The 144,179-nt window shown below is 40.9% G+C and overlaps 2 protein-coding genes and 1 non-coding gene across 7 annotated transcripts; 1 reads left to right on the forward strand and 2 right to left on the reverse strand.

The window, feature by feature from the left end:
* The first annotated feature begins 7,902 nt into the window (after nucleotides 1-7,902).
* On the forward strand, nucleotides 7,903-41,345 carry PRSS12 (serine protease 12). Its single transcript, XM_064711657.1, has 13 exons — nucleotides 7,903-8,352; nucleotides 16,033-16,171; nucleotides 18,072-18,250; nucleotides 19,751-19,901; nucleotides 22,592-22,770; nucleotides 22,969-23,110; nucleotides 24,056-24,261; nucleotides 27,245-27,386; nucleotides 30,988-31,193; nucleotides 31,876-31,954; nucleotides 33,883-34,005; nucleotides 36,862-37,142; nucleotides 38,764-41,345. Exons 1-13 carry the CDS (start codon nucleotides 8,034-8,036, stop codon nucleotides 39,069-39,071), a joined length of 2,454 nt encoding a protein of 817 aa, XP_064567727.1. The 5' UTR covers nucleotides 7,903-8,033; the 3' UTR covers nucleotides 39,072-41,345.
* A 2,561-nt stretch (nucleotides 41,346-43,906) lies between these two features.
* LOC135447543 (small nucleolar RNA SNORA24) lies at nucleotides 43,907-44,037 on the reverse strand. Its single transcript, XR_010440194.1, has one exon. It is a non-coding gene; the product is annotated as a small nucleolar RNA SNORA24 (small nucleolar RNA).
* Nucleotides 44,038-46,306: 2,269 nt separating this feature from the next.
* Nucleotides 46,307-99,418, reverse strand: LOC135447013 (bifunctional heparan sulfate N-deacetylase/N-sulfotransferase 3). 5 transcript variants are annotated; one of them, XM_064711661.1, is made up of 16 exons: nucleotides 99,257-99,418; nucleotides 91,810-92,927; nucleotides 74,499-74,586; nucleotides 73,776-73,930; nucleotides 70,810-70,995; nucleotides 68,344-68,472; nucleotides 58,917-59,099; nucleotides 57,301-57,397; nucleotides 56,315-56,438; nucleotides 53,318-53,492; nucleotides 52,785-52,955; nucleotides 51,632-51,741; nucleotides 51,076-51,178; nucleotides 49,755-49,865; nucleotides 48,185-48,282; nucleotides 47,038-47,135 (listed from the first exon to the last, which is right to left on the reverse strand). In XM_064711661.1, the coding sequence occupies exons 2-15, from the start codon at nucleotides 92,779-92,781 to the stop codon at nucleotides 48,193-48,195; spliced, it is 2,694 nt and encodes an 897-aa protein (XP_064567731.1). In that variant the 5' UTR covers nucleotides 92,782-92,927; nucleotides 99,257-99,418; the 3' UTR covers nucleotides 47,038-47,135; nucleotides 48,185-48,192. The 5 variants fall into 5 exon arrangements, with proteins under 5 accessions (XP_064567728.1, XP_064567729.1, XP_064567732.1 ...); XM_064711658.1 differs by lacking the exon at nucleotides 48,185-48,282 and having other exon boundaries at nucleotides 46,307-47,135; XM_064711659.1 differs by lacking the exons at nucleotides 48,185-48,282; nucleotides 99,257-99,418 and adding an exon at nucleotides 98,627-98,648 and having other exon boundaries at nucleotides 46,307-47,135.
* Between the last annotated feature and the right edge of the window lie 44,761 nt (nucleotides 99,419-144,179).

Raw genomic sequence — 144,179 nt, forward strand, 5'->3', positions numbered from 1 at the left:
TGGATTTCCTAACATTGGACACTTGTAAGAGTGCTGAACCCATCTAGGTTGTTCTTTTGCCAAGAAAGTTTGGGTCAGATGGTCCTTGAGGTCCTTTCCAATGTGGTGCCCTATGATCCTATGATTCAAATTGCAAGTTCACCTCCTACAGCTCCCAGCACAATTTACTTACTTGATTTTTAAGGGCTAAATGAAGGCTGTGCTGAAACTAATGGCACCATTCCGAGACATGGTTCCAAAACAGAGTAATTGTCACAATAAAGCAAGGAGAAGTTTGAAATTTTACAATGGATAAAATTAGCAGTACTTCTACTTCAGACAACTGGACATTGGTCTGTTAGAATTTAATGACTTACCATTAGGAAGTATTGTGTCAAATAACAATGTTTAAAAGTTTAAAGTAAAATAAGTAGAGTGTAGTGTAATACAGCACTTATTCAAAAAGAAATGGAGTGCTAAGCAGATCAATATGAAAACAGAAGTCACTATGTTTTGTATAGCTGTACCTATAGGAAAAATAGTATTCTTCATAATCCAATAGGCTTCATTTTAATTTTTCCTTTTACTTAACATATCATTATGTCAGCCAAGATGGCCAAGTATGAAACCAGTAAGCTGGAATGTGTAATTCCACAGAACCATTAGATTATCAAGGAAACAGCAATGGGGAAATCACAAAAATGGACAAGAGGGATCCAAGGAGATAAAGTCAGAAGTGAAGATGAATAAGGGAGGGCTTACCCAACAATGATGATTATAAGAAAGCTCTTTGTGTTGCCAGTAGTTCCAGCAGTGGAACTCTCCTGCTTTGTGCCCTTGTCATCTGTCACCCTTCCCAGCTGCATTCCGTGGGAATGAAGGCAATCTAAGTGCCAGTGTCTGTCACAGGTCTGCACAATGCCAGCGCTCTTCTAACTACAGGAGACATAATTCAATAATGCAAAGATAACTCTGATCCCACCTGGTACAGAAACTCCTCAAAACTGTACACAGGATCCCCACCTCATTTATTTTAAAGTATATGTGTCTGCACTGTAAAATTTCAACTACATTGTTGAAAGGAGGCACAAATATCAAGTATATCTTTGTGCATCACTTTATAGCAATCAATGTGAAATAATTGCTGCAGCTCTGCATATATTTGTGAAAGGAAGCTAGGAACTACCAGGATCTGTATTTTTTAAAATGGTACCAATATGGGCAAACAAACTAAGGCATGTATTCATGATGCACAATATCTTCTCACTAACATGAGAAGATTCACTGGTTTCAATGAAATTATTAACCTATACAGCCAAGAGACCATGATATGAACACTCATCAATATATTCCCCTCCTTGACAGTTACACTTCTCAAATCAATCAAGTAAAACAAAAGGCAATTTGAAATTAGTCCTCCTGCTTTCAATACAAACCAATAAATCTCAGTCTCCCTGAGTCAAGTAAGTATAAACTATTTTTTTGGCCTTCCTTTTAGTAAGTATGGGAATATGTGTTCCTTTGAAAAAATAGTAATAATATTCTTATCCAAAACTATTGTGAGAGAAGAGAATGAAGAGGGAATGAAGCCTCTGTCTTTCTCAGAAAACAAATTTATATAAAATAGATAGGATTAAATTTGGCTAATGTTGACTAAGGGTCATTGCATATATGTAGCTCAGCACTAATAAATTCCTGCATTCCTCTGAAATTCAGCAGAAAAAAATCTTTACAGACTCTGTGTGTGTTGGTGTTGGAGATAGTGTAGCAAATAGCAGAAATGACTCATTGCACTACTGCTAATGGGAAGGTGGGACTTAGGTGAGGTGAAAGACAAAAACACAAACCAACCCTGCCTGCCTCACTTTCTGTGGTTTGGAATTTTCACTGCACTTACACTTCACAACAATGAAATGCAGAATTCTGAAACAGGTATTATTAAGAAATGTTTTGAGAAATTTATCTCTCAGCAAAGAGAAGACAAATGCTACCATTCGAGACACAAATCATTGGAGGGAACTACCTGGATTGTTTGTGAGAGAGGAACTAATTTAAACAAGTCCATTTCTAAAGCATTGTTTACCTCAGGGAACCTTCTACACATGAATGTCAGAGGAAATTGTAGAAGGTCATATATCTCAGCTCTGTGAACCAGTTGTCCTCAATGACAGGGGATGTTTCATATAAATAAGGCTTAAGCCCGCTCTGTGGCAGGCTTACCTAATGTTTGCAAGGCCACCTTCTATATGAAAAAGAGTCCAAAATGTATGTTTTATGATGAATTTATCAAATTTCTTTTCACATTTTGTGTCCCTTAAAGGACTGACTCACTTACCAGATCCCACAAAGACTCAGGGTAGTCAGGTTTGGAACTGAAGTTCCATTTCTTAGCAAAACTCCACTAAGCTTGTTTGTTAACAAATGTGATTTTCTATACCATTTCTTAAAAATATCCTCCTTAGCATATTCTTGCCTCTTTAAATATACTTATTTATAGGCTGGCTACACAGCCTCCCCTTTCACCCAGTTAACGGACTGCAACATAAGGGATGCTGCCTTTACTTCCCATAGTGAGCTTTAGGAGCTAAAGCAGCCCCTCTGCTGTGTTTCTGCAGACAGGCTGGGGCTCTCCTGCTCTCACACTCCACTCTCATTCCCCACTCTGCCACATGGCACCGCACACTTGGGATCTGCTGAATGCTCCTGCTGTGACAGGAGCATAAGGAGTGCTTGGAGGTTGCTCAGGGAAGCAATATCAAACCAGGCTCAAACCCCACAGCACGGGGAGTGCATGAACAGGCCCATATGCTGTGCCAGTTGCCCGTTCCTGGCTGTTGCTGAAACAGTAGCAACACCACGGACACATCCTGTCTGCAGTGCTCCAAAGTGTTCCACCTGCTTTACACATGCAACAGGAACTGGTCCTCACTTTTAAGCCTTTCTGTTCTGTGGAGTAACTGCAGTTACTTCATCGTGTCTGTGGAACCCAGTGTTGAGCACATATACACCTATGTATTGAAGTCCTCCAGGAAATCAAGTTTCTTATTGCCTTGTTGCAGGAAAACAAGGTTCCTTATTTCCTTACAATACGAACTCGGCCCCTTGTACAAGAAAGTACTTAACACTTTAAAAAAGCTTTTCCTGTGATCTCATTACTGTGCCCACTGTGTTATGTGTTAATGGAAACCTCATCAATTACCGGCTGTTCAGCTACATCCTGTGCAATGCAGGGTCACCCTATGGAGCTTATATGGAATTATGGACAAAAGGCCTATTCTCTTCCACATAAGCACAAACCCAAATTAATTTTGAGTCAGACTTGGCAGCATTTCAAATTTCTGCTGCCCATGTAGTTAAAAAGAATGACACTAATGAATAAAATTATTTTATAAGAGCGCTGACTTACATACTAAAAATGTTGACTCATTTGGGCGCCCGTTCCATGGCTCATTTTGCACATGGAAGTCTCCTTTGTGAGAAGCCTTGCTTCTTCTCCTAGTCCTGACCTCAGCCTGGTGTTTGATCTCACCCAGTGCCTGCTAGGCCATGTGTACAAGTTTTTCCATTTATTCCAGCACTTGATCTATTTGCCCCAGCCTAGTTAATTATATGAAAAAAAAAAAAAAAAAGCACAAAATTCTTAGCTAGACAGTAAGGAAATAATTTCATTGCTGTGCCTGGCTGTTTGACTACATTTTCTCTGCTTTGTACTTCTTTCCTGGGGGAATTTTTCAAATAGCTCATTGCCTGAAGTCAGCCCTTGGTCTGAGCTGTCCCATCTGTGCTGCTGCTTGATGCTAACATGGGCAGGAGGGAATGCAGGAGAGAATACCTTGGATAGGGCTATCAGTGGCAGAGAGACAGGACTGAGTCAGGCCTTTACTTGTCACCAGTATTTTAACTGAATTCCATCAACAGCTGGAAGTGCTCAGCTTTTCTGAAATCTCTGCTGACAGCACACTGCATGAGTGACTCAAAAATAAAGGTAAGCAGCTTTACTGCACACAGGAAGAGGCTAATCAGTGAATTTTCCTATTGATTCAAATGGCAGCAGAATTAGACTGATTCTCCAGCGGAATTTTAAATGCCGGGTATTAAATGTTTTGAAATGCAGGACTACTATTTTTGCACGGTTAACACACACATCAGATATTTTCACCTATTCACATGAACCACTCATTGAAAATTAGTCCTCTAATAACCTGTGTCCTCACACGATGCAAAATCAGAGCCAGCCACAGGGAAGAACTATCAAGTGCTTTTAGAAAGCTATTAGGATGAAGGAAGCTCTTGAGTAAGTCTCCTTTAAAGCCTTGCATATTATGAATAACCCACACTGCTCTGGATTATGTGAGTATTTCCATTATTTCCATTTCTTGGGTAACCTAAGGAATCTATGCACAGAAATATGAGGGGAGCAGGGGGTGTTGAAGTGGTCAGATCCATTCATAACTACGAATTATTTATTATTATTTGTTTTATCAACAGTTTGGTGTTGGGGCTATCTAAAATCAGTAGAGAAAAAAGCAGCCAACCCTGTGGAATTGTACAGAAACTAAAATCTATTCTGGCAGATGATTTCCAACTGCTGTTTTGGAAGTTGCCAGTGCACAGCACAGATTCCCCAGCTTTGGTCACAAGTGTTGGTCTACAGGACTGCTGTCAAAACAAGCTAAATACCGAGACTAAGTATTGGAACCATTTTGCAAAATCAGGAATGGGCTTCACCTGGAGCCAGTTCACCCTCTGTAATGTCATCTTAATGCATTATTTTCCCTACCAATCCCAAAAGACCATAACAAGCCTTTGCTTTCCTATATAAATACAGGCTTTGTTAAACACAGATTACTGACTTGAAATCCCCCAGTGCTGCAGCAGGAGTTTAACTTGCAGTTTCCACAGATTTGTGATTTTTCAGCATTTTTTGCCTTTTTTTCCCAAAAAGCTGGATGCTGTAATTTCAGAATCCAGGCTATATGTAACACCCAGACTGATTTTGAGGTTTCCAAAGTACTACTTGCTTATTTTCCTAACTAAGAAAACATATTTTTGATTTCCTTTTCATTTGCAATTCCTTATTCATTTGCATTTCCTTTTTCAAAAGCAGTTCAATTTGTGAATGCGTTTTCAATAGTTTTGTACAGTAGAGAGAACAATTTTTAAGGTGGCTAAATGCACTAAGAGTATTTAATATCTGGAATCTTTCTAAAGCTATATCAGAGTAATAATCCTCTGTTTCTTGTTTCTAAATATGTGAAGGTAAAGTCCACCTTTAAAGCTCAGTGCAGTTTTTTACCGTTATTTTAAGTGTGAGAGTCCATTTTAAATCCAAAAGAATCAAGCTTCTCCAGACCACAGTCTATAAATATAACTCTTGCTTTGTCTTTGCTCTTTCCAATAACTTTTGAGTGATTGTGAGTGCATGTGACAGAGGTAGAAGTCACAGAGATAATGAGCTTCCTCAGAGTGTGATAAAAGCAGTCAAGCAGATCAGAGTGATTCTCTGCGTGGCACCTGTAAGTGCCAGGGGCACAGGACAAACTGTGCATGTGCTCAGACTGTTCAGACACCACAGAAACCATATGGGGGAGACACTCACAAATGCTCAAGCCAAGACAGACGCTGCAAGCAAAGTGCAAAGCATACAGCCTGCAAAAAACCGTCCATCAGCTCCAGGATTCCTTACAAGAGTGCCCCCTCCTCTTTACAGTAAGTTTACTATCAATCTCTTGAATGGACACCAGTCTGAGTCCCTAATCTGTAACAAAAGCTTTATTTCCTGTAGCATTAACAGACCTCATATCATAGGGGAAGTTCATTTATAGTTTCTAAAACAAATGAAGGCTCCTTCTCCTTATAAGGCCACATCAAAAAGAACAATCATTATAAAAATTAAAATCTTCAAGAGTCAGTCTGTACATGTGGTTCCTTCCATTAAACATGAACCCTGTCTTGGGAGTGAATCATTATGACACTGCTTTTTTGTTTCTTGATGCTTTTTTGGAATTGTAGTTACTTCCAAACCTTTTTCCCTGAGGAGCCTACCCTCTTTTCCCCCGCCTCCTGCTGAATACCATTTTGCAAGCTCAAGCACAAATACCTCTACCCAAATAGGTAAAGAAGGTTCACTGCACAGCCCACACACCTTGGGGAGGCAAATGCAATCAGAATACACGAGTTAAGTGCCAGGCTCAGAGCTTTGCCTGAAGCACTTTGCAAGACTCACCATAACCATACTCATTTGTTTTCTTTCCCCTGTGCTGATCAGGAGAACCCTTTTTCTTCCAGGCTACAGAGGGGTTGGAAAAAGAACTTAGGTCAGGGAAAATGAGATATTGTTACTTGATGCCAAAGAGTGTTTACTAGTCAATGAAGGAAACCTTAACAAGCTAGGCTGAGCATGCTTTCAACTGGTCCTTCCCAAAGGATAAAATCAAGCAACTTGTCATGACAGAAACAGAATTTCAGACAATTTAAAAATGGTCATAATGAGTTTCTTTCAGGCTAATATCTTGTATATAGTCAAATACTTTGAAAACAAATTAAATTCTTGCCAGTCCTGATGTTTTTTTAAATAATGCATATCCATATCCGCAGAAGAAATCTCAGCAAGAAAGAACAATCTGTGCATTTCTGTCCACAAAGAAGTGCAACAGACACCGTGATAGCGTAGTTTTCACGTTGCTGTAGAAACTCCAGCAGAGTATGCTTTAACTTTGTGAGTGATTAAAATACAAACTGTAACGCTGCCATAAAGAATCAACCACAGATAAGCAGAACTAAGATGAATGCGGGCAATCCCAAACATTACGTTACCTGCTTTCCTTAGCATTGGAGCTCTTTTGTTCTTATAAACCAAAGTTTAAACTGATAAAGTTGCATTTTGCCACTTTTGAACAGTTTGGAGGTTGCTAAAGGAAGGGCACAGTTCATTGGATACATGTGGCATTCTGCACGGAAAGCAAAATCACTCTCTTTCTTTTAGACTATTGTCTCAACAAAAGATAGTGTAAATACTCATGTGCTCACTCAAGAACCAAATTAGCACTTTCCAGACAAAAAAGTTAGAGACGAAAAGGGACCTTATGGAGAGGTGAATCAACAGACTCACATTACAAATTGCCAAATAAAGCGTACGTGCTCCATGAGGTGGAACTGGACCTCAAGAATGAAGGGCATAGATTAAAACCAGCAGTAAAGTACAACATAGTGACTAACCCAAACTAACAACCAAATGATGTGAGACAAAGAAGCCATCTGACTGACAGCCATCCCGATGGGACAAGGAAATCAGAGATGATCAGGTCACGCAGACCTCTGCAGCGCTCAGAAATAAGCAGATTACTATTCAGAGCACATGGGACTGGGATAATGCTAAACCCTCGAAGACATTTCACGGCATTTGTTTCCAGCCCCTTTGTTCCCCGCTAACACGTCTGGGGATCTCTCCATCCCCTGTGCCCCCAGACGGCCCTGGGGGCCTCTCGCCCCGAAGCTGCGCGCCCCAGGCCAGGCTCTGTCCCGGCTCCTTCTGTTCTTTGTGAGGCTATCGGAGGTCCGGGAAGAGACAGGCACGGGACAGGGCAGAGAAGGTGGCTGCTAGGGGAGCCCCAAAGCGAGGGGTGGGGTGAGCCTGCGGTGAGACCGCGGGCAGAGCAGAACTCGAAGGGACGCCGGCGAGGGTGAGGGACGGTACAGGGGTGGTAGCCCCAAGGCTGGCGGGGGAGCGGGAGGGAGCCCCGGGGCCGGGCTCGGGGGACGCACCCCCTGTAAACCCCGCCGGGGCTGCCCCAGGGGCCGTGCCCGCGGCCGGGCGGGCGCTCCGCTCCGCTCCCCGGCGCGCTGGGCAGGCTGCGGCAGGTAGGGAGCCGGCAGCGCCGGGGCTGCGCCTCCCCGCGCCCGGCTCGCCCTGCCCCCGCGGGTCGAGCAGCCGGGGGGGGCGGCAGGGGTGTGCGGCGAGGGGGATTAGCGGGACGCCGCGGCCCCGCCTTCCCTCCTCGCATCCTGGGCGCGATGAGAGGGGGAGATGGACCCAAGCCGGCGGGACTGGCACCATGACATTCGCCGGCTTCGTGGTGGCGCTGGTGATAGGGGCGATCCCCGGAGCCCGCGGGCCGGGGCAGGTCTCCGGCAGCCTCCCGGCCGCCCGCGCCCCGCAGCCCCCCGCCGGCTGCCCCGCCGGGGGCTTCCCCGCGGCGCAGCGCCCCTGGGCACCGGCGGCGCCCCCTCTGCCGCGCCGGGGGGCGGCGGGCCGGGCGCCGCGGGGCCGCCGCAGCTCCTGCGCCCTACCCGGCGGCGGCGAGGGGCGACCCGGCTGCGCCGCCGGAGCCGGCCGGGGCGCGGCGGAGCGCGGCCGCGCTGACTGCGAGCGAGGTAAGCGGGGAGGGGGCGAGCCCGAGGCAGGGGTGGCGGCGGAGCGGGAGAGTGCGAGGGGCTGAGGGACGCGGGGGGAGACGGACACTGAGAGAGCCTTGGCCGGGCGGCGGCGTTCTCCCATCCCGGACCGGTTCCCTGCCGCTGGAGGAAACGGGGAACGAGGGGACGGACACCGTCTGCCAGTGACAGCCAAAGCTGTTCGCAGAGGAGAGTTAAACTCGTGCATCAGAGGATGCAGCGGAAAGACGAAGGTCCCGCCTGGGTTTGTTTCTCCGCTATTCTAATACTGGGTAGGTGAACAGCGTTTCAAAGCTGCGCCATAAGCGTTCAGCAGGCTCAGTTTGTCAGGGCTGGCTGGCATTCCTTTTTTTAACCGGGTTCACTTACTGGGAAAACCCTTTGTCTGCAGAAGTGAAGTGGCAGAAAGAGAAACAGAAGGATGCCTGGCTCCAAAGATGAGATGTTTACACAGTATGACTTTCTTTGCCCCCTATCTTAGCTTAATGGGGTTCACAAGTTAGTGCTGGTGCTCAACAACATCGTGAGCTGAGACAAGAGACTTGTGCTCCCCTCACACACTCCCAGATGAACTCCCACTGACTTCAGTGGAAGTTTTCAATGTGTAAGGACTGAACAGCAATTTCTGCATCCAGCACTTGATCAGCTTTACATTTCATCAGTGTTGGCATTAAATAAATTGATGTACAGTCTGGTTTTGAGTGACTTCACATTTTCTCCCACATTGCTCTGGTATTATCTTCTACCTAAATAAGAATTGTGTCCTATCTATAGCTATACTAAACATGACCAAGCATAATTGTTGAAATGAAAATTAAAATTCCCTGCTTCATTGTCCTTCCTTTTACATATTTTGTAATAGCACAAAGTCAGCAAGGAGGTTGATTGTTAATATTACTTTTTTGTTCACTGAGAAAGCTGACTTTGTGTTGTGAGGGTTTTTTAAAATTAATTTACTTTCAGATGACTGAAAAGGATTCTTATCCTTCTCTTCCAACACTACCCATAGAAGGGGTGTGAAAAACAAGGTAGTTTGAACAATTATATGTATTGGTAGAAAATACCCCATGAAGAGGATATGGAGGCACCAAGGTCCCTATTGATCATTTGCACATCAAAAAATGCAGCTTCCTAAGTTGTGTTCCAAGTCAAATCTACTCCTTCAAGAAGACAGAATGATGTTATGCAGTACAGATGTTTCTCTGCGAAGAATACCAGGCAGCTGTTGGCATGGAGAAAACAGATACCTTTTATTCACAGATGAAAAAAACCCAGAAGACTTCATGCCCTTTAACTGATCTCACTTTCAGTGAGGGTACCACAGTTGCTTCTCTAATTTAGCCCAGCATATTAATAGTTTTCTTAGAATTCTTCAGTCTGGTTCCCAAAATACTTTATGAGGACTTAGTCTAATATAATAGTGAGGAACACAGTAGTTTATTGCTAAGAACCCAATCTTGCGCTTAGTAAGTTTCAGAATCCCTTCCAAGTTCAGCATGAAGGGGATTTAAGCAAAAAAACCCACTAAAATACTACATGATTTGGGTTTAGCTGTGCTTCTCCAGTCTTTTCAGAATGGTGCTTTGTTCCCCCAGAAAAAGGAAATCCAGGTTGGCCCCTGCTAAGAGGGAAGACACAGCTACTGAACAATAGCCAATACTTTGTAACGGACAGATCATCTGCTCCTGTTGGACATGCCACTGGTGGTAAACTCCAGTGGCATCACCAGGGCCAATGTCTGCCCAAAAGCCTCTGTGGGGCAAGATGAAAGAATTAGAGAGTTTGTGAGATGGCTAAAGGTGGAACATGGACACAAATCAAGCCATTTGTCCAGAAATAAAAGATTACTGTAACATTCCCCCCGAAGTATGTTCCTTTCTTACAAGAGGCAAAAAGATGCCAGTGAGGCAATGTCATGATGTGGTTATAGCTAGAGAGAGAGAGACAGACTGCTCAGAGAGAAACTCACTACACCTCTTGCTTTAGTACCTGGGCTAAGGAAGCCCATACTCAGTGTTAGGCACCTGCCATAACTAAATACAATACCATATTCAAAGGCTTACCTGTAAATCTCTGGGTTTGTCTAGCTTAAATATTATAACTTATCTGCAAAGTTAATTGGCTAAACTTTGTCCTTATGCATATGTTAAATTGTTTTATATTTAAACAGTGACAATGAAATATTTTTAAAGCACCTTTGCAATTATACTGTACAGTACTAGACTAAAATCAGTTTTACTGTTTAAACTAATAGGTTTTGGTCTTTCATTTCCTTCCTTCTAAAAATACCTGGGTAACATTACTTATTCATGCCTTGAAAGCAAGTAAACGAAATACAAATACATATAACTTATCATAATTAACCAAGGATACCAGAGAGGATAATAAATGAATATGAGCATACTCTCTACACAGAGGCCGTATACATCCACCACAATTTAGTATTTTAGTTGCTACTAATAACAACTTACCTGTGGTGTACTCAGGTTCCAAGAACGAGGCCTAGCTCAGTACCTGGGAGCAGGTGCTGCCACACAGTGTTTGTGTGGCACATGGTTACAGCTTTGTGCATATGTTGTTCATGCTATGTTGTTCCACATCTCATTTAAAGCACTTTGAATCAAGTAGGTTAATTATTTGCTTTTCTATTACGAAGAGGGACCAATACAAAACAGGCTAAGTGCCTTTGTCAGAGGTCAGTGGCAGAACTGGAAATAAAGTACACATCTCCAGGAAGGCCTGACTTTAGACCCTTTCCATTAAAATTACTTTTACCAAAAGGTGATTCCACTAATGTCAATCACATAAAGGTTCACTAAACTTTTGTGAGAGAAGACTCAAGCCTCAGACTCATAATCTAAACACTAGATTATTCTCCCTACCTGTTATAGTATAGTCCAAGCAGTTGATGGAATGACTTCTGGGACTTTGGTTTTTTCCAATAGCTTATGATTAGAAGTGGAACATGAATGCCCATATTTTCGTTCTAAGAAGCAGCTCTTCTGGAACCATTCTTACCTGAGCTGCACAGAGTGAGATCCCTCATTTTCTCCAGCTCTGCCCACATAAGACAACTGCAGTCCTTCAGAGCCTGTTACATTGCTCAGTTCCAGTCATTGGAATGAATTGTCAGAGCTTTAAACCACTGATTGCTGACATGATGGATCTCAGTGCTGCAGAGGAACCAATGCAGCACATTACACATTCAGTGTATACAATATTTATGAAAGTTCTAATATAAGAATCCTTGAGTATGCAATACTGCTACTGATCCTCAAAACAGTTCTTAAAAAGTAGTTCTGCTGGAGGCACCCTTTTTCAAGGTTAAAATGCCTGGAGAAAATAACTGTAATTTTAGTCTAGGAGCAGTGCTCAGGAAAGTGATAGACAATAGCATTCATTGATCACAGTGAGCACCATGCATAATTTTGCTGAAGGTAACAGGATTAATTTATTTGAGTTTAGTCAGGCCTGATCCTGGAAGGGAAGTTTCCATTGATTTGAACCAATGTTAGGTTTTACCTGTGCTACATGCAGTTTTTTACAAGTACCTCATACAAACCAGTGAATTAGTTTTATTCTGAAACTGGGATAGACCCTTTTATATGTATTATGGATCCTCCCCATGTACTTTAAATACTGCAAGTAACAGTGTGATCCCATGGGATACAGAGCATGTATCAGTGGGAGACCCTCACACTTGATGTCAGTTTGGACTGACCTAATTGACTCCAAGACAACTGAGATGAATAGTCAGTGCAGGGCCTTTCTGAAGCACTGTTCCACATTGGAGCACCTTGAATATTAGTGCAGAAATAAAAATATTTGTTGTTTTTACAGATTTCCAAAATTGAAATTACTACTTTTGCTTTGGTTTAAATCTGCCATTTCAGAGCATGCTGCACCAGGGTGAAATGCACAAGCAATTTTTACTTCTGATTCCTATTTTCCCAGCCTACATTTACAGCCAAATTGCAAACCTTTGGACAGTGTATACCAAGAAACTATGGCACACCTTTAGCCAACATCATAAACACTACTGCTGCAGCACTAACACATACAGCAGAAGTGGAAGTGATTCCCATCCTATTTGCAATTCAACCACACAGTAACAATGCTCATTCCCAGTGAAACATAAAAAATAAAACAGAGTTTGAAGTTACCCAGCAACTCTGCACATGAGAATGTATAGGAAAAGAGGCCAAGCACAACAGTGCAGTTCCTTTGAAGCTCTTCTGCTTTTCTGAGTTAATTAAAAGTTGGCTGGGTGGTTTTCCTCTCCCTGAGTGTCTCATCTTCAGCCTATATGGCAGGTGTTCTGGAGCAAGTCTCAGCAGCACCCACTGGATACCCTTACTTCCTTTCATTTGCAAGTATAACTTAATCTCCTTTCAAGTGATAGCAGATAGGAAAGAGTCTGACTTGGGCAGATACCAGGACAACTAAAATTACTAGACTGTATGTAAACAACAGGAACTGACCGTCAGTAACCTCAGCTAAAACAAAATTACTGTAAATCCATACATACTTTCTGAGTATTTATACTCATTTTTATAAATGAAGGCATTTCTGTCAAGACAGCAGATTGTATTTTTTGATAAAGGGCTGAATGAAGTCTGTCCTAAGAGCACAGTATATGTCTAGAGCTGTCTCACAGGCCTGCTTTATGTCCTGTGCCCTTGTTTCTAACTACTGTGGGGTCACATCACCTCTCCTCATCCTCCCTCTTCCTAACCAGAGCTGAGGAGGGCAGAGCCATGGGCAGGATCCTGGTGCTGCTGTTCCCTGTTGTTCAGCTTTGTGTTGAGGCAGGGTAGGTTTGATACTCACTTTAAGCAGAGGTCTGACACTATATTGGACTGGTGGAGAGCAGAAAGAGTAGATACTACTGCATTAGTTCTACTCCCAATGGTTTATAGTTTTGTTCAGCAACTAAAAGAGCTGAAAAATTATGCTTAAAAATCTGAGGTGCTACTGTACCTCTGACTCCAGAAACCTAGAGCCTCCAGTGCATACACTTAAGGCAGACATGTTTTGTAAGAGGGAATGCAGACACTCCTCTGCAGAGTTGTGCTCCAGGGGCAGCACAAAGGAAGCCCCTGAGATGTGTTTGGGTGCTTGAGGTGTTACATTGGAACAGCAGTAGACTTAACCAGTGAAAATAAGAATTAACCTGTATCCTTTCAATCATGCTAAATATTAGCTTTCTTGCTTCCTATGAAGTGAAAAAGTGTTTCCTGGCAATTTTACACTGCAAACACTGACTATCTTGCAATTAAAATATTAGCACAAAAAGAGATAGCTGGTAGTGCAGCATAAACACACACCATGGCAGATCATGCTGTTATCCTGCAATTCCCTAGGATCAACTGACACAGGAAACACAGAGCTGTGTTTCATCATGAAGAAAGAGTTTTACATACTGGAAAGAAAAACAAAGCTACTGTAATGAAAGTCTTGATGTTGAGGTTCTGTTTTATGAGGTATCACTACTGTAACTAATGTATCTCTTGATCTGGTAATATAACTACCAGGTGTCTGAACACCACAACATTTTGAGTAAACAACAGAGAAATAATTTTCTCATTAGTACCTTTGATATGTTTGCTATATAATTATGACTTGGTCATATGACAGAGGTTGATACATACTTCAAAGTACATGTACATTATATTTGGTTGCCTCTATTAAATGACAGGTTTAATATTACCTACATGTAAAAACAGGCTTTCTTTTTATTTCTTTCTATATTAGTTTATCAGGTGAAAATCAAGAATATTTAAAATTGGTTACAAAATTACCTTTAGCAATCCTCTTGTGTGTTTTGCTGTGTTTATGTGACTAAGTTCTTCCACCACTGTCATTGGGAAATCTGTAAATACAGAAAGAGGAGTGAGCCAAATTCTGCCATGGAGACTTTAGAAGAAAATTTTACTCTTCAAGTACTCCCTCATTCAAATATTTGAATAGAAACATTGTGTAATGTGTACTCAGGAAGCACTGTATTGATTTCAGTAGGTGTCATGCAGCACTGTAAGCAATCATGCACTAAAATATACTTATTTTTGGAGATGACATCTTCAAACTCGCTTTCTGGTATGTCAGGAATCACTTTGCTATGAGTGCAGTTGATATTTCAAGTGAAAATAATAGTCTATACAAAAGTCTGGTGAAGAGCAGAAATAAACAGAATTCCAAACTCTGTCTGTCTGTGACATACAGAAAAAATACAAAGATAAAAAAATTAAAGACAGATAAATGATGTGCAACATGTCAACAGTATAGTTATATTTGACTCAAATAATCCTCTCTCAAAATGATAGCTCACTCTGTAACATGAGTCAGATAAATGTTGTTTGTAGTTTACTGCACAGTAAGTTACTGCTGAGAAAGTAAATAGGAGGCAAAAAGGAACATGCCAAGCCAAACATGAGGTTAATTAATTCCTTCAGTTATTTGGCAGTTGTTTGGCTTTGTGGTTTTATAAAATACACTGAACTAAACCCAGGACAGAGGCTGAGAAGAAAAAGTGGATCTACCTATTATTATTATTTACACAAAGATGAACACAGACACAATGAAATGAGAGGCACAAACACTGACTATCTCCATCCCACTGCTAAACACCTGCAGACTGGATGATGGTGTAGCTTCTAAGTAGATCACAGAACAGAAGCAGATGGATTAACTGGAATTTCAGACAATATGAATTGTCTGAATATAGCTGGGCTGTTTTTGATAATTTAACAGAAATGTTTCTTGTTGAATTACTGCTCTGTCATGATTTTCTCTGTTTCTCTGTAGCTATCCCTACAACCAGCTTTTCCCATCTTTGCCAGGGCCACTTGGCTACCTTCAACAGTAGATACATCTGACATCTTAAGTAAAACTACTGTAATACAAAAATGTAAAATCTGCTATTTTTCCTGGATTTCTGTGCTCTGTAGCTCTCAAGAAAAACTTTTTTCCCTCCCACTACTTTCAGACAATTCCTTATGGTTTTTAGCTTGCTTTGTCTGAGAGTTTGGTAAAGACCTCTCATGAATTAATAGAACTACATGCAGTGTTTTTCTGTCTGAGAAAAGTATGAACAAATGCATTCTTTGGCTAAAATGAACTGCTGTCATCTATGATATGCAGAATGTAACTTGGGGCAGAGCAAAAGCTATGCAGTCCATGTGGTTATTTTCTGATTCTCTTAATGTCAATGGAATTTTGTGAAAGATAAAAGTACAGCATACTTTATACAAATAGAAATATACATATGCACACACTGTGTGTATATATATATATACACACACACACACATATACATATATATGTTTTGCTCAATTTGGGTAGAGGAAATCACATTTCAATAATTATGTCTATAAGTACTTTGTTAGATCTTTAAGTTATAGCATCAGAAGGATCAGAAAGACGATGCAGTTTCAGTATGGGGAGAATAATGCTTTCCTCATGTACAAAAAGGGTTCTCTTAATTTGTGTATCACTATATGAGAATGTTAGGTGTGCCAGAATGTTTCTTGGAAACAGCTCAGTATCCATGAAACAAGAACTCAGGGAAAATGAAGTTCAGAGTCTTGTGTGGGATGCATTAACCAAGCAATAGAGTATCTTGGAGATGTAATTGTTTTATTTTTAATTTTTGGTAACCAGGGTCAGTGAGACTCCGGGGAGGCAAGAATGAGTTTGAAGGTACAGTGGAGGTTTATTTGAATGGAATCTGGGGAACAATCTGTGGGAGCCATTGGGACAATAATGACGCGACAGTTGTATGTCGACAGCTTGCACTTGGGTAAGTTTCAGTTCAAGTAAAAACCAGTCAACTCATTTTCATGATGTTTCAGTATAAAGGACAATCTCCTTTTTAAATCCTGGGGGCTTTTTGTGTTGTGATGATTGCTTTTTTTCTGTTTGAATGTATTTGAACGCTGAAGTTGTTCTTCCCAGAATACTTTGCTGGCTTCAGCTGCATTACACTTCAAAGAGGAAATCAGTATTTCCTCAGAAAGCTGAAGATAGGATCTGGACAGGAGCAGACTGTGGCAAATGCTTTGCTTTCAAAGTGAAATGTGTGAACAGGGTAGCAAGCTTCAACAAACTGCTCTATTGGACATCTGGGAGATGTCCACATGGACAGAATTACGTGGTCTGATCCTGATCTCACACATCTAAGTGTAAATTAACAGCTCCAGTTAGGTTATTGAATCTATAACAATGTAAATGGAGCCAGGATTAGACTCTACATGGGCTCCTAATCACAGGAAAATTCCTAATTCTCAGGGGTAATGGGTTATCCTAGTAATCACCCATTGTAGTATGCCAAATGACACCTGGAACTCATCCTACGTTTTTGGCAAATGGCAACACTTTAGAGCTACAGCCATACTGGACAGGCTGAAAATCCCTGCACTGTCCTTGCTGACCACTTCCCACTGCTGCCAGAATGCAGTTAATCAACAGCACCCTTTAGCATAATGTCTGCCTTTATTGCCTTTCTAACATTTCTTTCACTCACATACCAAAGCACTGGTTTTGCTTGCTACAAGCAGTAAGGGGCTTTTAAAGCAGACTTGCACTGTGACATTCCTAATGATTAATCCACTTTTTAAGACTGCTAGCCAGAACTAAATCTAAGCTGGTTTATAATGTTCAATACTAATCTGGACACACCATGCCAACTTATAAAAATATAAGGATTAGATGAGATAAAAGTTCAGCCATCTGGAGGCTGTGATTTTGCTTATGACTTCAGCTGTCTACGTGCAGTGGCTCCTTCCCTCATTTTCATGTGAGTCCTATCTGCTCTCTATACCCTGAACATTTCAGCTGAACGAGGCTGCTGTTAGCAAAAGTAGTTCAGCAATATGGGTGAATGGTTTTGTCTTTTCAACAGAAATGGCTCAAAGTTAAACCCAGGCCAAAAAAGCTCCAAGCAAACAGCAGCTAAAACTTGGAGCTGTCTTGAATGTTTCACAGAAATGTGGATCTCTGTACCACCAGGTGAACTCACAAGGCATTACTGGTGCTTTTCAGGTGCTACATCTATCTGTTCCTTTGATACCACCATGTTTGGGCTTTGTTTTAACTTCATTGTGCTTTGCAAGGAAGAGAAGATGGCTCTATAAGTGTTGCTGTAGATCCAGCATGAGAAGGAAAGAGAGCTGTTTATAAAATGTTCTGGGTGGATGGGAATGGCTGAATTGAGAAAAATGGATGGGGGCCTGATCTGATGGACTGTGAGGTGGTGGCACTGCCCCATCATCACAGCCACAATACAAGGCATTTATGGGCAGAGCATGGTATGTCTGCATGGAGGAAAGGACAGAATAAGGGACAAAGACCTGGTGGCATTACCCCTCCTGGAAGTGTAACTATAGTGGGCTGGTACTATAGATTCACCTATGGACTGTGGAGTCTGTGTAGTTTTTGTAGTTAAGAACTGGGAGAGCAGGAATGTAGCTGGCTCTGCAGTAACACAGTCATTGTACTAAAATATCCCACAACAAAATGGTGAGAACTGGGTCACATCTGTTACTTTTCTTTGTGCAGAAGACAATGGTCAACTGTATGAAAATGTGATGAATTTACACTACTGAAGAAAGCCCTTTCTTTTCTACTCCAAGATTTATATATGAGAAAATGTTCCACTTCCGCCCTCCCACTCTGATATCCTATCCTGATTATTTTTACAGGGAAAAAGGTACAGCAAAACACATACCCTTTTCTGGATTAGGCCTTATTCCTGTTTTCTGGAGTGAAGTGCGTTGTCGTGGTGATGAAGAAAATATACTGTTATGTGAAAAAGACACCTGGCAAGATGGGACATGTCCTCAAAAAATGGCAGCTGCTGTCACATGTAGCTCCTCCCTGGGTAAAAAAAAAATACATATGTTTTCCTCAAGTCCTTGTTTTATTTAAGTAGAAGTTGTAATAATTACAGTAATTAAATGAGAAAAAGTGTTGAGATTTCTTGGAACAGATTATACAGATTGAATAATTGCATTATTAACTGCTCCAAATACCTCAAGCAGCACCTAGCCTAACAACTTTTTACCCTTCCTAATCAACAACAAATTGTTTCTTTCAGATGTAGGTTGTGAGAAAGAGTAAGAATCTCTGCCTGTAAAATGAAGACAGTTTCCCCACTTTTTTTAATGTCAAACTTATATTATTAGGAAAACAAGTATCATTAATGTTTTTAAGGTATTTGATAGTATTTTAATCAAGATGCTAACTAAATGGGCAGACATACTATCAGATGTAAGATAGTGGTGCCTCGAGTGGGGCTAGGCAGGCAGTGCTGGGGAGTTGGCAAGGCCAATCTCTTCAGCTGAAACCAAAACATGTGACTGCAGCCAGTTCTGTGCTGCCTTTCTTCTCCTACTTAGTTTTTAAGTGGCTTTTAAAAGAAAATTTTGGTCTTAGAAAATTCTTGAGTAGAGGGGAGAATCTTTTCAAGGTAAGAGACAAATTAAAGAATGAAAACAAGAGAGTTTTGCCTAAAGAAACTGAAAATTATAAATGCTTTTACATTTTTCAGGTTCTATTGCAAATAGCCTTTAAAATATTTATAAAACCCCCCCCCCCATCAGTGATACACTAATATGAAATTGGAGAAATGACCTCAGTACTGTTGTTTTGGTTTTTTTTTTAAATAACCAAGAATTAAATAGTAGAATTAATTGGCTGGAAAGTTACACAAATATTACTCAAATTTAAATAATTTGGATGTTAGATATGGTGGAATTTTAAAATAACCTGGTTCACATCACAGCAATTATGGGGTTTTATATGGCTTTAAACTATTTCCATTATTCTAGATTTATTTAGCAGTGATGCTTTCAAGACAGTTTCTTGGTACACCAGAAGAGAGCTACTGATTTTAAAAGACTGGATGCAAGCAGGGAACAATACTTGCACAATTCAACTGAAACTCCACAGTCAAAGAGATTTCACAGCTCTGACCGCATTTTCTAATGGAATGAGAAAACCCAAGGATTAATTTCTGTGTCCATCACATAATTTTTACCTCTTACTTCAGACTTTACCCAATTTTGCTCTTACTTGTAGAAAAGTAGCTCTCCTGACTGGTTCAGTATTTGGCCTTACAGCACTAAGTGTATGTGAATGCTGTGACACTTGGGTAATTCAAGATCAATATGCTTACTTGTATGTGTAAGCTTTTTCAGCTAGTGAGAGTGGAGCATAAAGGAACTCACTTTACTCTCAGGTTTTCCATCTAGTAGAAAAAAGAAAATGTGCTTCTTGAGTGATGTCAGAGGAACCATTAAGCCATCTTCCTCCCTCTTTACTATCAGAATGGTATTTTAGGACATGAGTGACCTGTTCTATACCCTGTGTTTGCTGCCAGGCCCTGCCCTCACTCCGATCCGGCTGGCTGGTGGGAGCAATGCCCACGAAGGAAGAGTGGAAGTTTACCATGGTGGCCAGTGGGGCACAGTCTGTGATGACCAGTGGGATGATGCAGATGCTGAAGTTGTCTGTCGGCAGCTTGGCCTTGGGTTTGTTTTTCTACATGTTTGTTATTCCAGCAGCAAAGCAGAAGAGTTATCAGACTCTCAGCTGAAGCTAGGAGAAGCATAATTGTCCAAAAAATGCTCCTTTAAAATCATATCTATACTTTGGAGCAGTAACTGAGTTTATTTATAGAAGATTAAGGTACTGTCTAATTTCAATTCCCTGGAACCAGTTTTCAGTATCATATGAGAGGGCCAGTTTTGTCTGTTTGGCCAGACAGATAAAGAATGTCTCAGAATAAATGCTAACTTTCTACTGAAAACTCACTACAATTCCTGTAAAGTTTCTATCCAAACCTGTAGGTGAAGAAAATAAATTTTTGACTGTTTGAATGCTTACAATTCATTTTACTGCAGAGTCTGACAGCCTCCAGGCTATGGCACAAGAACTCTGCTTTGTCAGGAAGGATATGTTTTTTGGCATGCTGGTGAGAATATCTCTAGATTTGTAGATGCATGCATCTACAAATCCATGCATCTCTGAAGATTTTCAGTTTGCATATACTGAGCTAGAGATCTGTTTGAGGTTTTGACAGTTAAGCTTGTCAATGATTCTGTCTGAACTAAGCATGGTCTGAAATACGGCTACAGCAGCAGAAGAGGATTTTCTTGATTCACTTTCTTAACAGCCAGAGGGGATTTTGATACCCCATGGAAGATAAGTATTGGTATTTGCAGAAAAATGCTGCAGAGGTGGGAGACTAAGAGGAAGACTGCTGGAGCAGAGAGGAAGGAGATGAGGACAATTGGGATGGAAGGCCAGTAGGGTTGAAGAGGGAAAGAGGTGGGAGCAAGGAGCAGAGAAGACGCTGGGTTGTATCCCATGCAGGAGAAGGGGATTATGTCTGAGACAGACTGGAGGAGAACTAGACAGGTAAATGCAGAGGAGACTGGAACAGAAATTGCCTGTTCAAGCCTGCTGGGACTACAGTGAAGTGAAAGGAGTGGTATTGAAGGTCAAAGTTCTGTGGCATTAATGGGTGATTCCCAGAGTGTACTTCTTTTGTAACTGAGGCCTTGGGCTGCCCATGCCACCCAAATCAGCTCACAAGGATGAGAACTTTGGACTAGTTAAAATATTGTAGGTTCCCTGCTGAGCCAGCATAGGAACCGATATGCTTCTCTGACATCAGTTTTTTTTTTTTTTCCCCAGCTTATTTTATGTTGTATTAGTATATTCCTGCACATTTTCAATTGGGAATACCCATTGGAAAGTCTTATCTTCTTGCAGGCTTTTCAATTGGGCTGCTATCAATAGGTGTGGGGAGTTACTAAGCCCTGCTTTGCATTTCTGTATACTAATGACAAGTGTAATGCTCTTAGCCTGCCTCCTTCCTGGTGACACTAAAACTTTTTATTACTTATATTTAATTGTCACAAACTGCAGTTTTGTGATGCTTCTAATTTGATTTTTCTGAGCAAATTAATTGTATTAAGATGGTGCTAAACCTGCTTAGTCTTTTTGAAATATATCTAGAGAGTTACAGAATTTCTCAAGTAAGCAAGATGTCACAACAAACATGCTAATTAATATGAAGTGAAATCAACTTACCAACAGTGGCAGTAGACCAATTCTGAAGTACTAAAAATAATCCAAATTTGCATACTGTTAATCCATCTGGAAACATGCCAGAAACTGTAAAAGTAAAGCTTCTTAGTAAATAGCCTTCCACATCCCTTCAACTTTTCTGCAGCACTCCTGTAAAACTCCAGAATTTCAATCTACCATTAATAGGTGAAGAATAATGGCAACGTCTTTTATTATTTGGTTTCCTAAATAATTTTTTGCTTGACACAAATTCCCCTGGTTATAATGATGGGATGTATTGTCTCTGCCTAACTCCAGAGACTCTTAAGGGAATATGGTATAAATTGTAAAAGCATTAAGGGCACTCCATCATTATCTCTTTGATTTCAGCCAGCTGCTTAATGAATCAGGATTTTTTCCCTAATATTTTCTATACATTTCTGCCAACATTTTTTTCAGATACACTGAAAAACAAGGTGCTTTTTTAGTTAATTTAAACTAATGCTTTAGATAGGTAAATCATTACAGTCCAAACTTTAGACATTTCAGTCTAGAATGAATATAGGAACAGGGAAAATATTGAGTGGAAAGAAATCAAACTATGGCAGACACATATATATAAAAGACATGATATTTGAAATGGAATTGGGAAAATCCTAATAGATGATAAAAGGTTAAACACTGCATAATTTCTGTAATTCTAAAACAATGGAGTGTTTTCAATCAACATAGTTTTTTGTGCTCAAAACCTGTTCTGCTGACAGAGAATATACCCCCATACAAGGCTAGTCATTGATCTGCTTCCTGTTCTTACTTCTATTGCTGATGGGTGATATGACACTTGTCAAGTCACTTAAGATCTCTTTGCTGTGGTTTTCACAGGACTAAATAGGGAACAATCACATTTATCTGGGTATTTGATTAATGTGCTTTGAGGACAACAGGTGAACGTTGCTGAACTTCAGAAAGAATAGATATTAGATTATTTTTTACTATATATAGATATTAAATGAGTATTACAATTAGAATTCTCATACCCAAGCTGTTCATCTGTAATCTCTCCTAGGAAAGTTAAAAGTCAAAGGCACAGGAAAGGAAAATCTTCAGCTTGCTTCCTTCTGACTGGGTGCTCCTTGCATTTCTACAGGGGTGTTGCCAAGGCGTGGAGCCAGGCTCACTTTGGAGAAGGCTCTGGCCCCGTGCTGCTGGATGAAGTACAGTGCACGGGAAATGAACTCTCGATAGAACAGTGCCCAAAAAGCTCCTGGCGAGAACACAACTGTGGCCACAAAGAAGATGCTGGCGTTTCCTGCACACCTCTCACAGGTACTCCAGTCATCAATCATCACAGGAAAAAATGGGACAAAGGCAGAATTCACAGCTCTGGAAAAGCTTGTAAAGTTTGCAGAGGCACAAACCCAAAGTGGATGCAGTAAAGGCAGTGTTACTGATTTTGCTTTAGAACAAGCATGAGGTGTAAGAAACAGTGATCCTTGTTTTTGCTCTCCCCCGTTCCGGGCACAGATGGGGCGCTGCGGCTCGCAGGCGGGAAGGGCAGCCACGAGGGCCGCCTGGAGGTCTATCACACAGGCCAGTGGGGCACGGTCTGTGACGACGGCTGGACCGAGCTCAACACGCAGGTGGTTTGCTGGCAGCTGGGATTTAAGTAAGATTACTTGATATTGGATATCTGACTGTCACTTGAGCATGATGACAAACACTTACATGAACCCTACATGGACCCTATTTTAAGAGTCTGCTTTTTAATATTAGCTGAGTGCTTCAAAGAAACCACCAAGTTAAAATCCATTAAAGCCTGCTTTCCTCAGTTTCACAGAGGTATGTAGGCCTTAGGTTAGGTAGAAAAACCTTCAACAAGCGTGACTTAGCAGCCTTTATTCACTGAGTTCCTTCCAGTTCTCTTTCTGGCTGAGATCAATGCATGTGCTATAGAGAAGAACTGATTTTGATTTCTATTTTCCCTATAAAAGTTTGCTTCTTCTAAATCTTTGCCTGTTGTACAGTCATTAATGACAGACATTTTCAAGGTGTAAGTACTTCTGCACTACCTCAGAAATTCCCACAGCCCGGCCCTAGAACAGTTATGTGTTGAAAAGCATTTTAGAAAAACCCCATTTGTTTCATGCATTCAGTCTTCTCTACTTTTCCTACTCCTCTCTGGCTACAAAGATACACTCTCAGTAGGTGGCTGTTATCTTGCCTTCAAACTGTGACAGCTGACATTCAGAAAAGGATTTTGTCTCAGAGTGTGACTATTAAATGTACACAGAATACTAAGAACATACTTAAAGCTTCAGAGTCACTGAGCCAGCCATATGCTTGGTTGAAGAGCAGCCTTAATCAAAGGCATTACATTCTTAAGTTTGAACTAATGTAACAGTAATTCCTTAAAAAAAAAAAACATTACTGAAGAGGCAGCATATGGTGCTCTCATTGAATTTAATGCTAATTGAACCTGTGTACTGAGAATACTTGAGAAATCTATTTCCTCGGGGATATCACTTTCTTTCCTCATGCTTAAGCATCACGGTCCATCATGATCAGTGTCCTCTGATCACTGGGGACCAGAACATACCTCTGTGTTGTGCAGGTATGGAAAAACTGCAGGTATGGAAAAAGAGAACTACTCAGAAGGAAGCTCCGGGCCCATCTGGCTGGATGATGTGATCTGCTCTGGGAAGGAGACAAACCTCCTGCAGTGCTCCCGGCGGGAGTGGGGGAAGCACGACTGCAACCATCAGGAGGACGTCAGACTCACCTGCCACCCAGAAAACGACAGCCACAAGCGCTCACTTGGTAAGAAAGCTCTTTGCTGAAGTCACAGTATGAGTATTGCTGTGGATACAGATCCAGCCAAAGTACAGGATGCTTAAGGATCCTCAAAATCCTAGTATTTGTCAGATAGGTGCAAGGAAAGAACAGGAAGGGAAAAAACCTAACTTTTCTCCTGAAGATCACAGGAAGTAATCAAGTTTTGTTTAGAATGTAAGCATCCAGAACATTAAAGCTCAACCCAGATTTGCAAGGTAACAAAGTCACATTCAGTGATGCCGCTGTCTCAGTCTCCACTGGATTCTGAACCTATTCAGCACCTCCTGATATACACCTGATTTTACTTGGCACTTCTCAACCTCCAAGTAATGCCTGGTGTCAAATGCTCCAGACATACCTGAGCACTGAGGAATAAAATCAATAGTACAGCCTCCTATGGCTTTGCATTCAGACAATCCAAAACAAGGGATATGGAGAAGATGGGAAGTTCAGAGACAGCAAGAAGGTAGGGTGAGAAGCATGAAATTATTTCTGTGTTACTATTGCCTATCATTTACATTGTGTCTGGGTGAATCGCTCTAGTTGCTGACCAGGACAGAATGATACCACACACCCAGATAAAAGTTACTTCCAATGTCAAAGGCCTACAAACTTGTATGAAAATAAAGAGGAAAAAAAAGACTGATAAGAAATGATGGAAAAATACCAATTACACAGTGATAAAAATATAAACACAATAAAATAGAAACAAGTAAATTTCAAAGATTCCTAAATCCACATGCAGATAATTAAACAATAATGCTGGCTGTGAGATATTTGCAGTAGAAACTACAGGGGAACAATGGGTTGCACAGCAATTCTGAAAAAGTCTCATTTTTACAATTTGCTACAGGAAGTGTGTAGCTTGTCAGTATGTAGCCTTTTAGAAAACTGCTGCCAATGCCATTTAGCTTATCCAAGATTATTTCTGTTGAATTTGAAATTGGTATTATATGCCTGTTTCCTTGAAATCACAGACTGAAGGTTTATCCCACAAACTACAACATAATTTTACTGCACAAAGTTGCTACTTGTTAGAACAACATTCAGCACTTCCACACGTACTTTCTGAGTCTCTCCCTCTTTACAGGCTTATTCTATGTAGCCCTCTCAGCATCCAATAAATGTCTTGTGTTGCAGTACATATATCAAATCCTACTTATTAGAAAGAATTTTCTCAAACCAAAACTAACACTAATTCAATCCATGACTGCTGTCTTTACAGATGCAAACCATCTGTGCCACTTTGCTCAAATTCCTATAAAATATCTCTGCTGAAGGAGTCTGGTTCAGTTAAATATATCCATATGGTCACATTCTCACATCCCCACTACCAGAATGCTATATTAATTTTGTGCTCATAAATATATATATATATATATATATATATATATATATATATGTTTTCTAAACCACAAGAAGATAACAATAAAGCATTACTTAATAAATAAATAAATAACAAGAAAACATTAGTACTATTCTGTGCCTCTATTTGGTTAATAGAAGTATAATTCTCACCTAAGTTGTATTCTTCCTGAACGTATCAGTTGAATAAGAAAAGAGGAGTTTATCTGACATTTCCTAGGAGATTTCTAATCGGAAAGTGGACAAAGTGTTGTCACCATTTACTTCCCAGCATTTGAAAAAGCATTTTTTCCCATAAGGATAAATTCAATGGGAAAAAAAGAGAAATTAGTAGATGATAGGACTTAAGGAAACACAGATATTACGGAGCACTAAAAAGGAGATAGGATATACTACAGTAATGACATTTGTTCAGTAAGATCACAACAGCGTAAGTAAACAGAATGTTGGTGAGGTTAATCCATGGAACTGTCCATACAGTGTGAACTCCAACACAATATACTTTAAATTACATTGCAAGCAAACATACTTGGATGTTTCTTACTTGAATACTTCTGCATTCATTTAATGACTTAGGCCGGATTTAACTAGCGCTGACCAGATTTGTGTTTGGTATACAGAAGTTATGCATACCCTGAATTAATCTGAATTAAACAGCAAATGCAGCTATCTCAAAATAATGCTTTAGGAGTGCAATTAAGCAATTCCTCATCCTCACATATTTAGAAAAGACTGGGAACAGGTTAGAAGAATGAGGAAGAGTCTTTTCCATTATTCTAAAAAGCAACTCTCATGAGCATATTAAAGATTACCAAGTATGCTATACAAAAAGATTGAGGTGATCCTCCCTTGAACATGACAAAGAGGCCACTGAGGAATTCATAACTGTTTAAGGGTATTTGCATTGCTTGCAGGCTACAGAGGCATTTCAGAGTAAGTAAGAATTAAGTGTGTACTTTGCCTAATGAGTGAAAACTTAACTAGAGGCCAAGCACTGCAGAAACCATGATCAACTAAGTCTGACTAATTCACATAACTGAAATTTCATATTATGAAAGTATCTGATTAAACAATCAATTTAAATTACTAGAAAAATAATGTAGAATAACATGCTGCAGAAAAATGTGCAGTGATGAGGAATAGTTCAAGTTCAACACAATGCTGTACTATTTTGCTGAGACAGTGGTTAGGAGGAGCAGCAGCAACCAGTTTGAGAATGGATTTATGGAATGAGATACAGTTACATTCACCCATAAAGTGTCTCTAAGGAAAATCTGTCCAGCTTGTGTGGGTATCGTATCAAAGGTATCTCAGGTGTTTTCTACCATTTGTGTAGAATTGTGGTCAATTTTTGAACTATGTCACATATTGACTTGGAATTAAGGAATCAGCTGAAGAGTAAAGTAGGGCAGTATTTAGTATTTGTCTTGTAATTTGTACAAAGTGCTTCATTTTGCCAGCCAGGGTGAATATGACTACTTTAACCACTGATATTAGGCTTGTTGAACGTAAATATCAGTTGTTCTAAATTATAATGAAAATAACCAAAAGTACCATTTCTTGCCTCTGTTGCTGTGAGCTGACAGCAGTAATTTATTCCCAGGTCCTCCCATCAGGCTGATGGATGGTGAGAATAAGAAGGAAGGACGTGTGGAGATTTTTATCAATGGCCAGTGGGGCACAATTTGTGATGATGGATGGTCTGATAAGGATGCAGCTGTAGTCTGCCGACAGCTTGGCTACAAGTAAGAAAACTCATTAGGCTGCTTGTCAAGTTATGTTTTCTGTATCTAAAAATCTTAAGTTTCTGTAACCAAATACCACAACAGGTCTCATAAGATAATGTATGTCTTTTAAAACTTGTCAGTTTGGCATTCTTTTAGAAAAATGCATTCCTACTATTTGTATGAAAAGTAGTAAGGCTGTGTCTTCAAAAAGAATGTTCATTAAGTAGCATAACTGGGAATGGGAATGTTAGTATTCAGAAGTGTGTCAGTCTGACTGGCAACAAAAATGCGCATTAGTGACAGTTATTAAATACTTTTCATTCTAAGTTAAACATTCCAAATTATTGAATCTATTAATTAAATACAAAATTTTAGTTGTCATATTAGTTTCAAAACCAGTCAGTGTCCACTGTCACAAGGCATGGATATGATGACTGCAGATTCAGATGCAGGCACACCAGCTACTGAATTCCTAATTTAATGGAGTTTTTCCTTCCTTTACTGATCTGGCTGGATTTGATGTAGCTCGAAGATCTGATGAAACTGTTACACAAGGGATTATGGCTCCAGTCTGCACGACAGTAATTTCAATAATCTTCATTTAATACAAGCAATAGACGTGACAGAAGAAACCCACCCTCTAATTAAAGCCACTGCAATGTATGTGTGACTTTTGAAAGAAATCACTTAATCAGGCTTACACCAGTCATCAGCATTTTTTTTCTGGATACCCAAGAGCAGCAAAAAGATAACTATAGGGGAGATATATAAATAGCAGTACTAATAAGACTTGAAAAATACCCAGGATAGTGGTGAAATACAACAGGAAATTAGTGAAATGTCATCTCCAAAGTATCTGGAAAGAAATTTGAGCTGAAGAAATACAAATCATATTGTTTGTTGTATCTAACCACGTGAAGTTTGTCCAACCAAATATCACATTATGCCTGAACACACAATATATACCTTGTAAAAACTGCCTAGTATTCATTTAGTAAAAGCCTGTTTAAAAGCAGTTCTACACTGTGGCTTCAAAATGGCAAAACTTGACAAGTAAATATATCACTCTTAAAAGGTACCTAACTTGTTAATTCTAGGATAGGTGTCCATCTATCCTAATCCACTTAATTTCCTCATTAACAATATCATGAAAAATAATAATAGTACTGCATCTGAAAAACTCAGCATTGTTATTCTGCATGGCCCTTGGTGTGGGAGAACTGAGAGGAAAAGATCTGAAGCCACTTCTGTCCAGGGACAGATCTGAACTGACAAAAAGGTTGTTTCTCTGAGGGTCATCAGTGCTGGCTTGGAAAGCAGCAATTAAGGGACACGTGTTTGTTGGGGTGCACTAAAGCCAGTTGTAAGGGCACATTCCTGCATGTAACAAAAACAGAGATGTAGCATTTGTACCTTCAGAGATTTCCCAATTATATGACATAATTTCCTCTATTAAGCTGCACTCCTTGCTCAAGAACACCACGATTTTTTACAATTGTTTCCTGAGATGTTTTTCAGTGGGGGTTGGTTTGGGTTTTCTATGGTGCTGTTGGTTGGTTGGGTTTGAAAAGCTTTCATTCCCATTATCAGCAAGCTGAGAGATTATTGATGCACAGTAAGAGATAGATTGTTTCCATACAAAGGTAGGAAGAAGGAGGTAGTGCCCTTTTGCTAAGTAACTGATAAGATCTGGAGAGAGAATTCTGCACTAGACTGCAATAAATACTTCTCTGGGGAAGGATAAGAATAGTGTGGTTGGTGATTGATAACAAAGTAGTTTTCAATATCCTGAGGAACTTTAAAACAATGCCCTAAAGCAGAAACTTTGTTATTTGACAGAGAAACCAAAAGCAGGTAAGAATTTACAATGAGTGCCTGTACTGTGTCACTGTGTTGTAACAGCAAACATGAACACATGAGCTGCCCACAGGTATCAGAGAGCTGGATTTATTTTTTTTTTTTTGTGGTTATCTGTAATCAGAGTATCCCTCACAAAAGAAAAACATTTGGAGCAAGAGTCACACTATTTGGGACTGACAAGTCAAATCATAGTAAACTCCTTAGGCAGAGATTGTCCTATACTGGTTCCAAAGGCAGTTAAGGCTTTGGATTATCTGGCAAATACCTCCTAATCATGGAAATTGAAAATATGTAAGGACAGTTGACCTTGTGGTATCGTCTCCCACGTAGTGTTTAATGAGCTTCTCTTTCCTGACTTTTTACAATTTCTGCATTCTAACCAATGTTCCATACTTGGAAATCCTGCCCAGCTACCCTTCAGCACATAGTAAAAAAATCCACACAGGCAAAGCTATCCACGTGCAAAAGTTTCAAAAGGGAGGAAGCTCCTGTGTTATGTTCATGTTTCAGTTACATGGATGTGGCAACAGAGAGCTGGTTCACTTTGAGCCAGTCACATTTCTATTGTGAGGAAGCTTTGAAAATGGTTTGACAAATCAGGATTCCTCCCCAAAAGACCAAACCCAGCTCAAGAAGGGATGCACACTCTCCATGCCATTCTCACCTACCTTCCCCAACACTGCAGGTATTAAAGAGGTACAAAAAGAGCTGTAAAGGGAGAGAAATACTTTCTTGCCTAATACAGTTTCATAGTCAAATTCTCTTTCTCTGCTCCAGCATTTCACCACATCTGCAGTTACAGTTCTGTATGCACAGAAGCAATACTTCACAATATACAATTATAAAACATCCTTAAAATGGAAACCTGTATTTTAATTATCTGGAATTCCACATATCCTTATCCCAGTAAAATGTCAGTGAACTGCTCTTAACCAGCAGGTAAACTTGTAGTTCAGGCACGCTTAGAGGTGTCTGTGGCTTCCTGCCCCACTTCTCTATATAGCCAATTGGGTGGTCTCTCACTCATAATTCCTTCTGCCTCTTAAACCATATACAACAAAATATCTATTTATAAATTAAGAAGATTACTTTAACTAATTAACAGTAATACTCTATCACAGGAGTTGCCGAGTGAGATGCTTAAATGCTGCAAAAGCACCAAGTACTGGGTTCCTCCCAAGAACAGGGGGGCGCAGACACTGAACTGGTGTCCAGTCACATGACATTTTTACACCTCAAATATGGGGTGCCCTGTAAAAAACATGATAATAAAATATTTTAATAACTACTAACAACTGATAGGTCTGTGCATCATTGCTCTTACTGCACTACAAGTATACTGTATTTAACTGGCCCATCTCTCTGAGGGAATCAGACCTGAACAAATTATTTTTAGATTTCACAGATGCTGAGTTTATACGAGGATTAAAGAGATTATGAAAAAGCAGCTTTCACATATTTTGTTTTATGGCAAAATGTAATGCTGATACAATGTAAAATACTTTGCACACTGCCTTCTAATCAGATACACAAAAGCAGTTTTTAAAAATTAATGAAATGTAGCAATTTCGTCACAGTTTTCTTTTTTCTACATACCAGAATAAGAGAGGTGGTGGAAGGTGCTTGTTAGCAAGTGAAACAGTGACAGGGTTTGGAATGAAACCTCAGTGTCTTTGACTATTCACTTGGAAATTTGAGTAAAATGTAGAATAATGCCTCAAAATGTTTAACAATTAAAAAAAAAAAGTTCTGTTTGCAGAGGTCCAGCTAGAGCAAGGACAATGGCCTATTTCGGTGAGGGCAAAGGCCCCATCCATGTGGATAACGTCAAGTGTACAGGAAATGAGAGATCCTTGGCAGACTGCATTAAGCAGGACATTGGGATGCACAACTGCCGGCACAGTGAGGATGCAGGGGTCATCTGTGAGCACCTGAGCAAGAAAGTCCCTGGGAACAGCAATAAAGGTGAGGCCCTGGCACCAGGGGCAGACCAACAGGTCCAGGTGAGCAAGTTCCTGGTAGGAAGAGACAGACTTAGCAATCCCACCTCACAGAGGGAACAGCTTTATCAAAAACAATTCTAGAACAAAAGGGGTGGGAATTCTCTGTGCTGACACTGTGAGCTTATTCTTTGCAGCTGCAGAAAGGAAGCACCAGGACTACTCAATCATTACAGGGTAGTTGTGGCTATGGTTTAGAGCAGCCATGTTCATTAAGGTGCTTGAGGGACATGATGCAAAAACCTAAGCAGCTCCCTTCAGCTTTTCAAGGTGTAGGTTACTCAAATAAGGACTGAGATCTGTGTGGTTGGCCAAGGTTTGCTTCCAGTTACAGGAAAAAAGAAAGAGCCCTATAAAATCCTACATGTGAGAAGCAAATGTGTGAATACTCTGACCACAGTCAAAAGAACTCAGATACAAAGCATTTCTAAGTCTTGAAAGAATTCAGTGTATTTTCCCCAGTCAAAAGATCTCAGCTATAAAGAATTCCTAAGTCTATTTTCCCCAATCAAAATTTGCCTGTTAAAAACTATCATGAAACATAGAATAACTTCACCCTTTACATTTTTTTCAAGTTACCTCTCATTGAATATTGACCGCTTTTCATGTTGAGTTTAACACTCTCTACATCTCCCTTTCTGGTTTAGATTCTCTCGCTTCTGTTTGTGGGCTGAGGTTACTCCATCGTCGACAAAAGCGAATAATTGGTGGGAAAAATTCTTTACGGTAAATAATTGGTAAAGACAAATAATTTAGAATATAAAGCTTCTAAGAGATGTATTTGCCACAAGTGGTTTGCCAAATTTACAGCTTTATTGTGGGCTTGTTGTTTTGTTTTTCGTTTGACTTGTCATGATGTAGGAATAGAAATCTACCCAAAACAAATTTGCAGGAAATTAAAAGGTATTAACTTGCAGTGTTAATTGAAAATCTTGTGGGTAAAGTCCGTGAATGGGTTAAATTTTAAACTTACAAAATAGCTATTTTAATTTTCTCAGAGGATATCTTCATATCAGGAACTATAAAAACAGGGACATGAATGTAGTACAAGGTTTTAAATGCCACCTACACCAAAAAAAGAGGCCTGAATATGATTCACAGCCTAAGACCTTATTTTCTTTCATAAAATAAGCCTTGATGATGACACAACTAAAAATTCAGGAGGCACTGACTTTACTTTTTCAACAGCTGTGACTAAACACACACAAAAAAATATATATATTTACACAACCTTACAAAAGGCATTGTAAAAAATACACTAACAGCATCATTACAAGCATGGTGCCATCTGTTTCAGAGTACATGTACAGCACTGATCAATTGATTTCTAAGAAGACACTGCCCAAGTGGGAGAGCTTGAAAGAACAGTAACAAGAGGGAGCCCAGAAAAATATTTCAACACAGCCAGATAAAGTAAAGTAGGATGACTGACCTTAGTAAAGAGACAAATGAGATAACAGATAATGCACAGCACAGGAGGAGACTGAGAATTCTTGCCTTAGAATATGAGTTCTAAGGACACTTGCTGAAATGCAACAGTGACAAATAAATGTACTGCACAATTTAGTCAGAGCAAAGAAGCTGGTCTCATCATAAATCAGCACAGAAATGTTAGATGAAGCAAAAAGGTGATGAAAATCCAACAGTGCATGCAGAAATGCTTCAAATTCAAGAAAGGGAGCATATGTATGTATCAGAAAAGGACTCAATGTCACAAGAAATCATTAAGACAAGGAACTTGAGGAAGTTTGAAAATAACTGGATACTTATATATGTACCAGCAAATCCAAAGCTGTCTAAATCACCTCATTTTATAAAAACATATTAAATCCTACCTTCTAAAACGGAGAAGTATCTAAATTGTTTTATTCTTTATGGGAAGTAAACTCCTCCACCTCACTTTAAAACATTTGGCAAGGGTAACTCTGAGATGCTGGACTAGATGGCCTCTGGCAGCTCTTGTTTTCCAGCACACCCATTCAAGTGGACAGGACTCAGAAAACACTCAGACCACCTGTCGCTTACTCTGGGATGCTGACATTGCTTATAGGTGCATCTCTCTCCCTTTCCCTTCTCTGACTCCTCATATATTAAACCAGCAAAATAGAAATAATCCTGTATTCACAGGTATGCAAATATGGCCAGATCTGCTGTAAAAAACAGATAATCACAGGCTGAAGAAAGGTGCTCCTCTATACTTGAGACTTCTACAGTCACTTTATACCTCTTGTTTTGCCACCTCCCTTTCTCCTGAAGACAGGGATGGATGCTGGGTTCAGCTTTTCAAGAAATTCCCCTTTCCCCTCTGCAGTTGACAGGAAATTTCTGGATTGTTGACTTGGACCGTATTTGGCGAGCAACCCACAGAATGTATTTTTGGCTCAATGAATGCAATCTGAGTAGGGAAAATTCAAATAGCTGACTGTGGGAGGAAGCACTTAAGAGTGCTGGACGCCCAAATTCTCTGTAAAGTAACGTGGACCATTGTTAAAAGGAGTTCTGAATGTTGCCAGGATATAAAATATTCCCCATCCTTACTAAGAGTACATTTTGTAAGTAAGCTGTGTCAGTCAAACAAAGGCAAAGGGATGCCCATTGCAGGTAACCCGAGTTGCCCACAGCTGTACACTGAGCACCGTGTGTCGCTCCTGCAGGGGTGGCTGGCCGTGGCAGGTGGCACTGCGCCTGAAATCCTCTCATGGGGACGGGAGACTCCTGTGTGGTGCCACTCTCATCAGCAGCTGCTGGGTCCTCACTGCTGCACACTGCTTTAAAAGGTGGGTCTCTCTCCAGTAGGGCAAGTGTTTGAAACTGCTTTGTTCTTCTGGGCATATGCAAAACCATTACAGTTCAAGCCCATGGAAAACTGTTCCATGGGCGTGAAAGGCCAAGAGTTGGCCTTTGGTTTTAAAAAACCCTACTGCTCAATCTCCTTTCCCTCAAACAAACAAAACACCCTAATGCATTGAAATTATTTGGGTGTTATCATTCATGAGATTTATATTCACTTCAGTATTTTAGAGATAACACTTTGGCCATTTTAACTTTCTGTTCAAAAAAAAATGCAGCTTATGGCTTTTAGATTATAGTGAAGACAACTGAGAAGACACCAAACATAGGGACTGGAATATTTTAGATTAAATTTGGTAACAACAGACAATGGTAGACATTTTTACTGTATCACAGCAGTAGCTAAATGCAGGACTTCACTACTGATGAAGTTACTGAAGTATAAAAGCATCAATTTGGACAATAAGGAAGCTAATCTTGTGATTAGTGACTATTTCATTGGAATGGGCTGGGAAAAAACAGAGGAGCACTACAATTTTGAGGGTATTTGCTAGAGTTCACTCAAGTGAGCTGCAAATGTTTTAAATTTGGATTTTGAGCCTTTAATTTTGCACACTAGTAACAAAAATGAAAAGTCAGATACACTTTTACTCAAATACAGGTGTGCATTACCTATGCTGTACACCAGATGCACATCTTTTCTCGTGTCCTAAAATCAAGGAGGACTTTCCTTGGCAACATTTCAAGCTGAAGCAGTCAAAGTTAGTAAAATTACCTGCTATTTCCACTGACGTCCTAGGTGATTCTGCAGAACTATGGAAGCTCTTAAGTTGCTTTCATCAAAATTCATAGACTATGGCTTCCTGTTCCCCTGTTCATTTTCTCTGTAGTGATTGCCAAGGATGCTGCCTGAGAATCCTGAGAAAGCCTTTGATTACAGGCTTGAAAACTGAATGTGGTGCCAAAGAGTGCCAATTCTGGATACTCTGCGAAGCACCCACAGGATGGGGCAGCAGCATGGCTGGAGCAAAGGACACTGTGGTACTTCCAGATTGGTGCAGCCGCTCGAGGGGCTGTCCCAGGCTGCCCTGAAATGTCACCTGTGGTCTCAGGGACCGAAGTATTGTTTTGTCCCAGAAGTTATGTTTAAACTGCAATTAGACCTAAGGATGCAGCTCCAACACCTGGTGGATGCACTACTCTTCACTGTAAATGGGGGAAGCCTTTAGCTCTAAGCTGGCTTTGGGCAGGCTGGGCTGAACTTCCAAATGATCTCAGAGTGATTTTCAGGGATAGGTTTCCAAGAGCTATCTATAGATCAAGTGCCTTCTTCACATATTTTCCACAGATGGACAACAGAAAGGCCAGTATACCATTTCTCATATCCTGGAAATTGGAACACTGCTTAAGTAACCAATGTGGGCTTATCTATATTAGGAATAAAAATTAAGCTTAATTTAATGCATTATTATTAGAATTATTCACCAGTACTACAGGGGAATTATTGGTTTCTATACTTTGGCAGATACATTATTTAAGATAAAATGTCTGAGGCTATTTTTTGTTTCATAACTCATCCTTGTCTTGAGTTATTCCGACAGCTATAGGGAAATTGGAAGGTTCATACATTTAGAAAAAATAACTGGATAATTAGAAACATGAGGAAACATCAGAAAAAACCCTTAATATATCCTATATAGAAGTTCATCTTTGGATGAAGGGATGTCTGTTCACAGCCTGCAGTTTTCTCCAAAAAGCCTAGAAGAGAAATTTTGCTCGTGGAAGACCTGAAGGATCAGACCAAGAAGGCTTTACAACCAGGCAACCAGGAATGCAACCCACAACTAGAAGAAGTATTCAGTGGTACAGCTATATATTGTGCAGAGAACTGTAATTTTTCTGCTTTGTCTGCAGCTCCTCAAGCAGGCTTTAACAAGCTATGCAGACCAGAACACTGCTGGATGGTATAAAAAGAACAGGCATAGGTTGAAAGGCGATGGGCCACTGTGGGTACTATTTTTTCCAAGCACATTAGAAATTTCCTGTTGAAGGCTATTAAGGGAGAAATAAAAGGAAAAATACTTCTGTTAGCTTAGCCATATTTCAATATAAATACACGTACCCAACAGTACTCTCATGTTTGCGTTTTGCCTGGGAAGGTGTGTGCATAATACATCTTCAAAGACACGCACAGAAAATTGTTATTTCAGCCACAGTAGTAATCTCTAATGTATTTACCATTTAGTCCACAATGTGAAAGAAACTGGGATTATATCAGATGCAAAACAAGCCTAAGATTTACAGATCTCCTATCAGTTTGACAATAGTTTGTGCTTGTGATGCACAAATACTTTGCCATCCTTACTATAATTTCACTTGAGTTAAGAGGTTTTTATTAAGTTACCTACACCTCTAAAGTTCCTCAATCAACCCAAGAAGCAGGCCTGAACACTACTGTCATTCCAGTAATTATTTGGAGAATCCCAGTGATGTCAGTACTCAGGCTGTCATTGCAATTACTGGCAGTTTGTGTCACCCTTCCTAAATAAATTTATAATGCACACCTTGTACATTTGAAGTGCCAGTCATGGCAAATGGCCATAAGAAAATTGCCCTGTGAAAATATTCAAAAAGAACACGGCACAACCTAAAACCTCAGAAGGTTTTTATATTCTTTAGGACACACTGAAATGTCAGTGTAAACATCTGAGAAAGCATTTTTGCTCTTTAAAAAATCATTTACTAACATTAGTTATGTGAACAATAAAGAAAGTGATGAACTCAGCATGCTCAGGATGTGACTCTGCCCGAGCCAGCCCTGTTTGTTTTCACCTCCATCTCAGGTATGGCAACAACACTCGCAACTACGTGGTGCGGGTTGGAGACTACCACACGCTGGTGCTGGAGGAGTACGAGGAGGAGATCGGGGTGCAGGAGATTGTGGTGCACAAGGACTACAGGCCTGACAGCAGCGACTACGACATTGCCTTGCTGAGGCTGCAGGGGCCCGAGGAGCAGTGTGCGAGGTTCAGCACCCACGTTCTACCCGCCTGCTTGCCCCTGAGGAGGGAGCGACCACAGAAAACTGCTCCCAACTGTTTCATCACGGGATGGGGTGACACAGGTAAAATCATTTCCACGCACCAATCTGCTTATCTGAGGCTGTTTTAGAAAAAACCCTTCAAATAATTAATGAACAAAATGCTCAAAATGAAAGTATTTTGCTCTTCTTTAACATAGGCAAATATTTTCTCTCCTGATCCTTAACCAGGAATGATAGTATTTTGTTTACTGATTATAGTTTGTATTTGTATCCAAGCAGTGATTAACCATGCCACTCTAAATCACAGACCCTGTCAGTAAAGTGGCCTCATTAACAATGACAAGCAGGAATAAAAAGCTTATTTGTTGCCAGGCACACCCTGCACAGCAGCTTATCACCCCCTGCCTCAGTACATAACAGCTCCAGTAGATGTAAGGTTTCAAAGATAAGGACCATGAATATTTTAATTTTAAAAAGGTTATTGAAATTACAATACTTCAATAGAAAAATGGATGGAAAATATGCATGATAGAATTTTAAATAACATTTTAGTGTTCCCTGTTACCACTGACATTTTCAACCAGCTTTGATTTAAATAACAGAACATCTTGCCAAAATTTACAAGAGCCTCAATGCAATCTGCACTCCAGGCTTCTACTTGCTTTTTTTTGGTCAGTACAAGATTCTTCCTCTTCAAAGGTCTTTGGCCTTTAAACGTTTCACAAATTAATAACCATGTTTTACTTTTATCTTTTTGTGGTGCTGAATACAGTGCAAGACAGCAACCACACTTGAGCCTTTGTTCCAGTGACTCACTAGAACTGCCAAGGAGACAAGGCAAGGCCAAGTATCTGCCCCTCCTCTTTACAAGCACTAATCTGTGTGCACAGATGTCAGGGTCACTGTACTACAATGAATGAGAGAGATGTGTAGGGTGGGGTTTTGCTTAAAACAATTGTTAATTCATTGCCTAGCTCTGTCTAGCCTTTTTACATAATTCACTCAAAGTCCTGCAATACTGTTAACTTAGGACATTATTTGAGGAAACATTAACCACTGCAGTAATTGGCTTCAATTTATAGTAAGAATTTACATCATTGCAGTACCTCAGCTGACATTTCACACTTACTATATGAATCATAATTGCTTCACAAGTGATAAGATTTTACTTAAAAAAAGGTAAAGCCAACAGTGGCTTTCATTTCCCATGCTTTCAACTGAAAGAGGTGCAAGATATGGAAAAAAAGTAGAAAGATCTACTTGGAAGCCACCAGAAGATGCAGCACCTGTTCAGGCTGAGCTACACTAGATTTGAACTGATGACACAGAAATAAAGAATTTCTACTGCTTTACTCTCAGCTGCTCAAGACTCCCCAAAATTGCTTCCACAGAGGTATTAAAGCGCATGCTCTTCTGTAGAAGACAAAGTGCTCAGAATAAACCAAACCCCATCCTTGGAAAAATCCAGAGAACACGTGAAGAAAAGCTACTTTTTGAAAAAAGCATCTACATTTTACATTTACAATATCTACCATATTTTAATATTATATGTAATGCAGAGATTTTTTTCAGTAGTCTTGCTTCCGGAAATTTTATGTAATGGCAAAGCAGCGTGAAGACTTGAGAGCAAAAATCGGATTAAATCACAACTATGTTTCCAAGACTGACCATTGTAACGAGACAATTTTTATCTCCTTTTTAGGACGGGCTTATTCAAGAACACTGCAACAGGCTGCCATCCCCTTACTGCCCAAGAGGGTGTGTGAGGAGCGCTACAAAAGGAGATTCACAGGAAGAATGCTCTGTGCTGGAAACGTGCAGGAACAGAAACGAGTGGACAGCTGTCAAGGAGACAGCGGTGGACCACTGATGTGTGAACGCCCAGGGGAAAGCTGGGTTGTGTACGGTGTGACCTCCTGGGGCTACGGCTGTGGGGTCAAAGATTCCCCAGGTGTCTACACAAAAGTTTCATCTTTCGTACCCTGGATTAAAAGTGTGACCAAACTATGAATGCCCATAATGAAAACCAAATTTTGAGGCAGGACAACTTGAACAGCACATGCAGTGCACAGCTGGGGCCCACAGTGGGTGGAAACAGACATTTGCCTGATTCATGTGTTTTTGTTTTCATTAAATCCAAGCTGTATACACTCAAGCCTTCCAGTTAGGGATTACTGTCCTTCCTGTTGCAGAAGTTTAAATATTGCATGAACAAGCTACTATGTATCTAAGGGGAAAAGTGATAGCCAGCTAGAGTTAATACTGGAGCAGGACAGCTGGAGACTTTGCCCACAAGACTGTTGCTCCAAGCTATTTATGCTCCAAGCTTCTCTACAATTAATTACAGATCTCAATTAATCTTCAGTCTAGTTAATTTAGTCTATTGTTCCTATGATTTTACACTCAGTCCGCTAAATCTGACTCATGTTTCAGTAGATTCTGAGACCATTCATAGCCTGATTCTTGATAAGTAATTCTGAGTATGTATTAAATGCAGGAAGGAAAATAATGGTCAATTATCACATTCCCAGTTAATTGGCTAAATGTCTTCACAGTTTAGTGTGCCTAAAGTACATTCCCAAGTAAAACAGGCAGTACAGTGACAGTTTCCCCACAACATCCTGCACAACTGCAAGAGCAACAACTTATTTACTTCACTTAGGTAGCATTTGTCCTATTTCTGAAATTCACAATTTGGAGTACATACAGCATTTTGAAGATTCACTCTTTCTATTTACCACTAGCTGTCAGTACAGTGTCAGACTAACAGACATCCCTATCCTTTCACGGCTGGGCTTTGCTCAAGCAGCGCCAAGAACCTCGGTCAATCCTACCGGACAAAGTTATGCATACAATGGAGTTGTTGAGCCAAAACTTGTCTGAAAAGGTCTATAAAGTCTTAAACTATCTTTTCTGTAAAGCAAGATTTAGATAATTCTCTCCTGCTTAGCTGCAACACTGGTTCAGACTGATTTCACAGGAAAGCTTAGTTTTCAGTGACTTCTAAAGCACTGACACATCTTAATTTCCTTTAATTACGTTTCCATATACTGTTCCCCATGCCATGAAATCCCTAGCAATTTATTAAAAAAACGCACTGATAACCAGCTTACTGTCCCATTGAGGAAGGGCCACCCCACCAAACCTAGAACACAGCAGGTAATCACCTTATTGAAACACTGAAAGGCATCAGTCTGGAAATCACCTGTGAACTGACTCACTGGGGAGGGAGCCACGACGCTACAATCCGCAGGTCAAAGACTGTGCCGAGTCCAAGTGTGCTCTATGCATCACAGTAACAACCATGCTCGTAAAAACTGAAAGCTGTGGGCCATGAAACACTCCAGTGTGACAAGTGTGGCAGATGAGTGTCACCACGTAGTGATTGTGCAAACTGCGACCACCAGTGACTGTTTCCCAGTTTCGTATTCCCCAAACTGGCTATGACTGTGTTGTGTGGTGTTTTGTGAAAAAGTGGGGTGCTTGCATTCATGCTTTAAGTGGGCAATTATTCATTTTTATATTGTTGTGTCTCTCTGGTGTTATAACAAATATCCAAGACTCACTTGCATATGAAGTGGCAATGACATTGCTGAAGCCCGTAAGATTGAACATTTAGCCCTTAATATCGCCAACCTCAAATTTAAGTTTTCAAGGGTCAGGACTAATTATTGTAACTGGTGCTAAACTAGTACATGAGGTGCTTTAATACATTTTAGTTCTCTGTAATTCCACACTATTTGAAATAGTGTAAAATATTTTAAAACATCATAAATCACTGTACTGTGACCACCTACTGTTAGACCAATGCAAAACACTGTGCCAGTCAACTTCAAAACCATTGCATTTTTACTTCTATATAGTCCTTAATTACAAGGGAAGTCAGTCTGTCAAAAGTATCTGCATGTAACATCCAAGTTTTGCTGTACAGGACCCATTGAGACTTGTGGTGAAGTAGGCTACATAGTGCAATATATACGTGTTATATACAGGGGACATAATCACCCTTTAATAGCTGCACCACGGAAACAGGATACTTTGTGTGTGTGGGGGAACTAAACCTGCACACCAAGCATAGTAAACATTTAGATTTAGTACAGTACTTCGTTATTTTTGCTTTTAATAGAATGCTTTGTTAGACTTTAAAATGTTGCACTGTTTCCATGCTGAGCATGTCTTCTCAGTTTCTAACATAAAATGAAATAGCCTCCATCTTATGCCATTCTCATTTTTGTTCAGTGAGCCTGATGGTGTACATGTATACAATAAAAACTGCCACACTGACTACAATTTCTGTATGTTAATTAATACCACAGATGTACAGGCAGCTGCTGCAGAACATCAGCTGGGTAAAACTCACATAAGCTGTACCTTATTAAGGGGACTCTTGAAATCATCTTCCTCAAAGAATATAAACCTAAAGGAGTTTGTCTCATTCCCAGTGCTTTAATTCCGACCAGTTACGTTGCCCTAAGTTCATCCTACAGTTTCTAAGTTGTCTAGTAACTGTGTTAAGGGTGGCACAAACCATGAAAACACTTGCATTTGCCTATTTAAGTTAAGCAATAAGTGCCCTTGCAGAGCAGATGTGCTGAGGTTATTACAGAGGTCCAGTGGTTTTGGAGATAAAGAGATTTCAGAGTACACACTCCTGATCGTTGGCCACCAGGCTTGGCAGGCACCACCTTGGAATGCAGAGCAGTAAGCTATGAGACAGGGCTGTTATAAGCAGAGTAACCACCCACCACCAGTTAAACATGTGTGCTATCACTTGTTACAGCGCCGCACAAGAAAACGCATTCATGTACTTCCACTTGAGCAGAAAAAGTACATGCTTTAAAAACCCCTGAGTTTCCTATGACAGCTCTAATCTGCCCACCAAACACAACCACCGAAAGTCATTTCCTCAGATCTAGTGCACGCTGTAATTAGAGCCCACAGTTCTGCTCCCTTCACTTCCAGCAGGAATGCTGACCTCAGCTGCCAAACACCCAGCAGCAAGTACACGGCATGCTGATCGTCTCAGCTCCGGCCTCACAGATTTTGTTTCCCAGTCCTTTCAAACCCTCCCTTTCCCTCCAACTTTCCAGTTCTAACTATTTGCAAAAAACACATTATTTGAAAGGTATTCCAACAAGACTGTCCCAGCACAGCTGGTGTTCACTAAGGCAGTACACTAAAGTATCTCATCTGAGTATGCAATGATGCACCATCTACTGGATCTCTATCCATTTTCTCAAGCATGGATCCCTCAGCAACTACAAAAATCAACTCTATTTATTGTTGTTTCTGCCCTGGAGCACCCACCTCTGATTCAAGCCGTACCACTTCTGGAGCAGTTCACAGACAATGCATCAGCCACCTGAAACCAGAGATTCTGCCCAAAAGGAACCCCAGAACTGGCAGATTTGGCATGTGTAAGTAATCCTGACAAACACGTGTAGGTCAAGTCTTAGTTTCCAGCAGTTTTTCAAAAAAGGAACCACACTTGCAGCCAGTCATATCTCTTTATTGACTTATTCATACATTCGAAGACTTTACATTCACACAGACACCAAAATTACAGCTGGACTTTCCACTTTCATTTTCCAGACTTCAAAAACTTACCCGCAGCTTCTGCAGCACAGGTACACTTGTTGAAACACTCTTCTAATACGGTGAGAGCAGAGGAGCCAGCCCTGAGGGTGCAGTACAGCCACTCCACTACCAAAACCAGCACTGTAATAGCTTAAGGCCCAGTGGCAGCCCAAAGAGAGGAGCAGCACACAATGAGATCCTAACTATCTGTCTGTATAGCAGTCAAAGCTAATTGTAGGCACAGTAAGCTGGGTTCCAGCCCCTCTTCATCAAGATGAGATGGATTGCAGAAGCTCTCATTAAAGCTCCAAATTTTAACTTCGTTTAAAAACTGACATAAAGACCTAGCCTAAAATTAGCTTTTACTAGCTCTGCCTGATAACCAGAAATATTACTGCTCCCAAAAGACATCGATTCCAGATGATTAAACATATCCACCCTACCACTGAAAATGAACAAGTTTAGACACAGCTACTCCTAGAACTCATATGTGGAATTTAGCCCCATCTTCTTTCAAGGAAGTTTTTCCCCTGTAAAAACAACTTTGAGGCAATTTAATATTGCTACTGGAAACACAAACAGCAATCATCACTAAACAGTAGGATGCTCTCCCAGAAGCTGAAAAGCTGCTCTGAAACAAAACTGTTGGCTTAAACTTCTTATCTCCCTTGTCCCCACAGCTGCAGATTTCTCTTAGTACTCACATGCTTACAAAAAAAGACACTCCTCTTGCCCAGGATATCCCTGAGAAATCTGTGCATTCAGATATTTCTAGTCTGGCAGGCAAAGTACTGGCAGTGTGTTTTTTATGCTAGGAATAGCAGATTATGTTTTTTAATGTCTCTACATCCAAACCAAATTCCTCCTGGTCACACTAATGCACTTGATTACACTTTTCTGTCCCAGAAACACATAAAAATGAAACATGCCTTAAAACAAAACACCATGATACCTAGATTTCGAAGCACAAGTCACAGTAATCGTTAAACATAAATTATTAAATCGGTATTATTCCTGCCCTAAATCTCACCTCTGAAGAGCTTATTAGACACAGCCAGACACATACTTTCTGGGAAGAGGATCTTTAACAACTACTTCTTCATGCTTTCAGCTTCTGTGCTCCTGCGGAATTAAAAAAGAATAAAAAAAAATTAAGAACTGGGCTGTAATACTTTACTAAAAGGAAAAAAGGGAGAGAAACCTGAAAAACCAATCAACAAGAAAACACCCAAAAAAAGAGGGAGATGGCTAACCCCATAGCAGAATCGGCTTGTTGCTTGCCACAGTCAACGACTCATACCCACAAGAGGGTAAAAGTTATGCCAATTAGCAAGGCTCTGCTCTTCCATGTCTAGGAAGGGAGTCGGCCACAGACGGCAGCTCCCATGGATTCATGGATCTCTGCTCCCCTCACCACCTCCCTCGTCGCCACGTGGCGGCCGCCATTTTCCCTTCCTCATGTGGGCCCAGGCCCCGGCCCCGCGCGGTCGGCTCCTACCCGTCCTCCTTGTTACGCAGCCCACGCCTTCATGGAGCCTACCTTCTGTCTGTCACGCTCCTCTGCTCTGCCGCCGTGGAGAAGGCACCCGATCCGCCGCCGTCACTGCCACTTCACCCTTCCGCTTCGCGTGGCCGCTCCCCTCAGCGCCAACGGCCGCCCCGCGCGCCCCCCTCAGCGCCAACGGCCGCGTCGCGCGCCCCCCTCAGCAGCAACGGCCGCTCCGCGCGCCTCCCTCAGCAGCAACGGCCGCGCCGCGTGCCCCCCTCAGCAGCAACGGCCGCGTCGCGTGCCCCCCTCAGCAGCAACGGCCGCGTCGCGCGCCCCCCTCAGCGCCAACGGCCGCGCCGCGCGCCTCCCTCAGCAGCAACGGCCGCCCCGCGCGCCCCCCTCAGCAGCAACGGCCGCCCCGCGCGCCCGCCCACGCGGAGCCCGATCAGCACGCGACCCATCCTCACGCGCCGGCGACGGGAACTGGCCGCTTTCGGGACCCCGGGCTGGGGGCGGGGCTTACGGCGATGGGCGAGGCCACGGAGCGCACGCGCATTGGCTCGGCCGGAGGGGAAGGCGCGGAGGGAAATGGGATCGATCCTCTCGCCTTTTGATTCCCGCTCCTTCCCGAATATACCGAGCCGCATCCCCGTGGGGGAAGGGGTTAAGGCATTCTCCAAAAGCAAACAGAGACCTTCAGCTGGTTTGAGACAGCGATGCGGCTTGGTCTGTGTAGATACACGTGCGTGTATGCTTGGTCCAGTCACCAGGTGGCCTTAAATGTTACAATAACGCTGCTCGGTACTTGAAAACCATGGACTAATAGAAAAATCAGAGGTCGTGAAAGATGTGCTAGAAAAATGAAGTCATCCCTCTAGGTGAACACAGATTACTTTTCCAGTCTATGTAAAGCAACTGCACGCTGGCCAAATGTCCACACCTCAATTTGGAGTTACAACAAGATAGAACAGAATATTCCACTTGGGAGCCACCTAACAAGGATCATTACTCCAAATGCCAAACACCTCAGGGCCGACCAAAAGTTAAAGCCTACTGTTAAAGGCATTTTCCAAATGATTTTTAAACACTGACAAGGCCTGGAGCATCAACTACCGCTCCAGGGAGCCTGTTCCAGTGTGAACACCTTCTCATAAAGAAATACTTCCTAATGTGAAATCTAAACCTCCCCTAATTACTGTAACTTTCACACCACAGCAGCTTATTGAACTATTACTAGTCATCCTCAGTCCAAGGAAGATGATCACCTTTACTTGATCTGAATTCCTCCTCCTCCACTCAGGTTTCCCTGGCCCTTGGTTTCACCTTGATCACTTCCCTGCTCCTGGGATTTGCCATTTGCTGACTGTTGTGCTTTCTCCATCCATGTCAAACGGAGAGACCAAAAAAAACAAAAGAAAAAAAAAATCTTTTGCCTTTGAGCTCTAGGAATTGGTGGGCTGGAAGAACTGAAAAGAAATATTATATGAAAGTATATAAAGACAGAGGCCAAAAAGCTATAATTATTTGTAGCAAGGATCTTTCCCCTTTTCTTATTACTACTTTACTGGTTTTATAAGACCTCACAGAGATGGGTATTATACACAAAGCTTAGAACTTCCTAATTTTAAGTTGCATCATTTCTCTGTAACGAATGCAATACTTTGTTAATGCAGGTTTCGTATCTCCCACACTCCCCTAAGCAGATTTTACCCAGCTAGATAAGTACAATTTTGTGTTCTGTTCTGAATTTGTTGATAACAGTGAATTTTCCTTTGGACATTCATACCATCTTCTAAGTTTCTCCAAAGAAAGCTTTTCTCATGTCTGTGTAGGCTGATGCATTGGCACAACTATTGAATCCCCAAGGCAAATGATTTGAATACATTTTCCTTGTTATCTTAAAAAAAGCAAACTCTGGAGATGTTTCTCCAGCGCATTAGCAAGTGCTGGCACAAGAAATAAAAAGTAAGCAGGAAGCAAAGGCAGTAAAACAAGCAGCTGCATAAAGCAGCAATATTCACTCACAGCAAGAGTAAGCAGTACTTTTCATTTCTGAAAACATCTCATGCTGCTCCTGTGCTGCTGGACCGTGTTAGAGCTCAGCATCAAGCTGCAATGGCTGCTAACCAGCCTGGAAGAGGACAACTTTGTGAACATGAAAGTCACTTCCACACAGCACTACATTTTCTTATCAGAGTTTATTGTTGCACTTCAAATACCATGCCACTATCAGAATAATATCTATTTTTTATTTAAAAAAAAAACTCTGAGAAACATGTTTCCAGCAATTTTCATTCAATGTGAATGACAAGAGTATTACATCTATAAACATTGAAATATCTATTTAATTTCTTCCTGAGGAAGTTTCACATTTTTAAGCAATGAAAAAGGATATTCTGTACAAGATAGTCTGCAAATCATCCAAACTCATTCTTTCTGCACAAGTAGAACTGGGAAAATGTCACAGTATTCTCAGGAATGTTAGCTCAAATAATTAGGTGATTTCTGATCAGGCTCTGTGTTTACACCCCCAAATGGTCAATATCTGCTCAGAACCAAACATCAGTTTTTAATGGCACCGATACCCACATAAAGCAAATTTCAGAATCATGTTTATGAAAATGAAGATGAAACTCACAAAATCAAGCAGTTGTTAAAGAAATCATCGCTTGTGCAGTTACCTTCTGGGGGAACAGGAACCCCGGCTGTGTTTCCAGCCACAAGGAAACATCTGACTTGGACTAGCAAACAAATTTGTTGTAACAAAACTGCTTTTTTAAGAGAATTAATACTGATGGTGTACTTCTGGGAATCAAACACTGATTGCAGGTAAGCAGTGAACAGAAGAGGTTACACTTTGTCAAAACTTGTGTGGTGTGAGCAGGTTGCTCCCCTGTGCTCGGGTGCATCCCCTGACACACACCCAGCTGCTGGCTGCATGCTGTGCTCAGCCTCCTCCTCCTCCTCCACCAAGCTGGCTGCATGTTACACGTGCTTTTTAAAGGCTCCTGTTAAATGGAAGAACACATTTCAACAGAACAATTCTGGAATTAAAACCCCCCATGGCTTCATACCATCCTTTTACAACCAACTAATAATCCAGCCAAGGCCGAGGCCGTGCATGTGGAGGATTTATTGTGCCAGTACCTCATGGTGACCACAGATGGGCTGTACAATTCCCCAGGGGACAATGTGACCAATGACACCACCCTGTCCTTGACTGCCCACTCATGCTCACCCTGTCAGGGCCTTGCTTTCCCAGGGCAAGAAGACAGAGAGGGAATTCTTTAAAACAAAGAATGAACTAGGAATGATGCTGAAGGCCATTCCTCCTCCTGCATGTAGGAGGCACTCAGTCTGTGTTCTCACCCTGAAAACACCAGGCTCTTGACAGTGCCCAAGGTTTGTCCCATTTTCCTCGATTTTATAACACTGTTTCATTGAAGAACATGGAGAACTGAGGCAGCAATGCACAAAAGGAGCTTTGTGCAATCCCTGCATTTCTAAAACATTTGAGTGATGTTACAGCAGGTTGTATCAAGAGTAAAATCAATCATGACAGGATGAAAACCCCAGGTATTTTCTCCAGTTATTCAACAAATCTATGTGGATGCTTGCAGGATGCATGAGCAGTCCATAGCATGCAGAGCTTTTGCTTTTACAGATGTTCAGAATCCAGAATGTTTCTTTTATCAAAGAAGAAGTACTTTAAGTCAAGTCAGCTTTTGAGACAAATCCATATGACTGAATATTTAAAGTGAAATGAAATTCTCATTCTAATAAATAATAGAAATGTTCATCTTAAAAAATGTCTACTCTAGTAGGTCCTCATCCTTAATCATGCATATTCCCTTAGCAAAAATGTGCTGTGTAAAGAATATTGTTATATACAGCAAATCTGAATCTGTCTAGGTTTTTTTCTTTACAGGCCTATCAAAACCACGTATTACATAGACAAAAATCAATAAATAATAAAGATTACCAGTTAGAGGTACAGTAAGGATCTCAACATCTGTTTTCTATTTAGGGAATACCAGACTGGCTTCCATTCCATTACCTTGAAAGTTAAATTGCATGATTACATAAATGTCGTAAAACAGCACTGAGACATAGGAAGTTTTTCCACCATCTGATGCACATTTTTAAATATTCACCCTGAAACAAATGATTAAAACATTACAGAGCTCCTGTATAAAGCCTTGCATTTTAGTACTGGGGTTCTTTTTGTTTTCACTAACCCTTCATGCCTTTAGAAACACTCAGAGCCAAAATTCTGTGAGCAGCATTAAGGCCACACTTAGCTTAAATTTCCAATTATCTTTCTCAACTGCTAAGCACTATTGATTAGACTTTATCTCACATCTAAACTGATGCATTGAGAGATGTGTTGTTGAGACCTATCACAAATATCTGCCTGCAAGGGTAGACATTTGTCTTTTCCCATGATTTGAGTGTAGTTTTTTTACCATGACTACACACGGTGTTTATTTTTGTCCCCTCTAAAGCTTATTCCTAATATTTAATAACAAACATGTTTAATGTATCTGGGAACAGAACTGGTATTTTCATCTGGAAGTCTGGTAATTTTTGCAGCTGATGTCATCTAAAGGTAGCAGAAAGATGCTACAATTTTTATGAGGTTGAGGGGGGAAAAGCATAGTTTAAGCTTACAAATAAATTAAAGAAAAAATAGTGGTGCAAATTAAGGCAATTAAAGTAAGGATCTGTTGCTGCTTTTTATAAGTTTTGAATTCATTTCAGTGACTCAGAGCCCAGAGTGCAATGCTTGGACCTGGCTGCTCACAGAACCAGGGGTGAAAGCCTCTTCCTTGCACTGCTCCAGTTTGGGTCACAACTGTTGAAGTCTAACACTGCAATGTGTGTGCTTCACATTGCAATCCAAGTTCTGCTCAGATAATTCACATCTTGGTCAGTACAAAATCAGACATTTGAACAAAGGGCCCTTCCTGCACTGTGAGGGTTTGCTGTTAACAGATATCATCTGGTTTTGGCTTCTTTGTAGTTTTCTTTCTACACCTGTGGATTGCAGATGTTGCAGGGTGCATTTGTTGCCATGCACAGCTCAATGACAGGTGGTAACTGTACTGCTCCCCAGTGTCTGCACACACTTTGGGCATTAGCAAGCTGATTCCCAAGGCAGAAGTACTCTGGGCAGTTTGTGCTACATTTCATTATCTTATCCTATGCAACACAATAATCAAATCCTAAGAAAAACTGCCAGTGGTCCAACAAAGGGCTACAAAACCTACATGAGACACAATACTTTAAAACTGATGTATAAAAATGTGAATATTTACTGTGAAATCACACAGGTCATGTATCTCTGATGTTTATACCAGCTGTAAGTAACTCCCACATATGTGCACAGTAGTCCACAAGTCCACAGGCCCAGAAATGTTTATGAGAAAGATTTGGCCCACCAGAGCTCTAAGGAACACATGTATTTTTACAATCCACATGCCAGCATATGGAAATAATTTCTATCCTTTACACTTTTTTGAAGAGGTATATCTTACAAGACCTTCTGGTAGCCACTAGAAAGTTCAGGTGTGACAGCTGAAGTGTGGAAGGAGATTTCAAAAAGCTCTTTTCCAATGCTATCTCACTTTCTGTAGTTCCTGTCTCAGCCACGATGGCAGGGGCTGTCCCAGTCTGTGGAGGAGTTTTGACAGTTCCACATTGTGATCTCTGTAGTAGCTCGACAGAAAGGCCCTGCACTGAGGGATACAAAAGGAGAGGTTTTATTTAATAAAACACTGTACTGCAGTTGCTGTGAGTTTGAGGTTCCAAAGCTGGTTCGACCTGTGTGAAAACTCTACTTCCTTTAAAGCAATTTATATTGTTTTGTGCTATCTACTGCATGCAAGGAGCTGAACTCTGAAAGGTCATTTCAAGGGAAACAAAGGTTGTTCAAAATGAACACCCAAGTCAAAGCAGAACTGAATTCTACTCTTAGTCTTGTACATTTGGAGATGGAATATTTACATTACAGTGTGATTGAAATAACAGCTACTAAAATATCTATGTATGTAGACTTGTATCACTTAGCAACCTCCATTCTGAGAATCATTTAGAGTTGAAAAAGACAAGAGTTTGCACAAACACAGTCTTGTCTTACCTCTGACCAAAATCCTTTTCACCCAATGGTTTTGTATCTGTATGACTCTACTGATGTGAAGTTATTTATAGTCTAAATACTGTGAGGAAAAAGTCCTGGGTACATTAATTCTTGCTGCTGGTCAAACTACAGGTTTTATCTGCATTTTAGCCAGGTCAAATGAAATGGCAATGCAAGACAGAATCAACATGGAAATTAGAGCTAGAATGGGAGACTGAACTGCCCTTGGGTACAGACTGCAGCATTTCATCTGACTGAAATTTCCCCATTTGAGCATTTGTCTGGGGACAATTTTTAAAAATTTTTAAAATTTTAATTTTAAAAATTAATTAATTAATAAATTAATTTTAATTTTTAAAATTCATAGAAACAGAACTCAACCTCTCTTAAAACTGGATTAAAGGAGAGCCTGCATTCTATGTCACAGTCTAACTAGGCTCATAGACAAGGGATCACACAAATATATCTATCTGATGATAGAAACTTGCACTGTGAAACTTCTGCTGCTTAAGTCCATAAGGTAAAAGGGACAGGACTTCAGGAGCAGCACATTTAGTTTTCTAAGGGGTGCCAAGTTTTAGAATTTGTGGGGGGTTTTTGTTGCTGTTGTTTTTTAATGACTTCATCTTCATCTCTGAAATAAAGAACTGAACGTCTAGGCAGCTCACAGCCATCTAAAACATTTCCTTTGTCAGGAAAGGTAGCCAAACAAGTAACTCCTACTTAATTTTGTCTTTTCTCCCTTCTCATGATTTTGCTTGTGTCATGTCCCGAATTCCTGTACAATGCCAATGACCAGCATGCTTTACCTCAGAATCCATAGGAGGGTATTTTCTGCCTTTGCTCTTTCCAAGACACTTGGTTTTTCCTTCTTCCAAGAGCTGACACCAGAATCCTTTATGAGAATCGAACCTGAAACAAACATTGTGCACTGTAAAATTTGTGTATAATCAAATCTAGGAGTCAGAATCCAAAAGAGTGAATGCTACATTCCTGACTGATATAACAATCTGTTTTTCAGCTTATGCCAAAAATAAAGAGAAATTATTCTGTTTGCTTTCTGTTTCTGCATATCAGCATTTCATGCTCCACTTATGGAAGTAAAATTCATTTTGATCCATGGCAAAATTCATATGCAATTCTCACAAAGCAGCACTTTGTCTGTGCTGCTCTACTTCCGTAACAGCCAAGCGGCTCAGTGAATGATGCACAGAAAATGTAACCCCAAACTGTGTTCTGAACAATCCACCCTGCTGATAGCTCAAGGAACTGTGAAGGGCTTTGTTCTGCAGTGAGCTGACTTACAGGCTAGCTGGTATTTTAGGAATGTAGAAACATGTGAATATGATGAACTGATTAACTCACGTTAGGGCTTCAGAGTAATTATAATGAGGAGAGACTCCCAGAAACTTCTGTACTTCATCCATTACAGTAGATGGGTCAGTTCTCAGCTGCTGTCCATCAATAATCAGCAACTACAACAGACAAAATAAATGGAGACTCAAATTGAAATTCATTATTTCAGGCTTGCAACTGCAACTTCCACCTCTGTAAAGCTCCACCATTTGAAGAGTACTGCCCCAGGGAACAATAATGGGCTCAGTCTTAATTGTCATCATCATTAATGATCTGGAAGCAGGGTAAATAGCATTTTAATTAAATCTGAAATGATACTGCATTGGAAGCTGTTGTGACAACAGAGAAATAGCAGTGAAGGATCTAGAAAGATAAGAAATACTGTCAGGAAAGTGAGAGAGACTGGCCCAGCAAAGAAAAAATTATATTAATGGCTACTACTTTTCCAGATAAAACATAAGGCCATCAGGGCTGATTCTTCACTATTGCTGTGGGACATAAATCTGGCAAAAATCTGCATGACAATGCAAATTATTCAATATTCATGGGTTACTTGTGGAGAAAAGCTAATGAAAACATAATGAGGAGAATTTCATTCAAGAATCAGGATATTACAGCATTGTGTATCTCACGAAGAGATATACAAGGCTGGCTGAAAAGAGAGTATGTGGGGAAAAACAGCAGCTAGAGTCATCAGAGCTTCCTTGGCACACTCTGGGGAAACAGAAGGTGCAGACTCCAGCCAACTTGTCTCAGCTACAAGAGCCCTGGATAAACAGAAGGTTGGGATTGCAGCCAACCTCCCTCTAGCTGTTGGGTGGGGAGCAGTGCCAGACACGCTGCCAATGTCACAAAATTCCATTCCAGAAATAAATCCCCAAGGAGATAGCAATCATGTGATAGTGTCTGCCTGGTCTGCTGTTATCACATGACACTCGGGGCTTAGGATGTGCATCTTTTGAAGCCTGACCTTACACGGGGCCAGAAGGAGGGTAATGATTTGTAGGATTATCCCCAACATCAGCAGTCAGCAGGCAAGACTTTTACAAAGGTAGAAGTGTGTATATATATATATATATATATATATACACACACACATACATATACATATATATATAGAGAGAGAGAGAGAAAGGATGAGGATGTCAAGAGTCTTGTTCACCTGGTAAGGTGGGAAGTAAGTGAGCCATCTCTCAATGTGGGTAGCATACCATCCAGGTGCCAGGCATCTCTTCTGCAGAGCTCTGAGCTCAGAGGGGGCTCGAGGGCCAGCTGTGATCACCTGATAGAAGCTGAATTTCAGAGCTGCAGGATCTTCATGGGATCGCTGATGCTGGAAAACAAGTGACATTGCTGCAACTTTACAGACCACAAAAGCTGGGGAAACAAGGCAAAACTCATTGCTCTTACTGACAAAAATTTTTTAGCCTATCCTGTATTTTGAGCATTAACTATATAACTGTGTCTATATAATTAGTTTTGTATGTGCTGATTGCATTAATTAATTAAGTAATCATTTTTACATGCTTGCATCATAGATAACTTGAAGAAGTGGTTACTGGTTTAACCCTTAAAATATGGCAGCTATCTCAGCCCATGGGTGATCACAGATGGTCAGTGAGTACAGGGATATATCTGAGAGGATTCAGGGTGGATGCTGGCCTGCAGCCTGCCCACGTTCTCCCAAGGGCTCACCTGGTACCAGGAGTAAGCGCGGTCCGACGGGTCAATGAGGATGGTGATGATCTTGGCCTTGGGGATGAGGGAAGCAGCTCTCCTGGGAGCTTCCTCAGAATGGAAATAGTTGGCACTTTTCTCAAAGAGGAAGTCAGTGGTGACATTAGAAGGAGTTGGAAAGAAATCCATGTACCTGGGAAAGCAATATCGTCCTCAGAATTACTTAAAAGTCACACAAAGGCTGATAAATCTGTTAAGCATGCTTTATTCTATATTCAATTAAAATAAAAGCCTAAATGAAAAAAAAAAAAAAAGAAAGCAAACCAAAGCTTACATTGTATCTTTCATCATATTTTACTCAGTACTAGTTTCCTCTCACTAAATGTAACTAGACATTACAGCTATTTTTTAACTGGATAAAAATGTTACAGTATTTATGTATTTAAAATTCACGAGTTCTCACTATTCAGTCAGAAGAAACTGCTGAAGTCTAAAGTATAAATTGAGTTTTCCAAATTTGGCCTTTTGCTGACACCAACTGAACTGAAATACTGTAAGAAAAAGCTACTTAGTATCAATCAGATGCTTTCACTGAGAAGAGGCTGTTTATATGGGAAGATGATGCACTGAAACAATCCCCCACAGCTTCATCAGGTAAAAGTTTCTGAGCAGTGACAGAATTCATGTATTTTTCTGTGAGTCACATTTTGGGGGAAATTTGGGTTGTAGTTGTTTTAGGGCTTTTTGTGAGTTTTCCTCATCTGTTATGAAGCTGTAGTTAAATTCCTGCAATTGCTTTGTCATCTAAGGACTTCTCTATCCCTGGCCCTCAGATCACTTCTTGTTATTGTTGGGGAAAACAATAAATAAAAAATTTTGGCCCTCTTGACTTTTCAGTTAACCTGTACGGAGAAAATAAATGTTTAAATGTTTAAATGTCTAAAGTTTAAATGTTATTTAAACAGCCTCTTCTGAAGACCATGCTCAAGGACAGATTTCCTCCAGTGCTTAGACTTTGCTCTGTTAATACAGATGAGCTACTTCCAACACAAATGATGGGCTCTTGTTGGCTTTGAAATTGTAACCACTGAAGTCAATGGACTTTTATTTCCCAGAAGTGTTAGGGCTGATTTGATGAGAATGATGAAGCCAAGAAGGCTTTAGGGAAACTTGTCCAAGAAACCTGTAACAAAGCTTACATAAAGAAATGCAGGATGGTTTAGACTTCTTAGAAGTCTAGACATAGGAATTTAGACTTCTTAGAACTCCTTAGAAGTTTTTTAAGAACTTCTTAGAAGTTTAGACTACTGCATTTAAATGACAGCAAGAAGTTATCAGTTAGTTCTTATCTTACTATTCTGCCATGTCTGTTGGAAGCCTGCAATTTACACCTACCCAGCTTTCAAAAGGGCAATGCTGAGGTTCTGAGGGCTAAAACAATCCTCTTTTGCTTCTGTAGCTGGCCCTGCTCTAAATCCAGCCCTGGACAAAGACTAAGAGGCAGCTCAGGGACAAAGCCCTATCTCCACAACTAAACCAAACTGAACTGATTGCTATTTGTGATTCTTGCAGGAATCCCAGCTAATTAATGGACTAATGAGGAGAACCCTTGTATCTAATTACAAAGAAGCTCATTACAAGCTATCATTGAAGCACACTATCAGACTAGGTGGTCTGAGAGGTCTGCCTGGCAGTCAGAATGCAAATCTAACAATTAGGCAACTACACCAAGAGGGAGTTCTGAGGATCTGAGACTTGGCAGGGGTGGTGGGGCACAGAGTGGGTGCTGTGGTGAGAACCTGCCCAAGGGCTGTGCCTGGTTTAGTCAGCTGCCCACTGTGAGCTTTACTCACAGTGCCATGTTAGGGTGAAGGTAATCTGACGTGTGTGTGGCAGCCACATTGCACCTGCACCTTAGGGAAGAGGGTAAGGCAGGAGGACAGGGAGAAGCAGCACAGCAGCTTTCCAGCAACATGAAAACACCGATTGTGTGGAAGAACGGGCCCGCTGTACTTGGGCTGTTCTGCCTCGCTGGCACGTCCTCCTCACTGGCTGCCAAAGCCTCAGCAGCCATTTCCCAGTGCCACTCACTCATTCCTTCACCCTGCACCTCTCCACTGGCACAAGAGCTGACTCAGCACCCTTCCCAGTGACAATGTGCCACAGCAATCACACCTCTGGGAACACGAGCTGTGTGCCAAACAAACTGCATCTGATGTATCTGCACTGAGAGCACAGAACAGCCTTCACCCTGCTCATTTTATGGATGAATACAGACTCAAAGGCAATAAAAGTATTCTCCCTTTAAGTGGGGGCAAAATAAAGAAACAAGACAAGAAATCAATAATCCTTCCCTGGTGCTCCCCAGCTGCTACAGCATGTCAGCAGCTTTCGTGCTGCAGTGCTTTACAGTGCAGCACCTGGGGAAACCAGAGGAACCAGGAGTGACCTTCAGGTGCAGCTGAGCCCAGGGAGCCACATGAGTGTGGCAGCAGGGACACTGACTCTGTCTCAGCACCATCACTGAGCCACACAGACCTGTTCTCCTAAAGAGCATTTGGAGAGGCTTTTCCTGCCCCCATTTTTTATTATTTACATTATTGCTACTGCTATATTCTGTTTAAAGGAAGAAATGCCCTTCCTGATAGCATCTTTGTTTTTCTCCTAAGAAATGAGATTTTCAGCAGGAACATAACTTTTGTGTCCATATATCCAACTACCAACCATTACTGTCCCACTTTCAAAGGCATGTGTAACAAGAAATACATTATTTTGTTACTGCTCTGCACATAATATCTAGATATTTACAAGAAAGCCTCACAAAAGTTAGTGCATTTAAGATATTCTGTAGTAAGATCATTATTCACTTGCATTTGCTTCTCATTTCAGAAGGATACTGAGGGTTATTTCTTATCTCACTTCATATATGCACAGTTACCATTACCAACAGTAATGTCATTTTTCTATTGTTCACAATATATAAACTTTTATATTTATACTAATAACCCATCTTACCAATCAATCCCCCTGTGGTAGTTATTTCTATTAAAGAACTGTACCTCCTCAAAGGTTTTTGGGCTGGGGGAGTTACTAATGATGGAAGGATGCATGATCAGGAACAAATACAAGGCTGTAGTACCTGCAAATAGGATAAAAGTCCAAGATTTAAAATAAAAATATACACACACACATTTTTGGGGGATCATAGCTGCAGATAGGACTAAATCAGCTTTATTCCATTTCAATTCACTGAGGGGATGTTGATTTATGTCACCTAAGATCCTGCACTTTCTGAGCTTTTAGAATTAGGACATTTAAATAACTGTAATTAGTTAATACAGACAACTGGGGTACCAGTGTTGAAATCTGTTTTTCCAACTTAAAATAATAGTGTTTCAAAAAATAATGATTTATGTATATGAGACTGTCACAAAGATAAGTTTTTAAAATCCTGCATTCATTTGCTTTTGGGGATTGGTGAAGATAAAAGGAATTTTGCAATTTCCTGATTACAGAGAAGAAAAATAACCATTGAGTAAACTTATAGACCAGTGCAATCTTGTAATTAAAACTGCCCATTAGGAACTTCTTGACTTGAAAGAAAAATGCCAAGAAATAATATTCTATGAACAAGACACACACAAGAACTTGCAATTCAGAATCCAACCCATCTGAAAGATGTCTCTGTCCTGTCCTTTTCCTTCTTCCACTTTGACAAGAGCTTGTCTGTCTTGTTCACCTCTTTATTCAAGTTTACTCATTTTGACATAAATCACACACACAAAAAACCTGACACACACCTGAACCCTGCACTTTCAATGTGTACTGACTGCTGTCATAATTTACATGATTTAAGCTATATTTGCATGGTGTCCAAAAACAACAAAATGCTGTTGGATGATCAAGATCTCTACAGAGCAGCCTGAGTCAGCAGTGATGAATTGTTTTACGTATTTGAACTTACACCCAGCCTATCCTGTTGGAATAAAAGAAAATCTCACCAGTTTTCTGGGGTCCTACAACCAAGAATTTTGGTAACCGATCACAGGTTTTTTCCTTAGACCAGATATCTTTGTGCCGTTTGTCATCACAGGGGTTCTGCAACAGAGAAGAAAACTCAGAATTTCATTGGTAAACACATCTGAAAAGGTTCATATATAAATTACCTATTTTTCACCCATGTACAAATATTCTTACCAGGAATTATTATTTTTCCTTATGACTGAAAACCAATGCATTCCAGAACTATTCCAGTGACTCTGAGTGGGATTTCCAATGTAACCAGGTCAGAACCTGATTCGCTTAAGAGTCTGGAATTTTTTTTAAGAAGTACGTTGAAGAAATATATCCTACACATGTATAGTTGCCCCATTCCTGAAACAGCTACCATACTATATATGCTGCATTTTAAAACTAAAAGAGTAAGTTGATTATGATTTAAGGTTTTCTATTCACCAATACATATTCTGATCTACCATTTCAAATCAGTACCTAATAGTAATATTTAATCTTTGCTGCTTCAATTGCATCAGTTTAAATTTGTTCTGGAAATGCTACTCACAAACAATTTTTGACACTGTTGTTTGGCAATATTGCACTGAGATGAAGAGAATTATCTTCATGTACCCCTCTGAGGCTTAAGAATATATATCTGTATTCAAAATCACATCAATTATGGACAAAATGCACCACATACAGTAAGTCTTAGTGGCTGTAACTTAAAAATGTCTTTCTTATCGTTATAATTCTAAGTAATTATAATTTTCCAAGTAATTTGGCTACAGGGTAATTTCCATTTTAAAAATTATTCTTAGTATTATGTAAAATCCTTGACATTTCCCCCTCTGGTTCAATGTTTTATTCAAAACCAGCATGAATTCCAAGATGCATATTTAAGTACAAATTTGCAAGCTCAGATCCTAAGTTGGCAATTCAATATTCAACGCTGGAAAACATTTTAGTAAGCAAGCTTAAATACATTTTAATGTTTGATTTAGTAAAGTTTGCTCCTTAGAGTATTTCCACCAAGCCACCTTTAATAAGATTTTATCTGGGTTAATATTATCACTGTCAGGACTCAGGTATCTACAGCTTCCTGGCAAACTTCTTCCTTGGGCAGCTCCCAGCCTACTGTAAATAACTTCTGATTATCTCATCTACTTCCACCTGGCTAATTAGAGTATCCATGGTCTTAATGCTATTTTCTCTTCTTGGATGCCCTCTTCTCCTTACATACTTGGGGAAAAACTCATTTCTTTAACTGCTAGAAGATGCATATAAATCTGCCTGTCAAATGCTTTAATCCTGTTAGTTCCAAAAGGAGAAGAGGAATAACACAACATGGACTTGCCTGCTTTTCCCCACATTTTTAAAGGCAAGTAGTGTCACAAATAAAACAAATTAAAGATACTTTTAATTGCACATCCCAACGCATAATAATTACATGGCCTTTAACAAGTGCTGGGGACCACAATCACATCCCGAAGCTTCAGTTGCCTTTTTTATGGAACAAACTTAAAAATATACTGCTTTTCTCTACAAGAAACTGAAACAAAGAATTAAAAAACCCAAAAAAACACCAAGACAACTTTTTTCTGATCTCTTGCTCAGCCTTCACCTGCCAGAGAGGGTCCTTCTGCTCAGGGAATAGCTCAAAATACTTGTGAGCCAGCTGGACGGGGGGCAGGGTTTGCAGTCGCAGGTTTGTCCAGGTGTGCACGAAGTTGGCCAGGTTGACAAAGGTGTACAAGCCCAGGCGGTCGTTGCCGTAATTGGACAGGTGTGTCATGAAGATGCTGATCTGGGGAGACAAAAGGAACAGCGCACCTCGAGTCCCTGCATCGCTAGGTGGCACTGCAGCCCCAGGGAAGGGAACTCTCACTGCACTCTGCTCTTGGGGCAGCAGCCTCGGATCGCACTCACACAGCCCTCACTGAACCTCATCCCTCTGCTCACATCAACTCCATGCGAGCCGTGGGGAAATGGCTGGAGCAGGGCCATGAGCTCTGGGAGCTGCAGGATGTGCAGGGCTGCCCCGGGCTGGGGCCACACTGCCAGCACCTTTATGTGCACTCACTTCAGAGCACACAGCAAAAGCAGTGCCCGCTGCTTTGCTTTAAGGGGGATATAAATGAAATACTAAAATTATATATTTCTGTGTTGGAGATTTTTTCAGAAATGGCTCAGAAGGCAGCTGTGAGGAGCAAATTCTCACAGCCTGTTTCTGTAAACAGTAGAAGTTCTCAGGTTGTTTTTAATTACAAGTAAAAGTGACAAACATGAAGGCCTTGAGAAACTTGCATACCAGAGTTCTCAGGCAGCTTTCTCATAACAAGTAGATATTCTATCTTTGGCTGTTTTGGGAAAGTAAAAGTTTTGAGAACACAAATCTTGGTATTGGAAACAAAAGGAGGGGTTGGTGTGTTATCTCTGACCTATTGTGAGCTCGGGTTTGCAATATACATGAACTTAATTAACACGGTTATAAAAAGTGACTGATTGAGTCAATAAACGGAGTAAGATGCTGAATCAACAAAGGTGGGTCTTCTCCCTCCACTTCAATATTTCTGTATATTCTATACTATAATATCTATTTATAATATACTGTATCAATTTATAATATAATATCTGTATATAATATAACATAGTAACTTTTTATAATATAATTTCTGTTTTCATGGAAGAGTAAGGATGCCACAGACCAGGGAAACAGCTGAGCTCTATTGCTGTGACTTTAATATGCAAAACAGACAAAAAAAAAAAAATCTGAAACCTGAGTACTTTCAAATAACTGCATGGAATATTCCCAAACAAAAACCACCAGAAGTTTGAAGGCTGCTGGTGTGTTACTCTCCCAGTGTCTTACCAGGAAGGTGATAGCCAGATATGCCCTCCCATTCCAGCCCTGGCTCCAACTGCACTTCCATGGAGGTTTCTCACAGGAAGGGCATTTTTGGATGGACCTAAACTGAGCTGGTGAACAGAGCAGGGATGCACAGCCTGCAAGGATGGGCTCTCACGGACTGACAAAGGGCTGCAGACAGAACCCCCTGTTTCCCACAGTGATCCTTTTCCAAGGAAATTGTTCACTGATGCAACAGTCTGCTCTTGCACTGAAATCTGCAAACCAGTGATTTAAGTTTTTTTAAAGTACAACTCCCCCAAGATAAACTCTCCAGACTAATTTCCATTAAAAAATTAGAAACATGACTCTTTTTATAAATAAATCTGCTAATGCCATGAATGAGCAATTTCTATTTAAAGTAAAACCTGAAGGAAGCCGCTTCAATAAAATAAAAGCTTATCATGGTCATAATGCTGAAATTAGTTCAGGAACTGAAGTTAATCTTTTGTAAAGGAATTCCAGTCCTCAGCTTCAAGAAAGAAAAAGAAAATAATGAAAACTGGTATTTACAGTAAAATCAGAAGATACACAGTGCTAAATCACTAGGAGATGATCTTTCTTTGTGGGTAGGGCTGAGGCACCAGATGTGTAACCTTTTCAAGTTTCCTTTTTCATCTCAGTTCTCAACCCAGGCACAGAGCAGCCACAGGACCACGTTGTTCTCACTAAAGTCACAATCAGCAGGTTTCCATAAAAAAGGTTACCCTGCTTTCCTGACAGCCCCTTTCTTTCCTACATGTGGGCTGAACTCTGACATTTTAATGTCAATTCATCTCCTGGCAACTCCTTACCTGCCAACAGCTACTGCACTGCCATGAAAGAAAAAGCAAAAGAAGTTGAAAAGATTGCTAGTTCAGGGAAAATATAATTATTATTTCCCTGAAGAGAATATCACTGTAATTCCAAGAATGCCAGAACAGGCTCAGAAATTGACTGGACATATCATCATAAATAATTTCCAGCACACTAAACTGTGCCAGTGGAGGGGAAAAATTATCTAAGACCTAAGCTCTCATTTTAGTTATATTTTTTAAGTCAAATACTTTATGGTTAATTATTTACAGCACAAAAATGATCAAATGCTGGTTGAAAACTTAAATGGCTGAATCTTGTAAAGAAATCCATACTTAGCCAAGCAGATACATGACTTTACATTGTAGAAAAAGACTCTTCTAGATGGCATCAGAAAGATCAGAATCAGCTGAGAGGGATGGTGGATCACTGCCCACTTGCCTGTGCAGAAGGATGGGAACACACACCCATCCCCTTCCATCTGCAGGTGGTGCCATTTCACACCAGGACAAAACACAATGATTATTTTTTCCCTTCCATACTGGGTTTATGATGCTGTAATTTGCTCTATTATACCAGGTTCTGAGTAATTCAAACAAGTTCTAATTAACAAGAATCATTATTCTTTCTCTGCAACTAATAGCATGCTAAAGATTTACTCTCTTGGAATCACCATCCTTTTAGGATTCCTTTAGGAGCTCTAAAAGGAATCCTTTGTGGCCATGTCCCAAGGCTAGATCTAGTAAATAACACCATTTGTTCAAAAATCTTCCACTTCTGGGAAATGCTGTAAAACACAGAACTTCATATATTTCTTTATTCCTCCTTCAATAGGAAAGCAGCTGTGAATATATTTATATTTACTCTAACAAGCATTTTAACCTCCCTTTCAGATAAAAAGAGCTGATTTGATTATTTACAGCACTCTTCTCGAGTAATTTCTTTCAGGCATCTCAGCATTTTCTTTATTTCAGTGCAGAAGGATCACCCTTTTTTAGCTGTTCCTCATAAACAAACCATCATCTTGGTTGCACTTCAATGCACACCCTCCATGGGATTTAATATCCTTCACAAGGGAACTGAAATGGAATGCAGACAGTTTTTAAAATGATGCTTTGGGACTAAATCTGGCCTCTGGGCAGCAGCGCCTTTGCTGCTCTCACACAATTCCACATCAGAGCTGCAAAGGTGCTCTGCCTTCTCCTTCAGCTTCTCCTCAGGATTTTCTTATTGCCCAGAGTGAAAGGGTCTCAGTTTCATTTGCTCTCCTTCCTGAGTCCTGATCTTATTTGGGATTCAGACTGGTAGTGCAGAAATGTAGGGAAATGAGAACAAGCAGTCAGAAGACAGAGCTTTTACCTTTTTGACTGCTCATTCCATACAGGGCATTTCCTTACTACAACATTTCCCAGTTAGAGGCAATAGCTTTTAGGTCAACAAAGCGGAGCTGAGACGGAGAAGGAGCTGCTGCTATTAAATTATGTCTCAGGAAAAGATGAACCAGCATGATCTAATTTATTTATCAAGAGCAGAGAGATGCTTGATAAACAACTTACACAGAAGAAAACAATGCAGCAAGTTACCCAGCTTTTAGTGATGGATGTCAGCTGGCTGGGTATTTTAAAAAACACTGATCACTACAAAATCAAGATTATTAGGATCCTGCACCTATTGAAAATATACAACAAGGACACTACTCAAAGCAAGCTTCTGGAGTCTTAGTAACAGCTGCTGTTTTCTGATAAAACAGAGGAATGATATTACTCCCAAAGGAATGATATCAGCATTCCCAAGAGTGACTAGCCCTTCCTAGGGCCCCTGGCTTCTTCAAGGAGTCTCTCTCAAGCTGCCAGGATCAGACCCCAGAGCAGACAGAAGACTTTTTTTAGATATCAACTGCAGCAGAAAGGGAAGTGGAGGGAAGTCTGAGACTCGCAGGGCACTGATGATCTTGACAAGTTTAATTATTCTGGCATTTCAAATCTACAGCTAGAAGAGCTGGTATAAAAAAAAAACAAACAGGTAATGAACACTTATTACATACCAGGCACTTATTTTTTACCATATATAGATCTATTGCAGGCAATTCCAACTTGAATAAATTCCTACTAATAAACCAGTCATCAAGGTACTTTAGTCACAGGCACTATGTCACCCTCCCATCTGTGCAAGAACATTGCAAGTAGCATTGAGGCCTCCCAACCTAATGAAGTTATGCACAACCCTTCAAATTGAAGTTAAATTATGATTGACAATTAATTTTGTGGTCTCAGCTAGGTACTCACAGCAGATACATTACCAATTTGGAATATTGCTGCTATTTTAGCTACTGAGCACATGTTTACAGGCCATGAGAGTACATCCAACTCTCACAACACCTATATTCCAATCAATTTGGCATTGTGCACACTGTTTGCAGTTCTGCTATTGTTTCCAAGTTACATCAAACAGTTTTGTTTCAGCTATTCAGAGTCAGTAACAGCAGGTTTTGCTCCATGAGACTGCCAAACTGATGGAACAACAAATCAGAGCAGAGTCTGCATTGAATAAGTATTTTTAATAGCTGAAAGACAGTCCTTTCAGACCTGGATGCTTGCAGAAAAGCTGTGCTCAATTCCACCACGGAGATTCCAGCCTGCAAGTCCCTTTTTAACCCTGAGGTTGTCCTGCTGCTTTCACAGCTGCCATGGACCTGTCCACTCCATTTACACAGTGGTGTCTGACCATAAATACAATGGAGCCAGGGAAGAGTTACGAGCTCAAACAAAATCATGTATTTGATGTAGTTCTGAATTGTTGATCTGACAGTCAGGAACCTCAAGTTTATTTTCTGCAGCTGCTCATTCCCCTGCTGACTCAGTAATGGTAGTACTGTTCAAAAGACTTGCTTCACTTTAAACCACTGGCACAAAGCTTTCCATTCAAGAATTTTAAGGATCACAGAAGAGTAAAGATTTCTGATTGCCACAGTTTCCATGCATTTCCTGCCCACTGTTACAAGGAATCAGCTCTAAAGAGACAGCTATTCTTGTCTGTTCCACAGCCCCTGCACAATGACTGTTCACTTGGGAAGTTTTTTTTCCTTTCTTATTCCACCCACAAAATACCAGACTCTGTCTGGCTTTTATGGGTGGGTTTTGTAGAATAGATAGGAAGGCAAAGAATACCTGTGCTTTGCAGTCAGCCAAAATGCTTGGCCAAACTGGTTTCTCTCCCTGCCCCACCTGATGGCAACTATTGCTGGAGTTCCAGGCATGAGAGGACAGGGGAGAGATGGAATTGATGCCTTTCTCACCCATGAAATGGGCTAGGCCTGTCAAACTGAACATCTCTCCTGCTTCTCACACTCAGAACAGTTAAATATGAGGTTGTGCCACGCAAGATGGACAGAAAGGGAAGATCTGAGTCCGAGTGTCTTTGATTTTGATTTTCTTCTGCAGTGCCAGTTCAGGGTCACACTAAGACACAGCAAGTTCTGCTGATGCTCATACAAATCCTCTCATTTTCAATGCTAAAGGAGATAATTCCTCCCTTGCTGCAAGTCAATTAGCTTAATAACAGCTCTACTGACTGCAACTGGGGAGAGGTAAAAATTAGAAGAAAATAATACTTAGAACTGAACGCACACAAAGATGACAATTATTTTAAGATCAGTCAAAGTGCCTAAAGCATTAACAGCCTTTCCTCTTCATCAGCACTGCTGTAACCACGTCAAGAGCACACAGCTGGCTACACATTAGTTCCATTGTTGGGCTGTCAACCATTTGAAGGCTTTGACCAAATTCCTCTCCACAGGGCATTTTCCCTTTCCATCTGCAGGCACACAGTGCTTTGCAAGGAAGTGCATGGAAGTGCACGTAATGCAATTACTGCATTCTGTTTGTTCTTCTTAGGGGCAGAAAAGGTACAGAAAAATTTCATGAACTGTTGGTTACCCTTCAACATTCATCTCACAGGATAGAAAAGCTCCAGATCTGTATCCTCTGCAGTTCAAAGGATCTGAGAAGCAATGGTACAGTTGACAGCAGTGTCTATACTGATCTCTTCATTATACATAGCTCAAAAGCTAATGGCTCACTTCCTACAAGGGACACATTTAGGAAACTGGTACAACTTTGTTCTAAGAAACACTGAACAGAAATTTGTTTTACTAATCCAAGAACGTCATGGCATACTGCAGAGAGAGATGAATCTGAAATCACTGCAGATTCTAGTTTATCAGGAAAAATACTTGCTAAAATGTTTTAAAGACAGTACAGTGGTATGAAAAGCAGTAACGATGTGAGACAATAAACTAAAGATGTGTCTGACTGGGTAAGATACTCATCACTACACGCTTCTACAATGCACATTTTCTTTGCAGCTTTGCCCCAGAATTCCCTGGCTAAATCAGTGCAAGTCCCTCAACCTCCCTTAAAGTCAATTATTCAGCTGATAATGTGGGAGAAATAATGCCAGTACACCAATACTACAGGCTGCTGAAGCTTGCTTTTTCTTTTCCTGTGAAACATTTTGTGCAAGATCCTGATATAGCACCATCTTGCCCAAGGGCTGCTGCAGCCAGCAAGATCTTTAACAGGAGATAGACACAAAAATATTACTTGAAGATTGGTAATAGTGCTCTCTTTTTCAGCTTGGTGGCACTTCAGAATTTGGGACGGCATCCAGGGAGAGTGGTCAGGATCAGGTGCCAGCCACCAGTGCAGGGGTACCCATGCAAACCACAGGAACACAACCTGCCAGCCGTGAGATCTGCTGCTCCTGCAGCAGTGCAGCTGCTGGGTCCCAGTTCCACAAACAGCACCTGCAGAGCAGCATTTCCTGAGGCCTTTCATACCTGCAGGACACCTGCTCTGGGAACAGGGCATCCCCCTGCTTCTCAGGACAAAACCTCACACTGCACACACAGTCCTGGGGCTGTTGTGGTTCATCCTGCACATGGTGGTTGATCAAGCACGCTGGAAGCAGGCAGAGACTCTCTCACACCACTGCACAGCCAAAGCACTGAGAAATCCTGGCCTTCATTCTTAGGGGCACTTATTTCAGAGCAGGGCACTCAGCTCCTGAAGTCTCAGCCTGGTAACTTACACTTCAAAAATGATATTCACTTCCCAATTAAATAGAATGAAGAAATGTGTTAAGATTAACATTTAATCCACATTCATATTTTCCAGGTTTGGAAACTAACTATTTATGTACTCATTATTGAGAACATTGTTTAGCTGACATTGTAATGATTCATGGGTGGTGTTTTCTCTTAGTTTTGTATCAGTGAAAAATAACATTTTGAAAATGCCTCATAATGGAATTTTTGCATCCTCAACAGCTGTGTTTCACATAAAGAAAACACAGCCATTTTAATGAAAACAAAAGAAAGCTTATGAAATCCAAAAGGCTACTCCATACTTAGAATCCTGAAATGACTTAGTCTTCATTTTAATGCCTATATTTTTGCCCAACTCTGACTTGCAAACTATGACATAAATATATGCAAAACCTAAACGCCACAAATATAAAAATCTCAGTCTTTAAACTGACTATGTGTCAGGTTAATGCTTAGAACCTCAGGAACTCTTTACAGGCAGATATTTAGAAACCAGATGCATTGTCTTTCCAGAGGCATTCCTTAGAAGGGGTCTTGGGCAGATTTTAGCATAATATTCATTTACAGTTATATCTAGAAAACACTGCATTTTAGCTTCTGTTCTTTTAGCCTGTATTGCATTTAGGATATCATAATTTTCAGAAGTAGGTGATCCCACAGTCTGCACAGCAATGCATGAATCAAAGACCTAACTGTAATGTGTAAAAAGACATTACTGTACTCACATTCCAGGATGTCAGGCAGACATGATCAATCCTCCATGATGAATATCAAAAATCAGGGATATTTCACTGCTTGTTTTCCCCTCCACTCTCTTCATTATTATTATTTAAAAGGCTTATGCCTCAAGAACACATATTAAATTTTGCTGCTTCCCTACATTGTAAAATAGTTTTTGGCTGTTGTGGCTTTATTTCAAGGTGGAATATATTTTGTCCTGACTCAAAATACTGTTCTGTGCCTTCCTCTAATTTGCTCACTGAGTAACTTCTGGTCAAACCCCACATATTGCCAAAGGACTCTATGGTGCCAATGCCCTCCTCACCCAGTGAATTTTCCAGGTCTCAGCTCTGTTAACCTGGGGTTGGAAGCAGATGGACTTGAAGGTGCCTCCCCCACCCTCCACCATCCCATGACTGAGTCTATGCTGTGCCTGGAATGACACACATCATCAAAGCCAGGACTGCAACTAGGGAAACCACACGTGTGCTACGGAAATAAAGTTTGTATTTCCCAATTTTGCTATGTGAACATGAAAAAGGGGAACAAAACACAGTAACTGCTCTCAAAGAGCCAAAACTATAGCCTGAAAGAATCTGGGGCTTGCAAAATACACCTCCATATAAATTGCTGAAATAGCTTTCAGAAATTGTTTTCCTTTGGACTGCATTACATTGTAGAAGATTAAAAAAGGGCACATAACATTTGGGTTTATTAAAAAAATATTTAGGTTATTCCAAAAGATTTGAGTGGAAATATGTTTTGTTCCCTTTGGTGTTCCCAGTGACCACATTTCTATAAAAAAGCAGAACTTTATTTATATCTTTGATTTGGATCCCAAATGAAAACCTCATGTAAAAGCTTGTCTAAGAGGTCACTTTTGAGGCAGCTGACCTAACCCCACACCATTCTGAAATACTACACTGCTCTCCTCTGTCAGTGCTCTGTAGTTTCAGCACCTCACTTCTTGTTTATCTTCCATTAAAGAGAAATGAAGGTTAAGCAGATACGGTTCATTTACTCAGATCTTTTCTTTTAACTGTGTGGTTCTTTTACTTGGATCTCTTCTTTGAAGCTGCTATGAGAGAGCAACTGAAATTTCTCAAAACTGACTGGAGCCCAAGCATTCCTTGCTTGCAGCCTTCTCACCTCGGTAAGTGCTCCCAACACTTGGCATCACAACTTTGGCACAGCAGAGAAATGAACTTGACCTGAGATACAGCAGTTCTTCACATTCTAATTCTCTGAAATATTAAATCTCAGGGGTCTTATTTCATGCAAAAAGTAAAGAACAAGACAGGCTGGCACTGCTGCATTACTAACAACACAGATATCAAAAAAAGGTGGAGACTGCTTTGTACAATTAACAGAACACACATCTTAATTTAAATAACTGAAAAAGCAAAAGAACTCACTGTCAGTAACCATTACTGTTTAGGAGACTCAGCTGAACAGCCCTGGAACATTCAGTGACTTTTTCTTCAATAATTAAAAAAAACCATTTAAAAATTGCACTGTACTTACTGGATTGAGAACCACTGTGAAGAACAACTCTCCTCCTTGAATACTTTTGTCTAATTCCTTTGGACCTCCAGGATACTCTTTATAGAAAATAGTGTGGGTGAATAAGCCACAAGTTTGCCTTGGAAGCACCTGAATTTATGAAAAATACATTAAAAATTCAAGAGTTTATACTTTTAATGAGATGATAAAAGTCAGAGAAGTAACACAGATAATTGCTGGGCATATTTGGCCTCTCAACTTTGCTGGAAATCAATACTGATCTAGATAAATTATTATCACTAAAATCATAGCATCCACAAATTCATCATTTTTTGTTTGAAACTGGAGACTGATCTCTATCACCAAATTACAATTCCAGAGCCTCATCCAACTCATCCTGTCCATAACACCTCATCCTAAATCCAAGTATTTGAAGTCTAGAGATTTAAAATAATGTGAAAGATAATCTAAAATATTATCAGTCTATATCGTATCAATCAGTTCCACTTTTATCTGAATGATGGCTTTGTTGTAAATTTAAACTGTAGTTGGAAAGGCAAATTGGGTTTTCTTTGGCTTAGGAATCACCACCAATAATTCCACTATGATAAATAGGGAAATTTGTCAGTAATGCTCACCTTATAATAAAGATTTACTTCTCATTCAACTGAGCTATTTTTTTAAGACTGGTTGAAATACGTAGTACAAGCAAAATTATTTTCAAAAACATTCCAAGAACAAATCTTTTGAATATGAAGAACTACTAAATGCAGTTATGTTTTTCATCAGAAACTCAAAATATTTTCTCCTGAATTCAGAAAATAATTTACTGGAGAGTATTCCAATTATGTCTATTCCTTATGGAAAATCAACAGCTGAGTATGGATGTTCATGTATAATGCTTAACTGGGATTGTTATGATAGATTAACTTTTTTTTTTCTTGTGAATAGAGAATACTGTGATCATGAATTGTAAATTGTGTTGTCAGAAAATGTATGGATTTTGTACATCTGCTATAGACTTGCCTAAGTTTTTAACAAACCTTTGCTTTTCACAGAAGAAATATGAGAACAATTTTTCAGAGGCAGGGAATGAAGCTGTACTGGATGGGAGGTGCTCTGACAAATCTTACACAGCAATGCTCCTACTGAGTGTGTTCATTACTATTGGCCTGCAGATGTAAAATATTGCTGCATTTGCCCTGGAGAACTGAGAGCTTGAGACTCCCTGAACAGGTGGCTTTATATGACTCGTTTTGGAAATAGATTTTTGGCTGCAGTGTCCTTGTGTTAAATCTCATTATGTGTCTTCAAATGACGTGTTTTTACAAATATTTATGGAAGGGATTTTTGGAGATTCTGAGTCAATCTGTCTTCCCCAAATGCTTAGTGCTCCCTAAGCACATCCACAAACCCATTATTTCACACGCAGTGATTGCTTTGAGTACAAACTGTAGCTCAACTCTATATTGGTGTCAGCTTTGTTCCTAGATTTCTGGAGATCATTTTCATTTGCTTCACCCAAAAATAGATCAAAATGCTAAATTACTACTGCTTAGCTTAGCAAAGTGGTATCCATGGCAACCCAAGAACAAAACCAGAATTCTGTTCTAAGTGTTGTGCCCCGAAGTGCCTGCTGCAGCCAGAGGTACAACAGGACCCCATTCACTGCTCTCCCACACGCTCCAAAAGAAAGTGACTTGGCAAGATGCCACCAAGTATTTTGGAAAGCTGTTTTGAAACACTTCTGAGGTAATACTGATGAGATGTGAACCCAAAATAGCCTCCATCTCAGTGCCCAGATGGAAACAGCACAACCCTTCCATGTCAGTTGGGTACAAAAGCCCTTCCTTTGGCAAACGTGGCTGTCAGCGACAGTGCTGAGAGTTAGGAAATGCAGCAAAGCAGTGGGATTTGAGAGCACTTGGGTAGCCTGGAGGTGGTGTGGGGGGTGTCTTCCTTCCCCACAGCTCCTGAGGCTCTGGGTTAAACCAGGCTGCAAAGCCCAGCCTGTATTTGTGTATGGCAGGAAGCCAAACAACGGCAACCATGCACAGTTCAAAGGGGAGACAAAAATATGTACCCAGCCAGATCCAGATTCTGAGGTGGCATAATCTGGCAATACTCTTTTGCAGTTAATGGTACCATGCAAATTTAAAACCTGACCGAAATCTAACCCAGCAGAGTGTGTTAAATGATGCTAAATTGACTTTTTGCTCAGCTCTCTGAACCAGCATTAACCACAGGACTAGAACAGCTAACAGCCTGTTAGCTGCTGTCAGCAGGGTGCCACCTTTATCAGCAGAAACATCACCAGCAACAGACTGATTTTAATTAACAAGACACTGTGAAATATACCTTGCTATTTCTGCACAGCAATGTGTGCTTCTCGCAGTGTGAACTCTCAGGATACCCTGCTTTTCCACTTAAAAGGAAATGGTTCATGAAATGGCAGAGTACAAAATGAACATCAGCAACACAACTCACCATGATGTTTTTGTGGATGAAGCCTCGTCTATACCTTGCAGGTTTCAGATGTGGGTATTCTTCTGTGCTGGTTACTCTGATGTTCCAGACCTTTTTCCAGGCATCATAAAGTTGAACATGTACTGGATAGACTCCTGAGTGGTGTGGAGCCACTGCATAGCCCAAGTCAGTTGGAATACCATGTTCCTAAGACATGACAGAACAATGGCTGCAGTCAAAAAATTAAACTTGATGTTCTGGTATTTCTCAAATGCTTTGTTTGTGAAAGACCAAGAACAGGTCTGAAATTCAAACAACAGTAATATCAAAATATGATTATCTGGAAGGAGATGGAGGGCAGCATGGTGAGGGCGAAACACAGGATTGTAAGACAAAACCTTTATAGAAAATATTTTTGTGACTAGGCAGGGAAGAAGAATATAAATGCATTTTACCTTGGTTTATTCAATCTACATGAAACAGAAAGCTGCACACTTCCAAGTTCTTGCAAGTAATTTGCTCACAAACTCTGATTTCAGAGAGATAATCACTGGCACATTCTCAACACAACACGTAGCATTTGGCAGCTACAACTACAAAACCACAATTTCCACTACAGGTCCCTTCACGATTACTTGGATGAGGAGCTGAATTTCAGAGTTACTGCATCTCCCCTCTAGTCCATTCAAAAGACAAATCCATTTTCCAAAACCAGCTGAACTATTTCAGTGTCTGTTACAAATGGAAGACAGATAACCACTTGGAACAATCTACAGGCAGAGGCTGTACAGCCAACCCTTCTGTAGCACATTGCCTATTTTTGAAGACTGCTGGCATTTATTGTGTGTACATACCTTGGTGCCATTACATTCTCTTCACACCCAATGCATTTTCCTTCAGGTGACTTTTCAAAGGAACAGTTTATAGCAGATATTCCTTGCAGTCTGATCAGAGGAATGCACAGTCCGTAAGATACCATTTTGCCACGATTTAGGAAGACTGCCTTTGAATTGCTAGAGTTTTTAATATGGCTTGAATTGATACAGTCATCTCCACCATATTTCCTAATCATACTGTGCGTGCAAAGCACTGGCTGATACCTGGACCTCTTCTTTTGAATCAACTAGGTACTAAGGAACATGAAAATCTCTAGAAAAATGGGTGTGTGCTGTTAGTAAAACCATTTATTGTGTGTAACAGACACACCTAGTTCAATCACAGTGCAGAACCCTGAGTTCTCTATGTTTAAAGAATGGTGAAATTCTTGTTTGCCTTTAGGAATTTATGGCACACATAAAGGGCACCATGTGTAATCTGCCAAGCTGCAATGAGTAACATCTGCCCTCCTGGCTGTACTGCATGAGAAGATAAAGAGTAGATACTCCATCAGTTACACTGCTTCACACGATTTAATTCCATCACAGATAATCCAATTCTTCTTCCTTTTATCTTTCTTACTGCCCTTAAGCATGCATAAACATCAGAAAGGAAAATATTCACAGATCACGTTAGAAACTGCATTCTCTAACATCCCACTGCATCTCCTTCATTTATCTATAAACAAAAGTCTGATTTTTAAGGCTTCTCCCCTCGAGTTTCACAACAGGCAGTAATAAGAACATAATCTAAATCTTTCACTCTAATAAGGGGCCTATCATCTTCAATGAATTAGTGTCTCCATTACTCCTCACTGACTGTTATATTCCCCAGTAAAGCATCTCCCACACAATACACACATTGAGTGAATAAAGCACCAGGCATCAGCAATTCTGGCCTCTTTCAAAGAAGTGGCTACTTCTCTATGTTATTAATTTAAGTGCTCTGAGCAAATGAAACATAGTGAGTAGCTTCATGTCTGTATGTCAAAACATGAAAAAAAAAACCCCAGAAAATATCTATAAGCTTTAAGAGCATTGAAAGTAGCAAAGAAAATGGCAACTGCTGAAGTTACATAAACCAGGGCTGAAAATGCATTATCCTTATACCACTCTCACAATTACATCCTGCACATTAATCCCAGAGGATGTCTTAGGCCACACAGAACTACAAGGACCATTTGATTTCCAGTGGAGCTTGCACCAGCACACAGAATCATATTAAAAGGGCAATTCTGGACACAAGATTTTTAAATTTCCAGGAATCTAACACCTACTGCAATGCTTTCTTGAAAGGAAACATTAAAGCAGAGCTGTCCTGTACTCAGTACAACTACAATTCACAGCAAACTAGGTGAAGTCTTGGTTTGAAAGAAAGCATGTGTCTCACTTAAAAGCCAAGATTTCAAATAAAACCTTTAATTGGCTGATAGTCAGGTCTATCCTTTTCTCCTACACTCACTGACACACGAGCATTACATGCACTCTTTGTTATTCTGCTATTTCAAATCCCCCTGCTCCTTCCAGGAACAAAGCCATCACCTGCCAGCTAAAGAGCAACCAGTGGAATTTGAAAAGGAGGAAGTAAAATTAGGCTGTTGTAAGAGCAAAAGCAGCTCAGCAAACAAGTTAGGTCTGCTGAGATATTTTGATACAATTAGGTCTTAACACCAGACCCCCTCTTCAGACAAATAACATGTTTTATATATGGCAATTTTTGTTTATTGTATGCATTTAACTGTGATCTGTTTCTCCAATATCCTCAGACCTAAAATTGGTTTTGATTTTTTCTTATAGTCTCACTGAAACATTTTGAGTCAGAGCTTTGTTGTCAATAAATAATTAGTAAAGGCAATGCTTTTCAAAACAAGTTTACATAAAGTTGATGCAAAGGGAATATATAAGATGTCATTGGGTATCACTGCAGAATTGCATTTTGAAAGTGTGGCACACTTACCTAAGCCTAACATCCAGTGGTTTCACAAAGTCATTTGATACCTTTCAATGGAGTATTTATTCTTTCAGAAACTTGGGGGGTTTTTTGCTAGTCTAAAGAGAATAATGGTTTCTGAGTACCTAAATTAAATAAAAAAATGCAGAAATATAACTCACCAAGGCAAATTTTTTGTTGAGGATCATCTGCTCCACCAGTGAGGACTCATTGTGGAAGAGGTGTGGCTGCATGTGACTCCACATGTGGGGAAACCACCAGAATTCATCCACAGATCTCAGCAGCAGGTCATCACCCTCATCCTCCTCCTCCGTCCCTGCAGAGGGAATTAGAAAAAAAAAAAACCCCAACATTTCTGAAGTAAACTTTCTACTTTTATTATATTTTTACAAATGTTGGAAACAGTAAGAATGATGTTAACATAATAAACTGCAACCAGTTAAAATACTTCCTGCTGAGGCACTGCTGACAACATGGGACAGCCAGGAGCACTTGGCTGGCCCACATCCTATTTAATATTCTTTCTTTTATCTATCCTATTTCTATATAGTTTTAAAACAAAACTATTTTAAGGGATAATATATACTGATATATTTCTACAGTAGAGATGAAACAACCACAAAGATGAAATGTGGTAGCTCAACAGATCCCTCAGTGAAATCAATAGAAAATTTTAAGTGATTGGTGGAATTTGCCACTCAAAAGCAGACTGAAAGGAGCTAAATTTTAATAGAAGGGGAGAGGCATTTAATCTGCTCCATACCAGCCACTAATGCAGGAACACAGCATAGTAAAGACTCTATGCTGTGACTATCATTCCTACTTGTCCTCACACTACACAGAACACCATCAAAATCAAAGTAATTTTAGTGTTTGATTCTTACCTGTGTGATAAAATTTTCCTGAAAATCCCAGGTTGAAAGTAAAATTTGTAATCTGGGCTCTCAAAAGATTCTGAGTATCAAGCAGGGCCTGAAAAAGAAGCAAACCAGCTTATAAACATACCTGTAGAGAACACAACCTGGCACACAAACTTAATATCACAATATAAATATTTTTACAGTTGTGTGCCTTTTCGATTGGTTTTGCTATTTAAAACCAGCTCTTTATGCATGACAGAGAAGTACAGGTATTTTTATTAGCACATAAAGATTAAAGACCGCATGAAAACTCCATCATTTTCCTCATGAAGATAACCAGCTACTAAACGCTGGGTTACTCCCTGAACCATGAGAGAGGAAAACACAAGCACACGGAGAGAAAAGGCCTTCCAGCAGTCCCCCAGTAAAGCTGGGTCAGAGCCAGGAATTCATTTCAGATCTCCTGTGCCCCCAGCACTGCTCCATTCACAAGAGTGAAGAGCAGCTGTCAGTGTTACATTGCTCTGCATCAGCTCAAGTACATCCACAGCATTGCAGTCTTGTTTCAAAATCATGGGCAAGGCAAAAAGAAAAATCTAGAGGGACAGCAAGAAGCTAAATCAACCCTACTCCACATCAAAAAACTGGATTGCAGACTCCCCCAAATTCTGACTCATTTCTCAGACAGTGAGCATACCGACTGTCAGCATCTGCGTTCTTGCACTAAAGCAGTACAAACAAAAAAACAGCATGTAGGAAGAAGGGGGAAGCATTATTCATCAGGTACAGCTTCACTCATTGGTTTCAATATGCTCTTCTTGATTTGTTACTCCTAAAATTTACATATCACATTCAGGAGTTCACTCCCAGACTCTTACACCCTGCTGTTCTCTCCTTCAGTCTTCCAAGTGGAACACAGAAATCCAGTTTTCCAAACTTGCAAAGCAAAAACAAAACAGACAAGCAAAGGTCACAGAAAAGTTTTCCAAGCCAACATATATAATAGCACAATGGTTTTAATAAATTGGTTGAAAACATTTCTATTGTCAGAGAAGCATGACTGTGCTATGAATGGGGAATGTATTTAACTGCACAAAAACGATTAAAATGACTGGAGATTTTCAGAGGCTGAAAGGTCTAGCAGGCACTCTACTCTTGAAATGCAAAGACAACTTAGTGCCTTAAAAATATGATCCAGTAATTTTAATTACTGGACCTGGACATTTTCATTATATAAGTGATCAGCCTACAATTATATGCCAATGACAAAAAAAAAAAAAAGTAGAGAATCCAATCCAATAGAAGTATTAAGCATTGTACACTCAACTTAAAATTCCTTAAAATATGACCCATTTTACAGATGGAGGCAATATCCACCTTATTAGTGCACACAAGCTCTTCTTCAGGTCTATCCCAGGGCTCACCTGGTAAAGATCATCATCTTTCACTGCAAAGCCTGAAAACTGTCCTGTGAACAAGAGACATTCTAAAGGAATGCGCAAAATGAAGCACAGAATGGAGATAACTGAACCCAAGCTGCAGACTTACGAAGCAGAATATTAAGTGAAAAATCTTGCAATGCTGTAACAAGGGCTTTTGCAGAGGCTGAGAGTGCAAAGATCTCCAAGGAAGCTTCTTATTCTAATAAAAGGCAGCACATCTGCACAGGACTTGGATGAAAACCAACCCTGGGCTGCTCAGAATCTATTCAATGAAATAACCTCATCTCTGCATGGTTAAAAAGGTAGGAGGCAAATAATTCAGCTATTCCCTTCCTGTGCTAAGGGCACCCATTGTTGAGGGAAGGGATGCTGAGCACAGCCTGACAGCGCGGTGGCACCAAGGGCTGCTCACTTCTGTCCCTCCACATTAAGAGCTGCGAGCATTTTTTTTATGCTGCACCTTCCTAACACCTTCCCAGCTTGTCACCCCCAATCTGGTCTCCATCCAGCAGCATGGAAAAACCAGAATGACCAACAGGCTTTTAAAAGGGAGGAGGGAGAAAGGTGGCAGAAGGCCCAAGACATTTCTGCAATAATGCAACACAGAACTCACTTCTTCCCTGGGAATTAATTTTGCCAGTGTGGCTCCCACCTTCTTGCCTTGTGTTGGGAATGGATCAGCTAATTCCAAGGGTGTACCTGCTCTGCCTGCAAAGAGGGAGGCCACAGACAAGCTGTGAACCACTCTGGGTACAAACAGGCTGAGCTAACATTTGAGTTGTCGTGCCTATGATTATTTTCTGGGTGACTTGACATTTTACTCATCTTTCAGGTTCTAAAAACAAAATGTTAAAACTCATGAAAAATATATAGTAGCAGATGGCAGGGTGTATTACTGTGAGTTTCCATCAGAAAGACAGAAAGAGAGAAATGTAGGGGGACTAAAAGCCTGAAATTTCCTTTTTACATGCTGCTTTATGAGATGAAGGTAAACTGCTGGTATTTTCTGATATTTTATAACTATTTATGAACAGCATCTCTGGCTATCTGTATGAGATGTTACATAAATACACCAGTACTGAAGATAGTATTTTAAAACCGCCAAGTCTTCATATGTTTATAAATAATTATTTAGTACATGCTATATTTCTGCTGGTACTATAAGGAAAATAAAACATTAGCTGCATAATCCCTTTCATGTACACAGCTCCAATGGAGTACTTTCTTTTGAATTTTCCGAAGCTCACAGACTAGGTTTAGGAAACTCCCAGTGCCAGAAATCAAATGTAAATGTTCAATACATGATGAAAGACCCTTTTCTTCACTAACAGTAAAAATCAAAATCTCAGAAAAAGGCCCTGTTACAATTCAAGGGATAGACACAAGTTATCCTGACAGCAAAACAACAGACTTTCTCATCTCTCAAACACGACAGAGGCATGGACAGATGACATGGGCTGTCTAAAGTTTTAGTTCAAGTAAATCAGCTGAAAAGCTAAAGATAAAACTCCTGTCTTCAAACCTGCTTCCCACTTGCACAGCCAGGATGCCATCCTGCCTCCTGCCCTCAAATACATCAATGTGATTTCACTTCAGAGTCTGCCACAGAAAAGCTGCAAGTGTCAGCCTGTCTTCAGCAACCAGACAGTTGTGATTTCTTCAGCATCAACACAAATATTCAGACTCAAATGCCTTGACTGATCAAAGGAATAAATCAAGATTGCCTTGTTGAACTCTGGTTCACCAAACAGGAACGACGCCTTCTTTGTGCAGTCACACCAACATATTTATGACTATTTTCCTGCTGAAAAGCTGCTAAAGAACCCAGGCACTCGAAAAGAGAAATAGTTCAATATGCTGGTATTCTACTTGTAATCATGTACATTTCAACTAAATTGGCAAGCAGACAGAGAGAGCCTCACAGTGCTGCAGCATTAATATCCTACACTTCACATCAGTACATGCTTTTATGTCAGCAACAAATGCAAGGGCAGCTTCATCATTTTCCAGAAAGCCTTCTTCCTCCTCCTTTTTTTGGGAAACAGATATCATCTCTCAATGCTTCCTTGCTTAACTGTTTTACTGTCTGAAAATACTATCAAAGGAGCCATTCAATTAGGAACTATTTTGCATTTGAGTAAAATTTCTAATGTTGTGTTGGCTCTTCAATAAAGGCAAGGACCTTCTGAAAAGGAGGGACAAATTAATAGGAAGTGTAATGTGAAAGCACCTGAGCTAAGCAGAGCAAGCCCCTCTAGGGGAGCTCTTATTCAAAAGCAGCTTTACTTTTTCCATATTGTATTTCTTCTGTAACCCCTGCAAGAGTGGGAAGAACCAGAAGTAAAGCCATTTTCTGAGTGGAGCTTTGGTGTAGAGAGGTTTAATGAGCTGTAACTGATGCAATGTCCTTGCACTCTGCACTTTGTGGGAGATCCCTTTGCCTTTCCCTGCTCTGGGAGCGCTGCAGCAGAAGCTGCTGCTCAGGTACTGGCACAGCACCTGCCTCCCTCAATGCCCCCTCCTGCAGAACCTGGAAGCAGCACAAGCAGCAACAGAACACAGCCCCAGGGAAGGTCCAGCCCAAGTGTCTGGGAATCAGCATTTTATTGGACAGTTTTGCTTCTCCGGAAAAATGATTCCTTCATGACCAATTATGTATTTTGGAACATCATTAAAATGCAATGATGACTACTCTTTCGGGATTTCCAAGATAGCAATTTGACACCCAATACCATAAACATTTAATCTGCATGGGAGAAAGAATAATTATTTTAGGTATAGGGATGTACCTGAAAAAAAATTTATCTATCCTTCAGACCAAAGGGCAAGAAAGCTTCATTTGTCTTTGTGCACTCTCTTAGCAGAGCTGACACTACACAGAGAGCAAGAGAAAAAAACAAAGAAAACCTTTGGCGTTTTCTGCAAAGTGTTTTGCTGGCAGAGAACAGGAAACCCAATTTTCCCTCTAAGTGTCAATAAAGTATCAGCCTGGAGCCCAATTATGCGCCCCCTAAAGTTTTTAGTGTCCAATAGAAGAAAAAAATTCAGGAGCCACAACTTCATCTCAGGGTCCAAACTTATGTGTCTAGTGAAGGATCCTTAAAATACAGTCACTTTGGAAAATGTTACTCAAATGATTTCAACAGAAAGTTTTCTCATCACGATACACTGTTTTAAATGTCACCGGGCCTTCCTTTAGAGTAGTTTTTTTACCCCATACAATAATGATCTTGATGATAGTGCAATTATGCATTTTCAAGTAATTAAGCTCTTTCATCTAGGTAAATCATTTGAACAACCAAGAGATTTAAGAAACACTTCTAACTTCCTTCACCAACTTCTCACTTCTTGGAGGCTGAGGTACCAGCTAATGAGAACTCAGCTAATTACTGCAAGGTAACTTGAAGGTTATAAATACTTGGTGCCAATAGCATTTAATAAAGCCAAGTAATTAGCATGCTGTTTTCAGGGTTCTCTCTGAACTTTGGCTTTATTAGCTGTTAATTAAACTGTACTTAGATGAAAGAGGTTACTGTTACTAAACAGCTATACAATCTCCTTATTTTGCAGTTAGCAGAAATAAAATCCTGCATTTCTTTTAATTAAAGGTCAAAAAAAAAACCCTAGCTCAGTTGAAACAGGACTAATAAAACACCCTACTGCTACCTATTTTCCCGTGGATTTTGGTCAGATAGCTTCCAATAGAAACCATGCTGGCTGCGTTTTCACCTAATACTTGACATGCTTATGTGACACCAAGTATTAAGAAGTGAGTTTTCAGAGTATAAAAGAACTCGGAGCAAAACCCAAGTGTCTCTAAAATGCATTTAGAATCTCTTGGTATTTTTAAGTTCTTGCACTGACAACGTTGTACAGAGGCAATGTGAGGTTTGTTAGGCCAGTGGAAGCACTCTGATAGCTGAGCTGCAGTCACACACCGAGCATCACAGCCATCCCTCAGATGCTGCTCCAGGTCACTTCTGGGCCACCTGCTTAGTCTGCCTTGTCTCCATTGCATCCCACCACCAGCAGCTAAATTCTAAGGCTTTTTCATTGATTTGTGCTGACACTTGTCTGGCTCCCGGGAAACATCAGGCATTACACCTCTGCACCCCTCATTAGCCAGCCCATGCTTCTGCAGCTTCACATGCTGTCTGCATGGGTGCACAGTTCTGTCACAGATAAAACACTGCCATGGGCTGTTCTGTCCAACCGGGGATGTGTTTTTATGTATGTAAAATTCTATGTATTTTATGGTCACCCAGCTCAGAAAGGACACAGGTTGTGATCTGAGCTCCCAGCTCCACTATTGGAATATGAATCCCAATATTACCAGTTAGATTGTGCTTGGGCCAGTCTGAGCCTCGCTGCTGAGCCAAAGGTGGCTTCTGTGGTGGATCACCCCAGAGACACCTTTAGCTTGCTGATGGTTTTAGCTGGGCACTAAACAAGTCCAGGCTTGTTAGGGACTCTGTTTACCTTAGGAAGAGGCTTCAGGTGAAAGTGAAGAGAAAAAGGAGGGATTCTGTCGGAGGGTTATATGCAGTGGTTTATTCCATGGTTACAGAAGTCTGAATCTTGGGAAGAGCTCCAACAGAATACCAAGCACATGGCATGCTTCACCTTTTAAGCTCAGGGGGAGGGGAGGGGACAGGTGAGCCACCAACCAGGTGGGAGGGGCAGGGTCTCAAGGGACGAGGGACCCCTAGACAGGGCAATGACCTCTGGGCCTGAGGGACATCCTTTGAATTTGACCAACCACACGACGCCTTGTTGGAATGTTAAGCCTGATTGACAGGACTCAGCAAGGGGCGAGGGGGGAAGGGAGACTGGCATTGGCACACCTGGGAAGGGACCCGGGACCCGGAAGTCTAAAACAGGACATTACAATACACTACAACACTCCCCATTCATTATCAACAGCACATTTGCTCCTTATTTAATGCTCCCTCACAGGCCAGCTCCAGCTGTAGTTCTCACTGCAGGCAGCAGGCCCAGCAGCACATCCCAGTCCCTGAGCAGGCCCTCTCACCCTGCCACTGGCAGTGAGGGGCTGCAAACACCTGCCAGGCTCAGCTCTGGAAGAAGATCAAGGCCTAATCTGAGCAGCAGAGCTCGGTCCCAGCTGAGGCACAGGCAGCTGCAGCTGGGGCACTGCACCAGCTCTGCCCTGACAAGTTTGTCAGTGGCCACCTCACTCTGCCCAAAGCACCGACACCTCAGAGGCGCAGCCTCAGGCCTGCCTACACACCCTGCCTGGTGTACAAAAGGTGATGTTCTGTAAAACACACTTTATCACAAATTTGATTCCAAAACTGCTATTTCCAAGGTGCAATAGCCTACAGCTCCTTTCATGCTGCTGCCTAGGACCTGCTCTTCACGTCAGAAGGCACCTCCTTCCCTTCCCTTGCCCATACATCCTACCCAGATAAGAAAGGCACAGTAACCTCACTCCAACCCCCTGCCAAGGGCAGGGACACCTTCCACTAGACCAGGTTGCTCCAAGCCCCGTCCAACCTGGCCTTGGACACTTCAGGGGGTGGGGACACCACAGCTTCTCTGGCCAACCTGTGCCAAGGCCTCACCACCCTCACTGTAAAAATCTCTCCTTCCTGATGTCCGATATAAACCTACCTGTTGTCATCATATTGCAAAAGTCCTGTACCTTCTTGGTGACTTCTCATGGGCAGCTCCTTGCAGCACTGACTCCTCCTTCTTGACAACACAACCAACAAACTCCAACTCTCCCCTCACCCAGCTACGCCACTCTTTTGTAGCACTCATCTTCTCACTGGGCACAGCTGTGGCCTGTTCAGGGCAGGGCTGTTCCTGATCTTTGGTGATCAGTACAGCTGCAGCTCCTCAGGTGTGAGACTGCCTTCTGCACTATCTTCATTGTCTTACATTCTGTCCCTCCACCTCTACCCTCTTTCAATTTAATTCCTGGACTGTCAGAAGCGGACTGCGAAATAAAAAAATAAAAATTCATTTTTTTAGGTAATGAAAGTAAAAATGTAGTGTCAGTGTTATATGTATCAAATGCAAGAGAATGTGAATACGGCCTTCTGGAAAAACCTCAGCCTTACTTTTATCTTCAGTGCCAATATTCTCTGGACCTCAAAGCCTGAGCCTGGACAAACTAGGACTCACTTATCCCCAAAAGGCCTACAGGCTGTGCTTCCTGCTCAGCATAACATTAAATAAATCAGATTTCAAAGTCTGGTCTACATAGTTATGTAAACAATCAGAACTCAAGAGTGAGTGAAATTTATATATTTTTCCAATGAACATAGAATTCAAACCATTTAAATTTCTATACTTTTTTTCCCCACAGAGTAACAATGGCCACATCAACAATATAGATCTGTGACATGATTACAGAAAAACTCAACTCCACATACCAAGGTATAGCAAGCTGCTATTTAGGTACCTTGGAAGAAGTATTGGAGACTGCAAGCTATGTCTAAAATGCTGACACCAAGCAAAAAGAAACACCTTGGGGTTTGCTCACCTCTCAGCTGATCCTTTTTCCCCCAGGTAAGACTAAAGCACAGCATTGGAGTTATTGCTGAGTTCTACAGACTAGAGAACAAAGAGTGCAAATGAATGAAGACTCAAATCCTGCAATCCAGACAACAACCAAAATGAACTGGTGGCTCTCCCTGCCTAGCAAAGCACAAGAAAAATTACCACGTTACTGGCATATTAAATAAAGATCATTCCACATGCTGGGCAATGCATCCATGTCACAGTTCATTCCCAAATGCTTCTCAGATGTTCCTTTTTTTTTCCTAATAGAGCCAAAAAGATTCCTCTGCTTCTAATACTCTTTGTGAATAAAAATAGCTATCTACCTCTGTCCCAATGTTTCAGATGAGCTAAGAAAAACCAAAAGCTCTTTTTCTGTTTCATCTTTACTGACAGAAAAAAACAATCTTCAACAAAAAAATTTTCATTTTCTCACTCTGTCTGAAGTGCCAGGAAAGATACAGGTGGGAATTCAATGTTCAGCTTGCTCACCAGTCAAGGGTCACAATTTATGGTTTTCTCCTTCTCTTTATGAGTGGTTCTAAAGCTGCTGAATGAAATTCCCCAGCTACATCAGCATTGGTATGAAAAAAAAACCCAAGAGAAAGTTTCCACAAAATAACAAATACATCTCTTTTCTCAAGCCATACTTTCATGACTATATGCAGCCAACACAGAAATAACATAAAAACTTATTTCAAGTTAATAAGAACTTTGACAATTTCATTGGCTTCCACATAGTACCAAGTCTAAAGGATGTAACTGCAGAAAATCCCAAGACTTCTGTGAAAAAGGGGGGGGATGATTTTGTTAGAAGTGTTAATGCACACCTTACCTGTTTTCATGAGTGCTTGCATTCTTAAAAAACAAGATTACAAAGGCTAGACATGCCTAGATAAAAATCCCAGCTGGCAAAGTCTACACTTGCAGCCTCAAACCAACACACAGGAATCCAACTGAGCTCTGCATTTGATTTACTGCACGAGATTGAGAACATATCTTAATACAAATCCCTGCCAATATTATATTCCTTGCAATAGCATATTTCATACTCTTTTGCCAAATCTAATTTTTAAAGACTTACATAATCCTTCAACTTCCTTTTGGATAGCCAAACAGCAGCCTCTGTTCTGCTGCTTTTATTGGCTATTCAGCCTACACTTAAATATCTCTGTGCCTTACATTAAATATTTTTCTCCATCCTCACAGTTTGTACCCTGCAGACAACTGCTTTCTGCTTTGGTCATCGTTACTTACTGCATTCTTTAGCCTTTATTTTTTCATTTTTTTGCTCAGATGTTTCCTGACTATTCTGGTCTCTAAGCACTCTGCAAATATTTCTAATCCAGTAGTGAAGAACTGAGCACAATCTTGCTAGCAATCTCCTCAGTCAGTAAGATGAAGTACTTCACTACTGATGTAAAATATTTTTCATAGTCTGTTTGAATTTAAATTCAGCTTACATTACAAACTTAGATACATTTTAGTGTTCATCTTGTTTTAGGAGAGTCTCAGGATTACCATTTTCATCATTTCTATTACCTTTAACAATGGCAGCGGGAAAGGACAAGGGATAAGAGGAACATCTTGCAGCATAAAATAACGTTTTTTACAGAAATGCAGAATTGATTTTCAGCCTCCTTTTGAGTGCCATTAGCACTCTATTGAAGACAACTCTGAGGTATCTTTAGTCCAAGTCCACTTTAAAATGGAGAAGAGACACTTGGCTTTTTCCTAGGATAGCTAACACTAAAAGGCAAATAACGGGAACTTCAGGAAGAGCTGTGGCTTATCAGTTCCACAAAAATGCAACCAGTGTTTCTAAAGCAAATCAAACCTGTCTCCTCTGGAGAGCCTTTGGCATGTGGATTTACTGACCTGTGTTGGAATGGATTTGAGGAGTATTCTTCTGCACAGTCACAGGCTTTTTTATTTCTCCTCACCACTGTTTCTATTTTCAAATGGATTGCAGTATAATTTCTGCAATATAAAGTGGTTTTAAATTTAATTTATTACTTATCTCAGATATGAAGCTACACTTTAAGGAGCAACAGTAATTCATCTCCAGGACTGCAAAGTGAAAGAAGGAATCTCCTAAAGAGTAACTACTTCTAAAAATTGGTCGTAAGGTTTTTATGGTCTGTGCACAGAAAATAAACTGGAATTGGAAATAGATAGGGAATTGTTATTCCATGAGGGGCTACACATAAACTGCCAACCAGCTGCTTTTCCTTCACGTGGTTTTGTAAGCATGGTCACCTAGAATCAGTCATGTCATTGCACTGCCCCTGCAGGCTGAACAGGAGAAGCAAGGCCACTTCCCATGCTGCTGTACTGTGAAGGAAACAAACGAATTAGGAGTCCCACTGGATTAGGACTTCCACTCTCGTTTCTGTCTCCTTGCCAGACTGATGTGACTGAAGAGCAGGATGGAGGAAGGCTCACTTTTGCTATCATGTTTTACAGTTAATGGCTTTGATTTCTAGATCTGTCTGCAGTTTGGTTTTTATTTGTTGGCTGTGAAAGTTTTATTCTGTTCTGTTAGCAGCAGGAAGTGGATGGCTAACTTGTCACTGAAAAAGCCCAGAATAAATCCTGCAGCAGCCACTCGTACACTGCTGCTGAATTAGGGCAGCTCTGCAGGAAGCTGCAATGCATTATTATTGTTTGTATTCTTGAGGTGCTCACTGAACAAGAGCCTCTGACCAACAGAACTCACAATCCAAGGAAAGAGAGGGACTGACAGGACAGCAGCTCGTGTTTCCATGGCCAGCTGGATCAACCCAACCACCGCAGAGTTTACGTTATGCTGACAACACTCAAAGTCTGCAGACTCCCATGCATTTTTATATTTTTCACATGCCCATGAAAATACTCACCTGCATTCCTAAAGTGTGTATTTTTCAGTATACAGAGGAAGACAGACTTTGCTAACCATGTGGCTGTGAAGCAAGAATTACCTCAGTGCAGGCTGGCACACTGGGTGGACAAAAGCCTTTCTTATGGATTTCTTTGCACAGGAAGCCTTATGCTCAACAGTAAATATATCTCTACATAATACATCAAGCCAAGGGAAAAACCAGAAACAGCATTACCAAGTATTCAGTTAGATCACTTGATCTCAGTGAGTGTCATTCCTTAAGTTTCATTTAAAAGAACTCTTGAATCTGAAAACTCCATTGAGAACAGGAAAACACCATTGTCACATTAAGCCTATGGATAGCAAAGTGCTCACCACCACAGAGAAATATGGGGAATTTAGAAACCAAAACAAATGACTCTGATTTTCTGGAAAGATGCAAATGACTGAACCCACACTGCACACCATCTTACTTGGGAAAGCACCAGCAGATCTACAGAAGCCACGATTTCCTTTGGTTCTATCCTGAAGAAACCAAGGAGTGTATAACCAATAGTCAGATCAGGTGCTGGGGTACAAGAGCTTGAAGCAAATCAGCCTCTTTGCCCTCAAAAACCTCATGGGATTTCTATGCCAAGAAACACTTTCTGCAGTCTCTCTGACAATAAAAAACTGCAACTCAAATGCATTCTTCTTCTCTTAGCTACCTGCCACTGAATTTATAACAGCAGGAGATGGTGCAATCCTTGACATATTGCTGTCTCAAGACTCAGGTCTGCATTAAACATCTTTAGGTTTTCATGTACAGTGTCAGAGCATTACAATTAAAAACCAAACCAAACAAAAAAACTCCATCAGATTCAGTTACTCCAGTACTGCAAAACTAAACAGAGAGGAAAAAAATACAGAAACTCATTTTTCAAAGAAAACCAAACACAAAATACCTGATGAAACAAACAAGAATTTCATCAAAAGCAGAACTAATGGAAACCACTGAATTTACAAGAATGAGGGTTGCAATCCCAAAACTGCATGCATGGCTTTTGTCATAATCCACCATGGGTAAACTGCTAAATTAAACTCAGCACCAAGTTTATTCCATGGATTTGGAGGTGTCCAGCTCACACAGGTGCAGAAGAGGAGGAAGAGGCCCAAGGAATTACCAGCATTGCTCTGGCAGCCATAGAAGTGTCACAGTCAAAGCAGAACCAGCTCACCTGCATCCCTGTGGCCCCTCTGCAGTCCTCTTGCTCTGGGAGAGGATTTTTCTCATGCTTTTAACTTCAAACACCAGTATGATTTTAACAGAAAGAGCTGGGCTCTATTGAGCAGCAGTTGTATTCATCTTACTAGACTAAAATTCACAGAGAATAAACCAAACTGCTTCTAGAAGTTAGATGTTATGGAGACTGACTGGTAGAATGTACTATATGCTGGTAGCAGCCCATAGAATATGTAAGACAATTTTTATAACTTTTTTTTGAAGTTGTATTTTAGTTCTGAAATCTAATTCTATCTCTCTGCTGTCTCACAGTGTGCAATATTCCACACTAGTACAGCTGACACAATATGCTCAAGTAAACCAATCTTGCTAGGGCATCAGACAGCCACAGAGATACCCCAGTCAGTCATTTTCCTTCTCCTTGGCACTTCTGAAGAACTGAATGCACTTTTTACCTGCTATTTCCAACAAGTGAGTAAGAAATAGCTTAGGAGCTTCAGGTCAAATTAAGGAAGATCGTATGCACACACACAGCAGACACATTCCACAACGGTATACAGGTATTATAGCTAACCAACTGGGAACCCAGAATGATTTAGCACAACAGAAGTTCATCATCATTAATTCCTCATGTAATTTAAAGATGTGATTAAAAAGATTTTTTAACGTCCCCGAAGCAAAGATTTATGGCTGAGTGGTTCTGCAGCTGACACATGTGATGACACATCTGTCATTTCTTTCTGATAACCTTCTACGTGATCCTACAGATAAAGAAGCAATTAACTTAGAGAATTAGACTTCCTCCTGTGACAGGGACCATCCTTTGTCTTGACAATTCAGGCTTTCTGCCTGAACCTTTTAGTCCTTCTGCCTTAACACAATATATAGAGAAAATTCTGTTCCAAGGAAAATATTTAGGTCATTCTTGTGCACGAAAAGCTGAACAGCCAAATGACTGCATTTTTAAAATTTATAGCCAAGTGGTCTGCTTTGCCTTGGGAAGTTCTGGTTCCTTTCCATGCATGCTGCAGAGGGTGAAAAGATAGTTAATGGGTTTTAAATAACTGCAATAATTTAAGCAGTGCTGAGTAATGTGGATGAATTTAATACAGGGAATATACAATTAGCTCTTCGTGGGGAAATCTGTTATTAAACAGAACTATATTAAACAAAAGGTTAGGCCACCAACGTGACTAAGAAAGCAACAAAGAAGTGACAGCACTGGCTATGGAAAATGGAAGAGGACTGATCCAACCAAATACAAATGTTTATATTTGATGGCAGGCACTCTGGAAACAATTTATAAACAAGGCCACATACTTTTAAGGTGCAATTCACTTAACCAGAGCCTCGCTGAAGATCAGCTGTTTTCCTGTGTTTATGTCTACTGTGGGAATTGACAGGAGTAGCTCCATTAGAGGTGTCTGCCTTATAAACCTCAACATCCAGGCGAGATGAGAGGCTGGATGGAGACTGACGGGCTAGGAACTGATTCCTTTTGGCCGAACCCTCTCCATGAGCAGAACAATGTTTGTCACAGCTCCTTTCTCCAGTGTTAGTGCAGGGAGACTGCAGCTAGAGCCTTGTGCTGCCCCCTGCCATGCACACATACCTAACAGATGCACTGCCCAAGCACTCCCAAACCAGAATGACACATAAGGATCTACCAGCCCCTTCCAATAATGGATATGGTTAATATGAAGATTTTTCCTTGGCAATTATAAAGAATAACTACAGGTATAGAAAGAGGTTAGGCTTACCTGAAGAGATCCCCATCCTGACTTCAATTCAGTTTGTTTTGAAATGCACACAAAGGACCAGGCAGTCAAGAGGAGCTCAAACAGCTAATTATTAGGACAAAATAATTTGGTAGTGTTCTAATTTTTCATTTGAAAAATGTGATGAACTCTCAAGGAACTCCAGCAAGTGCACATATTAGGGAACTGAAGGGAAAGGTGCATGGCCTAGACCACCAGCACGGAATAAACTGTCATCAGGAAAAAAAACCACATTTAATTTCCCCTCTTCCATCATCTGCTTCTCCCTTGAAAAATCTCAAAGCTTTACAGTAATAAAAATTTCACCAAGAGTAACTCTAACAAAAGAAGATATTAAATTAGTAGACTGTCAGCCAGGACAATCACAGTCTATTACGATAAACTTATTCTGTGGATATCTAGATAGATTTTTCTCTGTGTGTCCATTTACATGAATTATTTGCACTGCACATGCTCTTAAGTCTTTCTAAAAGAAACAAGGAAAATAAAATATAACAGTGTCACAGCCTAATGGTCCCTCCTGCCTGACAGACAATAGGAGAGAAAAAACCACTGAAAAATGAATGTTGAGTTGATTATTACCAAGCTTATTTTCAAAGTGGGAGGCAATTAGACCACGGAAACATTCTCTTCCATTATTTCTGTTTTACCAGAGGAAGATAAAGTACATAAATATAAGGATGGATGGTAATTGTTGATGCACAGTGACAGCTACTCCTGGTCTCACATCGAAGAACTGTGTTCCATCAGCCCAGATGTAACACACAGACTGGCAACTCTCTCACAGGTACTTATTCAAAGAATCTCAACCACTGTTTCAAGTTGTTGGGGTCCTTCTTGTTTTGTTTGCAATTGAAGAAGCTGTGGTGAAACTAGAATAAACTTAATCTGCTGTTTAACAAAACAAAGCATTTACAACAGAATTTAGGTGGATAAACTATGTTTGTAAAACATTTTCAGAAGGATTCTTTACACTTGCGTTGCTGACACTACAGGTACTCCAGCTGAAGTAGCACCACTTTGCCTCCTCTGTAGAGGTACAGAAGACACTCATTTTGGAAAGCCTGCTTTTAATCTGACATCTTATGAGCTCAATATATAACACTGCTAAAATATTACCACTAAACCTTATAATAGTAATTTTTCTATGTACTTAACTCCAATTCACATAGTTTAAAGGAGAGGGAAGTTAAGCTTTAATGGGTTAAGCCCTCACATATTAATTATTCTGGCCACTCTGGAAATCTATTTTAGATATCTAAAGAAGAGATTCCTTTGAAACCATGATCTTACATGCAGTCAGGATCTCTCTCCTTGGAGACACTCAAAAGGCACCTGGCCATGGCCCAGCTTGAGCAGGGGGTTTAGAGCAGATGACCACCTGAGTTTTGCTACTGGTTCTGCATTAACCTTCTAGTTTCTGAACTCCATCCTTTCCACAGAGCAGCCAGAACCAACCCTTGAGGTCTTGTGGCTCTTGGGAGACTCCTGAAGTTTCAGATTGATTAGCATTAATAGAATACTGGTAGAAACACTCACCTGACTCTCCTCCAGCTCACAACCCTAGCAGCTGTTGAGTATACCCAGAAAATATTATCAAGGAGATATGTCAAACAAAATTAAATCTCAAAAGACAATCCTCCTTAATTCTGTACTGCCAGTAGTTAAAATGTAAGCTTGGTGGAAATGAGCTAATCAGTACTCATCTTGAGTACTGAAAGGATACAAAGTCTGCATTTAGAACCTCTTTTCACACTAGTAGCACCCAATTCTCCGTCACAGTCACTGCAGCAGAACTCAGTAAAACTCCTGTTTAATGAGATGTCATTTATCTGCAAATACACTTTACAATAATGTATTTCCAACTACTGCAAATTGATTTTGTTTCATTCCTTTCACATGTCATTGTGCCACCGAGGATAACTCCTTTGATATTAATAGTAATGAAGATGCATTGCATCTGACAGCCCTAACAACATGTTTAATATAACATTTTAACTACAAGTAGATGAAGAATCAGAAGGGAACACTTTTTTTAGGTTCCATTGTTTCAGAACACAGTCCTGTATAAAAGAAATTATCCTGCTTAAAAGTTATTTCCACTTTGATATTACTTCTATTTAATTTGACAGTTTTATTTTGGGAAGATTGCTTTCTGACATACTGCAAATTATTTTCCCAAACAATATGGTTTATTCTTCTGTATCTGCTGTAATCAAATTTGTCTCAATAGTCTCCTGTTTCTGGTATATAACTCTGGCAATTTAATACCCTAACTTATTTTAAAATGACAATCCTAAGGTGTCACTTACAAAGAGAAACAATACAAAACATGCTGTCTCCGACTGCTGTTGCACAACACAGTGATGGATTTATTCAGGCTTTGTTTCACTCACTATGTTACCAGAAAGTGGTGCTGCTGGAGAACAACACACGTTCTGCCAGAGATGTTTGTCAGATCTGACTCTTTTCCTGCCACCTGAGTTTGCATTTAGGAGACTCTCCAAGCATGCTCCCTTATCTAATTCAAACACTGCCATTGTACTCTCCACAGGAAAACCATTTAGGAAGCTTCACCTTGATTTCTGTTCTCTCCCACTTGATTTGTTTGCCTAAGGAAAGCACCCACTTAACAAGGAGGCAAATCTCATTTACAACTGCATGTACAGAGGATGTTTCGGAAAAGAGCCTATGCTGCAATTTTAAAGCAAATTAAAAGTTGAACTGCAGGGTCAAGCCTTTTGTTGAAGGAAGCACTGTATGCAGAGCTGCTGTAGCTTGACATATATATTAACACTGAAAAAAACCCAAAAGCATGGTTAAAAATGAAACAAAAATAACCCACTGCACGCGGTGCTGTCCTCGTCTTTCCTTCTTGTATTTCCTCATTCCACTAACCAAGTTCTAAGAAAACATTCTCCCTTATTTTTAGCACAAATAGGGCAACAATCAGTATGATACAGATTATTAGCTTCTAGACCAAGTTGAGAAAGATGACCACCTACTACATGATTTGGGACAACACTCCTTACAAAAAGCACAGGAGAAATACTTACAGGAAGAAATAATGCTAAGATGTTAGTGCTACTGACCAACAACTATCACCTGACTTGAACAGCACAAGAGAGTGGAAAAGGACCTTCAGGAATGCACAACTCTAAACATAAAAATTGTCAAGTCATTTAGTGACAGAATGAGCTTTTAAGACCATGAATAACACAAACCCTCCTTACAAGCAAGTGCCATAAAACAGAGATGAGAGAGGTGAAATGCTGCAAGCAACTCCTGACATCCCAAACTATTTCAAACAGCCAGTAACCCTGTCCACTCTTCAAAGTTTATGCTGACATTTATTGTTGCTCACTGCATTTACCTCCTGCTTGTAAAACTCTCAACACGTTATGAACAGCTCCAAGGTGGAGCCCTGAAGTATGAACAACTACCCACTTTCAGATTAGAAAAATCATGTTGCTGTAATGACCATTATTTTGTGCACATACTTTACCTGCACATCGTTGGTGTTCATCCTTGTTCCATCCTTGCCAACGAAGATATCATCTATGTCAACCAGAATGTACCTATCCAAGGACAGTGTGAGCTTCTTTCCAGAGAGGAAAGAGATGGCATCTATGAAAATCAGCTTGTGCAGCCAAAAATTCAAGTTATTGCCGAAAAGGACTCGTTGAATCCCATCGTGGAGCCCCAAGTCATGAATTACTGTGGCATAGAGAGCAGCAGGTGGAGAAAGGTTTTCTGGCGTCTTTACTTTTGCAAATATCACTGGCTGATAAGTTGTGTGATTAATCTGGAAAACAGCCCAGTCATTTCCAAGCAAGGGCTCCTTCTCAAGCTTAGAAGGTTTAGTCACATGGAGCAGTGGGGAATGAGGGTTAATGCAACAGTCCTTAACACCCAGATTGCTGTGGACATGGAAAGGAAAACCCTTCCACTGCAAGCTCTGCAAGCTGTTCTCATTGCCTTTGTGAAATCCGATCACACCCACACCGTATTCTGTGCAGTACTTATCTAGAAGGCCTCTGTTCCACGAGTCCATGTTCACGTACTTAAGAATATTCTCATACACTATGAGAGCGTACTTGCCTTTGTTCTTGTCTATAAGCACTGGGAGGTCACCTTTCCCAGATGCAATCTCAATGTGAAACTGAAACCTGCTGGATTCCAGAATGGTTATGATATCTTGGCCTAACGCTGAGTACTGGCTTTCCACAAACACCAGCACTACAAGCTCTGTCCTCAGGGGATCAACAGGCTTCGTGGTCTTCACCTCCATCAGCTTGTAAGGCAACAGTTGAGCATCACCACATTCCACTTCTGAAGAGGTTTCAGGGAGTTCATTTTCCTGTTTGTAGCCATTATACAAGTAGTAGGCAGAAATAACTATGCTCACCATACAAAAAGTGGCCAGCAAAATTACTGTTCTTTGAAAATGTCTGTGAAGTTTCAGGATAAAATTCATGGTGTTTACTTGCCTTAGACAGCTCTCAACAGCAGCATGAAAAACAAACACAGATTCTCAACAACTTGTTCCAGTCCTCTGAAATATTTATGTCACCATTGCAGCACACACATCTATCTTCCACAGAGCTTTACTGAAGGTACAGTCTAGAAGAAAAGAAAATCAGAGATTTAAATGAGACACCACCTTGTGAAGAATCATCTGCTTAAACGAATGGGAGCAAAGAAATCACTGCCAGCCAGAGGTTTGGAGACCAACAGCTCAACATTTTACAATAACATTTTTTTTCTGCTCCCACTACTTGCCATGTGCATTTGAAGGTCTCTAAATCTCACAGGTTCCTCAACTCAGAGGATCAAATAAAGCAGGCAGAGGCACTGAAAAGCAAGACATAAAAGGAAAGTATTTACAGTGTTTTAGAAATTCTTTTAACCTAAAGATAAAAGTTAACTCCAAGTAGACAACTGCTAACAACCAAAGTATTGAAGAAAATTTCTAACCTGTAAAAAGCTGGGGCAACATGATTAAACAAATTCTATCTTGTATTAGTTTTTCAAAGAAGCAAGAACATGCACATCTTAACTGCTGTACAAACATATACTGATACACTCTATATTACATCTCTTAGAGGATTTTTTTAAAGCAAAACTTGCTTCCTGCAACATTAGAGGAAAACAAAGCATTTTTCTGGACTGTAGATTTGTAAGCTGTTCGAAGGATTTCTTTGCATTAAAAAAACCCATAGAACAATCAAGCTCTTACATTTGAGAAGAGAAAGTAATAAATCAAAAGATAAACCTAACATGCAGATCACCCAAGGATATACTTATGTTCTATCTTGTACTTAAGGAAAGAGTAATTTTTCAAACCAGCAGTACAACTGCTGTCAAAACTCCCTAGTAAAACAACTGGCTGGTGTGACATAAAATAATGATCATAAGTCATAAACAAAGATTCAAAGCAGATTTTGAAAAATATTTAGTGTGTCAAGATCTAGAACAGGCCACTGTAACTTCAGTGTAGTTTGCACCCAGGCCCATTTGGAAATGGCATTAGGATAAGGTGTGGCATTAATGTGGTCATTTCCATACTGAGAGGTTAATCCTTCCATTCCTGGTTGGGTTTTTTTTAATCCTACACAGTAAGCAAATTGATCTTTCACTCCAGATTTTCAAAAAGGCTCAAAAAAGTTATGTACTTAACAATACCTATGTAATGTCCAGAAATTTAATTAAACCCTGAAGACAGATCTTCCTAGTGTCATGATGAGCATAAAGTAATAATAAACGAGAAAAATCAGATGAAGGGAGAAAATCTCCAAGTCATTCTATTCATCAAAACTGCAAAATTCAGCATGACCAGCAAGTGCCGAGAGCTGTCTCATTCATAGTTAAGATTCAGAGCAAGATTCCTTCTGTCTGGATACACTCTGCTTTAGATGGATTTCAGTCTCCTCACCTTCTACTCACAGAGAACTGTTTATCAACCCCTCCTCTTCTGGGAAGCCTTAAATTCAGCCTTGAACCTTACCTGCAGCAGCACAAGGTCCTGCTCAAAGCTTTTGGGCAGGAGACCTGCCTTTCACCCAGGCTCGCTAATTAGTGTTAGACTAAAATAACACAACTCCAACTTCCTGGGTTTTATCTTGTGTATAAAAACCAAGCAACAATATGAAGGTACATTCAGAAGAACTCAACATTCTTAATAACTGCAATGTCCAATCCACACTAGCTTCAAGAATATCAGTCTGGATGGCGTAACAGAGCTATTTAACATGGGAACAAGTCAGGTGACAAAGAGAAGCTTTATCCTGAAGGAGTTAACACCAGAGAGAGGTTTCCAGACAGATGATTTTTCATTACACACACGAAGGGTTCTCTTCATTTTGCATTTCCAATTCAGCTGCCTGAATGCCAAGAAATACATAATTTTAGTGCCTAAATTTAACACTGACTGCATTCTGTAGAAAAGCTGTACACACAGCTATTTCTCTTTGATAACCACAGATCTGCCTGGTCTATATACAGAAAAAATGAGAATTGACACTGACCTAAGCTCATAGCAAGGAAGGGCTGATGAGACAGAGCTGTTTGAACAGGATATTTCACAAGGGTTGCAACCCAAGAAACATTTGCAGCAAGGACACGGTTCCTAATGCCATTCCTTAGAGAGGAAAATCTGGAGCCAGCCCAGACACCCGTGTTTTCTTCAAGAAAAGCCCTGTCTTTGTATCCTGGCTCCTCATTGCAGGTGCCCCTGGGGCTACAGAGTGCAGCTGTAAAGGAGGAGAGGCTGGACCTGCCAAGACAGAAGTGAGGTTCGACTGTGAGGAATGAGGAATTGTGAGGCACAGGACACAGGCAGACTTGGCACACTCCCTGCTGAAGGCAGTCAGGAATTGGGATGCCACAGAGCAAGGCACGAGGTTTAAATGCACACTCTCACACTCTCTAGTATCAGCTTGAGGCTTAGGTAATTTTCACTTGCTTAAGGACTGGTTTGCATGGCAGGAGTTCCAAAGAACATAGAAAGAAGGAAACAAAAATGTCAAAGAGAACATGCATTTTACAATACCAACAGTCTCAAAGCCTTGACAAGGTACAGGTGCTTTCCTCGAGGGACAGCAGCATTTTCCCCTGAGCAATAGCCCTTGCTGGATACTCTAGTGCTGTATTCCAGCAGCATGCTCAAACAACTCACAATGCACCCCCTGGACAGTGCCATCCTTGGGATTCACCACACCACACACTGAGGGACCCATGGAGACCATGACAGTGACCTTTGTCACATCTCTAGAAGTGGCTTCAGGGAAGATGCTCCCTGCTTGCTATCATTTCCTACAGTACAACCAGACAAAAATTCAATTCTCAATGTACCTATAGTGAGTAAGCTGGGAGAAGCAGCATTTCAGAGAGGAGTGCTTGAGGAGTCTTACTTTCATGACCAAAGAATGCAATATTTACCAAAGAAAGGAGAAGTCGTGATGACATCAACATGAATAAAAAATATCTAAGTATAAGAAAAAGGCTTAAATTAAAAAAAAAAACAAACAGAGTCTAGAAAGCCTTCACAAGAGTTGAAGCTTGTTAGCATTGTTTCAGTGAAAAAACATGAAAAACACCCATAGATAGAGCTGCCTGCATCAGCAGTCTCAGCTCTTTTTGATTTCTACAGTCATGTGGAATTCAGTGACAGAGGAATATGGTCCCACCTGTACCCTAAATCACTTGAAATCACCTGAAAACAGGAATCGGATATTAATAAATCCAAAGTTTTGTAATGCTGATGTTACAATAAATTTTACCTATAAAATAACTTGTGTGGTATTTTTCCATGGTTTGAAGCAATAAAATTTGCCTGTTTGTTTTTCTATCTAGAACTTTATTTCTTTAGAAGAACTGTATTTGATCTCCTATTTTACATTTTCATGCCACTGTGTTAAAATTCAGACCAGGACCTTTTACCTCTACTGCACAAAGCAGGAGGTATCAAAATGCTCTCTTAAGGTGAAAATTACCATCTTTGAATATTCAGAATTTGGTTTTTAACTTACAGACTCTCTATGGAGAAGATCTTGCTGAGAGAAAGCTGAGTCATGGAAGCAAGTTTTGCATTTTGTTATGAACACAGACAGCAAGGCTCAGTGCTCTTGTCATCTGCTGCAGAAATGGTTTCTGCAGCCCAGAACCTGCTCATGTGAAAATCTTGCTGGTACAGGAAAGAAATATCACCTTATTAAACAGCAGATTTACCATTCTGAACATACTGCTGGGCAGTCACAATGACAGGCATCTGCAGGCAGCCAGCATGAAACAGATGCATTTGAATAGAGATCTTCAATGTGGATTGGTTTGGGGGGTTTATAACTTGTTCTGCTTGCTGTTTCAGGGTTTTTAAATTCACTGCCAAAGTAGCACTGATGATAGAACAAATACTGTGAGGAACCCCAAAGACCCAAAGGACACCGTAAGTGAGTTCCTACCACTAGCAGCTTTATTTAGTTTGTTGTTTCACTGCTAAGCATAAACGACCAAATTCTTGGCTTCTGTAAATCATTTCCCCCTGATAACCCTCATGGAAACTCTTCCACAAGACAATACAGGCTGGACATGCAGCCTACTAAATTCTTCACAGAGGTTCTCAATCCAGAAACTGCACAGGCACATAAAACTGCACATAATCTTAAAAAATGTCTGATAAAGTTGAATCATGAGTATCAACACAATTTTAAAAATGACAAGCAACTTTTTTCTGCTGTCCTAATATCAAGATTAAAGCAATGGGCTCAACTAAAATATCCCTAAATAAGCATGAAATTGTTCTCAATTTATCAGATCAAATTTATCAAAGCTCAGTAAGAAAACTCTGGTTTAGTCTTACCTCAGGCCTGTGCTAGGGCAACTGTTTACTGCAAGCCTTGATTAGAAACAATAAAGTTGGGTCATACTTAAAGGTAAAAAACATACTCTTAAAGGGTAACAAAAACCCTTTTCATCAAGAACTACTAAAAAGTTCTGGACTGAGTAGTCATCAATATTATTGAGGTATACTACATTTATCTAGAGACATATTTTTAATAACTTTCTTCTAATAAACCCCATCACTATATTCCCATTCAGTTCTTTACCAGCCTGGACACAACCACAGTGCTGGTGACATGCTGGGGATGCATTACATGAAAAATGAGTTTTAAATGCTTTAAACAAAGAGCAGAAAAAAAGGAGGCATATTGTTTAGCAAATTACTACAGACATTTAAATCTCTACTGATTAGAATGCTGCTTAACTGCTCTGAACATAAAGGTCTGCTCTGGCCACTCACTATGAAATACAACTTCACAGGAAATATTCTGAAGTCATTTTAGTGTTACTAAATTGGAAATCTTTGGATATACAAAGGATATGGTAGGAAGCAGCAAAGCACAACGGAACACAACCAAACCTGGGGTGAACAGCTAGGCTCAGACTTTTAAATCAGTTATGAAAACACCAAAATAACCTCTGAGTACCCCTACTTACAACATTACTCTACTGACTAAAATATTCAAGCATTAACAGCTCAAATGAGTAAATCCAGGCTGAGAATGAGACCTTACAACAGCATATTAAAAAGATATTTTCAACTCGTAAAAAGGTGATATGAGACATGAGCTGTCAAGGGAAGCCTTTGAAACCCTTTGGTATCACATAACAAACCCTGGAATGTGTGATTATTGAAAGGTTTACATTCCCTCACAGCTGTTAGAAAAAAAGGGAATGGTTCAGGCAGCACAGCAATTCTGATGGATAGAAATTCTTTTTCAAGTCCTTCAGGTAAGCAGTTTGTAGTTTCTGCTGTACCTGTGGTATCCTAATCTCCATGCTGCATTGCTTAATGCAGTACTAGAGACCCTTATAGGATAGGGATTCAAGTATTACAGTTTGTCAAGGAAAAATATTTATAAATATTAAATATACAACGTTTAAAATAGTTTAAAAGAAGGTTGCAAAGACTTCAAAAGAACACAAAAGTTTAGTCTTCAAATTAATCTTTGCCTTCATACAACACTTTGTACAGAAATATCTTAAAGCTCTTGACATCACACAATTTTTCTGAGATAAACGCTGTTACTTTTCAGCAATTGCAAAAACATCACTATCTAAAGAGCAAATGATTTGCTCAAGGTCTCTGAGATAAATGTCCAGCACTCCGTCTGGTCCATGACCATACCATTACTTCCCCTCTCCTTTCTCCCCCAACTGCCAAGTGTAAAGAGTTAATAATAAGGCAGAGTTCAGAACCATTTCTTCCATGACACCTGACTGGGGATGCTGACAGTGAGAGAAACCCTCTTTCTTTCACTTACCATTCCATTAGGAAGAGAAAACCCCACCACACCAAAACCTGAAGCAATTATCGAGCATATCAGGCATCGAATTGAGTAATATACAAGTTTTCTGCCATTTCCCGAGGGCTGCACATGACAGCTGAACCGAGCAGCAGCACACGTCAATTTCTGACAGGATTTGGGGAATCCAAGCAGCTACAACCACCCGAAGTTATGAATAATTACTGCACTAGGCTGACTAATTTTGTGCCCCAACAGAGCCATAACCAATTCCCGCAGACACTAGAGGGCAACAGCATCCCGCTGAACAGCTCCGCCAGGAGAGCGAACGGGAAAAGCCCAGCCCCTGAAGGGCTGCTGCGGGGACCGCGCCAGGCAGATGCTCAGTGCGCCGGGAAACAAGAAAAACAAACCCAAACCCCAAGAAAGCCCACAGAACAACCCCGCAAACGCTGCCTCGGCACCGGGAGCCTCAGTGCCGGCAGCCGCCCCGTCCCGCCGCGCTCCCGGCCCGGGCGGTGCCTGCATTGGAGCGGCAGCCTGCGGGCGGCTCGGGCACAACTTTGCCGGGGGCACGGAGCCGGCGGGCGCGGAGCTGAGCGGCTTCGCCACGCCGGGCCCGCAGGCACCGCCCGCCCCGCTCGTTACCTCCGGACGCGCTCCGCCGGCATGTCCCCGCGAGGTGCCTCAGATCCCGCCGCCGTCTCTGCCCTCCGCAGAGCCTGCTCCGGGAGAGGCGCCGGGGCACGGAGCCGCCCGGGGCGCGGAGGTGCGGCGGGGCTGCCGCCGGGGGTGCAGCACCGCCCGGCAGCCTCGCCGCGCCCTCCCGGAGGAGGAGCCGCGCTCGCCGGCGAGGGGCGGGCGGGGGCTCCGCCGCGCCGCCTCCCACATCGCCCGCCCTCCTCCGGGGCTCGGCCGGGCCGGGGGCGGCTGCGGCTCCGCGCCCTCAGGCTGCGCCCGCCCGCAGCGGCCCGAGGCACCCGCCCCTCACGGCACCTGCGGCGCCCCCCTCCCACACGGGGGCCGCCGCCGCCTCACTTGTGGGATTCTTAGTCCCTGTCTTAAATAAAGTATGATTGAAAAAAAAAAAAATTCTTTTTTTCTCCTCCAAAACCAATTTAGGAAGCCCCCGATGCAGTCGCGCTGAGGCGAAGTTTAACTCACACCCTCCCGCCAAATCTCTCGCTTTCGGTGCAGCTTTAGGTATGGCCGATTTCTGAGCCGGTCTAAAGGTAGCACACAAGGGTGGAAATTCCGTGAGGTCAATTACATTTTGTCAAGACAATGCAGGGTTAAAATCTTGAGAGAATGCCAGTTAATGTGTTTGCAGCCTCGCTGCTTTTCTTTATTGAATTTTCTAACCCTATGTTAAACACAGTTAGTCCCACTGTATTTTTCACTGACACCCTGCATCCCTCGCTCTGAAGATGGAACTGCTCCATTACTACAGGTGAAGGAGTTACGATTCCCTGTGTGAATTGCATTAGCTTTCACAAATGGGAAATAAAATGAATAAATTTTACAAGTGCCCTCTTGATCTAGCTAATTTACCTCACAATTGCTCAGTGATTGTTAGCTCACCTAATGGCTGACAGTTCAATACATCGGATTAACTCCATCACTGACGCTTGTCTGTCCAAACCTTCCTCTCTGTGACTAACTCAAGGCAAAAACTTCAAGGAGAAAAGCTACAGCCACCAGAATGTTGCTTTTCCAAACATCGGAAGAATTTACAGCTCTTAATTTGGGAATACTGTCATTTACTTTCTCCTCTTTTACTCCCTTTTATTCTCATGACACACTAAATACCCCAAATTTTACTGTCTTCTAGACTACAAAACAGTACAAGGTCCATAAGCTAGACTTAGAGTAGAAAAGAGAACTTGTCACAAGGGCTTACTATGTGTGAGGTTATTAATCCCTGGAATAGAGAGTCAATCTGAAATCCTGTTGCCCTCTCAGTATTCTCCAGAAAGGGACTTCCTCCCCAATTAAGCTTCTCGACTGGGTGAATATCCTGACACAGTCTTGTTTTGGGGACTCTCTATTATGACGGACTTTTCCTACAACAGGCTAGGAAGCATGGGGTGGAAGTCAGTCACAAGTGCCCGAAATTCTCAGCTGTGAGTTCAAAGCCACATTTCCCCTCCCACCCTTCTCTCTGAGCAGCTGTTTTTAGGTTATCACTGGCCAGCCTGGTCAGAAACCTGGAGAGCACCTGTCCTCTGCTGTCCTCAGAAGCACTTGGTTGCTCACAGAGATGTGCCAGACACCTCACAGCTGAGGGCTGCAGCACTGCACGTCAGCAGCTGCAGCACTGAGCCCTCCTGGCAGGAATATTAACAACTCTCATCTTTCTTGGTGCTACTTTTCAGGTTTTTTGCTCTTGAGCTGTCAGTGTAGCCTGAACTGGGAGTGATGTCTTAGCCATTCTTAGAGAAATACATCTTAAGGCACCGCTGACTGCGCTTTTGGCCAAGATTTCTGCCTGGCACACAGCACTTCTCAAAAAAATAGGAAAATGAGTAGTAAATCCAGACAAGAAATTAGGGAAGAGGAAAACCTACTGAACTGCAGGCAAACAGAGACACATCTAGACAACTGCTACTCTCCACCATGAACGAAGGACTCAGCTTTCTGCATTTGTTAATGCTGGCCTCTACACATGAAGGCTCCCTTTCCCTTTCATGTTTTCTTCCAACTCAAGTCTTCACCTGAACGATGTCCTTGTGCATCATCAGCAACCTCTCTTCCTCAAAAGAACTGAATCCCACCTTGTCTCAGGGTCTCACTAATTTCAGGCAATTACTGCAGGAAACAGTTCTAACCATTGCATGGTTCTACATCTGCAAATGAACTCTTGGTCCCACTCAAACCTGTGCAAAATTTGCTTATTTTTGGTATGGTGATCATTACTACAACTCCCAGCACAAACTGCTCATAGAATGCACAGACTGATTATACTGCACATCAGAAAGGTCATGGTTTGGAGTGTAACTCGTAATAGCAACACTTTTCCATTAATAAAGAAATACTTTATCCAGTCTTGCCATTTCCAAGTTTAGAGATGTCTTTTAACCAAACACTAATTTTTATTTGTATTATTTTTGTTAGAATTTTCTTGCAGGAAGCAATTAAATTGAGATAGGTATTTGAAAGCAAGGAGCATCAAGGCAATTGCCTGTTATTAGTAATTTCATAATTACTTTTTAAAAGCTATTATAAATGCTACTAGTCAAAAGGGAAACTTACTGTAGATTTAAAATGCCCTTTGGATTAATCAGAAACTTGTTAAACTGGGAAAGGTTTTCTTTACACATTTCATCAATATAATGAGGAGAAAAACGTGGCCAAAGATTTAAGAAATGCTTGTGGTCAAAAATGTAATCGGGTAACAGGCTATGTCAGAGAAGAAAAAAACCCCAACACTGTTCAAGTTTATAACTGAACTACATTTTCCCAGTATTGTTATTACAATAACCTTCACTTGTGAAGTGTGTAAGAACTATTCTCTAGAAAACAACACAGGAAGCCAGCCACACTTATGGATTTTTCCCTATAAAGCCACTATCTTTCAGATGGAAAACCCACTTATTGTTTCTTTTCACAACTTTCTATTTAATTTTCAATACCTTAGCCTAAAAAATCCCACTATCTGCATACATTGCAGTAATACCTTTCAAACCAGTGGAAGGAAGTTGCTAATTACATGCCATGGGCGCTGACTGCTTGGCAGCAGCAAGGCGCTTTTATCTCCAGGCTTAGAATAAACTATTGTTATAAATATGTTTTGTTCCATGTTAATCAGGATATCGAGACAATTGTCATCTTGTACAATGATCAAATGGGCAGCTCAGGAATTCATTAGGTGTGTCTGTTGCAAGCTGCAAACCCACCCATTACTGCTCAAGTCATGCCATGTGAAGTCTAAGACGGATCCATTAATGAGGAGGACTGAGCATTTTCTGTTGCAATTTACCAGGAAATTTGCTTATGAAAAGAGTGAAAAGACTCTTCCTTCCCATTAGATCAGGTTCAGAGGTTCCAAGTTAATAAATATACAAAAAATAAAAAAAGCAGCGGTGATTCAGAATGTATTAATTTTAGTGAGTTGTTTTGAATGTATGTCAATTTGAGTGAAAGCTCCTTAGCAATATTGAAATTTGTTACAGGAAAAGGATAATGGGAATGAAAGAAAATTAAAAAGAAACAGAGTCGCTATAAGCACAGTTAACAGTCTGCAGCATCTTTGCCCTTTTAAAGAAAATAATATGCAATTAAAACTTCTGTTAAAAATTGATTTTAGAATATATAATAAAATAGGGCGAAGAAGAATTTGTATTATTACCCTAAAATCAATTCATTTTCCACATGAATAACAAAGGAAAAGTTCTAAAATAGTCCTGTTATTTGCAGAGAGGGAAAACATTCAACTGCTATACCCAGCTCTTCAGCTGAGCAATAATCCAAACACTTTCCAAAGCAGAATGCCATTCACAGTCAGCTGGAAAAATTGTCATAGTTTCATCTTTCCTTTCCCTTAGCAGAAGTAACTCTGGAGAAAATGGGTAATTTAGCTGACTTTTCTTGCAAAAAGCAGCATGCTTTAGCACTGCCTTCAACTTCCTCATACCCTTCCCTTCCTTCTATATAAAAAAATCCCTCCTGCCCTCTGTGCTCCTGAGCACCCAAAGCACAGCCCCGCTTCCCCGTAGCAACAAAGAGCAAGAACCAGAGAAGTTTGCACAGGAATGGGAAGTTACTCAGCATGCAAGGTAACACTGCAGGATCAATGACATGACTGTCTGCTCCAGACTGAGAGCTCATCAGCTGGGAATCACTGAGGTGAGAAAGGACGTGGGGACCAGTCAAAGTTAGGGAGTGTCTGTCAGCTGCCAAAGAGATGTGTCTGGAAAACACCGCAGGCAGTGCTCAGAGAGGAAAAGGAGAGGTGGATATGTGCAAGTGTTGATGCTACTTCATATGGCTGAGGTACACCCTCCCTTGGAAGGCTGGTTAAAGTTCAGGGAAAGTGATTCCAAGTGGCAGAGGTGCAGAGAAGATCAGGTGAATGCACAGCCTGTCCCACGATTGTCGAGGTGAAGGTTGAGAGGTGATAGAGCTGCAGCACTCGAGGGGGAGACATCAATATGCAGTGGTAGCTCAAAAGTATTTAAGGAAAAGAGATTTTTGGCATAATAACGATTGGGTAAAACTGGTGCAGAAAGTTAGGATGGAAATTAGAAGAAGCTCTTAAATCACCAGAGTGAAGCAGACCTGTTCTGAGTAGTGAGGGCAAAAAGAGTGGTTAACTTTGAGATGGAGCTTGAGTGACAGACATTGTTCATCACAGTGCTAGACTGGCCTTGATGGCTTAAGAGCATCTATCAATCAGTGACCCCAGAGTTTTTATGGTGCTGGGAGATCAAATTCAGCAAGAACACAAATAAATCCTCATCACTGATGTTGAAGTTGCTATCAGCTGTTTCAGCTGTGGTGGTTTGTTTGTCACACTGGTTGTTTCAGGCTGTCTGTAGGCACCAGAGAAGATGAGCACCTGCACTCTGTTCACATGAATATGAACATCTCACAAGTCATCATTTTTTAATGAAAGCCTGTATTCTGCAACATAAGATGTTAGCCTCCAGGGAAACATATCAGCTTGTCATCTGTCCCACAAGTCAACAGGTAAAGAAAAAAAGGTGATATTGTTTTCTTTCCTGCTAGAATTCATTTGAATACCAGATCTTTCTGCTTATTAATATTTCAGTTCTCTCCAAACATGAAATGGATTGCAATATCAGATAAGCTGGTAGAACTCTTATGTTTGATATATATTATTTTGATTTAATCATAAGAAATTACGTCAATAGGTTGCCCCTATATAATTATGCACCATGCGCAGAGATCTTAATTACCCTGTTCATCAATATTCATGATAGCCCATATTATCCAGGGTATTATCCTATATTGTTATATGTGATGCCACATGAATACCATATGGGAGAGGGATTTAAAAAAGGTTACAGGCTAATGAGTGTATTTTATTCCACTCAGAAAACTCAAGAGAAACAGTTCTTTTCAAAGATCCAGAGACTGTAATTACATGCAAAATGTTAAGTCACCTTAAAGGCAAATACTAACCCAGATGGATTAAAGATTAAAATTAAAAGCTAAACCTTCCTATTGTTATTAGTGCCCCACTGCACTAGATATTGTGCAAATATATGAAAAAGGCGATTCTCATCATAATTCTACCTTTCAGCTTGGTTGTTCTAGAGCAGAAATTGTAGTAGGTTTAAGCTAGCAGCTGGTGGTCATATAACAGCAGTGAATTATAATGATTTATAATGCCAGGAATTTTGTATGTAATTCCCTGTGAAGTTTTCTAGGAGCTGTGCCTACAAAATACTGCTTTGGCACATCAGCCTTACCACTTAATTTGATTTACGCATTGTGTGCCACAGCCCTTGCACATCGTGCCTACTCCTGGGCCACAAACTCAACAGGGCACAGAGGCAGCTGGACAACTCAGGGGACTCACATGAAATCAGGATGCAGCTCCCTGCCCACTCCCTGCTTCTCAAGTGTCACTGGCCTCTGTGATTCTATGGATGTGCGAACAGGAGGGATGCTCCTGCCATCCTTCAGTGCAGCAGGGGGAGCACAGCCAATATCTCTGGCACACCAGCACGACTGTGATGCTGTAACAACTCCCTGTGCCTTACAACATGATTTATAACTATCTCCATAGTGTTTGAAGTCTTGATTCTGCAAACAACTCAAGTGCCACCGTACACATAGGAGATCAGAGGGCTGCACCCAGGAGGCTCTGGGAAGGCTGAGCCACGCTGAGGTCAGAGAGGAGGCCCAAGTTGGTCATGAGTGAGCACCACAGCCAGCAAAGAACTGAGGAGTCGGGATTTCTGCTGAGGAGCTCCTCCCTCAGTCCACTTTTGAGGCTGGTGTTTTTCACTGAGGGGCACAATCAGAACTTCTCAATTCAAACAGAACATTGTTAGTTAATTCTTTTCTAGAATTAGCATTTTGCTCTTCCAAACACTATTTGCTGTTTGAAGCAGACTGCAGACTGATGGAGGTGCATGTTTTGCCTGTAGCAAAGCAGCATTCTCCTTCTTTATCTTAACACTGCAATGTTTCTCCTCTTTGACATAAACAGTGTCCAAAGCACTCTAATCCCATCCATGCCCAGTACAAACAGAGCAAACAAGGAATGATTTATGCATGCTTGACTGCACTCTGTATCTTATTCGATGAAGATGAATTACTGTGCTGGACAGGGACACATTCTCCTGAAAAATCCATCTTTGTAGATTCTGGTGCTCAATCTCATGCCTTGTGCAAATGTATTTTAGTACGCCCTTGCCACTTTCCACTTGCCGATGCCACACACAGCAGAGTGGCCCTGGCAGAGCACTGAGGGAGGTTCCCTTGCTGTCTCCAAGATACAGCTCCAGCTTATCACTTCCAAATGACTCTGCTCTTGTGTTCCAGGACAGGTGTCATTTCCCAACTTCTACCACATGCTGATAACGTTATTTAAGCAAAAGACCGAATCCTCTCCCTCTTTCCTTCCATCATTCCATTGTATGCACTGCACTCTCTGCCTTTGTAGCCACTTAGGAGACAAGTCTGTCCATTTACACATTTAGCAAGAATTTAACTTTGTTGATACTGGACAGAAAGCTAAGGGTCTGCATCTTGTGACAAGTTTTATGCATGGCTGTGGTATGGAATTGATGCTTCCTTCTAGGGAAAAATGTTTTAAAACCCATGAATTGTTGATACAGGTTCAGCTCGTATCAGAATAACCCCAATACAGTTTGTCCTTAAGTAACTGGACAGGTACATTACCCATTGCTCAAACCAACAAAGCAGCAAATTAACAACAAATAAGCTAATTTTTCCCATTCTCCTTCCATTTTCTCTAGCTTTCAGTATGAACTGATCAAACTCAAATTTAATTTGTCTCCTCCCACAGTATCTTACACTCTAGCCATATAAACACTGAATAAAATCCATGTTCAAGCTCCTTCTTCCGAAGGTTAACACAGTGACAGCACTCATGTGAGACAAACTGCATTGCAGTTTTTAATAAATCAGTCTTTACAAAAGCATTTCTACAACTCCTCTTCTAGAACTGGCAGTGTAATGGAGAATGTCCCTACCTCTTAGTCTCAGACCAAAATATTAAAATACTTTTCAACAGTTTAATTTCTCTCTGAAATTTTTAATTACAGTCTTTGCTCTGATTTTACTCAATACAGCTTTGCTTACAAGAGACAATATTCTGTGATTTCAGGGCCACAGCTACCAGGTACCTGCTCAGTTCCTGTATCCCAGCTAAGACAGCAGACAAACCCCCTGTGGTGCTGCCACGTGCTTTCCTTGCTGCAGGCATGTTGGGAATTTAGCTGCTAGAAAATGGAAAAGTACAAAACCATGGCTAATTCCAAGTCCTGCACCTGCACAGATAGCTGTGTCCTTGGGCCTAGCTGTGGTAGGATAACAAACAGTGAAAGAGACATGAGAAAAGAGAGATGTAACCCCTAAGGAATGAGGAAGAGTTGATAGTATAGTTTAACCAATAGATTGCTTAGCTTACAGAATATTGATGAGCTTATTGCTCGCTGTATAAGTGTCTGATGCTCTCTTCAATAAACGGAATTTACTTATCACTCATATTGAGTGTCTGAGTCTCCCCTCACCGACAAATGGCTCATCCCCAACAAAGGCCTGCATTTTCTGTGACACAGGCATCCACTGGGCTCTCAGCTGAGAACTCTCACTTCACAAAAGCCACTGAACAGCAATTAGGAAAGGTTCATGATGAATACCCCCTGCATACAAAGCTACACTGACCTCAGAGAATTTTTTTGTATTATAGGACCAGGGATCAGACAGTGTGATTTCCAGCTGGTGTGGACAGGAGCTAGCTTCAAACATCAGCTCTAGAAGCAAAAAGCTCTATGAGGGTAATGATGCCCTTAAGACACACAGTTGTATAGGTCTTTCCTTTAAAAACAATCAATCACATCCCTTTTCCCAGCCTTCAAATAAAAAGAACAATACTTTTATATATAATTGTAAGGCTGCACTCCCAACATGATCTAACAAGAGTGATGCCAACTCCTGTATGCTTCGAAGAACTATTGCACAGAAAATGTCCCCCTGTTCTGCAGTAGACATTCCCTAGTGCAATGTTTAGTCTTTCAGCCTTAATTTGATTTTGTAGCATTTGCTTGTACATGCTGTTGTTACCCACATAAGCTTTTCCTTTCTCTCTCTCTCTTTTTTTAATTAGAGGTGCCATTTACAATTCGCCTTCTACCAGGTCAAAGAAGAGAACAGAAATACAACTTTACATAACAACTGGCAATTCAAATTGTTAAATCAAGCCAAGAGTCAGTATAATGCAATGTTAATTTTCATAGGGTAGACAGAATATGAAATATTTTTATATTCCTAGTCATTTACAGAGTACATTAGGTTTATGTTTTGAAATCAGATTGTTACCAAGAGCTTTCTGTTTAAAAATATTCCATAAAGCCAAGAAAGGAAAAATCTGAGACTTACTGGGGAGCAGGGAAATTGTCACCATGTTGAACGCTCTGTTATTCCTGCCCTGAACTGGCAGCTTGGGCAATATTCTTATAGGAGAACTGGGAGAAGCTAAATCACAGGAACCCTCCCATCATCTCATGCTCAGATGGCTACGGGCAAAATAGGTATTTAAATTATAGTGTCTGTTTAGTTAAACTCATTTCTTCCAGGAGCAGTAGGATTTCAGGAGTTAGCTCTCCTCTTGTGCTACCTGTAATTATCCATTTTCTGAACTGCCATTCGCACTTTACTGTGCACAAGAGGGAGAAGATCTTTTTTAGCTGGAGGTCTGGGTATACTCAAACCTTTTGTGGCATCTCCAGTGGGTGTCCAGAGATCATTCAGTGCTGGGTGGCAGTACTGCAACCCAGATTTATTCTCTTCCCTTTTCCAGCTGTGCTGGTAGGCACAGTCTCACAGGTGTAGACATGATGGAAAATGTAAAGCACAAGAAAAAGAACACAAATCAGAAAGGCCTCTATACTTGCAATGACAAGCTTTTTAAGTCACAGCATCTGATACTATTTTGTCCTTCCCAAACTGAAACTACTGGCAAGAGCCTTAAAAACTCTTGTTGAGCTAAGAACAAATTGCACATACAACCAACCCTATGGCAACCTGCATGCATGTGTTCATTCCTAACCTTCAGTTATGTAATCTGCTCTTCAGGAACTGGTCCTATTTTCTGGAGAACATCTTTGGATCCTTCCTCATCAATTCTGTCTCTGTGGCTCATCAATTAGCCTCTACGGAATGAGATGAAGGACTTCTATGCTTTGTCAAAAACCACAACCCTTTCTTTGATCCTATTACAAGACAGCAGCATTACTGGGAGTGTCTTTGTTCAAAAATGTTCATAATGTGCATTTCTCCGACGTTCATCAGAGTTACTGGCATCTCTCTTAATCAAAGTGAATAAAAACATCAGTATCATGTTTTCCACAAAGTTTGCACTTTGCAGTCACCCACACTTCCCGACAAATAATGAGCTCCCCCAACCTCATATTCCCAGGACTTTTTTTTTTCTTTTTCTGTTTTTTTTTTTTATACAAAGTAGGGCACACAAAAAAGGACAACCTGGCTGTCAGGTGGCTGAAAAACATCTACTAAGCCTTATCCAAATATTCCTACATAATGAAACTTCTCCTGTCAGTCCATGAGACTGAAGTTCAAGTCTTAAAGGCTCATTTTCAATATCTCCTCACAGAGCAGAAATCCAGGAAGAGATTTCTTTTGAGAATAAGCACAGCCTATGTCCATGTTGCTGCTGAATTTCATTTACCTCTATGAGAAATAACTGTCTTTCTTCCTGGGAATTGCAAATAGTAGAATATATTTGTTTTCTATTTTTCTATTCCTATTTTAAATGAAGGCAATAAGACTGAAAAGATGAAGCTTGGACACAGGTGGAAAAGGACACAAACTGACAAGAGTAAGCAAAGTCCAGAATAGCAGGGAACCAGTGACACTGGATCTGTTCTGTGAAACTGGGTGGTGCTGGGACAGCCTGAGTGAAGGGATTGAAGTGGATCACCAAAATGGGAGAATCCATAATGAGTCTTGTGAGCTGTAAGAAGATTGATAAAAAACGTGCTGGAGGGAAATTGTTGCTATGGCTCTCTTGTAGTCTATCACACCAGCTGGGCACTTGAATCTTTGTTGCCTCCTCCAGTTCTGTGAGGCACAAATGACCTCATCTGAGACATCCCCTGTAAATAAACACAGCCCAAGGGAGCAGAGGCAATGGGCACCCATGTTTCACTGTGGGGGAACCCCTGGCACAGATAAGGCTGTGGAGTCTCCATCCCTGGAGCTGTTGCTGACACAGCTGGAGCAGGGGGGCTGGATGAGATGACCCCCAGAGGGTTCTTCCAGCCTCAGCCATTCAGTGATTCTGTGACACCAAAGGATTTCACTCTACACTTGCTGCTGCTGTGTGGGCGTTGTGTCACAAATGCCTTAAACTCAACTTCTGTACATTCTCAAAAATCACTGGTGAGATAATTGTTTGACTTGCTTGACTTCCTTGAGGACAAATTAGATTCTCCTCATATATGCTTTACCTTTCCTTACATTATTATCTTGCTCCTGTAGACCTTGTTCAATGAGGCAAAAACCCTGTGATTTTAATGACAATATTGCCATAGTTACTGCAGGACTGTGCCCTAGAAAATCATCAAACTTTTCTCTTCTTTTTTTGTAATTTCCATTTTAGAGGCAAATGACCTGTGGTGCTTCCTGCAGTTTATTTATGCTTCAGAGTGCAGCTCTTTGGCTGCAAAGCTCTTCACCTGCTGATAGCTGATATGATTGAAACCCAAGCCCTGATGTTCCTAACTCAATCTTGAATTTAGCCTGGTGCCTTATGAGCAGCCATCCAGTCTCTCTGCTCTCAGGTACAACTGGAGGGGCCTCTGCTGTGCCAACCTGACAGCTCTAGCCAACCTTGGCAGCCTCTGAGTTTTACAGGCTGCTTTGCTTTAAAAGCGGGCTGTGATGCTGGGACCAGAGTAAGTACAAAATATGTTACCATCAGATATACAAACAAATCTCTGAGGCACAGGAGATGTTCTTACAAGAATGTTCTGCTCTGCTTGGTTCAGTCTCCTTGGTCTGAAACTTTTGAACTATACCAGAATTGGAGATAATTCAAAAGCTGGAAAAATAAACCCCTTCTCGTAGTTACTTGATGTCATTTTCAATGAAAACTTAATTAGTTTTCTCTGCCTGTGACCAAAAAACGTGTCTTTTCCACTGTCAGACCTGGAACAGTTATGAAACTTAAGCACAAGTACATGTCATGATGCTAATGAAGCTTTGTCTTCGTTTCAATCCACTCTATGCAGAAGCAATCAGACCAAATCACACTCAGTAAAAATAACCCACACCCAAAAAACCTAAACGAGCCCAAAATCCTATTTTCTCCTATCTTTGAGGAATTTAAGGCAAGAGTAAAAAATGAAGAGGATTTTTACTGTCTCTCGACCTCTAAAACACATAAAAATAAATACATAAATAATATTTAGCTTAAAGCTGATCACTCTCTTTTTCTGGTTGATATTTGACTTATGCTCAACAAGAGTAGCCAGAAGAAAAGTTCACTGCAGGAAAGGAAATTACTACAACATTTTTTTTTTCTTTGAATACTTAAGAGAGTCTTTGTTCATGTTCATGAACTACGTATCTCCTTAAAAATAATTTATTTAATGTCATGGTTTTTGGGGAATATCTGTGGAAACACTACAAATGGGGATGCAGCTGTAAAATAACTCCTGCTTTTTCTAAGCGAATTGGAGATAATTAGGTGGAGAAATAGCTATTCCCATTGTTTATATTTTTAATATAGAAAGAGGGATGCGCACGTGGTCAAGGTATGAACCAGAGGACAGGTTAACTCTGAGACAGATAACTCAGAGTTAAGGTCAGTATAGAAAGTTTTAGGAAATAACATCTTTGTATGTCCATGTACTTTCATGCCACGCATAGAATTTAAATAATTTCCTATATTCATATGGTAAATATGTGCATGGTGATATTTCCTTTATTACACAGAATTTTACCTTTCCAGCTTGACAGAATGTTGGGATGGCTTCCCTCTAAGAGCAAGTGGGGATGGTGTCTAAATTGCTCTGAATGGGTACGGAGGTAAAAGGAGAGGAATAACATCTCCAAACTTGATTACGATGATGGATATGGAAGGCTGGTGATTTATGCAAACAGTCAAGGCTGCCTCTAAGGTAGGCTGCAAGAACAAGGCACAGGCACTTAGCAGGAAACAGAAGAACAGAACATGTGACCACTGAAATGAAGCTGTACATGAATGCCCTAATTGTTTTGTCTTACCCCTACTGAATATGACAGCAAACCCTCTACAAGTAACAAGTTGATGAAATGTTCGTGGTTAAACTCAAAACAAGGTTGGAGTGAAGAAAATATCTTGGTGTGGAAGTTTGAACATTTTATCCTAATATTTATTGCCAAAATTATTGACTGTAAGCCTTTGACATTGAACCTCTTCACTTTGTTAACTGCTTAACAAACAGAGAACAAAACTGACTGTCTCTGCTGAAGAATGCAAATATCAGAGAAGACATAAATACAGATACACCAAGGGCAGGCAAAGAAACCTGCCTGAAGTCATGCTCATGTTCCCAGGCAGTGCAGGCAAAATTAGGAACAAAATAACTGAAGGGGATGAAATAGGAGGATCAGAAAAGCTGGAGGACTCTGGGTTAAGAAAGTTAAGGTGAAGATCAGGGGGCTTCTGAAGAGCAGTGAGAAGCCAGACAGAATTTATGAATATGGAAGGGATCTCAGTAATGCCCTCCTCGCTCACTAAACCAGTCAGAAATTAAGATGCTCTGACATATACTGACATTTATCTCCTTCCACTGTTCTGATTAAAATTGGTCCACAGTTACTTGTAGCTTTGCAATGTGTTGAAATGAAGAAGGAAAAAAGTACTTTTGAGAGCAGTTAATTTGGAATTAAATTAGTTTCTTCACAGATCAGAAGATATGTACATAGCAGAACCTCATTGATTTATACCAGAATGTAAGAAAGAGCAAAGGACAGTGAGACATTACTCCTCATAGAATTGTAAAGCTATATACCAATCAAAAGCAATCAAAGCAAGAAGAAAAAAAAGCATAGAAAATAATTGTGCTCTGAAGGATCTTTTTTAAAAGATTTTTTTTTAAAGGAAGGTAGAAATAAAACAGTTTGGGGTTTCAGAAAGTAATTTTCAACACAGAATTCATTCAGGGAAGTCGGCATTTTTCCACTGACTTCAGCAAGGCCCTTTCAAACCTAGAAGGTCCCACAGCTCACCTGGAGTAAGCCAGCTGTGCCTTGAGGGTGATGCAGAAGGTTGGATAAAACACTGGACTAGGCACAGGCTGCTGCCTGAAGAACAGGGATCTTGACCCTGCTAAGCATGAGAGAAGAGAAAAGCATTCCAACCAACACACACATCCATATCTAGTTCCGAGGGCTTCACTTTCCAAAGCAGAAGAAAATATGAGAGAGATGGAATGGGAAGAAAAGTCATACAGAAAAACATAGTTATAACTTGCTTAAAATCAAAGGTTAAAGCCATCCTGTGGAAAAGGAAGAGAACTCCAGGCAACATTTGGTTCGGTAAAGAAATAAAAGCAACAATAAAACCAAAGCCTACTTGTAAATCTAGGGATGGAATAAATGAGATAGACACCAGCAGAAATGATAGGTTAGAGTACAGGAAGTTCATATGGCTTGCTAAAGACATAAAGACTCAAATCCATGACGACCAGAGGTAAATACCAACAGGTGTTAACAGAGACAGAGAAGGGTTGGAACTACTTCATAAATATTCATGAAACTGAAAAAAACAAGACAGTGCACCTGTATCCTGTGAAAACAGGTGCTCTCCAGCCTACCAGTTGTAAAGAGGATCCTAAACTACAACCATGGGGGATGCATGCCTTTAGTCAGGCAATCTAGATTATTTCTACCCAGAAGCCTAAAATTTTGGGTCAGCAATTTTTACTGAGTTAAATTTTTTAATACATCTTGGAATACTAGGGCACTGATAGAACACTTAGGTACCAAAATCTTGTGCCAATATTTAAAACCTTCTGTATGATACACTTTGGAAATGGAGTAAATTCATAAGGAAAGCACAATTAGGGAAAAATCAAAGCGATTGTGATTCAGCATGGGAGAAAGGAGAGAGGTAAATGTATGCATCTGGCCTGACATATGTTTTGGCTCAGCTCTGTGAAAGGAAAAAGATACAGCCTGTAAAGAAATGTCACAAAGAACAAGTGATAAATAATGAATAAAGATACTGCTTTGTTTGTTTATAGAATATCAAGAGCATCCTGCTAGGTACATTTTCAATTATCATTCATTCTGCACAGCCCTACTGTGATTGCTTTAACCTTGATTTTAAGACAGCAGTAACAGTAATGTGCAAACATATTGGTACAGCCACAGTAGCAAGGCAAGAATGGTGAAAAGTGTATTTATAAAGCAGTAAAATCACATTAAAACTGCTATGCAATAAAAACTACATTGCAGCAGCATCTGGGAAAAGGGTATTCACAAACCAATAATATCCTATTAAAACTAATGTGCAATAAAAGCAGATTGCAGCAGAATTTCTAACAGCCTTCAGACAGGGCTCTGGAAATGGGTTTTTGACCTTTCCCAGTACTGCTGGCTTCAACTCAGCTCTTGGGGCACTGTTCAAGAAGCACCCAGGACACACCTTGGGTTAAGTTACCAGGGTTTTTTCCCCCTTCATTAATCAAACTCACAGATGTGGTGAGTTAACCAATTAGGCAGCAAGTAACTTTCTTTAAAAGGACACCTGAATCTAATTAAACTATTCTGACAAAGAAAAGAATGAAAATATGTGTCTGATTCAAACTAAATGTTTTCAAATAATACATGGCTGTATTTCCACAGATGTTATGCTCCTGCATCCAAACTGCTGTGAAAATAACTGCATTTGAGAATAAGTAGCATCTCCGATTTTTCCCTATGGAAGCTGAATCTAAAATCCACCCAAGTTGATTGGAGTTTTTGCATGTCAGTGAGCAAATGTCAAACTCCCCACTGCTCAGATCCTCTTACACTAAGGAAACCTGATACAGGAAAGCAAGAAAAATTAAAAGTAAACACTGGAAAGTGAAATTAATGTTTGTCAGGGCTGTGGTGGCTTAAATTCAGAGGCTACTCTGCAACTGTAAACAAACCTTGATCAAGGTAAGCAGCACACACAAAGCCATCAGGGAACAACAAAGCTCCAGAAATGTGCTCAGGAGACAAAACACCAGCAAGAAAAAAGTGATGCAAGTGTGATTCTGTGGTGACATGGAGATATAGTGGAAGCTGCTGGGAGACCAAGTGGATACCGGATGAACTCCTCCATTAGGGATGACATTCCCCATTATCCACTCTCCTGTGTGTCCTGGGGGTGCTGATGAACACCCTGCAGGACATGGGACAGACGTGGGGCTCAGAACCATCCCTGCTGCAGGGTGTGACTGTGTGCTGCTGCCCCTGAGGGACAGGGACAGGGCTCCTCACCCTCCTCACAGGATGCATGTCCTGTGCTCTGCAGAACAGGGGTACCTTTCTCTGCAAGGCTCCCAGAATCTCAGGTAACAAATTATTTTCCTCTTCACCTAAGGAGACTTCTGCCAGATTTCCTGAGTGAAATTTAGCACTGCTACTACAGACACATCATGCTCTTCGTTCCAGTGGAATTAATAACTACTGGGGACTATTCACCCTCAGTTAATGTCTCAGCCCAAACCAAAGCCTGGAAATCCACACATACACAGTACACCATTATAAGATTGTTAATTCTTTACCAGAAACTCATCTCATGTACATCACATATATAAATGTGCTGGCCTCATGTTTTAAACATCTGAAAAAGCCAATTAGGCTTGTCACTGATCCCATTGTTTCTTTCTTTTACATTAAGGCTTCTTTATAGTTGAGACCCCTACATGGGATACGTCTCCAACAAAAATAACATAAAAACAAGGAGCTGAATTTTATTCCTCTTGTATAATGAGCTTCCAGTATGGTGCTTACAAAGACTCTGTTCTCATGTAAAGTAAGCAGGAGGGATTAAAAGAGCAAGGGCTGTATTTTACATTCACTTATCAGCTGTGGCTCAGCTCTTCCATGAACTGCATTATCTCATTAAAAATCCACTGACTGTCATGTTGCTCAGTCAGGATATACAGGGGGCTGCTGTTCTCTCCTCTGAGTGACAGGCATCACAAGAAATGTGGTGGGCTGAATGACATGAGTGGCTGGGGAGAATAAATCCATAACAGCACAATGCAGTGGAAAAATATTCTTCCAGTGTGATTCCATTTATTTTGGCAGAGATATAGATCAAAGTCCTTGGGACCAAAATTTGGTTTGGTTTCATTTTTTTTCCCCAGTGCAAAAACAAACAAACAAACAAAAAGAGCATAAACTGGAGATGCAGATAGCTCTTTTTTCACTGCAGGATAAGACCTGAGCACAAGATAGAGATAAGGACACACACCCCTTCAAAGCCTGAGCACTGACCTTGGACTTCCTGAGGACTAACATCTCTGCCAAGCTTAGCAGAACAGACTCCCTGGAATAATTTGGGCTCTAGCAGCCCCAGGTACAGAAACAAACAAACAAACAAAAATTAAGTGCTTACATATTCATTTATTCTGGACTTTGTAAACTTAAGAAACCACAAGTCAAGGATGAAATTTAAATGGCTTCCTTTATCCACAAGAGACTGCTGATATCTAGCAAAGCTGTTCTTTGAGGAGAAGCAGCACATTTTGGGTGTTTGGGGGAGGCAGTGTTTACTTGGGCAGGCTGATGTCTGCTCTTAGCTGGATGTGAAGGTGCTTCCCAGTGAAGCCACAGGTGACCACTCCATGAAGGACCCTCGATGCAGCAGCCCAGAGTCCAACATGAGCACGTGCCCAAGTGCCCCCTGAACTGATGGATTTCAACAGCTTTGCCTCAGGACACACTTCCCAGTTATAAGAGAGGTTGCAAATAAACAACTGGGATGACATTTGAGTGTTTCTTTAACTCAATTTGTGACCTGATTTTTCCCACCAGGGAGCAGGGAGTTTATTGCTATGAAAGGCTGGATCTGGGATTTGCACATTCAGCCCTTTCTGCTGGATGAGTGCATGTCTGCCTCAGTCTTACAGGAGAATGCTGGTGATTGCAATTCTTTACTATTGAGATGATTTCTGCTTTATAACAAGAGAAGTTTTTTACTACAAAAGTGAAGTGGGGAGGAAGAAGGAAGTTTTCCATCAAAAGACAAAGAGAAATGATTGCTCTCCTCACAGATTGAAGTACTAAGTGGCTACATTTAAAGCAATGCAGTTCGGGTCTTGGCTTTTTCTAATTATTCCCCTTCTCATAGGAAAATCACAATGATTTGATTGAAAATAGTAATTAGGAAAGTTGCTGTTGTGTTTCACATCATCAGCAATTAATCTCTATTTATCTCACCCAGCAGGAGTGAGGAAACTCAGGACTGCAGAAAGCCAGAGTATGCATTTCCAGGCAACAACAGAGAAAGCCACCATCAACCTGCTGCTGCCATCAGTGAGCTGCCATCCCTCAACCCTGCACCAGCTCCCTGGCCAGGGAATGACTGCATTTGGAGCACAATGTATCCTAAAATTCCCTCTTTCTATATCCACATCATACTGCTGCTGCTAATTTTTTGACTAGCCTCACCTCAGGGCCTCTTTAATCACTACCATTTCCAATTTTCTCTTGCTCATTGAGCCTGTGTGCTCAGGAATAACTTCCCCAGGGGAGATCTCTCTGCATTTTTTTTTCAGGTTGATTCTCATTTTGCATTTCCAGTGCAATATACTTTTCTCACTAGGCACTATTTTGTTCTTTTATGTCTCTATTCCTGTGGTGTTTCTAGTACTTGTCACCTCAGTACCACCTAAAAATTTTATTCATGTTCTTTTTACTCTTCTCCAAAATACAGCTTTTTTCAGATTTTATGATGAAGCATCTTGCCCTACCAATCCTTGCCTACAGAATAACAAGATCTCTTAAAGCAATGACTTAAAGAAGTAATTTTGTTTAATTGTCAAACAATTGAGAAATGAGAAAGATCTAATTTATTTCTTTTACAGAGTCATTTAAGCTTGTCTGGTTCACAAATTTGAAAAGTTTACAAGTGAAAAACAGCACTATAATTCAATACTGTGAAGTCTGGAAAGCAGGATCTGGTGCACATTTGTTCCCTGTGGATAAAATATATAGAATTTTCCCTGGCAAGGCTCAGACACCCATGTCAACGGCAATGTAAAACCTAAATTTGACTGCTTTTCCCTAACCATGGCTAGCTGACCTGTGCAGCCTACTGAAGCATTGCCACTCTTGACAGTGCCTGACCCATACCTGTGTTTTTCCATTACAAGATTACAATCCTCCTGAAAACATTCATACTGAACAATAGCACAGACTAATCACTTAAATCTATGCTAGGAGAATCGAGAGGCTTCATTTTCCTCTTGACTCTTCAAGAAATTGCTAAGGTTTGGCAAGCTGCTCCTTATATAAATGCTTTCTTTTCTCATCACCAATACAATGCCACAGTTATTTAAGGGTTTGCTTCAATGCCACAAAAAAGCATATTTTGGTTGCACTTCAGAGACTGACAAGGATTATTTTTAAATTGGTAAACAATGCAGTAGAGTGGCTGCAAAGTAAAGACCCAGAAAGGAGGAGACAAAAATCAGGTCTTTAGGGAGGTCCCGCTGGGACTATGGGGAGATGCCCTGAAATTTTTCCCTCCAGTCATTTCAAAACAGACAGAACCACCCGGAAGAAAATCACTTTTTCAACATCCCTGCAGCAACAGGGAGCTCGTTGCTACAGAAAGGACAGTGGAAACCTGAGAAATATGGAAAGTATCAAAACAAAAAGAGCTTTTAGGGAGGTGCTGCAGAAAGGTGGCCCTGCAATGTAATATTGCCTCTCTGTTACAGGTTTTAAAAATTAACAGTGCAAGTTACAGCCTACCAGACAATCTGTAGGCAGACAGCACCCTACAGTATCCCATAAAGATCAGTTTATTCCAAGGAATAAATGTACTGATAAATGCTATTCTAGAGCACAGAGAACCCTATGGAAGTCAAACTAAATCAGAATTACAGTAATTAAGCTTGGTAGCCATAAGGGGGGGGAGGAGTGATTTTTTAAGGTCACTGCAGATAAATGCAGAGAACAGCTTAGAAATGTTCTGCAGCTGTGGGAAAAGCATTGCTACACTCCATCAGCCATAGATTCCTACAGAGATGGCACAGTTGAAAAGACACCAGCCTTGTGTGGAAGCTGGCTAAGTGCTTTTCCGTGTGCTTCCCAGATAAAAGCTGACAAAGAAAGCAATGAGAGCTGCAGAACCAACTGATCTCCTGTAACAAAATTCTGCCTGATAGAGACAGAACAAACCATCTCTGGGTCCCCAGGAAACATTATTAGTTAGGTGTAGGAGATGCTGCCAGCAACATCCCCAAGTTCCCAGTGAGACAAACTTTTCAGTTGTGTCACAGGCCATGACAACAGAAGGAGTTAAGGGCACCTCACCTCCCTGGACATGAATGGGAACTTGCACACCCCCAAATGAAAATTAATTTTTATCCTTCCTCTCTGGCCAGTCTTTTTCAAAAGTAAAGCAAGGAGGTTGTAAAGCAACAGCAGGTTCTATTGGAACAGAAGCTTAAAGCAGAAGTCTTGTGTACAGCCAGCAAACGGAGCAGTGCTGTACAAACCCACCAAATCCTGCACAGGTACAATGAGCAGTGCCTACCAGCCCATGGAGGTCATGGAAGTGCAGATGAGCTCCAAGTGCCTTTCCACCAGCTTTGCTCTCACAGGAGCCTCACCATCTGTCTTCCCATGACAGGTGTGAATATATGAAGTCAGCTTGCAAAATTCTGATGAAACTAATGGGCTGTTTTATTCTGCTTCACGTGATGCAGAGTGATGTGTCTCCATGTACTGAATTGTAACTATGACCATAAAAGTTAAGAGAGAATATTTCATTGTCCGAAACTTCTTTATTGCAACAGATCTACTGGTTTACAACCATAGCTTTATACTCACAATTATTCACTTCTCCTGTCCTACACGACTTGATTCTCCTGGAATAACAAGGACTCTTAATCTTTCTATTGCTGGAGTTAAATGAGGAATCTCTTATCCCATGAAGGTAAGCTGGAACCCAATTATCTACCACTTGCCTCTGTCAGTGGGTAATAGGATAACACCAGAGCCCTCTGAAAATATTCAGGTAACACTTTAACAGGACTTTCCACAGGCAAAGCAGTGTGGAGAGAAGCAATCCTGTTACCACCTCTGTAAGCAGAGGATGTATCACTACTCCAACTTTACTAAAAGAAAAACTGAGGCTGAGAGAGCAAACTTTTCAAAAAACCAGATGGCTAAAATTCAGGATTAAATTCAGAATTAAGTGATCAACAGTCACCTGATGATCACATTTCAGTATTTTCTAACCCAGGCTGCTTGTTTAGGTATCTGATGGTTTCTGATTGGATTTTGTCATTTCGTTTGATGGCTTGTATTGTGGTTTTCCATTAAAACTGAATTACTCCTCGAACAAACAGTCACATTTCCAAACTCAAAATTGGTTTTCAGACATTTAGACAAATGCTTATAGATCATGTTTGCCAACTGTGTGCACATTAGGCTTAGTAAAGTCATTCATTACACAGTATGAAGAACAGAAACAAAAGAATGCAAACACAGAAGACAGAATTTGTAACCCTCAAGTAAAACATCACTGCAGTGCTATTCCATATGTACACCCAATACTGGACCTCACACATCTTCAAAATATTCATGTCCCACCTTAAACACCTGTAAAAATTTATCTGTGTGTTTATTTCCCTGTCCCTGACCTCTTCCATGGAAATAAACTCCAAAGGGGTTACCCACTGTAGCTCTAGTAATTTCAGCAGTGCTGCTGATTTGTCCCTCAGTTTGTAAGAATAATAAAAATATTCCTTAAGAAGTTCTCAGAGTAAAATGTATTAAGTTTGGATTAAGCTATCGGTTTATACTACAACGATAAATTCATTTCAGTTTAAACTTCAGAGACAAATTAGAACTAATTTTATTTTATGAAAGGAAAAGCTCTAACACCTTTTCAAATCCAGACTTAATTTGCTTTTGATATATTAAACACAGATCATGTTCACATTTTAATCTGGACTGTGCTAACTTGATGAAATTATATTAGATGCAATGGGGAAAATGTTCTTCTGAGTGTGAATTATTGTAATGGTATTTGCTAAAAATGAAAGAAAGAAAGAATCAATCACAAAGCACTACCCTGATTTATGGATACCCCGACAATTCAGTAGCCCATTAAATCTTACGGAAATCAAGAGCGAGGTGTCTTGGCCAAGAAGGCACCACTGATCTCCCTCTGCTTCGGAGAACTTTGCTTTCTGCATTTGAATGCTGCCCCCACAATCCTAATGCACATTTACATTTCTGAGAACAAATCTATGAGCACTGAAATGAGTTTCTCATGAAAACTATTGCTTTCAAAGGAAAATGTGCTATCTCATGTTTTCTGGCAAATGGGGTCTCCAGCCCACACACCCTCTCTCCTTTCTCTGGCCATAATCCTTTGGGATCATATTTTTCCTCTTCCCACATTTTCTGCACTGAAACTGGTGACACTGTTCCTGATTCACTGCCATGGAAACCTAAAATTTTTTGTCTTTTCAATCTTGTTTCTGTCACGGCTCTTGGCTAAGACTAAGTGGTCGGCAGGATGCTAATCATCTGGAATATGGTCCTACTATTGGCAATAACTAGGTGTTTAAAAAACAGTCTTAGATCTGTTTCCTGCTTTTTTGGAGTGTACTGGTATGTGTGATGTTTGTCCTGGAAAAAGATTCCAGTTGGGTTGCTGTCCTGAATGACGCCCTATGAGAAATGAGTACATCAACATCAGAGGATGCAGGCTAAGCACGGAATCCATTGCTGGGCCTTTGACTGGTGCAGCTGGGCCACAGCAAGAGTCTGAGCCAGGCAAGATGCTTGGCTGAGGGTATTCAGAGAGAAAAGAAAAGGTGGTGACGGTGAGGCTGGCTTCAAATTACTGCACAAATTCACCTCAGTAACACTCATCCCTGGGCTGTGGAAGTGATGCCACAGAATTCACTTAGGAATCCTAAATTTGTTTGATATGTGGGGAGTGATGGGACAAGGATATAATTTTCCATCTAGTTCAGACAAGGCAATTGGGTCAATGACGTTTTCCCCCATCTGCCTCTCCTTGCCTTAGTGCCAATAGTCCCTCTGCCAAATCTGCCCTGGGTTACAATCTGTGCAATCAACCTGGAAATCAAGATGGGACTGCTGGCTGCAAATAATCCCAACAGGATGAGGAGGGCTGGGTAAATGTTGTTGAGGACTGGCAGTTACTGCACAGGGTGGTACAAGAGCTGCTGGTCAGAGAGTCCGTGCCCTGCCTCTGGACTGGCAACGAGTGCAAAGCAAGTCCCTGAGTAATTACCTGGCTCATTATCTGCCAGGTATGGCTTTTCCTTCATGCTGCTGCACAGAGTGTTAGCTGAGGCTGGCAGCACTATGCTAATGGGGGCTAATATTTCATGTGAGCTGCAGAAAATACAAGCATGGAGATAACCTGGAGTTCATCTCCCTGCTCTCTGTGTGCCCGGCAGTTAGGAAGCAGCAGTCACTCACCTGTAGGCCGTTAAATGGAACACAAGACTGGCTTCTCCAAGTACCTGAACAATTACTTCTATCAATCAAAGATTTCAAAGATTCTGAAGTTATTTCCTTGAGGTAAATAAAGCCATTAGATTGAAAACTTTTAGAAGTGATAGAGAAAATAACTGAACTGAGCTCTCAGTTGATGACTTACGTGGCAGAGAGGGGGCTTTGCTTATGTGTGGAGCACTGTAACAGCCATAATTGCTAATGTCCTGTTGTCCTAACATAAAAGGCCGTGGATTTTACAAAGACAGCAAAGCACAAGACAAAAAGCACAGAAATAAAACAAATGGTCTATGAGAATCATCTGTTGTCTCTGAGTAAATGGCTGGCAGCAATTCCATTTGCTTACGATCTTGACAAGCATCTCCCCCTCTGACAGAGTAACTAACATGCCTTAGCAGTAGCTGCAGAAGTAGCCCAAAGTGATTAAATCTCACTCTTTCGTGCAGGAAATTGCCTGTGAGTCTTGTCTCACAGCTACATTATGTCTCATTATAAGTTCTGTCTTCTATATAGATTGGACTTCAGTGTAAGAATCCCACAGAGCATCTGCTGTTTAAAGTTTCCTACCAATATGTTGCAGATACAGGAATATATTATATATACATTACTGGAAATCTGAACAGCTTTAATCACGTCTCAAGAACAGTTGCTCTGTAATTGGAAATGTCTTTGTTTTTATTTCCATGTTTTCTTTACTGGAACCAGAGATGCTGAGAGCTTCTTTTTGTCACTTTGCTCTTGAAGGTGGAGGCATTTTATTAATTCAGCGAAGGTAAACACCTCCAACCTAAGACAGGCAAAGAAATGCTCATTTTTTTAAAGACAAAATTAAAAGGAGATTCAAATTTAAAATGTCTGGTTAGTGTGTATCAAATTTTCTAAGGTGACACAGGGTCCATAACTCCTCAAACAAGTTACAACTCTTACATAGACTGAAATAATGAGCTGCTCTAAATTCTAAGAATGTGTAAAATTAAAAAAAAACAAACCACAAAACTATTTTTTTCAATGAGGCACATCCCAAAATTCTAGAAGTAAATATACAGACAACTTTATAGTAGAAACTGCTTGGAAAAATATTTTAAAATTTTTCCATATTTTACCACAGCTTTTATTGCCTTTTTTAAATCTTAACCTTTTAATCACAAGCTATCTAAGCTGTCTTTCAGTGCTGGGCTGAAAAAGAGATTCCACCTTTCCAAAAGCCTTCTAGACAGGCTGGAAATCTGATTCGGGACCAGACTGCATGGGATGAAAGAGGAAGAAAGATTCCTGTCGGACCAGGTCTCATTAGCTCACCCTCTCCAACAGCCACCACACAGTCCTGAAGCTAAAAGAATGCTGCTGCTACCCGAGAAGAGATTTGGGAATCCAGGCTGGTCCTTAAGTGTACTTGGCAGGGCCACTTCTGCCTTGCAGTGTCAGAACTACTAAGAGGGAAAGCAACTGTCTCCAAGGGGCCCAAACCTGTCCTTGTGCCACAGGCACGCTGTAAAGGAGCTGCAGCAACAGCCCTGAAATGGCCTTTTATATGGCAATGGCACATTTCTGCACCATAGAAAAGGCAGGAACTTGAACTCCTCCCAGCAGCACTCCGCATTCCTGAACAGCCACCACAGCCAAACGAGGCTGTACCTGCTGGAGAGCTCTGCGATGCTCTTCTCCTAAAATTCATCGCTTGGGAATTGTGAGGAATTACTGTAAATTGACACTACAGAAACGAGGGTTTGGAGCAGACTCCTACAGTAGTAAGAACTACCTCAGATACTGAAAGGTTTAATAATCAGAGGTAAACTTGATCATTACAGTACATTACTAAATGTAACCATTCATTACTGTTGGCTATTTTCTATACTTGTAGTGTACAGTAGAAGATACCTGAAGTCTTCTCTTAGGAGAGATGAAATCTCAAGGTTTAACATATCTCCCATTTTTCTGCAGAAAATGTCACCTGTTCTGGGGAACAGTAACTGCTGCATCCATTCCCTTCAGCAACACGTATTTACCCTTGAAAACCAGTTTATCCAAAATGACCATGCTCACTCAGGTGAAATGTGCTACAGATGATAATAGGGATGAACACAACTGGGTTTCACTTACAGAGAAGTCCTTTAACCCTATATCATGCCTTGATCATAATGAAAATGAAGTAATCAAAAGGAAGAAATCAAAAGGCAGACCAGAAACCAGAGAGGAGAGGGCAGCATGGTGCAAACTCTATTCTTTCTGCTGCCCGCATGCAGAAGGTGCTGAACTCTATTACTGTACCTGCTTGGCACAGCCATTCCTACACAACTCCCTTTTCTGCAAGGATGATCTGAGTTACAGCAGCTTCTACAGATCCCTCATGACAACTTCATTCCAAGTCCTGGGCAAGCACGGGCGAAACAGCCTTGCCCCAGAGGACTGGCAACATGAAGAGATCAATGACAAGGCAGAAAGATATTGTATCCTACCTCAGTGTGGCACAAGGCAAACAAGAAAGCTCCAGCTGAAACCTCCCATTCCCTTAGCAGCCTTACCACAGCTCCATGCCCAGGAGCAATCCATAGTACACTCCATAGAATATTCATTATTCACTACTCTATCATGTATTTCAGCAGGAAAACAACTGGTAGCCCCCACTGCTCCATCAGGAGTCCCTGCTACTCCCCATACAAGCCAGCTCTTGGGTAATTCTGGTCACAGCTCTCCCCCTAGGCCCAGCCAAGGACAGGATCTTTCTTTCTAAGTAAATTGGAGCAGAGAAAACCCAGAAAAAGAGACGAGGAAATGGAAATAAAATGCTTTTTGGAACTTCTCAAAGCTAGTCTTTGTATGAGCAATAAAAACATAGTGAAATAAACAGCACTTGGTGACAGACCTGTGCAACATCTCTGCCCACCTCCATTTCAATGAGATGACATTCTCATCCCTGTACTTCTGACAGAGCACAGCTGTACTGCCAAGGGAAAGCTGCTGCTGCCTTGGAACAGACATGGTGTAGGTGGACAAGAATAACCACCCTCCTGCTCTGCTGTCAATAAGCCTTTCCTAAAGAGCCTCAGAAGAACAGTGTGCAGCACCAACACACACATATTTAACATTTACTGACTGAGCTGTACAAAGCCGTGCTTGCACGTTCTGGGGTGCTTTACGTGGAGGAAATATGGCCCTATCTTAGCTACCCCCTACAGCTACAGCATCCCAAAAAAATCCCTGTAGGATCCCTGCCCCCCTTCATTCGTCTCTCTGCTATATTCTGTCAAGGCACCAAAATCAATAGTGGCACACTGATAGAACCCAAATTGGCTGGAAGATCCAGTACATGGTATCCAGTCAGTCAAGTGTGATGCATTTAATTCATGCAGCACTTATTATTCCCAAGCTTTGCTTGTCAACAGGGAAAGAAAGGATAGACCTGAAAAGCAAGCAGGCAGTTTTCAGAAAGACAAATCTTGCAGTGGTTCTGTTTGCTCCCCTACCTCCATCAGTTTATATTTTTTCTTCACTCTCATTTCTGTTCTTTTAATCTCTCTAACACTGGGATCATAATAAAGGGCAGCTGTTGTCAACTGAAGTCTGTTAAATTTTCTGGCAATTTCTGTAGCATATGCACAAAGGTTTTACCTAGAGCATGATGGCACCATTCTCTAATGGGCAAACTGTCAACCCAATAGGAAGAAGCACATTTAAAATACTAAGGATACTACATGCTAACACACAGACCTCGTTTGAGAGTTTGGGGCTACATTTTCAGGTGGCTTTCCTTTCTCACATGTTTTGCAAGACCTGTATTTTGCTTTATATTTTCACAGTTAATGGCCTGATTTTACAGGAAGAGCCCTGCATCTAAACATAAGTTTTTGGTAAGAGGAGTAAGGGCACTGTGAATCCTGAAGTTTGAATGGGACTCCAGGGGAAACTTGAGAAGTCCATGGAAACTCTTACATATTATTACCACAAAGAAACCATACCATTTTAGTGCATTTTGGAGGCACACATCAGCTGAGGGCTGAAACACGTGTAAGAAATTGCCCTGGTTTTACTCTTCCCAAACATGTGCCTATGTCCAGTGATGGAAAGGGAATACCAAGATGTATGGAGCCCTGAAGAAGGACAATGTCTACTTCTGATCAGCATGTTAGCGTGGCTTAGCCTGCTCTCTTTTTCCTTGAACCTGGCTTTCTAGAAGCTTGTCTTGAGCCATGAACAAGGAATTCCTCACGTCCTGACCAACACACAACAGTAGAAGAACACTGGGAGGTTCCCACTCCTGACATCAAGCACCAGTCCTAAGAGCCAGCTGAGTCAGAGACTGCCTGGCTGGGGAATTTATGTGAGAATCATTTCACCATGATTTAACCCCCGTGCTTACTGCCTGTTCAGCAATCACATTTTGCAGAGTCTCAATATTAACTGGGGGTTCCAGGGCCACTACAGTGTGAAGGCAGCTACTGGACCCAGGGGCTTTCTAACATCCCTGAAAAGGTGACTTGGTGCAGCTTTTGATTTTAAGCCATTTTTAGCAGGTATTTTCCTTAAGTTCTCTAATGTACATGGCATTGCACAATAAAAGTTTAAGATGAATCCCATGCACCAGACACACACCTTCACTGAGGTTTCTGGAGTTGTCCCTCGTTTTCTCATTACTTCGTCACTTAGGTTGTTCAAGTGTTGGATGAGGATATTAATTCCTGGTTTTGTCTGGTGCTAACAACAGGATAATAAGCCTCATCTTGGAAATATTAATCTGTGTTCGTATGTCAGCTTTAGTTTCCTTCTGGTAATCTGACTCCCTGCTCCACATTCCCCCATGGCTGAAGGCCAAGGCTGCAAAAGTAACGTATGGCCACACCTGCACTGCCATCTGCTGCACAGCAAAGCCTTCCGAGATCACAGCGGTGGGGCAGGAAGACAAGGAGAAAAACAACACTTTTGTACTGAAAATGAGAATTGCATACCTCAATTTATATAAACACCATTTATCATATATGCAGTCTGAGATATATCTTCATCTACTGACAAGAAAAAGGGAGGTCTCTGACTTCAACATCTTGGAAGTTATGGTCACCATCACTCTCCTACTTCGTGTGTCTCTCCACGACAAGACTGATGCCCCAGCAGAATGTACTTCACATGGATTTCACTAGCATGGCACACATGACATACAGAGCTTGATTTTAATTTCTGTGTAAAGATACAGGAAGGCTCGAGCAAAAAAAAAATCTCTTCGTATTTTCTTTGAGTTTATATTTTGATCTACTTTATTTCAGAATAAGATTATACTAGGATGAAAATGAAATTAAGATATTATTCAGTGAGTCACGAACACAGATTTTTTGGATTGGATAAGCATTAAAAGGCATGACTATTTGCACTGCACTGGGGGATGATTATTACTTTAGATTTAGATGGCAAATAAAATACCAGAATCAATAATTCAGTTATCCTTCCAAGCAGGATGAATTAATTTCTTTTTTTCAGAAAGAAACTATTAGTAAATAGCTAAAGACCTAGTCCCAAACCTCCAGTATACCCAAAATATCCACTCTGAGAGAGGTTTCAGAGATGTCAAGGAAAGGCTATCATTATGCATACAAGTTTTTAAATTACTATGGTGATGCATACTTGCAAAAAATCTTAAAACCAAGTCTTCCCAGCAAATTAGAAGAGGTTTCTGAGTTGTTTTTAACATGACTCCTCGGTGTAAGAGTGGAGGTTTCATGAATCAGGGTCATAAATAATTTCTGACTGTACATAAAGGTAGACAGGCTACTGCTGTCATTAAGCCAGACTTCTCATCAGATGTCTGAAACTCTGCATCTTCATGGAAACCCAGGCTAAAGGGCCCCAGTCCTTCCCACTGTTCCATGACAGAAAGGTTATATTCAGCACTTTTCTTCAGCCAAGTACACCCACGACACTCCTGTTCTAAATCAAGTAACTGGTTACATCAATGCTCCCACCTCACAGATTTCAGCAAATGAAAACTTTCATGCTCTTCAATGAACATCACTGATACCATGTCCTAATCTTCCTGATGATTTGCTGTAGGCACTGACCTTCCACACTTTCCTCCCTCTTGCACAGGATGCTTCCTGAAGCATTTGTTTCAAGGGCTGGATGGTCTGGAGATAACAGAGCTTGTGACTGGATGTGATAGCAATCACCTCAGGCTGTACACAAGGCAGTCCAGGCCTCCAAACACTGATTTGGTTTTGTACCCCAATCATCCAAACCCCATGACCATGCACCTCTCTGTACCACCCAGCACCATTGCCAAATGCACCAGGAACACGGAAATGATTCCCAAGAGGGAATAAAAAAAACCCCATAATTCAAAACCACTGGGGGAACTTCAGTCTGCATTAAGAATAGGCATCCTGAAAATCTGCATCCTATTAGTTCTATTAATAACTCAGTGTTCAAGTCAGTACTGACCTATTGATTATGTGTCAATAATTCATAGGGAAGTATGCTCAGCTCCCTAAATGCAAAGATCAGAATGGCTTTCAAAACCACAAACGCTTATTTTCCACAGCCACAGGGAGAAAATAAGCTCTCAGGCCAAAATCAGGATCCAAAGCCGAACATTTACTACTGCTTCAATTTCGTCTTTGCTCTCCAGAACAAACTTAGTGATCAAACGGAGCTTACAGGCACCTACTCCATGACAGCGCTAGTTATAAAAATTCCCTTTTCTTTTTGCAACTCCTGCCTGGTTTCTGTCAAAGGCTGCGCCCGCAGGCAGACAGGCTGAGACAATGGCTCCAAAGGAGGTGTGAGTGCCCGCCCAGCGCCGAGCTGCTCACTTCGGAGCCTGGCCGTGTTCATTTACATGCTAACGCTATTAACGAGTACGCGAAACACAAATGGAGCTGCTTTTTCAAGGCAGCTGCGCCTGTTTGGGGATTTTGACAGTGAAGACACACAAGACAAAACAAAACCCAGCATACAAAACAAAACCAACCCAGATGTCCTGTGGCAGCTTAGAGGAATTAAGGGAAGGGAAGGAAAAAAAAAAAAAAAGAAAAGAAAAAAGTGTTTTCTAAACTGCCGCTTCGGAGCTTTTATCTAGATTTAAGGGATACATTAATTCAATTGATGTGCAGTTTAACCAGCCGACAACACATGAATACCTTCCACAAATGGTAGGATTTGCCTTCTTTCCCCCTGCAGAGACATTACCACAGATGTGAGCTTTTTCCTTCTGCTCTTTTCCTTCCCCCATCCCTCAGATTGTAGTATTTTAGCAAATAATGAAATGTACCACGTCTCCCAACACACACGCACACACGGGCACAGTGAATTTAGCTGCTCCCCGCCGCAGTTTCTTCCTTAACTGCCTCAGTCTCTTAATGCAATTTTATTGGCTTTTTAAATTTTTGATGGACAAATATTGATATGCTAATGACTTTCAAACCAGTATCCAAGAATAAATTGTCTTACTTAAAAGAAAAAAAACCCAAACAGACTTTTATACCTGGGATTGGCATGATGTCCAAGGACAGGCATAAAAAGAAGCAAAACTGGATGTTGGGAAAACAGGGACATGGTTAGAGAAATTCTTATAAAAGGGGGGAAAAAAAGCGAAAGAATAATGGAATGAATGCAAAAATACAGCAAAAGAAACAAAAAAAAACAGTACTGGAAGGGAAATCTGACATTTAAACCTCGGCTCCTGGCTGGTGCCCATGGCAACTCCTCTGACAAGTTGGTAAAAAACTATTCTCTCCTTTGACTGCTTTCAAGGATAATCCTTACTTCTCTTTCCTGGGAACCATGACAGATTTTCTCTCTTTGGGGACGGTGCCGGAGTTTCTTTTATAATGGCTCTAATAAATAATGGAGTGTTAATGTCTTTTAGGATGACTAGCTGTGAAGTTGGGCCTGTTTAGGACACATTTTCACACTTGTATCCAAGTGAGGCATTATGCGGTAAGGAATACAGGTACCTTCAAATGCTTTGCATCCCATGTTTGTGCTGTTTTAAAAATTCTAAATGGAATCCAGCATTTAAAAAAAATCATTTAAAGGAAAACAACTTGAATTGCTCCATTGAGCTCAGCATGTGGTATTCACGGTCTCTAAATTTAAATAAGGTTTCCATCTGCTCTGTTGTTCAGGAATCTTAGGGAAAACTATTAGAGAGCAGGAGGAGGAGGGGAGAGTAAGCATGCACATATTGAGGCAAGGTTCTGCTGTCTGTGTGGGACACTTTTGAAGCAAACACAGGTCTGTACTGTGCTGGGTGCTTCTCTGACAGACAGAGCCCCCCAGCCCCAGTCCAGCAGCTCGGGCTGTACCTGGGAACACCACAGGGCCACGGAATTTCCCTCATGCCTGCCCAGAACATCCTACTGTTCATCCAGGGCTTTTAGGTGTGCAGGCAGCTGCCTGAGGACAGTGGGAAGGGTCTCTCCTTCAGCGTCTTCACTGCAGTTTGTGAGGCATAGCCCAACACCCTGAGCCCCTTCCCAAATATCAGACACTGTCTCCTCACAGGTGTAAGGGAAACTGGGCTCCTTTGGAGCAAGAATGGAGAGATCAGCTGCAGGAATGAAGGTTTTCACACATGGGCCTATTGCTCTTATTTCTTCACTGAAATACGAGCAAAAAAATTACCATTTCCAGTAACTTTCACCACAATAAGAAGAAAGAAGAGTGCCAGAAACTGTACAGTCTTGTATTAATGAGTCAAAGTCAGCAGGATAAAATGCACTCAGACATCCCTGGCAGCATGAACAAGATGCATAGCTATAGCCCAGAAGAGAAAAAACACAGTGTAAATAAGCCATAAACCATGTATGTTTAAAGAGAGTCATAGGGTTTTATCCTGGCCTTAGAATAAAGCTTTTAATATATTTAACAGTCATCTGGAAAACAGGCAGGACACAAATGTGGTGATACTATAAAATGTAGAAAACAAACATGTCTAGGAGGACACAGAGAAAGCCCAAGAAAGCTTGGGGCAGAAGGGAAGCATGAAAGCAGATGGAATTAGTTGAGAGTAAAAGCAAAGTAAAATATAACCAATAATCATAACTTCAAACTTTGCACTTTCTGTGCATTTAAATGAGTTAATCACACAAGAAAGAGAAGAGAATGTCACTAAGGGACAGTGCCATTAAAACCTCCTGTGTCTGTGCTACAGAGCTTCTAAAAGCCATTTCTCACAGTGAGGTTGGTAGTAGCATGTCAGTGTTGCAGGACTCTAAATCCTTTTCAAACCCTCTGAGAATGGTGAAGAAATGGGGTAGGAACACAGCTCTGCAGTTTTGTTATGCAAATCCACAGTGCACTTGCCCAAAACATTTTGTTCATTTCTCATCACTGGTAACAGACACACACAAAGTTTTTGGGGAAATGGGACAGCAAATTCTAAACGGATCGATTTAAATGATTAAAGGAATGAGGACATTTCCATAGGAAGGACGATTTACAAGTTCTGGGGCTGGTCTCTGTGTTCTGCTTGCGCAGTGCTCACTACAATGCACTACCAGCCACAACAGTTATGAGAAGCAGGACAAGGAGATCTGTGTTGCCCTGATTAAAGAGGATACATCTTAGGGAAGCTGAGATACCAGGCTACAAAGCCCTGCATTTTATAGGCCTTCTTACAACACAAGATCAAGCAGGATGTTAGAAAACCAGAAATGTAAAACAGACACAAAGTGCTGCATAATGAACCCATCACCACAATCACAGAAGGCAAGGGCTCAATGAGGTTTGAAAAGATTGCTGTTTTTAAAGCTATGAAATCCACACCTCTCCCTGAAAACAATTAAAAACTTTCCTAAGAACACAACCATAAAATACTACAGGATAGGATGAAGGAGGAGCACCTCATTTTCCAAGCACTGATTCAAGAATATAGTCAAGGATTAACCTCATTTTCACTTGTGGATATCACCAAGTAGAGCATGATGGGAACTCACACACTCAAAATTAGGAAGAAGTTTAAGCAGCCTGTGCAAATTGATGACTGACTGATGAAAGTGCAAGAGACACTCTTCCAGTGTGGATGTATCATGCTGTAACCCTAATTCACAGTAAGATTTTCTTCCCTCAGAAGCCATAGCTGGTCCAGCAACAGAGTATTTGACAAGGTCGAGGCTGGATTAATTTTTCCAGAACATGCTTAAAAAGTAATTTAGTGAGTGGTAACAGGTTTGAGAAAATGTGCTTGCTTTTAAAGCAGAAAGAGGTTAGACAAGGATGGAATAAATAGCCTGGAAAAAGCAGATGGTATGGTAGTTGTGATGGACCATCAGGAATGTCTCACTGCAATGGGAATGCAAACTAAATGTGCCTCAGCAGTCCTACCTTTTAATAGAGGCTCATCCAACAGTTATGCCAAAAATATGGGCTTGCTTTCCCTACAGGGTCGGGGGTTTTTTCAGCAATGCAGCCATGGCAAATGACCACACAGTCATGAATTAGCTGAAAAATTTCAGCAAAAATTAGTGATTAGTATTTACAGATTTTAAAAATATTTAAATATGAAAAGAAGGAATACAAACATTCTGGTCTTCAAAACCAACTAATAGAAGAGTTTTCAAGCAATGACAAAATGCTTACAACTTTTGTTTTTAAAGAATATTGAGGCTCTTTTTTCAGCTGCTTGAGTACAGAAACTGACACTCAAAGAAAAATGTCAAATACTGCAGCAATCACAAATTACATAAAATGTAATCACAGGGCTTGGCATCACTGTGCTAGAACGTTAAAATATGCCCAAAATACATCCTGTTCTGGTGGGGAGAGCATTCGGCTGAGAAGGATGAGGCAGGATCTATTTGTGGCTTTCAGCAGTGGCTTTTGGGGCAATTATAAAAACCACCTGTAGAGCTGCTTCCCACTTGTATTTTGAGACACAGCATTGCATGGACAAATCTGTACAGTGCTTAGTAAAAATGGTTCCCAGTTTCAACTGGGGCTCTATGTGTAACTTCACTATAAATAACAGCAAGAAAGATACTCCAAAGCCCTGTATTTAAATCCTTGTGAGAACAGCAACTCACAGGTAATCTTAGCTATGCTTCCAGACAGGCAGAGAGCAAGGGTTCAGTAATCTCAGCAGCAGCTGCTTCTTCCTCGTGTGAATAGACAATGCATGGTGGTCCTAATGCACTCTTTCCCTGCCTTCTCTGCTCCTTGGGATTGAGTGTAAACATAATAATAATACACGAATACAGACACCACAGCCTAAAGCTGCTCTTTTTATCCCCAAAGCTTCATATTGCAGGTGTTATTTACACTGTTTGTTCCATAAGGAAATCTCTGGAAAGCAAAATGAGGAGTTTCCAGCCTTTTGAAAGATAAACAGCTTGCTGTGTGAAGGGGAGGAAGCACTAATAGATAGCATGCACATAACTTGAGCACATTATTCTTTGATGTATTACAGTAAAGTAATTTCCATGACATGCTAACATTGTTCCTCTAGGTACTGCTTCGGGAAGAGAGTATTTCTGGTAAAATCCTTGGAGAGCAGTAAAACCCCCAGCTGACTGCCCTCAAGACATGCTAAGTCATGATTTGAGTACTGGAAGGCATCAGTGATTCCCATCTGAGGTACCTGAGAGTTATTCAGGAGCTCCCCATTCTCCAGGCATCACATTTGGACCGTAAAATAACCCACAGCTTGTTTCTGCTGGACTCAGCTTTCAAAAGAGTAACACAGCTGCTTCAGGACACACCAGTTACAGACTCACACACTGTGAGATGGGTGACACTTGCACACACAGATCATCAGCCTTCCTAAACTAGGGCCCTGAGAATCACTTCTTGGTAGCCCATTCCTAAGCACAGCTGGTGGCAGAGATGCAGAAAGGGGATCAGACACACAGGGACAGGGCAGCAGACTCTGGAAAGTGGGAAACTGGACTTTGAAAGATAAATGGGAAAAAGAGGACATTTTACCTCACTCTTTCTGACTGTAAATATGTATAATTTATGTTCCCTTTTGATGAGTTAGTCAAACATTTGTAACTTACAAGTAATCTGAGTTACAGTCACAGAATTAGGAGAAGTCAGATGTGGCAAGAAACCAAAACAACTGGGCATTACAATACAAGCTGCTTCTATTCTGCATTTGGATTAGACATCACTTTTACAAACCAAGAAGAAGGTTTTAAGTTTGTAAATGGAAACCCCAAAGCAGCAGGAGCTGAAAGGAACTCCTAAAGTTACCAACCTCATGCTATGAAATGTCTTGTCTTTGCAGAAAAGAGAAACCTGAATGGAGTGTGTGACCATGGCTACTCCCACTCCTGTGAGCCCCAAGCATCCAAACTCACAGCTACGTGGGAGGTCCCAGCAATAAAATTACCATCCTGGAGCCTGAGGCCCTCCAGGTCCTACAGCTGATTAACTCCCTAAAACTGCAGGCTCCATGACCCCTGAAGAGCATAAAGCAGCAGGAAGGAGTGGCTTCCCTGGCTGTGTGTGTGGCACACGCATGAGCCAGGTGATGTCACTCCCAGCCAGAACAGGCCTCCCACACTTCCTTCACCAGTTCCCCCTGAAAAGGCCCTTCTGGCCTCTGAAACAGCAAACAGGGGTTTCAGCTCCCAACACTGCTGTGCTGTCAGAACTGTATTGTCATGTCCCCAGCAACTCCTTTCTCCGTGCCTCTGGCATACCATGGCCAGCCAGCCTGCATTTCTTTCTCCTCATGTGACTCTTTCTAGGGATCTCTCAGCTGCTCCATTCTCATCATGCTGGCACAGCTCCCTAGCTCCAGCTCCCCTTTTGCATCACACATCAGCTCCCTTCCAAATGCTGTACCAGGACAAAGTCATGTCTGTGTGTGACAGGGAAGGAAGCTCTTTATCTGCTGGGTTACTTAAAATCTTCAAAAATGTCTGCCAGCAACCGAAGTGAAACCAATGCTTTTTAAAGTGAAGCTTTAAAACAAATATCTTTAGTGTACTTCAGAGTATCCCACAGGAAGCAAGAGTACACTTCAATTAACCTACCACCCCCACACACGAATACTGTGAGAGATGGAGCCTTACCAAAGCATCACTGACGTAACAGCAAGGTGTGCTCAGGGCAGCAGATCCCTCTTGTCCCATGGACAAAGCTACCAGAAGACTCCAGATGAAAGTCACTGACAAACTGGGAGCAATAGCTGGACTCTGTTTAGGCTAGTGGGAAGTACAGTGGGATGAAAAAGATGGAAAAGAACTCCATGCACTCTCAGTGCCCTCCAGCTGAGCTCAGAAGATGTCATGAGTCTTGTGCTGGTATGCTGCTCTTGCATAACACCAGCACATACTGCTCTTCTGGTCATGCCTAATGTTCTGGAGAATAGTTTTATTTATTGATATAGAAACAACTGAGAAAGTAAATTTATTCCTCTCAAGACAGACAGTGAAACATCTGTGTACGGATCAGGGTTACCACATCTGCCCCACGCACGATCATCAATTGCCTCTACCACAGCCAGAACAGAAATGTAGGCAGCTTGAGCTAAAGGCTTTAACTCAACAAGTGAGGTAAGAAATGAGGAAAAAATTCTACACATTCCCCAGGAAACTATAAGTAGGCAGAAATCAAGCCCTCAGTTCAGCAGAACTCTTTATGCTTGAGTGTTTTGTGGAGACTTGAAGAAGACAAACCCCCCAACATCATTCCATGGCCTGCCCCAGTGGCTCCAGCTGCAGTCCCAGTCCAGGTGATCCTGGTCAGGCAAAGCAGCAGACAGGGCACCGAGCAGACAGACAAACTGAAACCAGGAAAAAGAAACAGCAGGAAGCTTTGGCTTTACCCTTCCAGCAGGAACACCATGCACAGGGACTGCAGAACAATATCTCAGTAAAAAATAAAACCCCAAATTAAAAAGGGAACCGGTAACATGCTTTGTGCCTAACATTTCTATACTGTATATAAATAAATGTTAGCTCAAAATATCTTGCTACTGGCAACATATTATCCTATCAGTGCCTGATTTGACATGTGCTTTCCTTTAACCACCAGAGAGGCAATAAGCAGAATCTATGGAGCTTCTCTCAGCTTGAATTCCTCTGAAACTCAGAGGGATACTGCAAGTGCAATCCACCACACATATGGAGTCATAAAATACTCATCATTGATTCTCAGGAGCAGGATCCATTATTTTGGTAGATTGGCACTTCAGCTCCTTGACAAAGTTTACTAGCACCTAATTTTACAAATCTTAAGAACAAACGAGGGAGAGATCACAGTGTTTCTGCCTTTGACAGGCCACAAGAATGATGACACCCTTCCAAAACCTCAACTAAGTCTAAGGTTATAGATACAACATTTAATCTTGTTCTGCTTTTTGCACATCTGTATTACTGGTTTATACAGCAGTTCTGTAAAGATTCCCTGTAGACTTCAAAAAATTTTTGTTTCAAAACTGATTTATGAACTGAGAGTCATGTTCAGTTCTTATGGTATTCTTATCCCTGAAAATGAAAAGCTCAGAGTGATAGGTATCTCCTGTTAACAGGACTTTAGGACTATTTGTTTTCCATTTTCATTTCCCTGCACAATCATAAATTGGTGTCAGATTGATTCAATGAACCAGATATTACTACTTCCACAACATGGTCATTTTTATCTCCTGATCAAAATGGTTGCAATACAGGAAGGATCTTTATGTCTTTTTTTATCAAGTTGCTATGCCAGTTATTTGCAACATAGATGCTAAAATGGCCACGTCACAAGAAGGTTATTATTTTTATTGCAAACAGAACAGAATTAGTCACAGCTGCAGACTAAAATTTTATTCCTCAGCCTTTTTATTAAATTAGCTCACTTTGTCATCTGGTGTCTAATTATCCCTCAGACAGACAAACTGCATATTTCACACAGAAGATAAAAGTAGACTGAACATCTCCCTCACTGGAACAGTGTTTCCCTTTTGGTCCCTCCTGGTAAGATGAAGGTAAAAACAGCCATGCACACTCCTCTGTCCTACACAGGAAGCTTCCCATCTGTCCACAAAGAAGGGCTCATTTTTATTGCTTTGGACATTTCCTAGGGAACAGAAAGTACCACTGCCAATTTCTGTCCCAGGAAGTATGATGTTTGATTTTAATTATATTTCCAGAGCTTTTTAGGACTACAGCACTTCTAATTACTAGTGCAAACTGAAGGTATCAGGATGGGATGCCCTCCTGACATCCTAAGGGCAGCAAAACAGCTGAGCTGATCACATCATTCCCCACCTCAGGGTATGGATCAATGTCAAAGAAAGGATAAGAGACTATAGAAACCTCTCAGGGACACTGGGAAAAAGCACCTGAGGAGATGCTTTACTCTGATGAGGTCCCATCAGAGTATTCTGCTACAGGAGAGAAACAAATTCTGAATGGTGACACCACTGAAGTCCTGCAGAAACCTGGTGAAAGCCCTCTGGAATACCTGAATCCCATATTTCTGCATGGACATAATTCCTGAAACGCTGGACAGTGAATACACTGCTGAGACTGACTACGTACCTCTCTTGTATGTTAACAAAGCGGGTGAGAATGGGAAGAAACTATTCCTATAGTTACCTATTTACCCACTGCTCACCCTCACTTACCCAAAAACCAACTGGGGAGACTGCTGAAGTAATACAGCAAGGATTAATTCTAACAATTACTGCCAACTACAAAAAAGGAAAGGTTTTTACCTCTTCTTTTTTCAGTTACAAAGCCAAGAGAAGTTTTAACTGAAAATAATTACAGTTCTCTAAACCTTGGAAAGCATTGGATTTAGTTAATATGCAAAACTCTCTTTGGTGCTATGCAAATAATTGGGTTATGGAGATGCATGAGAGAAAGGCTTGTATCATGAATCAAGGCAAGAGAATTTCACCACAAAAGAACAGATGTTCCAGGGACTGACTTCTGAAAACAAAGTTATGTAAAAAAAAATAAATTCAAAAAACGATCCTAGGCAATATTCAATATTAAGGACAGCCACAACTTCCTACTCTTGCATTGCTTCTCTGATGCTAGAGCTCAGCTGTACCCAGACATAGATGGTTTTGTTCAGGTGATTCTGCTGACTGGATCTGGGAGCCATGTTTTGGAATTCCAGCTAAACACATCATTACATCCAAGAGTTACACAAATGCTACCCACAAGCAGTGCACCAACCTTCATTTGAAGCCTCCTGTGGGGATAGCACCCCCAAAACAGTACAAATTACTCACTTTGTGTTTGCTGAAACACAATCCTCCTCGAGAGTGACAGTGCCTCTGTCCCTGAGAGGCCTGTGAATAGACTCAGCCACCAGAAGCCTGTTAAAAACCCAGTTATTTTTCCATCCACTGCTACCCAGAGCTATTACAGCTCTTCTGTCCTCTCTGGAAACCAATCTAAATAAAACATCACTACCCTGGAACGTGACTTTCTCAGCCTGCTGTCTGCTTTAAGCAACACGAAGCCACAGGTCCCTGAGGCCTCACAGAGAGGGCACACCAAACCCTTTGGCGTGGTAAAGTCTTTCTCAGCACTGCTCTTCTCTCGTAGGTCTGAAATTGCCTCTCCCAAGACCTTATGCACACTCTGGCCACGATCTGACTTCACCTCAGGATCCAGCAGCAGTGTCCTCTCCCAAGGCTTGAAAAGATCACTCTGCAAGTGAGACAGTACTGCTGCAGACCCTGCCCAGGCTGAGGACACACAGTCAGACCTTTTCTCATCAGTTACCTTCTCCAGCACATTTAATTCACATTATTTGCAAGTTTAATTCACACTTTTTGAAGACACACTGGTCTTCCAAAATCACTGAGCAAGTGTAAGTGTGGTACTTCTGATGGCACATAGATGTTGTCAAGTACATTCCAGAGCCCTGCTGGAATCAAAGAGCCAGTTTTCCTATGGAAGATTAATTACATTGTTCTGTGATTACATTGTTACAGCAAACACAGGATTGCTGGAATTCACAAAGAACTTCCTCCATAAATAGATTTTTCTCCTTATTTCAGTTGTTTGTTCACCCAACTAATTATTCATAGAGAATCCAGTGCATTACCATCCTTGAGCACTGTAAATTATCTAGATACAGTAATAAATACCACCTCAGAGTTTAAACTTGGCTTATTTGGTTATTTGCTCTGAAACACTGTCTTAGACCACGATGCTGAAATCTTTCTCAGTGACTGGGCAATGCAAGGGTGCCTGAGATGCCTGTTATTCCAGATGTTCAGTATGTGCCAGAGACCCAGGCAGATATTCCCAGGCCCCTACACCCACTCTGTCACTACCTCCAGTATCATAAATGCATGTATGAACTACAGAGATGCACTTCAAATAATGCACTGCAGGCACACAATAAATTCACAATGAGCTCTTCATTAGAGAGGGTACTCACGGGCAGAACTGGCACTGTCCTCCTCTGCAATTTGCAGCAAGACTTTTTTCAGCTATTTTCTTGATTGTACATTTTGGTCTGATTTTTCTCTTGCACTTAATTAATTTTTGGTTTCTTTCTGCTTCCTGGCCAATGCCTTGTACCCCAGCTTGCCTGAAGAGCTGTGGCTCCAGGCGTGTTCCCCAGTGTGCTGTGTTGGACCCCTGCTCTGGAAGGGAGAGGATCTGAGCCCTTGGATTACAATTGCTGACCTGGGACTGCAAAATGTCTTGCACCTCCACACAAATATGTACGTGTCGCTAATTCTACTTGGTAAATAATTATTGGCCCACAACTCAATGGCAATCTCAGGTAGTTCATTTCTGAAGGAACTAAGTTAACGCTTGAGAAACTGAATTAAACAATAAAAATACTATGGTAGTTCATTGTTCAGATATGTGTAGCTAAAAACACAAAAAAAAAAAAGAGAAAGAAGGAATTGGAATCTGCACCTCTTACTGCTTTGAATTAATCTACTTGACAGATATGTACTATACTTTTATATCAACAAAGATAATTTAATTTTATAGGAAGAAAACTAGAAATACAAGTTACATTGTACCTGTAACAGAACTGATTTATAATTAAGATTGAAAACTCTGTTGCTGCATTCCTCATGTTTTGTTGGTGTAATGATACAACCATAAGAAGCATTTTTCCTTTGAAAGCACTTACATAAATATGCCATCCACTCAGAAGACCTGTTATACTTGAGCATTCTGACATGCCTTTGCAATTTTAATGATTAAAATAGGTCCTCTGTGCTTTTTACTGCTGATGCCATCAGAAAGTCAGAGCATGAGTAGGTCAATCCTCCTTATTATGATCCACAGAGTAATTTACTAAATTAAGTAAGCTCTTCCATCTCAAGAAATTTAATGCAATTAAACACACACCTCAGATTTCTTTTTGCAAAACAATGAAAAAGGATTTAGAAACCAGACAGGCATATCTTTGTTAGCCAATAAGAATTTCCAAGAATTTGGAGGAAATTGATGTTTTATGCCAGTAATTGCAATGAATTTTAAAAGAAGGTCAATATATCAGCAGGAAGACAGCTGCTGGATATCACAGAGTACATCCTCCTGTGAAACAGGACTCTGAGAAAAGAGGCATGAGCAAAGATTTCTGGCTTTGCCTGAACGGCAGTAGGAAAGAGCAGGCAGGCAAGGAACATCAGGAGTCCAGATAGGAGAGAGACAGAATGGCCATCCAGGCATGGCACTCCTAACTGACAGGGCAGTCAGCTGGGTAATTGGGGACCTAGCTGTGCAAATCCTTATTCAGGCTTTATCAGATTAATCTCTGCCTTAACACATATGTAACCTGGTCTCCCTTGAACCTTGAAATCAATTCTAAATCAGAAGTTAACCTCTTCCACTTAAAAACTGGTGTAAATAGTAAGAAAATTACTCTTTGTCTTTGTTTATCAGTCTAGGGAGATGAAGTCACGATGGTCTGCTATTAGTTGACACAAATATTCAGAGACTACTGGCATGCCAATTATTTGCAGAGTTGATAAGAAAACAATTAGAATGTGACATGGAAAAATACTAATGACATAAAATTCAGCTCTCATTATCTGGGAAAGTTTTTGATTTGTGAAAAGAAAACACTAATGAATGCTTGCTGAGAACCAGTGATTTTTACTACAGCCTTGATTTTGCTGGTGCCATCAATTTTTCACATCCCTTCAACTCAAGCTAAACCACCAGGGGATTCTGTTTCTGCCTGAGGAGAAGACAGCAATCAACAGATCACAGGCACATCACAGTGAAGCCAGAGTGCTCCTTCAGGTGGACACCATGACAAAGTGAATTGGACATCAACTTGTAATTATGCTCCAAAAGCCAGAGTCTCCTCTCCCTGCTCCCTCCCAGCTGTCTGAGGCAGCCTAAGTTATCTTAAGCAAGGGACTGGCTGCACGTCTCAGCAACACAAGATAATGAGGGCTTGGTGAACCAAGTGTCACAAAAACGAGAAGCTGCAAGAGCAGTAGAGTGAACAAGCACATCTATCACACACACTTGCTTCCCCTACAACTCACCATAAATTCTAGGGCTGGAGGAGGCCCACAGGTTTAATACAGGGCCTGAGATAAATGACACATCCCAACCTGGCATTCCAAAAGGAAAGTAGGTGCAGTCCTCTCCAACAAAAATTAACTGTACCACTGTGACATCCCATCCTTAAGGAGAAGGGAGCACCACAGACTTCATCAGCCCCATGAGAGGAGCAGCACTTGGCTAGAGCTCCACAGCTGATGGAGCTTCTCCCTGCAGCTCTGAGCTGTGCCAGGAATGTCCGTGGCCATAGGAACCAGGGCTCCTTTTGATGCCCTTGCATGAAGCCAGGTGAGCACTGTGAGCACTGGTAAACATCCCAAATGAACCTTGGTACAGGCACAATTTACAAATACTCCTCACTCAGCACTGACATCACAACTAAGAATCTTAGACCAGATCTACCACAACACTGAACAAAATAAAGAGTCTTTCTAGTTATTCAGTGCATCAGGGTTTTCATCACCCTCTTTTTTTATTTCCTGTTTTAATACTTTAGGATGGCTGTAGGCTTTGCCTTAAGCTTTGACCGACGTTTTGGCAGCCTTTCTCCACAGAATAAATCTATAGAGATCAACAAAACAGTCTGATAAACTTTTTCCTCAGCAAACATCAAACAAAAGTCTGCAACTTATTGTGCTCACAGATATACTTTTTAAAAGCTTACCATGTCTCTTCTGAGAAAAGAAAGAAGAAAAACAGGAAAAAAAAAGAAAAAGAATAGAGGGAAAAAATAAAAATGTTAATGGCCTAGATATCACTTTAATTTTCAAAGATTATTTTACTTCACTGACAAAAAATAACTATTTTTCCCCCAATGAATCTTTTTGCTGGGGTTGTACAAAATCTAGATAGCGGAGTTCACAGAAACAGAAAGTGGAAAGCTCACATCAGTGGTGAAGGACAGCTTTACATTGCTGACTTTACTGAATGAACTAAGGATGAGAGAAGCACTAATAAAATTGGAGTTTATCCTAAAATGAAAGTCAGCAGCATCATTTCCACTCAAGTGCTCAGCACTTTAGTGCCACACTCTGACATGGAACATGTGATGTGGGAACCCTGAGGAAGTACAGAGGGACTGGGGGCTGCTAAAAAAGTACCAGATTATTTTAAAGAGTTCAGCATACTAAAATCTATGCTAGTAAGACCTCACCTGGGTTTTAAAATATTTTTTTTCACCTAAATTAAATAGACATTTCAGTCATCGACTAGCTATTTATTCAGCCTTCCTATGTTTCAAAGTCCTCAGCCTACTCAATCATCATCTCATTGAAGCAGTTTGATACTTTGGTGTTTAAATAAATTATATCACTGAGGACACTTGGAGTGCCTATTGCTTGTTAGTGCCTCATCCTTATGCTCCAGAGGATGCATAGCTGAGAGCCAGCTGCAGGAAAAGGTAAGCTCCACGGAAAAGCTCACATAAAACCCCAGACTGTCATCACTTCAAAATCTCTGCTTCACAGAAAAGAAATAACAAGAAAAAGTATTTTCAGATGCAAGACTGGCAAAAAGAAATCCAGCTTCTCAATCCTTATCAGTCTAGTCCAACAGCCCTTACTTGAGACACTCTGTGTGAACTTGTAACAGGCTTCCAAAAGGGTGCAAGGAAATCATCACACACAAGACTCCGTGTAGACAAAAGGCAATTCCCTCCAACTCTGACCTAGAGCTTAGAAATTCCTCTCTTCCTAGTGCAAGCCTGAAGCAGCTTCAAGTCACATCTGCTCATTAGAGACCAGTTTCTTAAGAACTCAAGGAAACCAACTCAAAAAAGAGTTACTGTCAGCTCAAGTATTTCCTTGGCGTCTAGAAAAGTTTTTCCCACAGAGGACGATTTTTTAGAAGACAGAATCCAGCGATTGAGTGCATGCCTTTCTAAAAGCAGCGTATCTATCAAAATCACAAAGTTAATGAAAGGAAAAGTGGCTAATTATTGTTATTCATACAACAGTAACAGCAAGATAAATTCAATCTGTTGGCTTCACTGTGCTAGAAATCCCACACATAATGCGTCTCACCACACCTTCCCAGATTTACAGCACTGCAAAAGACAGCACTAAAAACCTTTTCCTTAATTTTTTTTTTCTTTTTCTGGGAAAATACCACACATTCCAAGTGATCAACCATGGCAGCTACAGTTCACAGCACGAAACAGCAACAGCATCTTTCATTTTGGCAGCCTTTCTGCACAGAATAAATCT

Source organism: Zonotrichia leucophrys, chromosome 4, assembly GCF_028769735.1.
Source record: "Zonotrichia leucophrys gambelii isolate GWCS_2022_RI chromosome 4, RI_Zleu_2.0, whole genome shotgun sequence".
Lineage (NCBI taxonomy): Eukaryota > Metazoa > Chordata > Aves > Passeriformes > Passerellidae > Zonotrichia > Zonotrichia leucophrys.

Bases quoted from the DNA above. Each gene is read 5' to 3' on its own strand.
- PRSS12 (XM_064711657.1), top strand. From the start codon at position 8,034: ATGACATTCGCCGGCTTCGTGGTGGCGCTGGTGATAGGGGCGATCCCC. The intron at 16,172-18,071 runs GTAAGTTTCAGT...TTATTTTTACAG, and splicing joins TGTCGACAGCTTGCACTTGG to GGAAAAAGGTACAGCAAAAC. The intron at 22,771-22,968 runs GTACTCCAGTCA...TTCCGGGCACAG, and splicing joins TTCCTGCACACCTCTCACAG to ATGGGGCGCTGCGGCTCGCA.
- LOC135447013 (XM_064711658.1), bottom strand. From the start codon at position 92,781: ATGAATTTTATCCTGAAACTTCACAGACATTTTCAAAGAACAGTAATT. The intron at 73,931-74,498 runs GTAAGAATCAAA...TTCCCTCTGCAG, and splicing joins AGGAAAATTTTATCACACAG to GGACGGAGGAGGAGGATGAG. The intron at 59,100-68,343 runs GTAAGTACAGTG...TTGTCTCCCCAG, and splicing joins TCACAGTGGTTCTCAATCCA to ATCAGCATCTTCATGACACA.